The 144,179-nt window shown below is 34.4% G+C and overlaps 1 protein-coding gene across 5 annotated transcripts; it reads right to left on the bottom strand.

Moving 5' to 3' along the window:
• Positions 1-28,997: 28,997 nt before the first annotated feature.
• Positions 28,998-137,816, bottom strand: SLC23A2 (solute carrier family 23 member 2). 5 transcript variants are annotated; one of them, XM_031950628.1, is made up of 17 exons: positions 137,726-137,816; positions 126,314-126,369; positions 82,491-82,758; positions 68,049-68,147; positions 65,583-65,699; positions 63,736-63,893; positions 61,169-61,257; positions 60,025-60,095; positions 58,788-58,969; positions 56,027-56,147; positions 55,306-55,462; positions 47,264-47,411; positions 46,045-46,150; positions 38,862-38,991; positions 37,418-37,555; positions 35,573-35,668; positions 28,998-34,257 (listed from the first exon to the last, which is right to left on the bottom strand). In XM_031950628.1, exons 3-17 carry the CDS (start codon positions 82,593-82,595, stop codon positions 34,025-34,027), a joined length of 1,950 nt encoding a protein of 649 aa, XP_031806488.1. In that variant the 5' UTR covers positions 82,596-82,758; positions 126,314-126,369; positions 137,726-137,816; the 3' UTR covers positions 28,998-34,024. The 5 variants fall into 5 exon arrangements, with proteins under 5 accessions (XP_031806488.1, XP_031806489.1, XP_031806490.1 ...); XM_031950629.1 differs by lacking the exon at positions 137,726-137,816 and adding an exon at positions 136,124-136,218; XM_031950630.1 differs by lacking the exon at positions 126,314-126,369 and having other exon boundaries at positions 137,726-137,797.
• Between the last annotated feature and the right edge of the window lie 6,363 nt (positions 137,817-144,179).

Below are 144,179 nucleotides of genomic sequence, written 5' to 3'. Positions count from 1 at the left end.
GCAAACAAAGGACTTGGTGGGGTGGGTTTTGTGTATCCAAAGGCAACAAAGATTATAATTTTTAGGAAATTGAATCATCTTGAATTGCAATGTTTATGATAAATAGTTACAAACCATGAAAATAATTGTGGCTTTTACACCATCTTGTGTAGATGGTGAAAAGATAAAGAATTTTTGCAGAATTCTAAAATTAATAAATACTTTGATGAAAAGCAGCACATCATAGTTGGCTTCAGAGTCAGTAAAGATTGAGCTGAAGTCCTGCCTCAAATATACTAGCTAAAGAATAATATAAAATCAGCTTTCCAATCCTCTAAAGCTAGAAGAAAACAGTGGTAGTATTGCCTGTAGTCGTTCAGTCACACTGTGGATCATAGTGAACCAATACTGCCCATCAAGTTTTCTTGGCAAAGATATTAGAGTGGCTTTCCATTTCCTTCTCCAGTCGATTAAGGCAAACAGAGATCAGGTGACTTGCCCAGAATCATAGAGCTAGTAAGCATCGAAGTCAGTTTTGAACTCAAGTCTTCCTGCCTCCAGGCCCAGAGCTCTATTCCCTAAACTAATGATATTAAAAGTGCAGACCAAAAACAAAACAAACAAACAAACAAACAAACAAAAACCACTAAATTTTTAAATTTTATGACTCCAATGCAAGGGTGAGAATAACTCTACAAATGAAAAATATGCTGGAAAATCTGAATGAAGAATGCATGAGTCCAAAAATTTGTAGTTTATATGGAAGATTTATATTTATACTTCATAAAAAAAGCATTAGAAGGTGCTAGGCTTGATAAGCCCTAAATAACATCATCAACACACACACAAAAATGGGTGATATTTTAACAGATCAGAAATACTTCATTATTGACAAGGGAGTCATTGATGAATCAGTTGTTTATTTATAGTCAGTCTATTGACCTTTTAGAAAAAAGATCAAAATTAATGCCAAATTTGAAGAAAGAATAAAAATTAGGGAAAAGTATGACATGCAATTGAAACAATTCCCACTTTACATGTTGAAATGTTATTGACAGCAAAAAAAAAAAATGGGATATGCATAGAAGGACAAAGATACTAATTGTAATAATTGAACTGTTACCTTCATAACTCCAGTTTGTTGTTGTTCAGTCTTTTCAGTTATGTCCAATTCTTATTTGGGGTTTTCTTGGCAAAGATAGTGAAATGGTTTGCAATTTCCATCTCTAGCTCATTTTACAGATGATGAAACTAAGGCAAGCCCTATCTCTCCAGGCTCAGCACTCCAATGAACCCTATTAGCTATCCAAAGAAGTTTAGAAGTCAGCAAATCAGAATCCATGATGATGATATCAAAAGAGCCCCAAAAGTCCTTTGATTGGCAAACACTTGCTTTAAGTTGCCACAGAAGAAAGATGTGACAGCCAAGGACAACATTAGTTTAGAAAAAATAATTTGTGAAATCTTCTGAAGGATGGAAGATGATTATGAGCAATATTGTCTCATTTTAAAACAGAGAGAAGTGGAGAGTAAAAAATGTTGGCAAAAGTCTAAGTTATGCAAATTTATTCCAGTGGTACTTAAGGGTAAAAATCAAAGGAGGACAAGAAACATACAGAAAACATCTACAAAGTTTTTTTAAAACAAAATTTTCATTATCGAGGAATATGGAACTACTGTATTTGAATTCTAACATTGTAATTCTACATATGTTTATAGAAATTTTAAAAAATAGTACCAAGTAGAACAAAGAGGAGAAAAACAAATGGATTAAACCAAGATTCATAAAGGATATCTGTGTGCTGGAGGCCATACAGAGGTGAGAGTATTGAGGGAATCTAAATGAAGGTAAATGAAGGATGGGAAGATACTAAAAAAAATTTTTTTAACTTGGATGCTATTAACACTAAACTAAGGCAACCAACCAAGTCCCAAGTCAATTTCCACTTGGCAGTAGCAATTGTTTGTGTTTTGGTCAGAAATCCTAAGGTTTCTTAGGGTATTTCCCTCCCAGATTATTTTTTCCTTTAACTATATAAAAGAGGCCATTCTCTGTCTCATTTCTTACCTCACCTTAATCATTGATTCATTGCCTCAGTCAAACTGAGATCTGTTAAAGACCTTAGCTAAAAATTTCCAAAGCCTCCCACTTTATCCTTTTTTATAAGATTTCCTAGTAGTGAGAGAGAATTGAGGGATCAATTCATAAGGTGAATGAAGGATGGGAAAATACTAAAAGAAAATGTTGGATACTATTAAAACTAAAATAAGGCAACCAATGGAACATCAACTTTCCAACCCATATGCTTTTTTTTTTTAATCAAAGTATAACTAAGGACAGCAGGCTTTGAAAAACTATATTCTATAGGAGGCTACATCTTTACTATCACCCAAATGACTGACAGATATTAAAAATGCAAGATCCCTCTGTGCTTATTACTTGCTGACTATTAAAAGACTCCTCATTAAGTGGATCAAAACATTACCTTATGGTCTATCTTTCAAAAACATGTCTTTCAAGTATACATCAAGATTATGTAAGAATTGCAAAGATATATAACCCTACAAAAGAGTTCTGCCTAACGGCTCAAACAGAAAAATTAAGTAGATAAAGAATGTGTATTATCTTGATTTTGACTTGCAGTTAGGACAATTTCTACTATCTATCTATCTATCTATCTGTCTGTCTGTCTAGTTACCTGTCTATCTATATTCAGATATATGCATATACATATATGTACCCATATACATATATATGCATATATATGAACATATACAATATAAACATACATATAGACATACTTTGAATAAACACTACAAATAGGAGGAAAAGAAGAGAGTAGATTACCTCTAGGAAACTGTAAAATTTCATTAATGATATCAAGCTTCTTCTAGAAACAAAAGCCTATCTTTTAAAATATATATATGTATATATTAATCTTCTTTGTTTTTACACCATCTTTATTTTTAATGTATATTTTCCCATCCCTTATCCCTTATAAGAGTTTTTAAAAGGAAAGAAAAAGAAGTTCAGTAATATCAGCCAACAACACATTGACCAAGTGTGATGGTATAAACAAGGCCACACCACCTTAATCTCAACTAAGAAAAAAAAGCAGAGAAGTGAATTTTCTCATTTCATTTTCAGAACCAAGTTTCTTAGTCATTATCACTATGCAGCATTCTTTTTTGTTATTTCTATTTCTATTATTGTTGTTATTGATTTTTTATTCTTGTTTCACTCAGCATCCATTTATATATGTATATTCCCATGTTTATCTGAATTTTTCTTATTTCATCATTTCTTATGGCATTTTGGTCAGGAAAGTCATAGGAATAGTGAGTGGAGTTATAGGGTAATTAATTGACACGTTCTTTCCAGAAATAATAATATTGATTTGATTACTGTTCTCAAAAGAAGAGGCAGACAGTGGCAAGGAGTGACAAGTGAATCACATCACGAAAATGGCTGTAGCATTGTAGTGGCTGTGGTTGGGCTAATTTTGATTCTAACTCATCAATCAGAAGCACAGAAGTTGGAGGTTGACAAAAAAAAGTCCTAGGAAGATAAGAATAATGATCGCTCATAAAGAATATAGCATATTATGTATTATATAATGTAATATAATGATTATCTCCATTGTATAGATAGCATTTAGAGAGTTTAAATGATTTGCAAACAGCTAACAAAGACCAAAATTAGGACTCAAACCTCTAGAGTCCAATGCTCTGTTCTTTCTAATATACTGCTTCTCAGAGAAAGCAAAGGGCAAGAATATGAATGAACAAATGTTTACTTAGCATCACTTGTGTACCCAGAACTGTGCTGGTTCAGAAGTAAAGAAAGAAAAAGAAAGGAAGAAAAAAAAAGGAAGAAAAAGAAAGAAAAAAGGGAAGGAGGGAGGGAGGGAAGAAGGAAGGAAGGAAGGAAGGAAGGAAGGAAGGAAAGAAGGAAGGAAGGAAGGAAGAAGGGAGGGAGGAAAGGAGGGAGGCAAAAAAGAAAAAAGAAGGAAAGAAAGAGAGAAAGAAAGGAAGGAAGGAAAAAGGAAGAGAAAGAAAGGAAAGAGGGAGAGAGAGAACGAAAGAAAGAAGGAAAAAAGGGAGGGAAGGAGGAAGAGAAAGAAAGAAGCTAGGAAGGAGGAAAGGGAAGAAGGAAGGAAGAGAGGAAAGGAGGGAAAGAGAGAGGGAAGGAAGGGTGAGAGGGAAGGATGGAAGGAAAGAAAGGAGGGAATGAGGGAGGAAGGAAGGAAGGAAGGAAGAAAGGGAGGGAGAGATGGAGGGAGGAAAGAATGAGGAAGAGACAGAGACAGAGAAAGGGGGAAGCTTGTGTTTGATACCAAAAGGCTGTGCACTGAGATCTGTACAATCCAGTAATCATGGGAGGAAATGTGCTCTTGGCCATCTTCCAACCTCAGCAGGTCACTGCAACTTTAAGAACCCAAATCTTCCTGTCATTAGATGCCAAACACCATGAAAATCCGGATTCTTGTGTCTTGGGACCATATGTTTGTGGTCATTTGCTATGTGTGGGCCAGATGGCAACAGCCTTCACTGTTTCAAAAGTCAAATGTTTGTATCCAACACAAACTCCTCAGTGTAGCTCTGGGGCTTTAATTTGGAGGTGAAAGAGTAGCAAGAGACAGGATGGGAAGGAGGAGCTGTTGAAATGCTTCATATTGTTTATCTAGGGACAGAGCTGGTCCTCAGCAAAAAGACAGATTTTGAAGTGGGCCAAGTTTGTGCCCAGCGGAACCTCCCCAGATTTCCCCCAGCTTCCACTTCCTTGTTTCTTTTATTCTATCCCACCCCACAGTCCTACTTCAGGCAACCATGTTCCCTTGCCAGGGAAGAAAACATACCAAAGCAGCTTTATGAAGTGGAAAGAGGACAGACATAATTGGAATTCAAATGACCAAGGTCTAGTACCATATCTATGATTTACTACCTCTGTAATCTTGGGAGAATTAAACTGATTTCTCTAAGCCTAAATGTTCTTAACTTTAAAACTACCACCTGCTCTACTTACTTCACAGGGTTCTAATTCGACATGTTCAAAACTGAACCCATTTTCTTTCCTCCAAAGTTCTCCTCTCTTTGAAATATTCTCTTTTTCTATCCAAAGCACTACTTCCAAAAATTCAATTGTGGGACATGAGAGACACTGACATAGGACCACCCAGTATGTCACACCCACATCAAAAAAGACCGTGCTCTATGAGCAAAACAGAATTATAGGAGCTCAAAAAATGCAAGATGCCCAAGTTTAGAGACATCTCCACTCCAAATGTTCCTATTGACTATTTGTGCCCAACCCGTGGTAACGTCTTCCAAGCTTCTATCGGTTTGATCACCCACAGTCAGACACACTGTACCTTTACCCCCATATAGTGATATCATTCTAGTTCTCTTTGAGAACGAAAGAACCAACAGATTATCCCAGGTCTGAATCTTGGCTTTATCCTTCAAATCCTCACTTCCCCTCAGCCCACACAACCAATTAGTTGCTAAATCTGGTTTTTCAATCTTCACAAAATTCATCCTACTAAACTACATTATTTCAGAACTTCTTCATTATTCTAATAATTCCCTTACTGGTCTTTCTGCTTTGAGTCTCTTCCCATTCTGTCCTTTCCTACACTCTGTGATCAAAGTATTTTTCCTTAAAAGAAGATCTCATCATGTGACTTTCTTATTCAATAAAATGCAATGGCTCACTATTGCCTCCAGGATAAAATATAAACTTCTTTGGCTTTATCCTTTGGCTTTTAAAGCCCTGTGCCATTTCACTTGGGGCAGGTAAAGTGTCACAATAGATAGAGCATCTGGCCTGGAGTGGGGTGTTGCCTCAGTTCAAATCCAGGCTCACGACACATCCTAGCTGTGGGACCTACTTTCTGAAGAGTCTCTGCTCTTCTTCCTCCCCCTTATCTGCCATACTCAATTCCATTTACTTACATTCTCCAATTTTTAAGTCCCACCTCCTCCATGAAGCTTTCCTAGATTAATCAGACTCATCAGTCTCTCCGTTCTTTGAATTCTTGAATGTTCCTTTGGATTTCACCAAAGATAGTCCTTGAGGTTTTGTGTGTTTTTTTTTTTATTTTTTATTTGTGGAATAAAATAAGCATTTCCACAATATAGTATATCATAATTTTTTAAAAAGATGATCTTAATGAAACTGCAACTCTGATTTGTACAACTTGCTATCCCTTTTAATATATAATAAAGTTATCATGTAAATTCTTTTTTCTCTTTGCTCCCCGCTATTCACCCTAGAGATGGCTAGCATTAAACACAAATATATACATGTAAAATCTGCACATCCTTCTATTTATCAGTTCTTTATCTGGATAGATAGTGTCTTCCTTCATATGTCTTTTGTAGTAATCTAAGTATTTATAATAGTAAAAATGACTTACTCATTCAAAGTTATTCTTAAAACAATATTGTTGCTGCATAAAATGTTCTCTTGGTTGTGTTCACTTTACTCTTGATTATTCCACGCAAATCCATCCATAGTTTTGAAGATCATGTTGTTACATAGACAAAAATCTAAATCAGTGGGCAAGAGAGGGTTCTGAGAAGATGGATGGAGTAGGTCAGAAAATTCCAAGATCTGCAGATTTCTCCCACAAATAAAATAAAATTGCACCTCAGTACAAATATACATCAGTGAAAAACAAATTAGAGTTCAGTCAGAACATTGGTCCTCCTGGGACATTCAGAGATCAGAAGAAAGATACCAGGATGAAGTTTGGTCCATGCGAAATGTAGGCATGTTAAACAGCTCCAGGCTACACAGCAAGTAAGAAGCCCTGAGGTTAGCTGGGCTGGGAGGTAGCCTCATCCCCAACTGTAGGAACTTTGACCTTCAGGACAGAGATGGGTCAAGAGTATGAGTCTGGGAAGATTGAGGGAACCTCTGCTGATAAGGAATGACAAGCCCAGACAGACCTTGGGCTGGAAGGAACTAACACACCCTCAAAGAGTGCAAAAGCAGTGGAGCAGGGATGTTGCTGGTCAAAGGCACTTAGAGGATGCTGAAGTTTTGGTTTGGGGTTCCAGACCAGAGGGGAAACCTGAAGGAAGACCTGAGGCTAGCAGCATCATTCCCCCCCCCAATATAGAACTGGAGTTGATTATGCTAATAAACTCTTATTTAAAAAAAAAAAAGGCAAGCAAAGGAGAAAGAATCCAACCATATGAAATTTACTATGGGAATAGAGAAGACCAGGATTCATCTTCAGAAGAGGACATTGAACTTTAAAAAAGCTTCTCCTACCCCAAAGAGTAATGTCAAATGGTCACCTGCCCAAAAAGAATCCATAGAAGGACTTTTAAAAATATTTTAAATTTAAATGAAAGAAATGAGGAAAAAAATTTTTAAAAGACTATCCAAGAAAAGAGATTATATAAAGAAAGTCAAACAACTAGAAAAGGGGGCCCAGAATCTTAAGAAAGAAAATGATATCTTGGAAAACTAGAATTGGGCAAAGGGAGACCAGCAACCTATAAGAGACCAAGAAATAATAAAACAAAATAGAAAGAATGAAAAAAAAGTAGAAGAGAATGTGAATGTTTTTCATAAGAAAAACAAAACATCTAAAAAGCAAATCAAAAGAGAAAATATAAGAATAATTGGACTACCTGAAAGCTATGATCAAAAAAAGAATCTTGATGTAATATAAGAAGTAATTAAAGAAAATTGTCCCAAAGTGTTAGAATAATAGGGGAAAATAGAAATAGAAAAAATACAATAATCACCACCTGAAAGAGAACCTATGAGAAAAACCTATATCATAGCTAAATTCTAAAACTCCCAGATTAAGGAGAAAGTATTGTGATCAATAAAAAAAATTTAAATATGACAGAGCCACAATTAAAATCAAACAAGACCTATAAGCAGCTACATTAAAAGACCACAAGTCTTAGAACACTATAAATAAAAGAGCTTGAACTAGGATTGTGGCCAACAATATCATACTCAGCAAAATGAAACATAATCCTGAAAGTTGCCCAAAAACCCCCAAATTTAATAGAAAATTTAATATATAAAACCTAAGACAAATATCAGGTAAATATCAAAGATTGATTTTAAGGGATTCAATAAGGACAAACTGTTTATGCTTTATACATAAAAATGTAAACAATACATTTAAGACTGCTATTAGTAAGTGGGTTCTTCAAAAGAAAGATTGAGGTAGAGCTGAATATGATGTAATTCAAAAAATTAAAACCATGTAGGAAAAAAGCAAAAAAGAGTAATTAAATTACAAGAATGAAGTACAAGAGCAAGAACTGACACAGAGGAATTAAAAGAGGAAGGCTAGCAGTTCTGTACTCTCAATCAAATTTGGAATACATATATCTCTAGAACAAGACAAAAGCCTTCTAAATTTACTTAAAAATAAGAGAGGGAATGAATAGAATAAGAGGTATAAAAGAAAGTATAGATTAATGAGAATGAGATAAGGTGTATAGATTAACAGAAATGGGATTAAAAAGGAAAGAGCAGGAGGAGAGAGTTGAGAGAGAGAATAAGGGAGAGATTTACGGAGATTAAATAATAACAAGACAAAGTAGTGGATTGAAATAAAGAAAAGGAGTCAGCAGGAATAGGAAACGAGATATAAGCAAACATAATAATAATGATCAGAAATAAAATTTATTAGAAAAATAGGGGTAGTTATCATTGATCTCAGTTAAAGTTAAACAAGATTTAATCAAAAGAGAAAAATAGGGAAACTACACTATATGTCAACCATATTAATTAATATTGTTTAGATTACTTAAAATAACTAGACAGTATAAAGTTGGGATATTGCTGTGGTATAGAAAATGATGAGTTGATGGATTTAGAAAAATATGGAAAAACTTAGACCTAAGAAGGATGATGTTATCTACCTTCATAGAAACAGAGAACAAATAAGCATAATACAACCTTACATAGATGCATATGAATGTGTGTGTGTGTACAACTGTAGATATCTATATATATATGTATATGTAAATAGAGAAAGATGGATAGATAGACAGTTAGACAGATAGATATGGGTATGTGTATAAATATGTCTGTCCTTAATTATAGCCTGTGTGGAGGAAGTAGAAGGAAGGAAAGGGGAAAAAAAGAATACAGTAAAAAATGCATCGCAAAGAACAAAAGAAAATCTACAAAGAAGCAAAGAAAAAGTGAATAGTTCTGGATACAATATGTACTATTTATTAAATTTGCTTTCTTGAGATGGAAATTTACTGTTCCATATTTTGAATTCTCTCTATGTTCTGCTGTGCATATGACAATTTTCTTCTTTTTCGGTTTCTTTGCTTTTCCTATTTTGTTTCTTTCTTTCTTCTATTTTATATTTAAATTTTAATTAAATTAATAACATTTTAAAATAAATAAATCAGTGGTTACCAACTCCAATTCTCTTTTTAAATTTATAACCCTCCTCTATTTGTACTATATCTAAATATTTTTAAAAATCTTTCTTTGTACTTACAATGATTTGTGGATCCTTGATCACATAGTCTTGAAAAAAAGAAATAAATTATTGCTTTTATATTTATATATTTTCAAGGAACCTAAAGAAACTGGTAAGTTTAAGATGCTTGCTTTTTACTTTGGTGCACCAGTCCCATCTTCACAATCAGACTATGAAATACTGGAGAGCAAATAACATGTATTCTACCTTCTTATTGCTTCCATACCCTTCTACCCTCAACACTCCAAGAACTTAGTCCAGTTCTGAGTTCACTATAAAGATATTTTGGTGTAATAAAATATTGAATATAGAATCAGAAAGTCCTGGGTTCAAAAATTATATCTAAGACTTGATAGTTCTATTACCATCACCCACAACTCTCAGTCTTATTAGTTCAATAGTTTTTTTTACTGTCAATATTATTAATTTCTCCTTTTAATTTTAGAATTTCAAGTTTAGTAATTGATTGGGGGTTTTTAATTTGGTCTTTTTTTAGCTTTTTAAGTTGCAAGCCCAATTCATTGATATGATTTTTTTTAGAGGTTTATGAGAGAGTATCAAATGTTTTGCAAATCTTGCAGCATTATGTTAATGCCAGTTATTATTAATAGAGGTTCAGAAAATATCTCTTTGTCCTATTTGTCGCTAAGAAAACATATTGAAAAGGCAATTAATCTGAGTCGAGATAAAGTTTGTGGCTATACCTGAGATCAGGCTAAGAAGGCCAAGCTAAGGATGGATGTATCCTATGACCTTACCTTGATCCAAGTAAATGAGTCCCAGGGACAACATGAGGCTCTTAAATGTGGCTTAATTAATAAAATTGTACAGAAAAAAATGAACTTCTGGTACTTGAGCTAAACAAACTAAAGATAATGCAAGTTTTTTATCTTTCAATTGATTTCCAATTTTTTTCACTTTTTACTTCGCAAAGTCACTATTCATTGGGCAACCCAAGCTAATTTGTCATTTTATTGCAGTAGTTTTATTTTTGACGTACAAATCAAAATAAGATAACCTTGCAAATAATTACTGGGTTGAGAGAGGGATATTTATCATCAACAAACATTTGATGCACAAGGTATTAGAAAAACAAAACCATAACCTTTGTCCTTAAGGAGCATCATTCTAGTTAATGTCCATTTCCACTTCTAGATGGTACAAATTCAAGAGTTAAAGGCTAAACACAATGGCCAAGAACAGGGTATCCTACTGATGATAGTTTTCAGATTATTCAGCTAGTGTGCTAGAATCCAAACTCATATTTCTATCCCCATGACTTAGCAGTATCTGGCATAACAATAAATAGTTGTTGATCGATTGATTAATGTATAATCAGATAAATGAAAAATACCAATATCATAGTCACCAAAATCAGGTTGGAAGGGTTAAATATGGTTGATAGTCAGAGAGGCAGAGAGATGGGTCAAAGAATTAGAATGAGGTAGGGACAGGAGAGCAGAGCAGATCTGGAAGAAGCTGGATAAGGCAGAAAACTCAGGCAGGATGCTGCTAAAAGAATCTTTCTCTATAGCTTCCTTTTAATGACGATTTGTACTTATTAACTATGCTGCCTCTTTTCTTTTGTTGGTATTCATTCTCCTTCACCCCCAAGATGTCTTTTCAGGATCTGAGGCTTCAGTTTGGCAGGATAGCCATGGATAGCCCGTAGTATTATTTAATATTGCCTAGGGAGGTGAGAGAAGGGCAGAATCTCAGATTCAATCTTCAACCAATCATTCAAATTTTTTGAACCGTCCTCCTTCAGGAGACATTTCTATCAGGGATAGAAGTCCATGTTAGCTTTGACCAGGTTCTTTCCATTCTTTAGGATCATGAGTAGTTAAGGAATTGTAGAAAAGGAGTGAGAATTCAGTTATAGTCTGAAAAAGAGGAAATCAGTAAAAAAAACAAAAACTGAGGGAATTGGACTTCATGACTTCAAAGGTCTCTTCCAGCTCTAAATTATAATCTTATGATCTAAATATTATCTAAACAGTTTCCTAGTGGAGAGTCAGACCTGACTACTGACTGGCTGATCACGTTGCTTAAATGGCAAACATACATTTGCCTAAAAGATAATTTTACATAGAATTCGTGCATGACAGACATGTACATGGAGGTCAGAAGAAGCGATACAAACACATTCTCAAGATCACACTGGAGAACTTTGGAATCGATGACAAGACATGGAAGACCTGGCACAAAACTGCCCAGGATGGTGTGCTCCATCCACCAAGGTGGCATGTTCTGGGAGCATAATTGCAGTAGCTCAAATGAGACATACTGATTTAGAGACACCTCTGCTCCAAATGCTCATGGGGACCATTTGTGTCTGATTATGGTAGGAGCATTCTGAGCTCCTGTTGGTCTGATCAGTCACAGTTGGACGCACCATACCTTGAGTCCAACATAGTGATGCCATTTTGATCCTTTTCGAGAATAAAGGACAAACACCTACCCAAAGCTTCTCCTTGTGTCTGGTGTCCATTGAAATATAGGAATATGGCTTCTGGAAATATACCTTAGAAATCTACCTGAACAGATTCCAGTTCTTTGGAAGAAGTTGTAGGATGGGAAAAGGGGAAGAAATGTGATTTGTAGCTTAAGGACCAACAAGATGCAACTGATAAAGAACAGGATGTTTTTAGTGGGTAAGGAATGGCACAGTATCATAGTTAAGGCTTAGTTATCATGATGGGCTGATCTATATCTTAGTAAAAATACTCTATAAGATACCTTGTCAGATTGGCTAAAATGACAGGAAAAGATAATGATGAATGTTGGAGGGGATGTGGGAAAACTGGGACACTAATACATTGTTGGTGGAGTTGTGAATATATCCAGTCATTCTGGAGAGCAATTTGGAACTATGCTCAAAAAGTTATCAAACTGTGCAGCCCTTTTAATCCAGCAGTGTTTCAACTGGATTTATATCCCAAAGAGATCTTAAAGTAAAGGGACCTACATGTGCCAAAATGTTTGTGGCAGCCCTGTAGTGGTCAGAAACTGGAAAGTGAGTGAATGTCCATCAATTGGAGAATGGCTGAATAAATTGTGATATATGAACATTATGGAATATTATTATTCTGTAAGAAATGACCAGCAGGATGATTTCAGAGAGGCCTGGAGAGACTTACATGAACTGATGCTGAGTGAAATGAGCAGAACCAGGAGATCATTATACATGGCAACAACAAGACCATATGATGATCAATTGTGGGATTTGATTCTTCAGCAATGAAAATGATTCAAACCAATTTCAATTGTGCAGTGATGAAGAGAGCCATCTAAACCCAGAGAGAGAACTATGAGAAATGAGTGAGGACCACAGCATAGCATTCTCACTCTTTCTGTTGTTGTTTGCTTGCATTTTCTTCTTTTTCAATTTCTTTTTTTTCTTCCTTCTTGATCTGATTTTTCTTGTTCCTCAAGATAACTGTATAAATATGTATACATATATTGGATTTAACATATATCTTAACACATTTAACATATATTGGACTACCTGCCATCTAGGGGACGGGGTGGGGAGAAAGAGGGGATAATTTGGAACAGAAGGCTCTGCAAGGGTCAATGTCGAAAAATTATTCATACATATGTTTTGTAAATAAAAAGCTTTAATTTTAAAAAAACTGTTTTTTTTTACTACCCACTTACTGGGGGGTGACAAACTCTGAAGATCTTCACATGGAATATTGTGAACAGCATGGTCAAAAGTGATTAATCAGCTATGAGCTATGGTCATATGCAAAGCTCAAGGGTAAACTAGAACTGAAAGAGATTTCTGAGGAAGAGCATTGGATGAGATCTTAATTGCACGGGGACTCTATTTCAATAAGGATTGGTTAAAAAGAATGAAGGAGATTTAGATGAGAGAAGGGAAGAAAAGATTGGGGTGAGGGGAGAATGCATGATTATAGTCTTCAAATATGTGAAGGACTGTCACATGAAAGAGAGACAATGTTTGTTTGGCATAGCCTCCAGATAATAATAATAATAACTAGCATAAATATGTATATGTGTATATAAATGGGTATAGTACCTACAGTATGCCAAAAATTAAATGGGTTATAAACATCTTCTCATTAGATTCTCCCAATAGCCTTGGAGAAAGGTGTTCTTGATAGCCCAATTTTACAGTTGAGGAAACTGAGGTAAACAGAAATTAGGTAATTTGCCCAGGTTCATATAGCTAGTAAGTTATGTGAGGCTGGATTTCAACTCAAGTTTTCCTGTCTCCAGGCTCCACACTGTACCTCTAATAAATAATTTTTGACAAGACAATTCCCATTCATATAAAATTTTTTAAAAAAGAAAACATAAGAATAAATGTTTTCCTTAATCTGTGTGTGTGTATATATCTATTTATATATATCTCTGTCTATATCTATATACAGCATTATATATAATAGAGAAGAATGAGAAGCCTTTCCAATAATAACTGGAGTATAAAACAATGATGTCCAGTGTTATCATTACTATATAATGCTAGTAGTGCTAGAGATTCTAGCTAGAGCAATAAATCAAGAATAAGATGTCAAGTGTAAAATTAAGCAAAAAGGAAACAAAGTCACAGCTTTTTGTAGATAATATAACTTAGAGAATTTGAATCAATGAAAAATTAATTGAAACAATAACTTTTGTAAAATTGCAGGATATATATAAATTTATATAAATTGTCAGTATTTTTGCATCTTAACAATAATTTACAACAAGAAGAGATAGAGAAATTTTATTTTGGCTAATCACAGAACACATAAAAATACTTAGGAGATTATTTACCAAGATAGATAGATAGATATAGATGTAAATATAAAGATAGAGATATATGAATACTTGATAGTACTCTTCACAGAAATACAAATCTGAATAATTTTACTAATATTAATTACTCATGGGTAAGTCAAGCCAATATAATAAAAATGGTAATGCTACCTAAATCAATTTACTTATTTAGTGGCATACCAATTACCAAAGGATTACTTTATAGAGTTGGAGAAAAATAACAAATAGATGCATATGAAGAAACAAAAAGTCAAGAATATCAAGAGAAATCATGGGGGGAATGATAAGGAAGGTGTCCTATAAGTATCTGCTCTCAAACTATGTTGTAAAGCAGCAATCATCAGAATAACTTGCTACTAGTTAAGAAACAGAAAGGTTAATCAGTGAAATAAATTACATAGTGTTTTACTGAGGCAAACAAATACAACAGTCTAGTGTTTGATAAATTTAAGCATCCCAGCTACTGGGATGAGAATTCATAAATACTTCAGGGAAAACTAGAAGGCATTTTGGAAGTAGATAAGTATAGATCAACATGTCACAGCATGTGCCAAGATAATCTCTAAATGAACACAAAACTTGGACATAAAGGATGACATCATAAATAAATATAGCTGTTACTGTGTACAATGATCTGCTCCGTCCATCAGCTCATATACGTTTAATAATGTTTTTCTAACCATCTTGTTCATCATTTCCTATTGCACAATAGTTTTCGCTCACAATCATATACTACAACTTATTCAGTATTCCCCAATTGTTGAGCATCCCTTCAATTTCCAATGCTTTGCCACTGTAAAAGAAAAAAAAAAAAGCTCCTATATATTTTTATGCAAATAGGATCCTTTCCCTTCTTTGATTTCATTGGATACAGTAATGATATTGAGAAATAGCTCTCATTTTTATAAATTTTATAAATTTGATTCAGTTCTTTATATATTTGAGAAACAAGGCTTTTTCAGAAAAACTTTCTATGTAATTTTTTATATTACTTCATTGTGTATGGTGCCTCTTAACAAAATGTAGTTTCCCTGAGTATCTCTTTTAATTCAGTCTATTTTTGCTTTTGCTTTGTCTGAGATTATGATTGTTACACCTGCCTGGGAGAAATGTAGCTTTTTTTTCAGGGTTTTTTTTATTACAGCTTTTTATTTACAAGATATATGCATGGGTAATTTTACAGCATTGACAATTGCCAAACCTTTTGTTCCAATTTTTCCCCTCCTTCCTCCCACTCCCTCCCCTAGATGGCAGGATGACCAATACATGTTAAATATATTAGAGTATAAATTAAATACAAAATAAGTATACATGTTCAAACCATTATTTTGCTGTACAAAAAGAACTGGATTCCAAAATATTGTACAGTTAGCTTGTGAAGGAAATCAAAAATGCAGGCAGGCAAAAACATAGGGATTAGGAATTCAATGTAATGGTTCTTATTCACCTCCCAGAGTTCTTTCGCTGAGTGTAGCTGGTTCAGTTCATCTGATTAGAACTGATTTGGTTCATCTCATTACTGAAGATGGCCAGGTCATGGGTAATTTTTCAGCACTGACAATTGCAAAACCTTAGAAATGATTTGGTTCATCTCATTGTTGAAGAGGGCCATGTCCATCAGAATTGGTCATCGTATAGTATTGTTGTTGAAGTATATAATGATCTCCTGGTCCTGCTCATTTCACTCAGCATCAGTTCATGTAAGTCTCTCCAGACCTTTCTGAAATCATCCTGCTGGTCATTTCTTACAGAACAATAATATTCCATAACATTCATATACCACAATTTACTCAGTCATTTTCCAATTGATGGGCATCCATTCAGTTTCCAGTTTCTGGCCACTACAAAGAGGGCTGCCACAAACATTCTTGCACATACAGGTCTCTTTCCCTTCTTTAGTATCTCTTTGGGATATAATCCCAGTAGTAACACTGCTGGATCAAAGGGTATGCACAGTTTGATAACTTTTTGGGCATAGTTCCAAACTACTCTCCAGAATGGCTGAATGTATTCACAATTCCACCAATAATGTATCAGTGTCCCTGTTTTCCCACATCCCCTCCAACATTCTGCATTCTCTTTCCCTGTCATTCTGGGCAATCTGACAGGTGTGTAGTGGTATCTCAGAGTTGTCTTAATTTGCATTTCTCTGATTAATAATGACTTGGAGCATCTTTTCATATGGCTAGAAATAGTTCCAATTTCTTCATCTGAGAATTGTCTGTTGATATCCTTTGACCATTTATCAATTGGAGAATGGCTTGAGAGAAATGTAGCTTTAATGGAATAGAGGACTTTCAAGCTTTTCTGATTAAAAGACTAATGAAATGCAAATACAAAAGTCCAAAGAAAATTAGAAAGGTAAATTTATTTGAGCAATTGAAAGGGACCATATGATAATGTTCTAATAAGGATTGAAAAAACAAGTTTCATTTCAGAATTTTAATATTTGCAAAGTGTATTTAGGGAGTTAAATAAGAAGACAGACCTGAGGGTGGTCTGAGAGTCTGATTTTGTAATGAGAATTTAAAGAGAAGGAAAAGGAAGGGAAAAAGAGGAATGTGAGGTTGTAATAGAATTTGCTATTTCTCATCAATAGAGATATAGACAGATAGATAGGTAGATAGACAGACAGATATGAAAGGGTAGGAGGAGAGAGTATCAGGTCAACCTCACTCATATTTGAAAAAAACAAAGCAAGGTTGAAGACATACACAAAAAGAATTTAGTAGAGAATATGCATCAATTCAACCTGAAAATAAGCAGAGATAATAAAATTCAAAAGGAAGAGAATAGTTGTGAACAAAATACATTTCTTAGTCCTGAAAGGGACATTACAAATGGGGGGGGGGGAGCAAAATAAAGTAAGAAATCAGAACCTAAGGAATGTTCATTACTTAGGCAATGACTAAACAAACTGAAAAATGGATATATCCTTTGAGGAAGGCACACTGAAAATTCATTTAATCATTTCTTAACAGCTGCTTTCCTGGATTTAATAATTTCCAGAAACTTACCCTTCTGCAAGATGAAACTGACTTTGGAACTCACACCTCTTCAGATCATTTTCTACCCTACCTATAGAATTTTAAATGTTCCTGGTCTTTTACTACCCCATTCCCTGCTTTTCAGTTTCTTTTGTCTGCTATTTCTCCTTATTAGAGTATAAGCTCTTTGAGGATATGGACTGTTTTATACCTTTTTTATATCCCTGATATTTAGCACAGCGTCTCTGACAAAAAGGAAGGAAAGATGGAAGGAAAAGAAGTAAAGAAGGATGGAAGGAAGGAAGGATGGAAGGAAGGAAAGAAGGGAAGGGAAGGAGAGAGGAAGAAAGGAAGGGAGGGAGAGAGAAAGGGAAGGAAAAAGGGAGGGTGGGAGGAAGGTTTTAGTCTGTATTCAAATGTCATTAATTCTTTCTCTGGAAAGAGGTGCATTTTTCATCGTGATCCCTTTGGTATTGTCTTAAATCATTATATTGCTGAGAATAGCCAAGTCATTCATAGTTTTTTACCATACAATATTTTTGTTACTATGGATAATATTTTCTTGCTTCTGCCCTTTGCATCTTATTATATGATTTTTTTAAAAAGGCAAATAGCCTTTTTAATATATATATATATCCATATATCCATATATCCATATATCCAAATATAAATATCCATAGTTTTATTTACCATCCTTTTTTGCATTCAGCTTTGTATGTGGAAGTGATCTCTCTTTTATTTTTGGTGCTTGAGTTTAGTATAAAAATATTATTTTAATGAGTGACAAGGGACAAAAGTATTGAGACAAGTTCATTATCTCGGGCTGGCTGTTTAATTTGCTCTGGAGTTCTTCAAAGCCTCAGAATGTCTCCCAAGGTGTAGAATTCTTTATTTCCACCTGCAATAATAAACATATCCTTATTTTTGTTCCTTAGGATCTGAATTCTGAATTTTAAGTCTGAATAAGACACACGGTTGCAACCCCTCCCTTCTCTTTCCTTCTACCTTTGTATAAAAATAATAAATAAAAAATTTAAAAACCCAGCTTACATGATAAGTATTTGGATGCATATCTTTCATTCAGTTAACAATTTATTAATTACCCACTGTATGCCAGTTATAGTGTTGGGGATACAAAAAAAAGCAAAAAAAAAAAAAATAATAATAATCCCTGCCCTCTAGGAGTGCTCACAATCTAATGGGAAAGATGACATGCAGTCAATCGCATACAAACGAGTTAGAGGAAGGATAAATGAAAGATAATCTCAGGAGGAAGAAACTAAATTAAACTAGGTTAAAACTAACTTATACATTAGAAAAGTTTTCATTTTTGGAGGGGAAAACAGTTTTATTGAGGTGTAAAATTGCACCGAGAATTTTGGGATAGTGGATTACCAAACATGCTCACAAAGGTTTGATTCAGAATAAAAATTCTGAATGGACAAACATGGCTCCCCTTGCAGGGAAAAGTGAATTCTTTTTTGGACCAGTTTGGGAAACTTGATTGGGCCCAACTGAGCCAAATGGACTAGATACTTAGATTTCATCTCAGACTACGAGCAGCATTGAGATGATACTTTACACTCACCAGGCTTCCTATCTCTTGAACAAGGCTCTTCAAGAATTCATTAAGCTCACTCTGGAGAGGAGGTGGTATTATTTCCTCGATGAGTAGATTAAGACACAGAAAAGGTGAATTTGCTATTTAAGAGCATAGACTTAGAGCTGAAAGCCATCTGCGAGGTCATTCAGTCCAACCTGCCTGAGCAGGAGGAAGCTTTGTGGAGAAGACCCCTATCTGGGCCTATGCCAGAGGCAACGGAATGGGGAAGGGATTTCTCCTCCTCCTCATCCAAGAGACCATTGACCATGAAATTTTGCTTCAAAGACAATGTTGCCGTCAAGGGGCAGAGGAACACACTCTCCAGAGACACAGAGGCAATGATTTGGCCCTAGATTCTTGGAGCAGAATTGGCAGAATCAACTTTAAGGAGAAAAAAACTAACATTTACATAATGCTTTAATGTATATGTATATATATATATATATATATACACACATACACACATACATATATGTATTCATATATGTGTGTATTTATATATACTATATATGTGCTTACATATGCTAATTAAATAATTTGTAATTATTATCTCACTAGATCCTCACAATATTCTTGGAAGGTAATTATTATTTTCCCTATTTTACAAATGAGGAAAGTGAGGCAAATTTTCCCAGGGTCATCCAGATATCAAGTATTTCAGCCTGCATTTGAATTCAGGTATTTCTGACTCCAACTCCAGTGCTCTAGCTGCATAATAGCTAGTATTTGTGTGGTTTTTAGGGTTTCAAAGCATTGTACATATTATATTATTTGATTCTCACAACAACCCTGTGAAGAAGCTATTTATTATTATCCAGAAACAGGATAAGTGACTTGCCCAAGTTCACACAACTTTTAGGTATCTGAGATAGAATTGGAACTTAGGTCATTCCTGACTGTTATGTCCAACATTTTATCCAATGATCGACTTACCTTTCCTTCTTTAAGGGAGTTAATTGATCAGTCTTTGTCCAGTTAATGACCTTGCTCCTTTTATTTCAATTAAGGAAAGCCCTTTACATGTAGTAGGGAATAGCCAATCAGCAAATTCCATCAAGGAGAAATTTTTTCATACTTGGGATATGAGTATTAAGAGTTATGAACTGGGGATAGGACTGGCTTGGCTTATGTAAGTTTTGTTTGAAAATTTGACATTACTTCTGGAAATATAGGATGAGATCTAATGCAAGGTCCCTGCTTCTGAATTTGGGGCACCCACAAGTATTTTGTAACTTGTTTTTAGTCTGCTATACTTGTGGTAGAGAGATAGGTTCTATCAATTGGCTATTAAATTGGAATTGGAATATATTCAAAGGGATTTGTTATTCACTTGCATCCAACTTTTCATGACCATGTTTGGTGTTTTCTTGAAAGAGATGCTAAAGTGGTTTGCTATTTCCTTCTCCAGCTCATTTTACAGATGAGGGAACTGAGGCAAACAACTTTAAGGGGCTTACTCAGGATCACACAGCTAATAAGTGTCCTTGGATTTAAACTCAAAAAGATAGAATTCCTTGTACTCTATCCATTGTGCCATTTAACTAGTAACTTCATATTTCTCTTTTCTATTGGCTATTTTTCAGGTGAGAAAGCATGCCCTAATCCATTGAACAGGGAGAAGTCTTGGGTTTTCCCCGATTTGAGGCTACAACATTGACCAAGCAGATTCATATCAGGAATACAGAGATGATTGGACATTAAGAAAACTATTGATGTAATTGACTCTGTAAATTAAAAAAATAACAAAAATCATGGTAGAATATCAATAGATGCAGAAAAAACATTTGATAAAGTTCAACACTCAATTCTATTAAAAAAAAACACACTTGAAAGCATAGGCATAAATGGACTTTTCCTTAAAATAATAAGAAGTATTTATCTAAAAACATTACTAAGCATTATTTGTAATGGGGATAAACTAGAAGTTTTCCCAGTAAGATCAAGTGTGAAACAAGAATGGCCACTGTCACCAATATTATTCAGTATTGTATTGAAAACTTTAGCAATAGCAATTAAAGAAAAAAAAAGAGGCAGAAGAATAAGAATAGGGAATGAAGTAATACAACTTTTTCTTCTTTTGCAGATGATATGATGATATATGTGGAAAATTCTAAAGACTCAACTAAAAGTTAATTAAAATAATATTTCAGAGAAGTAGCAGAATATAAAATAAATCCACATAAAATCATTGGTTTTCCTTATATATCACCAACAGAAACAGGAAAAGATAGCTTAGAGATATCCCATTTAAAATAACTCTAGATAGTATAAAATATCTGGGAATACACCTACCAAAACAAACTCAGAATTTATATGCAAAAACATAGAAACTTTGTATACAAATAAAATCAGGTTTAAATAAATGGAGAAATATCATTTGTTCAGGGGTAGGCAGAGCCAATATAATAAAAAAAGAGAACAAATTAATCTATATGTTCAATGCCATATCAATTAAATTACCAAAAATTATTTTATTAAGCTAGAAAAAAATAACACATTCATCTGTAAGAACAAAAGGTCAAGAATATCAAAGGAGCTAATGGGGAAAAAATGTAAAAGAAAGAGATTTAGCAGTACCAGATCTTAAACTATATTTTAAGACAGTAATTATCAAAACTATCTGGTACTGACTAAGAAGCAGAAAGATAGATCATAATAGAATAGATATATGAGCTATATCAGCAAATGAATACATTTGCCCAGTGCTTAGCAAGTGTAGACAAGTTCTGGGGATAAGAATTTATTATTTAGTAAAAATGGTTAGGAAAGCTGGAAAGCAATCTATCAGAAACTGGGCATAAACCAATATCTTATCAAAATAAGGTTAAAATGGATATGTGACCCAAATATAAAAAGAAACATTACAAGAAAATTTTAAAAATAAACCTATTACCTATCATTTATGGATATGTGAACAATTTATGAACAAAAGAATATTGAGATGTAAAACAGATAATTTTGATTATATCAAATTAAAAGGTTTTCATATAAATAAAAGAATTATTGCCAAGGTCAGAAGAAAAGCAAAAAACTGGGGGAAAATATTTATAAACAGTTCCTCAGATAAATATCTCAGATATCAAGTCATTCCCCAATTGATTGTCAAAGGATAGGAATAGGCAGTTTTCTAATGATTTGTTCCAAAACAGTTTATAGTTATATGAAAAAAATGTTCTAAATCATTATTCATTAGAGAAATGCAAATTAAATTATCAAAGAAATGAAAATATCTATATATTTGATGGCATCACAATTAAATTACCAAAAAAATTGTCTTATGGAGCTAGAAAAAAAACAATAAAATTCATTCAGAAGAACAAAAGATCAAGAATATCAACAAAACTAATGGGGAAAATATAAAGGAAGGAAATTAGAGTTAGAGAAGGAATTAGTGAAATGCAAATTAAGATATTGACATCATTTTACACTAAATGTTAGAAAGGGAAAGTGACAAATGTTGGAGAGGATGTAGAAAAACTGGGACTTTAATTCATTGTTGGTGGATCTGTGAGCTAATCCATTCATCTTGGAGAAATTTGGAATTATACCCAAAGAGTGAAATCTATACCCTTTGACCTAGCAATACACTATTAGGTCCATTTCCCAAGATGATTAGAGGAAAATGGAAACCAACCTATATGTTCTAAAATATTTATTATAGCAGCTCTCATTGTAGTGGCAAAAAAACAAAAATTGCAGGGATGCCTGTCAATTGGGGAATGGTTAAAAAAATTTGTGGTACATGTTCATGATAGATTACTCTTGTATAAAAATGAGCTCATTGGGTTTAGAAAAGCTTGGAAAGACTTCCATGAAATAATGAAGATAAAATTAAGAAGAATCAAGAGAATATTGTATATGATAATAGCAATATTGTTTTAAGAACAGGAATTCTTTCTTTCTTTCTTTCTTTCTTTTTTGAAACAATTAGGATTAAATTACTTGCACAGGGTCACACAGCTAGTAAAAGTCTGAGACGGAATTTGAACCCACAGCTTTCTGATTCCAGGCGCAGCACTTTTTCTACTGTGTCACTTAGCTAACCATGTTGCAGGTTAATTACTTCCAGTTGAAGGGTAAGGCAGAAGCCCCTTAATTATACTGTTAAATAGTTTTTGAAATATGACCATTTCTTTTGCCCATATTTTAAAGTTCAACAATAACTGCTGGAAGTGAAGTTTGAGATACGAAAATAACTTATTGCAAATGTGTTGGAGATGGACATTTTGCTTGTTGTTTTAACTTTTGACATGATGGGCAATGTATAAAGCAATTTGACATTTTTTGTGGTGTTAACAATGTTAGTTGTCTTCAAATTGACTTTACTGCATTTGAAGTTTCACATATAAATACTGCTTTGCTATGTAATTTTATGTTGCATTGTTTAAGAAATAACATCAAGTCTGCAGTAAAATTTGATTTGCAAAGTCCTGCAGGTTTGATAATAGTGCTCAAGGAACTCCTAAAGGAATTCTTGTTCAGAAAAACTTCAGTCTTGGCCCTGAGCTCAAGAAAACCATGAAAAATGTTTTCCCCTCATTCCTTATTTTAACATGATGAGTATTCATTAATGATAAAAAAAAAAAAACTGTTGTAGTCCACAAAACACAGCTGAGTTTTAGCCAAGTCACTGTGATTTGGAATATACCAAGCAGCATTCAGAATGAGTGAGAACACCATACAGAGTCTCTGTCACAACTACTAGCTTTGTTATTATGCCATAGAAACAGCCATAGATAAACACAAATGAATTACATGTCTATGCTCCAATAAAACTTTATTTGTGGAAGCTGAAATTTGAATTTTATATAATTTTCTAAACTTCTAAGGAATAATAACACCTAAGAACTGACATTGTTTGAATACAGATTGAAGCATGCTATTTTTCATTTTCTTTCACTTTTTCTTCTTTCATTCATCTTCTTGCACAAAATGACTAAAATGGAAATGTTATATATAATTTAATATCTATAACCTATATCTGATTGCTTACCATCTCAGGAAGAGGAAAGGAGAAGGAGGAATAAAATTTGGAATTCAAAACTTTAAATAAAAGCATTGTTATTTTTTTTTTCTATGTGATCCTGGACTTCACAAAAACAACAACCCCCCCCCCCAAAAAAAAAAAAACATGTATATAACAATCAATCACCTATTATGTCCCAGGTACTGTGTGCTAAGTGATTTTACAAATACTATCTCACTTGATCCTTGAGATGATACAACCACTTTAGGAAGTAGGTGTTATCATTATCCTTGTTTTACAGTTGAGGAAAAAGATTAAATGACTGTTGGGTTTGAGGCTGAATTTGGACTCTGGTCTTTATGACTCTATGCTCATCCCTCTAACCATTGTGCTACCCAGCTGCATGATTTTAGGGAATCATTTAGTCAAAGATTTCAAAATCACAGAAGGAATCTCAGAAAATGTTTATTCTAATTTCTTCACTTTTACAGTTGAGGAAACTAAGACCCAGTAAGACTTGTGCCTGTGGTCACATAGCTAATAATTAATAGCACAATAATGACCCGGAGCTATGTGACTTCAGTTGATCCCTGAGTTCCCCTTAAGAATACTACTTAGGGGAATTCAATGAAAATTTTAGTTTATGATTCCTATGAGGCCACGTAAAAGTCAAGGAAGCATATCATGATATCATGGGGGAGACAACCCTGTGCTTCACCATCAATGGCTATGTTATTTTTTGATTTCAGGGCTGTAATTTTGTTGACTTGTATGAAAGCAGATCTTCAGTAGCTAAGACTTAAGTGACTACCTTGGTGCCACAGCCGTTATAGATTAGAGAAAGGAAGGACTCTTTAAACCAGGTCACCTTGACTCACAAAAACCAGCCACGTTCATGCTCACACTTTGGCTTTGTCAGTCTCATTTCTTCCCAGAATTTCAGCTAAGAGTTTGGGGAATGTAATAGGCACAGAAATTTTTTAAATTTGGAAAGGAGGACTTCAGTCCCCTATCTAGTCCTGACTAGGCTACTTCTCCTCCCGAAAAATCTCCCCCCCCCCAAAAAAAAGCATCCAGCTTTTGCTTGACAACATCCAAGGAGAGTGTTTCCTGAGGCAGCCCTTTCCACTTTGTGATAGGACATTTTCTCCCTAATTTTCCAGATTTTTCTCTTTAGAAACTTGCACATGGTTCCCAGGCTTACCTACTAAAGTCAAGAAAAATCAATATAATCCCTTTTCCATGTTTGAACCTTTTGAATAATGATCTATTCCAGGGTAGAAGTATTCCAGAAGGTATGAGACCAAATGAAAGGAGTATGGAAAAGGAAAAATTGCCGAATACTTCCTAGTTAGAAGGGGGTAAAATACAGCAAACCTTGTTTTATTGTTCTTTGCTTTATTGCACTTTGCAAGCATCGGGTTCTTTTTTATTACAAATTGAAGGTTTGTGGCAATCCTGCGTTAAGCAAGTCTATCAGTGCCATATTTTCAACAGCAGGTACGCACATCATGTCTGTGTGTCACATTTTGATAATTCTCACTATATTTCAAACATTATTACATCTCTTATGGTGATGTGTGATCTTTATTTATTGTGGTGAACTTCATTATGGTAAACTTTGATGTTACTATTGTAATTGTTTTGGGGTGCCAGGGATCACATGCATATAAGATACAAACTTTATTGATAAATGTGTTCTGAGTGCTCACTCAACCCAGCCGTTCCCATTTCTGTTCTTCTCCCCATTATCTGAAACACAGTAACATCGAAACTAGGCCAGTTAATAACCCTATAATAGGCTCTAAGTATTCAAGTGAAAGAACAGTCAATTGATGTAATAGACTTCATTGTTTTATTTTAAGAAATTGCTACCGCCACCCCAACCTTCAGTAACCACCACCTTGATCAATGAGCAGTCAACACTGAGGCAAGACCCTCTATCATCAAAAAGATTATGATTTACAAAAGGATCATTTTTTAAAAATTAAGACATGTACATTGTGGTTTTTAAAATCTATAATACTAATGTATTATATAATAGACTATAGTATCACATAAACATAACTTTTGTATGCACTGGGAAACAAAAAAATTCATCAGGTTTGCTTAATTGTGATGGTCTGGAACCACACTTGCAATATTTCTGAGATATGCCTGTACCAGTAATGAGAGTGCTAGACAGGAATCAGGAATTTACTAACTGGGCAACTTCCTGAATAAGTAATGTAACTTTTATCTGCCTGTTTCTCATCTATAAAATGAGAATAAAAATAGCACTTCCCTCAAAGGACTTACATTATTCTTAAAATACTTTGCAAATCTCAAAGCACTATAGCAATAGTAGCTATTAGTGCTATGATTTCCACATCTAGAGGTTTATGATTACATCTTCTATGGCCCTATTACACTTATTAAGAATTCATTTTGGAAAGTGGGGAATAGTAAACGTACTGAACATTTGCTATGAAACTTCTCACACATTAACTAAAATTACCATTCTTAATTCTTCCTGACTTCTCCCCTTAGGTATCCAAGTTAATGGCTATGTAAACAGCAGCAATTCCCCAAATATTTATGACATGCTTTCTGTGTGCAGAACATTGTCTTTATAGTTGGATGAAGATTACAATCTAGTGGTAAATTTAGAGCCATGTTGTTTCTATTCTACCATAGAGCTACCCTAACATTTATTACTTTAGGTTCATCCTTTCCTCAACAGCCAATCAACCAAACTTTCCAAATATTTTTTGAACCTGTTGAAAAGCAAACAATCACACACTTTGGGAATGACGACTTCCCTTTATCTCAGGCTGCCCCACAGGCCACCATCTTCCCTTCTGACCTAGCTATTCATCTACATTTTTTAAGTCATAGTGTCAATCTGATGCCGGGCTAATAAATTGGATCCAAATGTCCAGTGGATCACCACTTCAGAGGAATGATTTGATACTTATTAAGCACTTATTGTATACAGAGTTCTGTTAAGTCTAAGAGGAAAGATGAAGGAAAACCCTGTAGAGGACCACAGATATTGCGGAATTCTGGAGAAGTATACTTGAAACAAGGATACCTACAAGGTGTTAACTCAGTGGAATTGATGAGATGATGTCTCTCTAGTAGACATATACTTAGTACTTAGCATGGTGATGTGATGGTTCTCTAGTTCACACATAATATGTGCTGTAATGATGTATTTGTAATAGGGTATTTAAGGGCTGAGAAGGACTGGAAATGAGACATGCCATTTTTGACTATCCTCCTGGTGGCTCTCCTGCCTCCTGCACTCCTTCACTAAGATCAAGACTGGGCCAGAATAAAGACTCTAGACTCTATTCCTGATCATTTTCGTGGTATTTATCCTGCTGAGATGAAGGCCCATCCAAAGGACCTCGAGAAGGCTAGCCCAGACATTCCAAAACCCCATTTCTGATGAGGCGAAGACTGTAGCACAGATTCTTTGTGGAGACTGAAAGAGGAATTATGATATAGAAGACTGTAATCAAAGTACCTGTAGAACCATGGTTATGCTGGACAAGATCTGAGACTTGAATAAGTAGATCTTTGAGCAAGTTAAGCTGGGAGTTTCATGGAAACTGGATGAAGAATGAGTAAGGGTCAAGTCAGCCTATGCTAAAGGCTCTAAGCCCCTTATTCTGGTTATAAAGAATTTCTCCCTGCTTTCTCTGTTAGAATGGTGACTAGGAAGGGGCTTGGTTTCAAGTTACTCTCTAGGGAAAGTAGGATGAAGCTATTCAGGCAAATGTAATACTATTTCTTATTACTTACTATCCTTATTTAAATGTTTTATTTTTAAAGTAAAAGATTTTTGATTATGGATCCTTACCAGCTTGGGGGGGGGGGGGGGGGGCATGTGATACTATGCACTATGTACTCTTATAAATTACATACTCCTACTATCATATTCACAATTATTTTTTCAAAGACATTCATAGAGATTTTAAAAGATTAAAAATGAAATATCTATTCCTAGAATCAATAGGGAATCACTGGTGAGTGCAAGGATAATGTAAAAAATTACCCAGGCATGGGTTCCATGAATAAAAAGTTATAATTATGAAAAAAAAAAGAATCACACAACTAAAAAATGACTAAATGACATATTGAATAAAACTGGTGTCAAAACAAACAAAACAAAACAAAACAAAACAACCTAGGGAACAACTGGCAACAATTCAAGGAGTGATGTTGCCAGATCTGAATTTTAGGAAAATGCTTTTAGCAATTGTTTGGAGGTAGACTTGGAATAGGAAGGCCAATTAAAAGATTATTGCAATAGTGAAAGGTGAAGAAGAGATGAATTAAGGTGGTGGTTGTATGAGAAAAAGGATGTGGATGTGGTCACTGACTGGACATGTAGGAATGAGGCAAAGATGACAAAGTGAAGGATCCACCTGAGATCAGGGAAAAACATGGATGATTAAGCTAGGTATCCTAAGGAAATAGAGCAGTTTGAAAGCTGGGTGGGTTTGTGGAAAAGATAATGTATAATTTATGTGATCTAAACCAAAATGCATTGATTCCTACTTATCCTTTAATTCATTCAGTTTTACCCTATAATAGAAAGGTCCTTAAGGAATTTCCTTAACACACATTTGCTGCTACCAGTTAATTTAGGCTTTAATTGCCAAAGGGACTTGCACCTTAAAAGTGGGGAAACCAGGAGTTTGAATAGCAGAGGAAGCGTGATCAAGAATAGTGAAATGTTGGAGGATAAAGATATGGTTGGGTTAGAGACAAGTGCACAAATTAGCTATTTCAGCAAGAGTCGAGTGCAACCTGACTTCCTATCCCAATCAGAGGATTAATCAATCCTTTGGGATCAAGGCTCATATTACAATTAAAGTAGGTCAGAGGTTTCCAGTCCTGCCTTCTCCCCTCTCCCCTTCCCCCCCACCTTGCCCAGATATGGGATAAAAATGAAAGAGGCAAATACTATTGAAATTTCCTCATAAATTGAATAGATTAGTGAGACACTTTGGAGTCTTTGGGTTGTTTAAATGTCTACCACAAGAATTCGGTGTCCTTATTCACCTGTCAATGACATCTTCATCCTCTCATCAACCACAAGTTATCTGATCCTCTCATCAACCACAAGCTATCTGAACTTTTCAATATGATTGGTATTATCTCTAAAAATCTAATTTACTGGTAAAAGATGACTCAGAAACACAGGACTGCATCTAGGTCAGCTTTTATTTATACTGAACAGCTTTAAAAATACAGAATAAAATAGCTTTATCTCTACTATTTATTCACAACATCTGGTCCAAATATTACATATTTTTAAATATTTAAACGTTTAATGAAGCCATGTTAGAAAAACAATATGAAATCTTTTAAAAACTCCATAAAAGAATTACACATCTCAAACCCTTCCCCACCCCTCCCCCCCAAAAAGAAAAACCAAACCCTTGGTATGTAAAATAATAAAAAGACAAACAAAAGAGAAAAATAAAAACCCCTCCCCCCTAAAACACGAAAAAACTCCAAAAGGTTTACAGCCAAATTTAGCCACAAAACTCATGGAAAATATAGGCATCCCCACTGTTTTAAGAGCATCCAGTCTGTTAACATGTCAAAAGTTGTTCTGAACCAACAAAAAATACAATAATTTGAATTATCAGCAAGATGGCCACACTGGTCAAGATGTCCTAAGTGCCTGAAAAATACAAACAGCAATCTAAGCACATTTGATAGTAATAATATATATAGTGATGACAGTGCATAGTCACACTCAACAAGATGGGAATGTTTTTGGATGCTGCTAAAATGAATTCCTCAGTACAAAAAGTAGCTCAGCACAAAGCCAGATGGATGGATCCTTCGGCAAAAATAAACAACTGTATGGCCTTCTTGCAATACTGTTAATAACTGTCAGACTGTGGTGATGCAGGAGATGTCGTATTCTCTTAAAAGCCACAACAAGAAATACTAAGATATACACAGCATGTGGGAATTAAGTCATTGGTCGCTATTTCAATTAGGTCTCTTTGACTAAGGGAGAGAGTTGCCTTTTTTTCATCTGTGGAGTTGAAAGTGGCCACCCCATTGGAGCATTGCATTTGTGTTAGGGAAATTACATATTGTACATTGATACAGGAATTATGTACTTTGTATAGCACAAAGAGATGTGAACTGGGTGTCCAAAATCTAATGGTTAAGCTATTTTGAAACTAGCTAAATCAGTCGTTGTTAATCTGCAGTCCCCTTTACGTCACAATTAAATTTAACCTACTGAATGTTCTCTCCCCTAAATCCTGAAACTCTTGGTATAAAGATATTGCCACAGCTGATTATTCTCTGACTGATGCATTTGGCTTAACCACTTTTGTGGCACATAAAAGCACTGAGGATTACATCTGCAAATGTTCACTCTAATTTCCTAGTACCAATATTTTCAGCAGGGACATGAATAAAAGAAACAACTTCAGTTTTTTGTTATAAACAGAAGCATGGGTAAACAAAGTATACACAACTAACTAGAGATTCATCAATGGAGAAATTCTATTATCACATGACATTGTCATGAAAATCATATCACTCCCTCCCTGGAAACCTGTGACCATTATCCTGGGTGGAAATGTTATTTTAATATATGGAAATACTGCAATATTCATGTACAAACCAAGCTGTTATATTTAAAGTCTGTATTCAAAGATATAAAGCAAATCCTGTGGATCTGTCACACATGGAGATATGACTGCTTCTCCTAGTTCACTGGTCACTCACCTGGTGTGACCTAGTGCATTTACTCTGGCCAATTACAGATAGTTTGCAACAAAACTGAAATCTGTGGGTTCCTTTAAACAAGAACCTGAATTTCAGTGTGTTAATTCTGAATGACTATCAATTATACTGCTGGTAAATTAGAGAAATTCAGGGTGAGTTTCCAATTCTATGACTGTGGTGAAGAAAGTATTTTTGCCATGAATTGGGAGATGGGACACTCTTTTCTGTTTTTCATTCTGAACATATCAGGCTTTTAATATATTTTCTACTATATATTCGATTTAGTGGACAAACAATTCAGCAAATTGCCCCATTCCACACAAAAAAACTGCAGTGTGACAGACACACTCAATTCACCCTTATGTTATCCTCAGCTTCATACCTAGCTATTTCTATAAACAGAAACTAAAAACATAACAAATTAACCCCCTGCACCAATATAGCATCTTTTGTTCCACAGCTTGCTTGCTGGCAATTGAGCTGCACTCTATTATGTGATTAACTTTAGGTGCTATGTATATGCAAGAAATTTATTATTGTCCAATTCAAACACTGGATTCCTACCACATTTACATTTTCAATTCCTGGCAAATGGCCCCATTGGTGACCTGGTATATTGTTCTCTTTACTACATTTCAGTCCCTGCTTCACAAAATAGTTCAAAAAGGACCCCCTAATTTGGCAATTCTCAAAGTTCATCCCACACCAAACATCACATCAGCGTGGGAAATTCTCTCTAGAGAAAGTCCAGTTACTTTATGTCTCTTCTCTATTTGTTTAAAGTAAAGGTACATCACACATGGATGGTACAAAGCAAGACATTTTCCAAGGCTGAAGGAGTTGAAAACAACAGCTCCTGAATCTTTTGCAACACGCAAACTTTTTACACTGTTTAATGGAAGAAAGATATCAAAAAGGCAAGTCATCCATATTAACCAGGATGTTATTACTGAATTACACTGGTAAGTGTTAAATCATTCTGGTAAGATATTTGACAGCTTTACTGTGCCGAACAGTTAGAAATAGTGTCACGGCATACTTACCAAACACCCATCAATTTAGCATAGTTTTCTCCATTTGTCAGGGGAAAGGAATCAGATAGGGCTAAACAAAGCATAGCTTAACACAGCATGGTATATTGCTTGTCTCACAACGAAAAAGACAAGATTGACTGAACCACTAGGTGATTTTCTTTTGAACAACACTACGTCTAATGTACACTAAAACAGCCAGAACTTTAACATATAAAACCACAAGCAATTCTGAATACATGTGTTTCGTTTAATCTGTAATAAGATCTTGGCACGAAATGCAGACAAGCCAGGGTGTCTTAATGCAATGCTCACTTTAGCTTAAGCTTCCTGGAGTCAAAGGGTTAAAAACATATAGCTTATTTAGCCAACAATCTAAAAATACAGCTAAGTTGATCTCAAAGTGCTTCTCTCCTATTTATAACAAACTAATCTTAACACTGACTTGAGTGCCAAGACTGGAGTTCCTTAAGCTAGAAATGGAGGCAAAAATGAACTATTGCAAAAAGAGTTGTATGTTATTTGAAATTATCCATTTTGGTTCCTTTTAGCTGCTCAAACAGCAGCTGATTAACCATCTTCAGGATCTGGTATAAATGTAGTCATCTCACTAAGTTTCTGACTTTTCTCTCTTTTTTTTTTTTACCTTTCCCTGAGCTGATAACTCCAAATCAAATAAACAGGCTATTTTTATTAATAGTTTAGTGTTCTCAATTAGAGTGCTCAGCAAGGAAGCAGGTGTTAAGGCAACATTCAAACAAATGCCTCTCACTTAGAGTGGATCAGTAAACAAAAAGAAAAAGGAGAAGGCTTTATTCAAACAGGTAGTACAACCATGCAGACTACCTTGATAATATCCAGCAGATATCGAAATGGCAAATTATTGAATGTTTCCATGAGCTAAAACAGCTTAAAAATCTCTTCTGTGAACAGCTGTGCAATAATAAAGATTTTTATGGAGACATTCCATGAACTAGAGTAAATGGATTTACTCAGATATTGGGTCATTCAATGCTGATTGATTCACTTATTCTTTCTCCTTGATCTTATATTAAAGCAAGACTCAGAGGAAAACTATGGCCTTCCCATGCTCTAGTCAAGTAGTCAGTTCAGATACATTTTTTAAAAAAGAGTTATAGCATAAACCTTCATTTGATCAAGACATACAAAATGCAAGCACAGAAATATTATACTGGCCTTAAGAGCACATTATATTAAGCTTCCCTGATGATTTCCATGGCATTGCAAATGCGAGTTCTTTTTCCTGTTTTTCTTTGGGGAATGGAGTGGGTGAGTGAGGGGACAAGAGTGGATCACATCAAAGTTGGATAGATCACAATGAAAAACACTGACGTCAAATTAATTTGTAATAAGAACATTAAACGTGAATATAGAATCACAATTATGAATGCCTAATAACTAACAACATCCATATTACAGGAGAGCCAAAATATTCAGCTAACAATGACTGGTACTCTCAGATGATAGATAACCTGTATCTATTCAAAAATCCAGGGGATAAGGATATAGTAATAAATTATCTCTTAGTAGACTTTTAGGCAGGGTAGTATTAATAATCTGATTATGAAAGACAGCAGATTAATAGTCAATAGACATTGATTAAAAGAACACATGACCCATATCCTCTTCACCCAGATTCATTCAAAACAAGTATCTGTGATTTTTACAAATGTGTGTCTACATAAACCATAGGGCAATCCAGATTTCTGAAATACAAATGCAAGAGGAGAATATGACTATATTGACTATTAAGTCAAAATGATGCAGAAAAAAATGCATTTTTGCTTTCCCCAAGACTTTTTTTAGGCACAGATGAAATGAAAAATTATGAACAAACTATCCAAGGAAGTAGGTTCGAGTGGCTTGAAGGACCAGAAGTCTTTCTAGGGCAGAGATAGGTCCTGTGAATTTGCCTGTGTAATGAGTACAGAAAATCTAGGTGAGGAAGAGAAAATGTTGACAGGCATCTTGGATGACTTGGCATGCAGTCAAACATTCAGAATGCTAGGATAAGACAGCACATATCCAAAACAATACTACACATTTACCAAGAAAGAGGAATGAATAAAACAAATACAACCCCCCCTCCCCCACAAAAGAACAAAAAAAGCCACAACGAATTCCAAATATCTCTCTTCCACAGGAGGATCAGGAATTTTCAGGCGCAGCTATCATTGCCAGCAATGGATGCCCTGAAAAGAGCCAGGATCAAGGATTTAAATAATAAGATGGTCAAGACACTATATTAGACAATATCACCACCCACAACAGAAAAGCTATTTATAATCAGTCTCGGCTCTGGGTTTCAAAATTTAAATGCAGATATACAAAACATATATTTTAATGCTTATTAATCAGCAAAGAACTTCAAATACATCTTTTACTACAACTAGATAATATAATTTCAACTAAGGCTATACAGTAGCCTCTGAATCTTCATCTGAATTTCTGCAGTTAGTGCTTTTCCTGAAACCTTTCCATGTGTAACCCATGAAGGTTGGGCTGATTGGTAAATAACTGAAGCATCGGAATTTTTTAATAATGTTCATGCCAAATGGCAAATCATAGGATTCCATGCCATCAAGTGATTTACTTCCTTTTCCAACTCCTTTCTTCCATTTCCGTATTCCTCTTTCTTCTGGAGTACCTGTTAAAAAACAGGATGAAGCACAGAATGAGGAGGAGAAGGACCCAAGGAGGGAAGGAGGAAGAGGGAAGAAAACAAACACATTAATTTAACAACCTTATTAAGAAAAACACAGTTCTGCTTAAAAGAAAACTGTTTCATAGCAAGGTAATCCTGGAATAAATTTTGCCCTTGGAATAAAGATTAAATTTCTGCTCGGTCACGATTTAATAAGTAGATAGAATACTATGCTAGACAATACCTTGCCCATTTGCTATTGTGTTTGATGTGTGATAGAAAGAACAAAAGGATGTAGAGTCAAGAGAGACTTGGGTTTAAAGCACTGGTTATAACATTCCAGTAGGTACACCTGAGGGCAAAATGTTTGTCCTTTCTGTAACCTGATTTCTTTTTATCTAAAATAAAGGATATTACGAGAAATACTATATTAATTGTGACTTGTCACTTAAGAGGATGGGTTACAATGGAAAGAGCTCTGAATTCAGAGTAATGAAAGTGAAATCCTTGCTGATTTGCCTTCCAGAAAGCATATAAGTCTGGGAAAGTCACTTTCTATATCTGGGCTTTTCTTACCTGTAAAGTAAGAATTGTTCTGAAAAAAGTCACTAAAGAAAAATCTGTGATGTTTGTTGATATTATCCTTTCTAATCAGAACAGTTGGTTGGAATCTATGAGAAAGAATCAAAGACTTTCTAGTTTGAAAGAAACTTCAGCACCAGTCTAATCCAGTTTCTCTGAAAAAAAAGAATCTTTACTCCAGTTTATGCCATAAATGATAATCTAGGCCTATGAGGCACCCATTCATGTAAAGTATGATTATAAAGTTTTTCCTGATAGAGCAAGTCTAAATTTGCCTCTGGGTAGGTTCTAACCATTGTTCCCAAAACAATCTAAGATTTCCATAAGGAAGTAGGGGAAAAGAGAGGTAGGAAGAGGAAGAGATGTCTTAAAAACTTCATTAAAATGTTGACAAATTTACAATTGCTGAAGCTAGGCTTTGCTTAGTATTAATAGTAACTGATTAGAAAAGGACAAAATAATAAACCTAGGAAAGGACCGGTGAAAGGTTATGACCCATGGCAAATGGCTGCCTTTGAACTGACTGGTACCTGATTTTTACAGGGTCACAGATTTTCCAGCATGTTCATTGTTATGAATATTTCATTTATTATTAAATTATGTATAATTATATTTAATTTGATTTAAAATTGATAATAAATTTGTTTGTTTTGATAAATATAATGATATTTAATTTAATAATTGTCACTATTATTATAAAAAACAGATAAAATAAAAAATAAACATTAGCACTTACCTGGGATGGTGTTATCCAAAACAAAAGCAACACATCCACCTACAAACATAGCTGTGGTGAGAAGGACATTTAATACTTGATCAATTCCTGTGATCCCTTAAAAAAAAAGGAAGAATTAAGGGATTACTGTCTGCAGAGAGGAGAAACATGCCTAGTTTCGGGGTTTTGTAGCCTTACTTCATGAAAAGAAAATTCATCAAGACCAAAAATTTAGGTATCTCAGCTAGACAAAGATTTGATCAAATAGCTATTGCTTGGAATAATTTAGAAATATTATAGATGTATTAAAAATAGTGTTGGAAAGAAGTGGTTCTCAAAGTATGGTCCAGGAAATCCTGGGAGTCTCTGAAATCCTTCCAGAGGGTCTACAAATTCAAAGTTAGTTTTTATTTCTATGTGGTAAATGAAGGAGGCAGATTAAATCGGTTCAGAATTCTATGACTATAATCGAACCAACAAAAGACTTACAAATTATGTATTAACACACAATGGGAAATCATTATTAAATGGGGTCTGCCATTCTAGTTGTACCCTAAATAATTTCTATTAAAACAGTGGTGTGGATAGTAAAGAACAAAATACTTTATATCTTCAAAAGTGGCAAGATGATGGAAAAGAGGGGAATAAATTAGTATTCTTATATTGATTATATACTTTAATACTTATAACTGTTACAGATATTACACAATAGTTTAATACTTATGCATCAATTAGCATTTAAAGGTAGAAATCTCATTATAAAGAAAATTGACACTTTTACAAACAAGACAAAAATAATTTTGAAAGCACTTTAAAAAGTAAATAATGATAAAAGCAGAAATGTGGTACAGCCTGCAAGCTACAAGTACAGTCATTCATTTTCTATGTTCCTTCTAAATATTTATCATTTGTTTCTAATTGGAGAAATAAAGTTGAGTATCATTTAAAGGTCTATGGAGGAATGTGCAGTGAGTGTGAGAAGGCTCTGATACATTAAAAATTAGGAATAATGCAGGTAAAGCAATATAAATGATTTTGTCAGAGAAATTTATAAAAGGAAAATAAGAAAGCCTGGCCACATGGCAAAAGCAAGGAACAATTAATCCATAGCTTGTCTGCATGCACCAATAATATCCATGCAATATCAAGAGAACATGAGGGAAATCCCAGCACATTGGATGGACAATTCTTCACCATGGAAAGACATGAACAAGGATTACATAAATAATGGAGTTAAGCATTATGGGTTGTAATTTGTATCTCTGAAGGGACTATCTGTTCCACTGCAGTATTAATGGATTATCAATGTAGCTACAATTAAAAAAAAGACCATAGGATCAAAGTATTAGAGCTAGAAAGAATAGAAAAACCATCTAGTTCACCCATCTCATTTTCAGATAAGGAAATTAAGGTACAGCAGTAGCCGTTCAGGCTGCTCTTCTTTTGGATTTTCCTTTGTATAACTAAATGACTTTTAAGGATAAAAAAAAACTGAATAGACTTGATTGTAATCTAAATAATGTTTTCCTAATACAGCTGAAATGCCAAAATAGGAATTCATTAGAAAATATTTCAAGTAGTTTCAAAAATATAGCCTTACATTTGAGAGAGGAAGGGAGGAAGGAAGAAAAGTAGGTTTTAGTTGGGGAGAGAAGGAAGGAGAGAGATATTCTTACTTTATATAATCATGGTGAAAGGCTGGATTACACTCGAAATTACAAACTGTATGAGATTACTGCTGACAAATATGCACTCCAAAGGCAAATGTTACATAAAAAGGCAAAACATTTCCTATTAAAATCTAAAGGAGATTGACAACAAGGTTACAACTCAAATCTCCATAGAAAATAATAGTTTCTCAATTACCTGTAACTAGTGGATTCTGCTTCAGGTAACTTGGAAGAACAAGTCCAAAGAAAATGGAAAATCCAAGGACAAAGAGATTACGGGAAGAATTTAAATCTATAAACTGAAGATTCGATAATCCAACAGCAGTGATCATTCCTGAGGAGAGAAATTAACATATCCAAGATTTACCATCTCCTTTGAACAGTCACTTGAAAGGCAAAGATTTGGGAGAGAAGAGAAGGGAACAAGCATTTCCATGGCACCTACTCTGTTGTCAGGCATTGTCCTCACCACGTTATAGATATCAATTTACTTGATCCTCACAAAAGCTCTGAGAGAGTCGCTATTATTACCCCTGTTTAACAGCTGAGGAAAGGGAAATAAACAAGTTTGGTTGACTTGGCCAGTTGAGTGTCCAAGGCTAGATTTGAACTCAGGTCTTCTTGACTCCAGACCCAGTGCTCTTACTCACTGTTGCCAAGTTGTCAAGATTTTGGTTTCACTGTATCATTATGTTTGCTTTGAAAGAGACAACATGGACATATAGATAAGAGACATAGCACTGAAATTGTAAATTACAAATTGCTACACAGGTATATGCTGTTAATATTACTATGTGGAACTATAAACAACATCCTTGTCTGAGTAGATCATCTGTGGTAATCTGATGTTTCCTCTTGCCTGGAATACTACATTTCAATGCATTACTGTCGGGCTACTAAGCTTGGAAGAGAGCGGGATAAATGAAGTTTTCTCTTACTGCCCTCATGGCAGATGTATAATCAAACATAAATGACTTTTGAACTAAGAACTTTTGGACTGATTATGTATTATATGTTTTGTCACATCTGTTATTATGGAGAAATAAAATGTGACTGCAATTGTTTTACAACCAAAATCCAGAGCCATCAAGTTTATACAGAAAATCTTGAAACTGCAAAATATACTCAAATATGTACTATATAGCTATTTCTAGTAATTAATGGTAATCTTGAAATGAGACAAGTTCTATTGTAGAAAAAAGTCTTAAATGGGATATTTTCAGTTTCTGCATTTATCCTCTACAAAGTATTGTAGTTGTGAGTATGACCTAATCTAAGTTCTTCCCAGCTTTAAAGTTGTGATTTTAGGGCAGTGGATAGAGTACCTGACATGAAGTTAGTACCTGAGTTCAATACCAGACTCAGGACTTGGAGTAAGTCACTTAAACTCAACTGCCATTAATTAATTAATTAACTAAATGAAATAAATGAATGAATAATAAAAAATAATTGAACAAATGAATAAAGTGGTGATTTTAGAAAGTTACTTGACTAGACATATTGAAGGTGTAAGTTCAATGTCATCTTCAGGAAAGAAGTCAGCTAAAAATCAGTGAAGTTTTTAAAAAGTTAAACTAATAAATGTATAGGGAAAAAAAGATGTGAGATAAAAAGAGGATATGACATAAACATGATTTTACCAAAGAGTGTGCAAAAGAGGGCTCCAAGCACAGGGTCTGGAAGGGACGCAAACAATGCACTGAATTTCCCAATCATTCCAAGCATAAGCATTAAAGCCGCACCATACTGAATAACTCGACGACTTCCAACCTATGAGGTAAAATAAAATAACGAGAATTAAAACATGGAACATTATGTTAACTAACCATATTTTTCCTTTGAAGATACCCTGTTGCAAAAAGCAACCAGGTAAATAGCCATTACACAGCAACTGATTCTGCTTCAAGGTTAACAACCTAAACAATTAAAATAAAATTGTATGGTTTTATAGATAGCATAAATTGTTGTTTTTTTTTTTAATTCTCAAAACTAAGTCACTAACTTCAAACTTAATAGGCAGAATGATACAGGGACAAGGACTAGACCCATGATTTCACTGGTACTGAGAAATCCCAGGTAAGTAAACTCCTTTTACCAAAACAGAGAGAGCTGCCTGGAATACTGAGAAATTGAAGTAACTGACTTGCCTATGGTCATGTGGCCAGTATGTGTTAGGGAGTTAACCCTGATTTTCCTGGCTCTGAGACTGGCTTTCTGTCACATGTTACTATATTTCAGACTATAATGTACTGAAAACTGGATTGAGGCGTCAAAAACCTCAAGCTGCAAGTTCTGGATCTGTGAGTCGTTAGCTGCATAAACCTAACAAGACACTTTACCATCCTAGAATTCAGTTTCTTAACTTGTAAAATGAAATGAAATTAGATTATATCCTATTTAACTCTAAAACTCAATGATCTTATAGAATCTGAAGCCCAGGCCTCTAAAAAATGTCAATCATCTTTTAAGATTTGAAGGACAAATGGCAAGAATATTTATTCCTAAAGCCCACCTATCTAGTACTTTCACTGAATTCTTGGTTCAATCTTAAGCTATTTCAAATGCAAAAAGATGCTCTTTATGCAATGAGCCTACCAAGCTTATTTTATCTAAATGCAAAATATCCTCATGTACCAACACATACCTAACATATGTTAGGTATCTGACAAGCTGAATCAATGAATATAAACTAGGGACAGCTACATGGTACAATAAGAGAGCTGGGCCCTGGAGTCAGGAGAACCCAAGTTCAAATTCAACCTCAGACACTTAACCCCAAATGCCTAAACAAAAAAACAAAAGAAAGAAAGAAAGAAAAAAAAAAGACTTCTTTACCCACCAATCCTTGTCAAATAGTTAATACTTTCCTAAGTAATTTATTTTCAGTGACCGAGTTTGATTATTTTAGATTCTTCCTTATTTAGTCTATTCTACTTCAGCTACTTTTCCAATCAGTTCCAAATGATGATCATTTTTATAACAGTTTGAAATACAGAAATGCTTGTTAGTCTTGTTCATTTTTACTATTTTTCATTATTCTTTGATATTAAACCTACATATTACCATAGGCAGGACTGTTTTTCTTACACTGGCTTGCCCAACCATGAGCAACGAATACTCTTCCAGTTTTATTTAAGTTCTTTGAACATTTGTAATTTTATTTATAGAGGTACTTAATGTGCTTTAGTGGAATAACTTTTAGAAATCTATTTTGTAGTTATCTTAAAACAAGGCTAATTTTTTCTGTTATTGCATCCTGGGCATCCTAGATTTTGCTTTGCTATACTGAAATGTAGATAGATCTTGATTAGTGTGAATAGCTGATACCATAAAGTGGATGCATTATTTATATTTTAACACCACATATTGAGTAGGCTGAAACCAATGACCACATCTTTAAAAACCATAATTTGATAGTGTTATTTTGACAATGTTAATTCAAATACATTTGACTGTCTTACAGGAGTCATTATTTGCACTAATTAGGACTGAGTTGTGCTACTAATTTTTCTGAGTTTATTCTGCATCCTATAAGTTTACTGAAATTATCTCAGTTGGTTTATTTGCTAATAACTTAGAAATTTCTAAACAAATTAACATGTCATCAGCATATAATAGTTTTTGTTTCCTCTTTGTCAATCTATATACCTTTAATATTCTTCTAAGCTTTCCTGCTATTGCTAAGTAGGATTATGAATAGCTGGGTCTGCTGTTACACAGCAAAGAACACTATATTTTAAATGATAAAATTTTAAGTAGCTGTGAGGCATAACAATAGAGAAACTATTTTGCTGTATTAGATTAAAGCTGAAGCTAAAAGTCATTCTGTTCTGCTTGTGGAAATAAACTGAGGAATGAAATCTGAATATAGTTGGGTCTTATAAAAGGAATTTTAGTCTCCTAGAAATGCTCCTAGAATCAACTAGAAGAGAATATATTGTAAGGTTTTTCCATTTCTTGATTAAACATGTAACAGAAATTTGAAATACTTAGAATTAATGAACAAATATGTATTTGCACCTTCTATGTTGTCAGGAATTACACTAAGTATTGAGGATATGAGGGGAAAAAAAATCAAACTGCTCCCATCTTCCTAAAGCTTACATCCTTATTAAGAGAGCGATATGTGAATTTTTAAGTATGAAAAATATGCACTAAATAAGCAAGTTAATTTTGGGAGGGAGGCACTCCAAGTTTGGAGAAGGCAGATAAGAATAACCTCATATAGGAATAAGTTCCAAAGAGTAGTCTAAAGAGAAAAAAATAACATTTTTTTTAAGACACATTGTCTGATATAATATAAATAAAAGAGGGGCTGAGTGAAAACTTCAATAAGCAACTAATAAAGCTGTGCTAGAGAAAAATATGGGAATGATAATTGACCTTATGAGAGTTAATGAGGTCACCAAGAAAAGGTTGGAAGCTGGACGATAATACGTCCTTGGGAAGCACCTATAATTAGAATGTGATCTATGAGTGATAATTCAGTAGAGAAGATTTAGAAGATTCATCATATAAGTAGGAGAAGAACCAAGGTACAGAAATGTCCCAAAGACAAACAAAAACAGATATGAGAGAAGGTGGTCAACAATGACAAATGCTGCAGATATAAAGAAGAATGAGGACTAAGAAAGGCCACTGAGTTTGGCAATAAAACTATCACTGGACCAAAACATTCATAGCATCTTTGTATTAACAAAGAAATGAGGAGGGGGGGAGGGGAGAAAGTAGATGTCCATCACCTGGGGAATGATTAAATATGATATGGTACATAAATGTAATAGAATATTACTGCCCTATAAGAAAGTATGAACATGAAAAAGAGGATGAGAAGACCTAATAAAGATGATTTCTTTTAAAAAGAATTATTAAATATCATTGTTTACTTTCAAGGGAGCAGTTTCAGATAAATGATGTGGTTGAAAGCCAGACTAAAAGGGGCTGAGAAGTGAATGAGATTAGAACAGAAATTAGAAAAATGAGTTTATAAAAGCACAGGGACTAGACAACAATATCTGACAATAATATGGGACCATTTTAAGTTTTGTGAAGCATTTTATATATAGTATCTAATTGATCTTGATATCCTATGAAATAGGTGCTAGTGATAATCTGTAATTTTGCAGATAAGAAAACTGAAGCCCAGAATGGAAGGCCTTTTCTGCTTCCTCTATTTGCTAGTCTTCCCCACCCCACTTCTATTACCCTGATGAAATCATCTTTTAATTTTTATATACAGCAATCTTTAATTAACAAGCTTTCATTTTTATAGACAGAATTCTATATTTATTCATCTGTCAACATGTTCCAGTAGGATTTAAGTTTGTTGAAAGCAGGCATTGTATTGAGTTCCTCTTTGTATCATCTGTTGTCCAGCACAGTGATTGGCACACATTAGGTGATTGGAGATGAATATTTCACAAGAATTCCATAATCCTACTGCCACCCTCCAAGTTTTCAATAATCTAAAAATGTTGCTGATTAATATGTACATTTAAGCCCAAGACATGTGAAAAAGTCTGTTTTTGAAGGGTTCAGCAAAAACTCCAGCATCAAGTTTGAGAGGCTTTTCAGAGGATAATCTTCCTCCTTATGTATAATCAGTAATGTGAGTCTGGGAAATGCAAAACCGTTTCCTGAAACAATGCCACTGGTAAGAGTGGGCTAGTGTCCAAAGATACTCGGAAGAGGTTATCAATTAGCTCATTAAACAGAACTGGCATGATGCCTTTTCAGTAATAAGCTAGCACAATTCATTTTGCAATTTCAAGCAATTCAAAATTTTAATGAACATAATTATACCTATACTCCTTCAGTAACATTTAAGAATGAAATCTTTTGTAATATTAATGAATACTGGTTATGCATTTCAACAGTTCTGGTTAAGTTACAAGGTACAATTTAAAAGGAGATGTTGGATGACTGCATTGGTAAAAGGTGAGGAAGGACCATGTTGTTAAAATGGCTTTGTCCAAGTCTCCCTTCCCACCTATCAACAGTATTCCTAGATGCATAGCTTACCTTTAATTACCTATTTAAAGATTGCTTAGTAGATAAGAATCTGAAATTTACATCATTTGCAAGATGGTTTCCAATTACTGGGAACCTTCCTCTTAGAGTTATGTCACATCATTTAAAAGTCTCTACTCTCTAATTTTCAAAGTTTTTGTTTCTAACATAAACTAAACATCAAAACATTGACTGAGAACACCTCCAGCACCACTAAATTTTTCTCACAATTACTATTGTAATAGAACATTGTTCAAAAAAAAGGAAAAAGTATCAATAGATGGTGCTGTCCAAATGGTTTTATAAGAATGATTTCCCCCTACACTATTGGCTAGAAAAATAAAATTTTAAAAATCAGATGTGCAGCACAATGCACTACAGAATGCTATCTAACATCATCATCTATTCTTTGCTCTCTCAATTACCCTGAACTGCAAGAAGTATTATTCATGTTTATTATTATTTACTATTATTCTCTGCTTCAGTTCTCTCGTGAAAGTAATGGGAATCTTGCCTTTGAGGTCTTACTACGTTAGAAAAGCTTAGAAAATGATCCTGGAAATGCTTTGCATGTCTCTTACTATAGGATGAACTGGGTGAAATGAATATAAGCCCAAGATCATAAAGTTGCCAACAGAGTGATGAATAAGAGTCATTAAAATGGGATGCCTTGGAAGGGACTGAGTTGCCCATCACTAGAAGTTTTCAAGAAAAGGCTATATGATCATTTGTTGGCTATTTGATAAGAGCAATTCTAAAGATATAGGTTGTATACTCGATATCCTCTAAGCTCCCTCTTAACATGCTCAGAAATTCTATAATTGTTTTGGCCACAGTCTCTCATAAATATTATCAACTAAAGTAAAGATGAGAGAACTTTTAACTTTTAGGCAGTCTGGTGAAGACTCAAAATAATGTTTAAATGCATAAACTAAAATACATAGGAAAGAAGCTGTTGAAAGATAGATATTAAAATACCCCCCAATTCTCCCCACCACTGGCAAAAAAAAAAAAATTCATAGACCTCAGGTTAATAACCTCTGGTATAGATTATTAGCTCTAATTTACTATGCTGGTGGAGAGAGACCTCATACAACACCATTTAATATTTGGGATATATTAAATGCTATCTAATGATCATGAAATCACAGAAGTTTAAAAGGGCCCTAAAGGATCATTAGCTTAATAAAGTGAGGACCAGAGAGGTGAAACAATTTATCCAGTGGCCGAAGGATGTTTAATTTCAAACCACCTTTAAGTATACAGTGCTCCAGTGAATCCAATCTTCAATTCATTTTTCCATCTACCCATTGCATGCTTCTGCAGGTCATAAAGAATGACACAATTAAACTTCTCCTCCCAAGAAGAATCATTTGTAAAATGAGGCAGATTGGACTCTAGATGATCTCTGAGGTTTCTTCCAGCTATGATAGTCTGAAAATGATGAATCTAGATGCTGGCTCTGATGGAAAATTATTCTGAGTATCAATGATCACAATATCAACCCAAAGACCTAAAAACAACCTCAGCCATCTGCATCTAGAGAGAGCATTATAGGGACCTGAATGTAGATCACAACATAATATTTTCACCTTTTTTGTTGTTGCTTGTTTGCCTGGTTTTTTCCCTCTCATTTTTCCCCCTTTTTAATCCTGATTTTCTTGTGCAGCATGATAAATATGGAAATATGTTTAGAAGAAAAAAATTGTACAGCCTATATTGTATTACTTGCTGTCTAGAGGAAGGAGGAGGGAGAAAAAATATGGAACATAAGGTTTTGTTAAGGATGGATGTTAAACTATCTTTGCATGTATTTTTTAAATTAAAAAGTTTTAAAAATCATTTTAAAAAAGCCGCTTGATAGATTCATTAGCTATTAGAGCTGAAAACTATTTAAATCCTAACACCTACAACCTCTCCAAATGAACAGCAGACGTGAGGAAGGTCATAGGGTCACAGAGTTATTACAGCTGGAATGGTTTTTAGAGACCAGTATTTAGGTCTGTATTCTCATTTAATAGATGTGTTAACTAAAGCCTTGAGAGATCACAGGGGAGGGACTGGAACTCTGTTTCTCAAGTGACTTGATCAACATTACAAAGCTAAGTCTGGCTCATACTACACTTCCCTCATTAGAAACCGCCTTTTGAAAAACTAGATCTAAAAATTTCTTCTTACACAAGGTCTAATGAGGTAAAATTAAATGGTTTAAAAAAAAAAAAAAAGGATTGGGCTTAGAACCAGAAGATATGAGTTCAAGTTTGATCACAGAATCACAGAATTTTATAGGCTTTTAAAGGCATGTTACTATACTTTCCTGCACTTCACTTCTCTAGGGTGTAAGAAGACAACTTTGAACTAGAGTTTAGATAACATTTAAGGTCAAGTCTTGCTCTAGATTCTATATAACATGAAAACTCAATTTGCAAAAGCAAAAAGCACCACTGTAAATAGCAGTATTTGGTTTACTGCATTTAAGGTAAAATGCTCTTTTTCAAGGAATGAATTATAATAATATGAAAGATAAATATTTCCAAGAGAGGTATCTTATGGAAATGCTTTGGTAGTACATTACAGAAAAGGGTACATTATAAAGTATGCCTCTATTAGTTCTTTAATAATAATATTTTTTAAAACTTTAAGGATTTTTTCTCCTATAGGCAAGATTTGAGGATAATTTTCTCAGTCCTACTTTAAAATCCACTGAAAAAATAAACAAAACAATGAGTTCAGACTTCCAGAATTCAAAACATTCAGGGAGATGACTATAACAAAATATACTTACTAGTTTGTTAACTAGAAAAAGATTTGTACCTTAGTTATTCCTAAAACTCCAATATTGGGACTTGATGAAGTGGAACCATTTCCAGTACCAAACACACCATCTAGAACACAGGATAGCCCCTCAATGAAAATCCCCCTATAAGGCAAAGGAGCAAGGGGGGGGGGGGGGAGAAAAAAAAAAAAGAGGCTCATTTTAGAGGTAAAATATTCTGAAACCCTGGAACAAAAAACATTGTATACAAATGATTAAAATTTTATGTTAAATGCAAACTGATAATTTCTCTACATCCAAGGTATTTTAGCAAAGGTGGTAGCTAAAAAACAAATCCAACTTTCAGGGCATATGTTAAATTGAGAATGGAGGGCAACAGAAAATGTTGCAGACAGAAAAAACCTAAGCCTAATCACTTCAGGAAGAATCATACTAAATTTTAATCTCATAAAAACCAATGATTTGTTTTTTCTTTCTTAAGAAATTTTTTAAGCATTAAAAATTATAAATAATAAAGTCCATATTAAGAAATATGGGAAAAGAACAAATATAAATTAACCTAACAAGGTATAAAGTAGCAGAGTCAAATAAAAAAGGCTTATTTGAGTGTGAAAGTTCTTCTTTCACTTCAATTTTTTTTTTCTCTTTTGTAAATTATTGCTTTCTTTTATCATTTTCGTTGTCACTCACGTCTTCCTGATCCTCCCATATGAGGTTTAAGCTACCCCAAGAGACACTGGAACAAGCCATCAGAATAACCTGATGTCAAGTACGGTCTTTAACTTGGGACATCTGGATGACACTGAGCAATGCACTAACCTTTGTGTCTAAGTTGCAAAAAAAAAAAAAAAAAAAAAAAAAAAAAAAAAAAAAAAAAAAAAAAAAAAAAAAAAAAAAAAAAAAAAAAAAAAAAAAAAAAAAAAAAAAAAAAAAAAAGCACTTATTTATAGAGAGTTTGCACCAGTCAGCTGTGGGGCACCAATATGTTTGTAAATAATAATATGTCACACTAAAATGACACATATAGCCAAAGAATGTGAAACAGGCTTTCCCCCCAGTCTTTCTTTAACTACCAAAGAATTAAGGCAAGATGCAATCATTTTGATGAATCACAGAATCAGAGATTGATGGGATCTAGGAAATCATCTAATCTAAGCCATACCTAAGCAAGAGTACCACTCTGCAATCTACCTGGCAATTAATTCCTTAAAGATGGGAATCCATGAAAAAAAAGACCTTTGATGATAAGACACTTACCTATTTATTGCATGAATGGGGGGTGGTGGAGCACAAGATAATCTTGCACAGGCGTAATAATCACCAATGGATTCGATAATGCTAGCAACCACTGCACTGAGCATTCCTATAACCCCAGCAGCTGAAACGGTTGGAAGTCCCCACTGAACTGCAAAAGAAAAAACAAAAATGGAATTCTTAATGGCTATCTTAGGCAAACTGGAGTTAAATGCTTCATTCTATTAATAAAGTGAGGCTAAAAAAGAGTTATTCAAATCAGGAAGGACAATGAAATTGTTGTTCATTCCATTAAACTAGTTAATAGTTATAGAACTATTTGATTTTTTAGTCCAAGTCATTTGCTTCCTGCTACTTGGAAGGCTCTGAGATGTGTGCAAGGAGAGTCATCCAAGGGCACTAAAGCATCTCCTCTGCCATGGCTCCCAAGTGCAGCTGCCACAAAGCCCTGGCTGATTGATTGCTTCTGCATTTCCATCTCAGTCTCTGTATTTACAGGGATGGAAACAGAAGGAGAACTACAGGTATCTCCCTGGAGATCTAGGATTTCTACTTGTAGAGCGACTATGAAAAAGTTAACAAGGGAAGATTGTTGGTATAGTTGAGCATCAAGGAGAAGTGGGGAGAGGGCCCATTTAGGCGTCTTCTAACTGCTCTTCCTCCCTCCCCTTCTTTCAAGAAGCTTAAAAGCTAGAAAGCAAAATAAGGCAAGACAGGAAAAGATACAGAATAAAGAAAATCTTAACTGTACAGAAAAATGAAGGCAAGATTATTTCCATCCAGGGACTATTAGGAAAAGACTTCATGGGGAAGGCAACATTTGGATTTTCATTTTGGATGTGTTGTGTTTGGGTTTCCTAAAGGAAAACCAGGTGGAGATGTCAGGCGGGCAATTAGGTGATAATTGGACCCTGGCCCTCTGAAATGAGGCAAGGGCTGGGTATGCCACAAAGTCTGATCACTAGAACTCGTGAGACTCACTGAGATAGCTGAAGAAAGACAAGGATGGAATAGCCTTCTGAAATCATGGCTAGCCAAGAGTGGGAAAAATACAATGCTGTAGAGCAGAAGTTCTTAATTATAGTCCTCAGCTTAAGAACTTCAGATCTACTCTCCAGAGAATACTTGGAAAGATTTTAAGGAGACTAAACTTGGAGTGAGAAAACTATGTTTATTTCAATATATTGATTTCCCAACTAATTTTTATTTTTGGCATTTAGAACTACAGAAAGTTGAAGACCACTCAAAGGGATCTATTAACACAAGAAAAGTGTAAGAATTCCTCTTATAGTACATTAAATTGAGATCTTTTTCTTTATCACATTAGGTTTAGCTATAGCAAAGCCCATAGCTATGATGTGGAGACATTGGACTGGAAGCAAAAAAAGGAAGTACCACGAAGTGGTGGCCATGCCAGCCTGAATATTAGGAGACTGGGATTCTAATCCTAGATATGCCAGTATGACTATGGGTCTCAGGTTAATTATATTTAAAATGAAAGAGTAAAATAGATCAAGCACTCAATAAGCATTTATCAAGGACCTTCTCTGCTCCAGTTGCTCCACAAGAAAATCACTATACATAATAGCTGATCTTTTGAACTTTTCCAGATATGAAATTCTATGTTATGGTATCATGCCAGCTGATTTCATACTTGATTCCTTTATGTATTCAGAAAGGTAACTGGTATAAAACATATGACTCTTTAAGCATAAGATTCTCTAAATTTGGCATGGCAGAAGGGTATGTTTCCCTCCCATAGGAAAACAGTAAACTTTTTCACTTTTTCTTTTTCCACTAGTCTTCAAACTCGGGTAGATGCTGATAAATATTTAACTAACTCAAAAAAAAAAAATGTAAATGAACAACATGTTTTCAAGTTTAATCTATACTACTAACATTTTTCTAGATAATCAACAAAACAATAAACCAAGCCTGACTGCCTCTTTATTTTACGCTGCAAAATTTAATAATTGGCTCTGGTTCAAGTTGGCTCTACTACACCCCTGCCCAAGACCCTGAGCACTGCATTCACATATACTTCACTAGGCATGGAGAGGCCAGGGTATTCTGAACTACAACAGGCTGGAAATCTGTTTCCCACTCACGGCTTAAGATGTGGCGTGAATTCCAACTATGAAACTAATTCCTGGTTGGACTATGAAGGCGTGAGCACTTATCATCCCCTTCCAGCTTTGCCTACCATTTAGAGAAGAGGATTCTTCCATAGAGAAATGGGATTCTCCAGGTAGACAAATCTTGATTTGTGTGGAAAATATGAAGAACTGGGGATGAGGGAGAGCTGGGGGGTCAGGGAGAACAGAATGAACCTTACATTGATGGCTAAAGCCAGAATTTACAAATATGCCTCCTTTCTCAGGGTCTGGCTACTGGAAGTGAAGGTTCCTGGATATCTTCCTGTGCTGCTCATTCCTGACTTCTCCAGGCCTGCCATTTCCCATCCACCCTTTAACAAAGGGAGCCCATAATGACCTTGCCCACTGCCCATTTAAAAGTCTGACATTAGGTACTAGGAAAAGGCACTGTCAAAGATCACAGGGACTGCCCTCTAATTAAAGCTAGTTTCTTGATTTACTGCAAGGTACATATTCTAGGAAGAAGGGTAACTAGCATGAGTTCAAGGAATAATTGGCTAGGCAGAAGCACAGAATAAAATGTGATAGAGCTTTGAACTTTGTTTAACAGGCAAAGAAACACTGAAGATTTTAAGAGACAAAACCCTAAGCCATGATAAAATACAATGCCTAAAAGACACCCAATGAGAGGCATTACCTATAAATTAAGCTGACTCCACCACTTTGACAAGTAGAATTATTATCTTTATACAGAACAAAATATGGTACCCTATAATTGTTACCCAATTCTTGCCTTCAAAATGGAGCAGAACAAATCTAATACTTCCATAACAGAACTCAAAATATTTTGTGACATCAAAGGTCTACTGTCTGAATGTAGAGAAAATAAAATCAAGGAAATATAATTATAATCTCAACCATAATGAGTGAAACATGATATAGAAAACTACTCTTAATACAATGCCAACATTCATCTTGCACATTTAATGCCATGAAAAAATTAGTAAAACAGCACATAAGATGAAAGGTTTAGAACTGAAAGGGACTTTAGAAGTGATCTAGTTAAATGTTCTCATTTTGTAAAGAAGGAAATTGAGGCCCGGGAAGGTTAAATTGCCAGAGTCAAACTCCCAAGAAAGTAGTGGAGCCAGTACTTGAACTGAATTCTGTGACCCCAAGCTTGGCTCTCTTTCTTCACTGCTGAAGTATTGATGGATTCAGCATGAGAAAATGAACTTATTACAGCACTTTGGTCCTCGTTTTGCTCCTTTAATATTGTTGGTTTGGACATACTGCCTCAAGGTCCTTTTAAAAAATTATTTTTGATTTTTTTTTCAATTTGAATTTTCAATTGAATTCAATTGAATTTTCAATTCAATTTCAATTTGTAATCCCACCTCAGCACCCAACCTGAGAACGAATAATAATCATAATCATAATATAAACCCAATTACAAACAAGTATAATCAATCAAAACAATTTCCACATGGACTAATTTTTTTAAAAACAATTTTTCTCTGATTCTTCATGGTGACTCCTTTGCTTCTCTATAAGGAGGTGGTCCATCATTAGTTTTTTGGAATCATAGTTGCATTATGCTAATGAAAGTTCCTAATTCTTCCCAAGTTGTTTTCCCTTATTATATTGTGTCATTGTATAAATTATTCTCCTGATTATTTCAATTCATTTGGCATAGGATCATACAAATAGTCCCAAGTTTCTCTGAACATTCATCATTTCTTACAAATCATTTCATCATATTTATATACCAATATTCATCCATTCCCTAACTTATGAACAAACAAACCCCACAGATTTTCATTCTTTGTCAAAGCTCAAAAAAGCTATAATTTTTCTATTTCTTTAGAATTTGTTTTGCTTAGGACTAATCTTTCCCTTTAATTTTCCCTGTTCCCCTTAGTTTTCTGAGTGAAATGTACTTCAACAACTATATCCCTCCCTTTAACCAGTTCAGATAAGTGTGACTAAAGCCCCAGCTGCTCTCTCCATTCTAAGGTTCTTTGTGCACCCCTTAATGATAAAATAATTGCCCATTACTCCCCAAGTATATTTTTCTTCCCCTCTCTTTCTATTCTCTCAATATCAAGACACAACAGAACCAGTCATTTAATTAAGACTCCCTCTATAAACCCTCAGGAAATAAATGTGCAATTTTCCTATGTCATAAGCAATTTATCTTTTTATAACCAAATATCATTATTCATTCATGTTTATCTTTTTGCATTTCTTTTTACACCTGTATTTGAACTTTTAAGGTTTCTAGACGTAGTTCTGTTTTTTTCAAGAAGAGTGCATATTGTTATTTCATTAGGTCTTTATTCAATAAAAATCCTTTTACCCCCTGTAACATACTCAGTTTTGCTAAGGAAGTTATTTTTGGCTAGAAGATTCTTTATAATATTATTTTCTTCTTTGACCTGGAAGCTCTATATTACGGCTATAACGTTAATGAGAATTTTCACTTGGGGGGGTTATTTTCGGTTGATGAGTAGTGATTTCATTTAATTTCCACTTTCTTGTTGGTTCTAAAAGATTTGGGCAGTTTTAAAATTTCTTGCAATATCATTCAGTCAATAAACATTACAATATGTCATTAGTCCATACCAGGTGCAGGCACTGTGCTAAGTGCTGGGAATACAAAAAGAAAAAAAAGATGATTGGATCCTTGTCCTCAAGGACTAATGGAGAAGACAATTGGCAAACAAGCTATATACTGGATAAATAGGAAATAACTAAGAGAGAGAAGGCTCTGGGATTAAGAGATTAGGAAGGGCTTCCTGTAGAAGAAGGGACTTCAACTGGGGCTTAAAGAAGGGGAGTAGTCAAGTGGAGAAGGGAGAGTATTCTGGAAATGAGGAACAGTCAGAAAAAAATACCTGAAGCTGAGAGATGGAGGATCATTTTTACGACATTTCCATCTTTGGACTCATGGAAGAGCCAGGAGGCCAGTGTCACTAGATCAAAGAATACATGGTAGGTACAAAAGAGCCATGTTATGAAAGGTTTTGAAATGCCAAACTAAATATTTGTATTTGTTCCTGATAGCAAAACAAAGGCATTGGAATTTAATGGGTAGAAAGAATGCCACACTTGGACCAGCACTTTAGGAAAATCACTACAGTAGCTCCTAAGATGATGGACTAGAAAGGACAGAGACTTGAAACATGATGCCTGGGTTATATTTTGTCACAACTTTCAGGCAGTCCAATGATTCAAGAAACTTTTTTTTCTCCTCAATCGGTTTTCCAGGTCAGTTGTTTTTGCTCTGAGATACCTTATATTTTCTCTCCTTCCCATTTCCCTGACTGCCCTCCCACCATTTTAATATTTCTTGTGATATCATGGCTTCTATTTGGCTGACTTCTTTTTTCCCCAGAGTTTGTTTTTTCAGAGATTTTGTTGCTTGGGCAAGACTTTGCACCTCCTCTACTACATTACTAATTCCCTTTCCAATTCCCTCTTCTATCCTTTTCCAAATTTTTTTCTCAAATACTCTTATTTTACTTAGAAAAACACTATTTAATTCTTTTGCAAACCCTTGCTTCACGTCTTTCAGGAATTCTAGTTCAATTTGCACCCAAGCCTTTTTTGTGATCTAAGGCATTACTTGTAGATATCATTCTCTTCCATGTTCGAGTCTTGAGCATGTTTTTTTGTTTACCCTTTCTTTAATCCAAATCCTGATTTTGGATTTGGTTTTAGGGTTCTACCCCACTTCTTGAGAGAAGGGCTGAGCTGATCCTGTTATTGCTTTCTTGGACTGTAGCATTATTCTAGTATCTCAAAGACTGGCCAAGGATAAGCAAGCTATCAGTGCTCCCACAGTAAACCAAGCTAAGATAAAATCTGTTTTCTCTTCCCCTAGTCTAAGTTTTGCAAGTTCCTAACCTGAGTTTTGGTCAAAGTAATAACATACTGCTATTGGAATCAGCCAGGTAGGAAGAATTCTGTTGTCTCTTTGGTCTAGGATGCTTTCTGGAATTATTCCGCTACAGAATGGTATTATAAACGCTGAAATCAAGATTCCGTTCTGCTCCTAGGGTCTGAGTGAAATCATTGCAGGTAGCTTAGTAATGGTCCCCTTTCGCTGAAGACTTGCATCCAGAATACTACTTATATATGCAGGTCCCTCTTGATACATGGTTCAGAACAGGATAGTGAGAAATAAAGATCCCAGGTGGTACTTGTCCCCATTTCAGTGCCCCAGTCTGGATCTTGGACCTCCTCTTGACTGTGTGCGTAACTTCTTAGATACTGAGGTGCTCCACACATAGACGTGTTCCTGCCCATATGTGGAGTGAGCAATCTCTGTTCTTACAGTCAATATTAGTAGACTTGTCTGTCTTCCTGTGCCAATCAGGATTTGCCAAAGGACTCACTCACTTCCCATCAGGATTCAATTTGCTGCTGCTGTTGCTGCTGCATTTTAATGACTTTATGAAGAAGTTTTGTGTCTGTTACATTGCTTCTTGTTACTCTACTATCTTCCTGGAAAGTCTTATTGTTTAATATAAACTTTCTATTTCAGATTAATACAAGTGTCAAGAGTATGTGTATATACACACACACACACATATATATATATAGCAATGTCACTGTGAACATTATATATGAGAAACATTTAACTATTTAATGTGTCTGCTATGTACATATTAACATAAATTAGCATATGAGTAAATAGCCATCAACAACAAAAATATAAGAACTATTACAAAGGAACATATGACTTAATACTATACACAAATAACAAAAATTTTAAATTCAAAGGAGAAAAAATATGTTCTGAAGTAGACAATAAAAAGGAATAACAGAATTAACTGAAGGATGACCCCATGTAAATGAAAAGGTTTTGTGAGCAAACCCATCCAACTACAGAGGAAGGTCTGTGTAAGGGAATAATAATAGACATAAAGTTAGAAAACTCTGGCAGGATCAATTCTGTAGAGTCCTAAAATGCTCTAAAAGGTAGGTTGAGTTTAGATTTCAGAATGCAAGCAATGGGGATCTACTAAAAGCTTTTGAGTGGAAGAGTATTGTAATAATGAAAACCGAGTTTCTGACATATTAATCTTTCTAAATAGTAGCAAAAAAAAAAAAAAAAAAAAAAAAAATCAAAACCCAACCTATTTTGAGGAAAGAAGCATTCATTCCCAAAATTTTCACCATCTACCTCAATTTTAAATTATTTCTTTCTAAGCAATATTGCCTTAAAGTATACAAAAACTATAGCCTCCTACAGTGAAGAATAAATTGCTGATTTTGACCTAAATTAAAGTACTAGAGCTTATATTCTTTGAAACACTACACATAAATGCAAACACAGTTCCTCTGTTGGGCCTTATGTTTCAACTAAAAACAAATCAACTCATCTATTATAATAATTTAAGAGCTACAATCCTCCCCCTTGCTTGTTAGCTTACATTTAATCATATCAACTATCCTTATGCTATAAATAAAATGTGGGCCTGATAATATTAATAATAGTTTATTGGTGGCCATAAATGTTTGTTAATCAATTATTCCTATGCATCTCAATATTCTTTGGTACCCTCTACCTTATGTATCCCTTCTCTATTTACCATACTAGTACATCTATAACTCAAAACTTGCTTCGTGTCACTTATCATCTGGAGATCAAAAATGTCATGATCTCTTCCACCAAAACAAATCAGTCCTTATCCTTTCCTCTCAAAGGTGTTCATAAGCTAATATGAAAAACTAATATTCTCTGGTCATAAGGAATTGCTAGAGAGAAGTTCCCATGAAACATGTATTTTAATTGTCTTTCTTTAGACAATGTTCCATTGTCTAATTGTCAAAATTTCGATGTCTTCAATGGCCACGAAGATTACAAATAATGATTACTGCAATTCATTCCCCCTACAAGTAGCGCCTGCACTGCCTTTAAACTGCCTTAAGTATACTTACATGGATATGGAACTTTAAACCAAGGTGCCACAAAAAGCACGCCTTGTCTAGCATCTGTACGAGCATAGAACCCATACTTTGTGCTGTCAGGTGGAAAGACATCTGTCACAGTGAATATGAAGCACAGTAACCAGGATACCAAGATAGCCAGGATTATCTGAAATTGGAAAGGGAGAAGACTATTCCAGGCTAAGTATATTAGTGGTTATTGATGAAACAGAAGTTTACATGCTCTCTCTTTCCCTCTCCCTTTATCCTTGCCCATGGTACTTAGCCATCTATAACTTAAATGCAAAAAAAAAAAAAAACTTATAATGGCTTTAATAGATTTTATTTTAATGAAATTGCTTCATACACCTAACTGTAGTTTTGTTTAAATGACAAATACCTCCTAATAACAAACATCTATAAGAATGACTCAATTCATATTTGTACAAGACTGGCATAGAGCTAACCCTCACTAAGTAAACTTTTGAGGAAATGGGAGAAGTCTAACAATATATTTTTTAATTGTCATTTTATCTTGAGCACTACAAAAACATGCTTCTCAAAGTTTAGAAATGAAGTTTATTATTTGGTTCATCATCACTATGGATAATGATCATTGTGTGGCTTATAGTTCCAAAATACAGAAATTTAAAAATCAAAATGATCTTTATAGGTTCTCAAAAGATATGCACTGACAGTAATTTTTAAAGTAAAATAGAAATTGATTACTTACAGGGAACATTTTGAAAAGCTGCAATTTGTAGGCAGTCCATCCTTTTTTGGATTTGTAAATTGGGAGAGGAAATTTAACATTTCTGGCATATTGAGAAAATAACAATACTAGAAAAATAGTTCTGGGGGAGAAAGAAAGATTAGTTAGGTTTACACACTGTCTACTGTAAATAATCCTTCATGGTTCAACAAACTTTCTTCAGACTAGAAAACTCCTGCACAGTTCTCATTTAATTGGTATCTGAGAGAGTATAACATCTTTCTGAAATTACCTCTTTAGGTAGATCTTAAAAATTCTTATCTAATATCACTCAAAAATGGAATAAAATATTATAGCAGAAGAACTAACCAACAGACCATTAACTTACATAAATGGAGAAGATGGCTCTCATTGATCTTTAGGAATAAAAATATTAAAAACACAGGAATCTACATGTTGGAATGTGGGAGTTATAAGGTATGCTTTAAGAAATGGCTTTTGTTTTAAGACTGATGTCAATTGAACTTAATACAAAACTGAGGAAAGATAATGAATCTGAAGGAGACAAGGAGAGTGCAGAAGCTGTCTAGAAAAAGATTTTTCTAAAGCAAATAGAAATGCTCCACCAAACTGAATGTTTTACTGTATGATAGGATGTAAAATACAATTTGTAATTATGAAACCTAATGCTCTTATTATTCTACATTGCCCTGGCCCTATACCCTCACACCTTTCACTACTCCAACATGCCTCCCCTTACCCTAAGCCAAACAGCATTACTCACAACACAACATACACTGATCTGTCTCCCAACAATTTTAGGCCTTGCCCATCTGAGCCTAACTCATTCATCTGTTCTAAAATTCCAGGTTCATTCTCAATCAAAAAGTCTGACTGCAGATGAGTTTTTGGTATTGCTACCCTCACATTCTACCTTAGTCATTATCTAAGAAATTGAGGATTTTGAGAAAAGATTTTTTAAGAAATATTTTTACAACTGTGTCCATGACAAAAATTGTGTCCCAGAAAAGAGTAACTCAATATGACAGTATGTCAATCCTTAATGTTCCTATAGCTTTATCATGGCCACAAAGCCGATTAGTGGTAGAACTAAGACTTGAACTTAGATCTTCTGCCTCCCAATTAACACTCCTAAACCATGAGGCTTCAAGTTGGAATTCTGAGGAGATTTAAAAGAAATCTTCAAATGGGTTTTATGATCCTACACTGGCTCTTAAAGACAGAAAAATCATATCAGCAACCAAGATATTTTTATGTTGGCTTATTTAGATGGTGCACAATCCCAGTGTTCTCACTGGAATCAATTTGTACAATTATATGAACGAGCCATCACTTTTACCAATCTATAAAGACTTTTGAAAAGAATCTTTCAGCAGTTTTCTTCTGAATCCCAAATAAAGGTCAATTCATTTAGCCTACACAACCTCCATAACATGACACTTCTTAGTCTTTCCAGTTTTTTTCCTTACATTATTGCTTTCTATAATTTTTACCCTCTAGCTGAACTGGAGGAACCTGCGCTAATCCACATCCATGCCTTCTACTTAGATTGGTTCATTTACCATCTTTTACCCCTTTTACATCTATTTTATTACATTTATTACATCTACCTCTTTACATCTATTCCCCTATCTCTTTAAACCCTACTTATGCTTCAAGACCCAGTTCAAATGGCACTTCTAAGAAGGTATTGATCTTTTAATCTTAGACATTCTTAGTAACAATCTTTCCTGCTTTAGGCTTCACATACAGCATTTGGATTAGGTCTTTCCTATACACCTACACTGTGTCCTTTTTTTCCAGTTATTTGTGTCACACTAGCCAGCAGATTATAAACAGGACAGGAACCTTGTGTTATTGGCATTTTATTTTCCCCACTTCCTAGTTAAAGGCTCTGTGAAAAGCAGACTTTAGTTAAAATAAGAATTGAAAAAAGGAGGAGAGTTCTTGACCAAGGAACATTTAATTTATGACTAATCTACATTAAGAAAGACCTCTTCTATTCCTATTTTCATGATATTATTGCCAGAACATTTAGACTGAAACTGTTATAGTTCTGTCCTTCAAAGGCTAGCCTGAGGCTTGGTAGGCAATCAATATTAAAATAATATCTCTGGGGCTAGCATGAAAATCATTACATTATTCTTATGGGAAAAAATTCTGGGATCTATAAACAACAGATTGAAACAGAAACATAGAAGTCATTAATGATTTGAGACTGCCAAATGCTTGAACAAGAAATATTTCCCTTTTAATTTTAGGTGATTATTTAATTCTGACAAAGAACCAGTTCAATAAAACATCTAAATTTCTAACATAAACAAGCCACATTAACTCTCCTATCCTGAAGTTATTAAATTAGATGTATCAAGAGTCAATAAGAACACAAATTAAAGGCTAGAAGGAACCACAGAAATTATCTAATCCAACAGGAAACCAAAGATCCTAAAATCCTTTTCTCAGGGTCAAACAGGTAGATAAGTAGGAAACTAGATTCCTGACTCTAAATCTAGTGTCTTGTCTATTATTTAACTATTCTGGATATATATTTTGTTAGGAACAAGCAACTTTCTACTTATCATATAGAACTGCAAAAAAATTGTTTTCTACAACCAGAATAAATTTTACTTTCCATATTCACTATTACTTTATTTAGAAGATGAGGTTGTATCAGCATAACAATATTCGCATCAAAAAAAAAAAAAAAAAAAAAAAAAAAAAAAAAAAAAAAAAAAAAAAAAAAGAAGTTAAATGAACTCACAGCATAGCTATGCCCCAGTGTTTCCCTGCTCTTTCTCCTGCTGCCTGGAAACCAGAGAGACCAATCAGGGCCACTGTTGGTGTAATAGTCAAAGGTCCAATATATTTTAGCAGAGCACCTGGCAGGCCAAGGAAGCCAATTACAACTTCTATCAATGAAGACATGATAATGGCACCTTGGATCTGAACAAAAAGATGAGAAAAGACATTATCCAACTAGTCTTATTCCCTCTCACTTTTAAAATACTGTTTTCAATCATTACAAACAAATCCTGAAAATTATTCCCTGATTGAAGAAAAGCACAGAAGCATAATTAAACATCATCGATGATCATTTCATAACTGTAGTTCTCCAGATATATGCCACATGCTCTGGAAGGTATCTAAAGTGCTTTTCTCACCACCAGCCTATGAAATAGGTAATCTACATTTTATAATCTCTATTTTTGCACATGCAGAATTTGAAGCTCATAAAGATGAAATGACTTTCCTACGGACACAAAACTATTAAACCACAGGACCAGGATTTGAACCCAGATCTTCTGACTAAAAAATCCAGCACTCTATATTCATTATATGAAGCTAGAAACGCTACAATTCTAGAAGTTTCCCCAAGTATTTGGGGACACATCTGAGTGTATTGGAGCAGAGCAGGGCATATGTTTGGGGCAAATTTAGAGGAGATATCCAGAAATATAAAGGAAGGAGCTTCTGACATAAAAGAGTTTCTATGAAGACTGTACAAATTGCTCTTTTCAGTATAGTCATCTGCTTTTCACATGACAATATACAAAAACACCAATGGCCTTACTAAGGAGGAGTCTAACCATGTATAATCATTCAGATAATCCGATTATGATATCTTATTTGGAAATTTGACAAAAAAGGCAGAGGAGTTTGATTTCCAAAATATAGATCCTCATTGTGCAGTAAAACCTTTTGGAATAAAACAAGACAACTATTTCATTACTTGATTAAAATGATATTGATAAGAACTGGGAATAAATTCAATTCACAAAGCATGATTTCACAGTTTTAAATATATTTTTATATAAATTTTCATGTGATATTTAAATTAAACATAGCATTCAAAAGAACTGTAGCAACTGAAATTACTAATAAATATCAAAAATAACTGTCTGATGTTTATAGAATACTGTTATCAAATTTGTTGCAAGATAATACAAGTTAAAATTGACAATGAGAATGATAAAAATAAAATATTGCTTATTTTTTACCTCTCGTATTCTTGGATACCAGATATGCTCAGTATGCAATAATTCTGTTGTTTCATTGGTAACTGAAAGAGCTTGAAAATAAAGAAAAACATTGTTTCTCTTAATATTTAGAAAAATGCTGTTTTAATGTGATTAATTAAATTTTAGTATTTTAAAAGTCCTCTCTTTTTTACATATAAATCTAAATCAATTGTTAATGATAGCACAACAGTATAGTTTGACATAATGCAAGTTGAATTCAAAGTATTAATATCAGATTAGTTAACTTGTAGACAAAAAATGTAATTTCCAATAAAACTAATGGAACTATGGTAATTCACTGTTTTACATAAAAAAATTAACTTTTAGAAGTAGCAAATTAAATTCTATGGTAAGCCATTACCTTACTGAAATTTTAAGAAATTGGGAAAACTAAATCAAATGAATGATCTCATAGCAATTTCAAAATATTAAGTAGAGAAAAGCATTTTTAGGTACTTGAAGCTAAATTAGGAGAAAGAAGTCTCTGACTTTGATATTTTTTAAAATTTCCCTATCTTCTCCTTAACCTGATCAAAATATTTAAAGTTATTACAGTTACAAAAACAATAAATATCATTTGTAGGAAACTCACATCTGCATATTTCAGAAGGTCTTATTCTGATGCAGCAAATTAACAAGAGCACAATATATTCATAATTCCTTTGAAAGAAAACATTAGCAAAAAAAGTCTCAAATGCTTCTTTTACATGCACAGAGTGTACACTATTCTAACCATTTCCTAAATCTGTTTGTACAGAAATCCTGAGTAATGTATAAATTGTACTCTTAATAAGACAATAAATATGGAAATAAGAAAGACAAAGTGGTGATAAAATTAATAAAGCATTTTATTTTAATTTAAAGAGGCATTTACAGCAAATATTTCATGTTTTGATTCTATACAATTTTTAAGTTTAAATGCATATATATTTTTCCCCTTTCAAAACAGAGATCTCATTCTGTGTGTTATAGTCAATGTATAAATACATTTTTACCATCTAAGAATTGATAAGCTAGAAAAGAAAGGAAAAAATATTCTAAGAATAAAAGGAATGCAAGTCTGTATTGCAATTTCTTATATCATTTACAGGTTACAAATTATTTTGAAATAACAGTATGTTACCTGTAGTATTGCATTTCCATTTATCCAGAGACAAAATAGCTCTAGCAGGGGCCAAAAATGCAAAAGCACTAGCTTGAAATAGAGGTAACCTGAAAGAAATGAGAACAAAGCCATAATCATAATACTAAAAAAATTATGTAAATAACGACATGATTCAAAATGAATTTTCTAAAATTCCAAACTAAGTAAATATTATTTTGGACAGAACACATGAAACTAGAAGCACTCACACACCTAAAAATACCCAATATACAAAGGTGTCATACTTGAATAAATGGTTACTTATAGGGGCCAATCCAATCACATTGTACTATCATCTTTCTGATAGTGCAGGTATATGTTTGACCCAATATCACATCCTGATCACCGTCTTTCTTTTTCCTTCAGGAAAATTGTGTTATATACACTACTTATTTCATTTCTTATAAGACTGAGAGCTAGAAAGAATCACAGAGACTCTCTCTTAGGAACACAGAATTTAAGAGTTGGAAGAGCTCTCAGCAACCATCCAGCTGAATTCATATCCAAAAAAGAATCCTCACTATAATAAGTCCAAGTAAGTGGTCATGAGAGGGAATCCACTATCTAAGGTAGTCTATTTCATGTTTGGACAACTTAATTCTTAGAAAGATAGCCAATGTTTTAAGTTCCCTTGTAACGCTAAAATCTATTATTTTATGCATATAAGACTCTAAAAATATTACACCTAATATTTGAAAAGAAAGTTTGCAAAATACCACAGATAAGAATTAGAAGAACTGAATTCATTAATCCAGTATGATAAATCCAAGACCATAAAGTACTTAGAAAATAATTTCTATTTAACATAGCAAGTTCGGCAGAAATTAGATTTAGATCTATCCTTATATTATATGCCACAATAAATTAAAAACAAATACTATCTGAATGATCATACTTTTAAAAATAGAAGAGAACCAGATCAAATAACTAAATTTTGGTTAGACTTTATTGAAAATAAAGGTGTAAATGTTTTTCCTGTCCAAGTTCACAGACACAGTAAAACCAATCTAGAAACCAATGGATCTCTACTAGGCAAATCAAATCATTTTAAAAATAAGAAAACTGATCCATAAAGAGGTTGGGTGGCTTGAATTCAGTCACAACAAATATTTATTATTAAAGAGGCAGGATATGAACCCAGCTACTCTGACTTCCAACCAATGTTCTTTCCACTAATGAATGAAAAGTGAATCCTATGAAGTTATCTCATTATTAAAATTCACACAGTATATTTCTGCTGAGATGTAATTAATGACCACATTTTACAAAATTTTAACTTTGAATAATTGGAATCCAAATACTAATGAATCCTGTAAAGTAGGATTCATTCACACTAAATGAGATGTCTGTAAAACAAGGACAAAAAACAGATGGAGATATCAAGATGCTTTAGAAAAATCTGAGGGGAAAGGGATTGCTTAGTTGCCAAAAAACTTCATGGCTAAAGTAGCACCTGATCTGAGCCCCAAAGAAAAAAGTGGACTCCAAAAAATGCTTTTAAGTAGAAAGGACACTTGATTCTTGGTGGATGTCCTAGAATAAGGGGTACAGGGTAAGATCAGGGTACAGTTAATAAATCAGGATAAATAAAGCATTTAAAGGTATAAGCCTGGAAATACAGGATAGGGTCAGAATGGGCAAGAATGTCAAGCACAAAGATTCGTCAGGAATTTTCTCCATCTCAAAAACATGGTATCTCTCTTAACTACTACTCTAACGCATTTCATATATATATAAATATATATATATACATATATATATATATATATATATATATATATATATATATATATTCATATATATTCCCTTTATACAATTATTGAGTAGCAAGAAGAGAATACACAGGTCTGACAGAGTTTGAGCTTTTCCTTCCTCATTTTTTAGGTCTTTGTCATCAATGGAACTCTGCTACAATGGAATGCTACACCAGACTGAGGCTTCAATCAGTGCCTAGCTGAGTCCCTCGAGTCCCTCCTTGAAAAGCTAACATATGAAGTATAGTCTCTATAATGAAAATATCTACAGAGTCTTTACAACACTGCAATTCTATCATAAAAATTCAAGGAATTAGAACACACATGTGTGTATGCATACACAAACACATTTCTGATCCTATCCACATGTCCTTCAGTCTCTGGATAGAAATATGAAATGACTCTACCAAAGTTTTTAAGCTCAGTTGTTTTTTACAAAGTTAATGGTAGAGCTGGCCTTATTTCCATACTGCCCTAAGCCAGCAGAGGCTCTTTTTGAGAGCACAGGTCACAGAAATAGGATAATGCTCTGGATCATATAAGTATATCTTTATACCCTCTCTGGATACTCTTTTCCCACTGTCTAAGCCAACCAACCATGCTACCTTGCCACCTGCCTAGGCTAATTTCTGGTCAATATCTGGCAACCCAATGTTTCATGACAGCCCCCTTGCATTTGATTATAAGCAGAGCTACAGTACATATTTCATAAAACTATACATATAAACATTATCATAAACATATTCCAATGATGAATTTTTAATTAGAGCAGCTTAACATTCCAATTTTTACCTGCATCCAAAAGTTGTCTGTAACAAAGTTGTGATTCCCACACAGAAGAATATGGTCCCAATAAGCTGACTTGTAGCCCACTGGTCATATCCAACACACATAGCATCAGCTAGCAAGAAGGGCACTGCTATGGTACCACTAAAACAGGTCAAATAGTGCTATGGACAACAGAAGTACAAAGATTGTTTTAAAATAAATACAAAGTCACATGTACACACACACACACACACACACACTTCACAGATTGTTTAAATTAGGTTACAAGGTACATTTAATTGTATTTTTATAAAACAAATGACATTTCAATAACTATCCAGGAGTTTCACCCTCTAACATTTCCCAAAATAGGAAGTGGAAGAAAAGGGAAAGGAAAATTAGAAAACTATGTTCCTATTATAAGATTCACAAAGTTAACATTAATTGTTTATGGAACAATAAGCAAATTATTCTTTGTGCCTCAGTAACCCTTTCTGGTTTGGTATGTTTGAAGGAATTAAAGTGCATACACACAGGACTTTCAAAAAAAGAACTTGTGTTGTGGGTGAGAAGAGACACTGTTATGTGACTCACCTATGTAATCTAAGGACCTCAGGGCCAGGTCATTCACCTCAATGAAATACCTCTAAAGCTTCTAAGATCTTTCTACTTGCCCTGCAGCTATACTTTTCTTTTGTATCAGGATTTGTTCCACTCATGGTCTCTTTTTTCCCTGAGAAATTTTTACATGATCCCAACACTTAGTGATAATAAATCACACTGAAATTAATTTTAAAACAATTCTGTGGTACACATGTAATTTTACCATTAAAGAAAAAAACAAATTTGCATGCTAATGAGATAGTTTATTTTTACATAAAGAATTAAATCTTGGTGCAATGTTTGTTTTCTTTTACTCTTGCCAAATTTTTGTGACCCACCCCCACATTCAATTATGAAACCCCTTAGGGAGTCCTGACCCATATTTTAAGAAACTTTGTTTTATATCTCACCTTCTCCAATTAGAGTATAATAAGCTCCTTAAGAGGAAAGAGTAAACACTTAATAAATTGTTTTTCTTTTAATGAATTCATTCTTGAGAGATACTTGATTGGAAGAAAACTTTTCAAGTACTATTTTACTTTACTAAAATAAATGCTTTTTTTTTATAACCAACACACATAGTAGAATGTTCTCTAAATTCTTCCATCAATTGCAAAATGAAAAATATGGTCCAATATTGAATATCACTCCCAAAAACCTATTTATTACTGATTTTATAAATAAATGACACAAATACTTTGCATAAATGGGAAAGTAGGTACTTAAGTCAGTAGTTCTTGGCTATTTTTTCTCCTAATAATTGCTTGAGGTATAAGATTTTCCCCATACCTTCCAAGATTTCAAAATGTCTTTCACAAGAATGTATATCACCAACACATACACTTGGTCCTCCACCAACTATTGGTCTCTTTGAAGCCTATTCTACTTCCTTTCTAAATATATTCAGGACAGTGATGTCAGAGGGGAGGCTGGAAAGTCATTTTTCTTTTCTTTATTTTCTTTTCTACACTCTTCTTTTCTATCTTTCTTTTCTTTCCCTTTTTATTACTTCCCATGCCTTATATCCCTGTATCTTCTTTACATTCTCTTCCTTTCTTCTTCCAGCTTTTTCTATCCTTCCATCACAAATGTAAAAAATTTGCAATTTTATAAAAAATTTTGGCATGTTTAATTAAATTATTTAAGCAAAAATTTAGAATACATTAATAAATTAAATAAATCAAAGTAGAATTTTATGACACTAGAAAAGTAAAACATTTACGAAGTTAATAATTGTTCTAATGTCTAACCATATTTAATAATCTTACCTGTAGCCCTAAGAATATACAGAGATACCAGGGAGGTACATCTTCTATTGTATAAATCATATCTGTTCTCTGGGGATCTAAACTTCCAGTGCTGTCCAATGTCTCTGCAAGAGAACTCTGCAGAATAAAAGAAGTGACTAATTAGCATTTTGGGTTAAAGTGGCAAAAGTTTCAGAGTTCCACATTTAACTACTCCCAAAAATGTAGCAATAAAATAAAAACAAAACCGATGATTTTAAATGTTACTATCAAATATAATGAACAAGTAGTAGAATCAATCCACAATTACCCATGGGAAGATAATACATAAGAACCAACCTTTATCTTACCATCTGGTTGGTTCAGGACTACAATGTATTTATTATATCTGGAACTTTCTCTGGGAATTAGATAAATAATTTTAACCTACTTAAAAGTACCAAACCAATTCTCCTAGTTTGGGGTCAATGGTATAACAATCTGCAATGACAACAAAGAAGTTGAACTGTGTAGTGGCCACAGTGAAAACAGCAAATACAATAGAAAGTTTAAAACGGTAGAAAAAGCATAAGACTAAAATGACAATTTAGAGAAATATTATTGTGGATAACAAAGCCACAAGTCAGTGTAGTACATTACAAAAAGTATTCTTCAATACTCAGGTTCAAATCCTGGCTCAGAAACTATCTGACTTTCCTCATCCATTAAATGATGAAATAATTATTTTTATTATTTACATTTTGGGGTTATTTGGGGGGGGGGGGAAGCACTTTGTAAGAATACTGAATACATGCACAATCAGAAAAGGAAAAGGATGATAGAAAATGGGACTGCCTAAATAATGATTATTCTGAAAGTCATAAAATATTTAAAAGCCCAGAGAAAGAGCCCCCACATGTTTGGAATATCATCTATAGAAGATTTGGACATGGAAGTACATGCCTAGAATCCCTGCTAATCAGGGAGATAGAGACTGGTGGACGGTTTCCGCTTTGGAGTCCTAAACTAATGCATGCTTATACAAAGTTTGACTTCAATACAACAATGAGCCCGGATAAGCAAGGGGGAGGGGACATCAGTTACCTATGTAGGACCAAATTGGCTCAGAAAAGAAACAAAACAAGTCAAAACTGCTTTGGGATTGGACCAATGATTAGCCACTGCACCTACAGCCTAAGCAAAATAGTTTGAAACAAATAAAAATAAAAACAGAAAGGAAAAACATGGACATGAATCACATTGGACAATAAGGAATGAATCATTTTCCAAATTGCTTGAGTGGGTGGAGTATCCACAAAGATAAGACTATGGTTTCATCAATGTAACAAAGTAAAACTACTCTGACATTCAGTCACAGGATGTAAAATAAAACAAATAAGACAACAAAAGGAGAAGAGAATACAGATTTAGCTGTGACACATTTTTATTTGCATAGCTTTTCAAAGTTTGCAGAGCATCTACTTCCCAGCCTAGTCATAGAATTCATACAATTATTATGATTTTCATTTTACATATTATGACGCTGTCACAGATAGCAAGTTGAATATTAGGATTCAAATTCCAAATCAGCATATGTCTATTTATCCACATATAAATGAACAAGCAAGGAGTCTTTAAAGAGTAGCAAAAATAATTTTATATGTATATTCAATATATGTTTGTATAAGATAATGTTAATGAACTGTTTTTGTTTAAAAAAAAAGTTTAATTTCAGGGGCAGGTAGATGGTAAAATGGATAGAGCACCAGCCCTGAAGTCAGGAGGACCCGAGTTCAAATCTGATCTCAGACACTTAACACTTCCTAGCTGTGTGGCCATGGGCAAATCACTTAACACCATAACCTCAGCAAAAACAAACAAACAAAAAGTTTAATTTTATACTATGAATTTTATTGTAAACCCTGAGTAAAAATGAAAATCCTTAGCAAAAATTTAAATATAAGCAAGGGCAGCTTCAGTACCCTTTTGAACTATTCCCTTACTAATAGCTTTAAGGGTTGCAAAATGATTCCCATGCATTAATTTATTTGCCTAACACTAACCATGTGAAGTTAAGTAATACAGGCATCACTATAATAGGCATCTATTTTACATTTGAGGAAAATGAGATCTTTAATTTAAGTGACCTGCCCTATGTTTACACATCAATGAGGATTTAAACTCAGGTCTTTCTGACTCAAGTACTGCTCCTTTTCAAAAGAAGAATTTGGATATACATGATATTCTTCTACAAGGAGATCAGCTAGCAAATGGTTTAAACACAGTAAGAGCCACCATCTCCAGAGAAAAACAACTTGGCATTGTTTAATTCTATTTCCGGTCAGATTTGAAATACATAAAAACGTAAAATGTGTGTATTATGTTTATTCAGAGAGGTGAAAAGGAAGAGACAAAGAAAAAGGATGAAAAAGTAATTATCAATCAAATTCAAGACATCTGCTTTGCTATAGAAGAAGAAAGGTTTGATGTACAAGAGAAAAACAATACCTTTTCAGCTATGCCATTTTCTGTAGTATAGATTGCCATTAGCTCAGTATCCTCATTATCCTGTTCACCACTTGTTGTGGCACCTCCATTTATCACCACCTAAAGAGAAATATATTCCATTAAATTGTTATTTCAATTTACTATGCTTTCTGTAAATAAATCAATGTAAAGCTTTTAGGCAAATCCTATTAAAACCAAAAGGCTAGGACAGATTTTAAAGTTTGTCAAAGATCTTAAAATAATAGCTAATTTAGTCTAAAAATGCATCGTGAAAAAGTAACCAAACCATCACTGTAATTTCTTACTCCAAACATACATTTAAAAAAAATATTTAACAGTAAAATAAATATTCTATCATTTTAGCCAAAAGTAAAATTTTAAATCCTCCCATAGGTTCTTACAAAAGCACATTTGGCTCTTAACAACTGTTCACCCACAAAACAAAACATTCACAGAATATGTGTTCCCTGCTAAGCATCTCAGTTCTGTATCAACATTCATTAGCTAAAAGAACATTACTGCTTACTACACTAAATTTGCTAATTAACTTGACGCCAGTTTTATTATTGAGATTCTATTCCAAGTCATACTATGAACAGTACGTGACCTATTAAAAAGGTAAGAGGCATGAGCAGTACTCTTCCAAAACTAAAATAAAAACAAAACTCACAACCAATCCACAGGGCTAAAACAGATTCAATTTTAAATCCCATATTGACTTAAACTAGTCTTCATTTTTTATGATTAATCTTATGATGCTGCACAAAACCTAAAATATAAATTTTATAAATTTAGTGCCAATAAGGAATTGTTGGAACTGACCAGCAAATCAGACTGCTCCTTCACTTGTCTTACACCCAAGGAAATGGACAAATACTACTAAAATAAGCAATCCCCAACTTAGGAAGTGAGTGAATTATACATGCTAGCAGCTAGAGTTTCTTCTCCCATTTCCCCAGATTCATCTTTTATAGGGACTTGCAGTGGGGAAAAGAAGGAATTATTTAAAAAAAGATGCAAAGATCAAGATTAGGCAAAAGAGGATAAGGCACTTGCTTTGACAAATAGGACTAGCAGAGGGGAAAGCATGTTTAGAATTGTGAAGGGAAGGGAACTTCTTAAAAGAAGAGAACCCTTGTGGTAGAGTGGTCCTCAGGGTAGGGGGGAGGAGCTCAAGTGGGCTCCCGGTGGGCCTCTTTCATTTTCATCAACTATCCTATAATGGAAAGGAAGTGGGGTGAGCAATGAAGTATGTTAACCTTATAAAATCCATCAACTTTAATATATTTTTCAAATAGTTTTAAAAAAACTTAAAACACAATATAATTTAATTTTAAAGTCAATTCACTGGGTAAAAGTTTTAAGATCTATAAGGTTATGGAGGAAGTGCCATTAAAACTGCTGGGCAGTACTAATTTAAAAGGTTAATTTTAAAATATTATTTCAATGTTAACAAATTTTCTTAGAAAGTTAGTCTTTTGGATGGAAAATGTCAACGGAATTCAGAGAAAGTACCATGGACTCTGAAGGTGGATCAAAGCATAGTATTTTCATCCTTTTTTTTTTCTTTTCTTTTTCCTGATTATTTTCCTTTTGGCCAGACTCTTCTTATACAACATGACAAATATGAAAATATGTTTAAAAGAACTGTACATACATGTGTGACCTATAACATCAGATTGCTTGCTATCTTGGGGAGGGAAGGAGAAAAAATGTGCAACACAAAATCTTACAAAAATGAATGCTGAAAATTATCTTTAAAATGTATTTAGGAAGATAAAATACTATTGGGGGGGGGAAGTTTGTCTAAATATTAACAATGTCTTTTATAATAATGTTATTTATGGTATTACTTTAGTTAATAAAAAACTTCCATTGCCATTTTACTTCTTCAATGAGAATTTGTTCTTATGTAGCAATAGCAAAGTATTACAATTTGGGAGGGTGGAGATCGTCAAGTGGTATAAGATGTACTTTCATCTCATCTCCCATTTCATTTTTCCTTCACTAAAGTACTCAAGAATCCAAACAGCTCGATACTACGCCTAATTTCACTACCAATCAATATTTATTAGATACTCAATAAGGTGTATTACTTTTTGGACAACAGATATATATTAAGTTGGTTTTATTCATTTTTTCCCTATGAGAATAATACAATAATATCACTGGGTTTCATTAAGATAACCTATTAAAAAATAAGATTTATGGTTTTAAAACTAAGTCCCTGGAGCACCCATAATCTATGTAAGTAATTTTATAAGAAAAAAACTGTTGATAAATAGTAACTGAATACGGTTTATAAAAATATCCAGTAAATCAATTATGTTTTCAGTATTCCAAGGCTGCCAATTAGAAGTTAAAGAAGTACCACTTTAGGGGTTCCTATACTAATAAAATCACAAATCTAGATCCTCCTCCTCCTCTCTTCTCACCATCCCATCTCTAAATACACTTTTTTTTTTGTTTGCTGAGGCAATTGGGGTTAAGTGACTTGCCCAGGTCACACAGTCTAAAAATGCACTCTTAAGTAACAACTAATAGATGAGTATTATAATAATAAGAACTAGGATTTATATAGTATTTTAAGGTAAACAAAGTTCTTTATAAACAGGATTTTACTTGATCCTCACAAAAACCTTCGGAAATCTGTTCTGTTGTTATATGTATTTTATACAAATATACATAATTTAATGTATATTTTACAAATAAGGACAATGAAGCAATGAGTTAAAATGACTAGTTCAAGGTCATAGCATGGGAGGACACATTGGACTCGGGGCTTCCTGACCCCAAATTCCATCCAGCCTCTTCTCCTCCTGAGCCTTTACCAAGCACTACTATGTAATTGATAAAACATAAGACTTGAAATAAATAACTATCTCCATGATCACAGACCACTCACTGAAAGTGAAGTAACAGGCTTCTAATCTCATTTTCCTCTGCTATAAAATGGGAATTCTATCTTTCCCTGTGTTCCTGACAGGGCCCTAAGGAGTAAGATGTCTTGCAAACTCTGAAAGGCTACAAAAATGTGGCTTTTGTTCGATTTTCCTCAATAAACAAAAACTTCTTATTGTTGCTGTGAACTGGATTTTATTGAGGCTGGGCTATGCTTGTTTCAGAATCCCCGGGAAGGCCCAAGTGCAGTAAAAGACCTCAGCCTTTGGGAGATAAGGCCTTTGCAGACCTCAGCTCTTCTGGCAAATACCCCCTTCAGTGATTAAATGCTAGGTAAGAATTAAGGAGCAGCTTCAAGATACTGCCTTATATCTCAATCATTCGTTTCTAATTTCTTCCTTTCTAATTCCTTCCTTTATTATGCAATCTATAAAAAATTGTGACACAGAGATGGCCTCAGAGGGAGGAAGATCTGGGATCCTCACTGGTTGTATGACCCTGAACAAACCTTTTAGCTTCCCGTACTCTTATATAAGGCTATAAATTGCAGAGGTTTTGATTTTTGTTGTTGAGGGTGTTCCTCCTAGGGAGAGTCCCATATTGATAAACATACTGGTCTAATTAAAAGAAAAGTGCTCTCTATATGGCAGGAAAGAAATTATTTTTAGTCTCTTTAAGCTCTGTATCCTATATTACCTTATATCTTTTTATCATTATTTAAAATTAAATTTTCTGTTTTCAATCTGTACCCTAAGTCAAAGATTTCTGTCAGGAAGTGAATAGCATGCTTAATTCTCATTCCTCTCCAATTATGATTAGTCATTGAGTTGATCAGAGTTTCCAGATCTGCTTGTTTCTGATGTATAAATTGTTGTTATTTTTATTTATTCTTTATATTGCCACAAAAATATTTGAAGATATTATTATTATAAAAAAAATTAAGGCAAAAGATAACCTATTTTTACCTTAACAAGAGAATCAACTTGTGTTGGGAGGACTCTCAAGAGTTCCTGGCCAAGGACAAAAAAAATCTACCTCTCATTGACAAGAGGTACAATGAAAGAAAATATATTTTTTGACCTTGTTAAGACACATAATGAGATATTAATTAATTGCCTATCAACTGTCATTCTAGAAAACTATGATGCAATTTTTTTGTGGCTCCAATCAATTTTGAATGTATAGTGAACACTCTTAGAAGAAGCAAATATAAAATCTTAGAAGCAAATAATTTCATGTTGTAAAGAAACCAAGTTTACAACCTATTTTTAAAATGTTCTACCACTAAGTAACTAGCACCTTTCAACAAACCATGATGAAATCTGGAAGATTTTATCTGGAAGACTTTCATCTTTTCAGAATAAATGAAAAGAAAATATTTGAAAAAATTAAGAAATTGCAACCTGATATTAGGAGAGAGATAATAAGTCACATTTTTGTAATACTTCCTGAATTTAAAATTTTTTTCCACTCATGACCCTTTTGTATGAGAAATTTTTACATGATCGTGTGTGTGTGTGTGTGTGTGTGTGTGTGTGTGTGTATACATGTATTTATCTGTTTTGCAGCCTCCACATTCAGCTATTATGACCCTATATAGGGTCTTGAACTACAGTTTAAGAAGCTGGGCTTTATAACACCCCTATCAGGTATACATAGAGAAATGAAAAAGACTTGACACCAAGGATACACAGCCAATTAGACACTAAAGCAAGCACAGAATTCAGGTCTCCTCAATCCAGTTCTGTCCACTACATAGTTCTACCTATCTCTTTAATGTACTCCCAACTTTTTCCAAAATCTTTATCAAAGATTAACAGCAGGAAGGGCACTCAACAGAATTAATCAACAAACATTTAAGTGAATACTATGTGCAAAGATCTAGGTTAAGTGTTGAGGACACTGAAGAAAAGCAAAAACAGCTCCTGGCTCCAGGAAGTGACATTCTAGCATGGACCCAGGATGCACAGAAATACAGACACACAAAATACACATAAAACAAATACAAATTAACCTCAGAAAGGAAGGCATTGATACCTTGGGGGATCAGAAAACAGGAAAAGCTTGCACTCAGAGCTGCATCTTTCAGGGAATCAGTTTCTCAAAGAGGCTAAGGTTTAGTGATCTTCACTAAAGTGAGTACGGTGATGAAGGATAGAGCACTGTATAAAAGGAACAGCAAGTAAGGTCACTTTGGCTGGATAGCAGAGTTTATGAAGAGAAGTAAAGTATAAGAAGAGTACAATAGTAAGAAGGGGCCAGTATGTAAATAATTTTTAATGCCTAATTTTTTTTTATTTGATCCTAAAGGCAACAGGAAACTGTAGGAATTTATTAAGTAGGAGTTAACATGGTCAAACTGGATTTGGAGTTCCAAAAGAGAAGAAAATTCCAGAGAAAATTCCAAGAGAAGAAAAATTCCAAAAAACAAAGGATAGTCAACAACTGCCAGTGTTGCAGAGCTCAAGAGAACTGAGGAAAATATCACCTGATTTGAAAATTAGGGAATTACTAGTAGTTTTAGAAAGAGCAGTTTCAGTCAATTCATGTTTTTTTGGAAAAAGCTAGAATTCAATAAACATTTGCCAACCATCAATTTCTTTTTTTTTTTTTTTCCAAACATCAATTTCAAGATACTTTTTAGAGGAAAAGAACATTCAGTAATCCCTGTCCCAAAGAAGCTAACATTTTGATTGAGAAAGAGGGGGATGACTAACAAGCATACATAGTAATTTGAGGGGAAAGGCCGTTAATAACTTGGAAAGAAGAGCCATAGAGTCTGATGACAAGTTTTGATATCAAAACTGACATTTTAAGGAAGCTTAGGATTTTGAGGATTGAGGTAAGGAAGAAATACATTTAAGCCTGGGCGATCAGCCTGCACAAACATAGAGGAATGTAATATGAGTTCAGGGAAAAACTGGCACATCAGTTTCTCTAGAAATAAGATATACAAAGGGAAGGATTTTTTTTTTTTTAACATATCCATAAAGAAGATCAAATTAACCTCAAAATAAGAAAGAATGCACAGAGATGGCAAGAGAGAAAGAATGAAAATAATAGTGAGGAATCATGAGGTGGCCAATTCTGCCTTCATGGCCCAGTGAGTTAGAAGGCATAAAAGGAGAACCCCCCACTGGAGTGGGACCCCAAAATTCTTCTGGATAGACCCGAAGTTTCATGACTGTCAGAAGGTGAAGAGTTCTAGAATAAAGATTCATGACAAAATTAAAGAGAAAAGTGAAGTTTTTATGACATTGCTCTCTCCTAGCTAGCTCTCTTACTAGATTGTCTTGCTCCCCACTCTGCCCTGCAACCTTGAAGTCAGAGAAACAAGTTTCCATTCTGGATTCTAATTTTTTCTCTCTGCGCACACACACACACACACACACACACACACACACACACACACACTCTTTTCTTGATAAATTCAGTGGTTATCATTTATTCAATTATCATTTCTAGGCAAATGACTTCCAAGTTCACATTTATAAACCTCTCATCCTGAGTTCCAGTCCTAAATTTCCAACTGAATATGTATATTAAACATCTCAATATACTCAAAACAAAACTCAATATCCTCACCACTCCCAATTTCCTAATATTCATGTATCTGTCAAGGATATCACCATCCTTTTAATTACTCAAGTTTATAACCACAGAATCATCTGGGACGCCTCTGATCTAATCAGTTGTCAAGTCTTCTGGATTCTACCTCTATAACATCTCTGACTTGTCTTAGTAATCTCACAAGCATCACTCTACTTGAGGTTCTCATTATCTCTTGACTAGATTATAGCCTTCCTATATTTAACCTCAACAATTCAATCTATTCTCAACTTCATGCTAGGTGCTACCAAGACAATAATGTATTGTGATATTTCCAAAGCATATGCCTGATCTCATATGTCTTATCTCCTGGCTTTTAAAGGCTCCTTGACAAGTTAACTCCCATTTATCTTCATAGAGTGATCTTCCCTAAGCATTCTGACACAACCTAGTAGGCCTGCTTGCTGCTCCTCATGCATAAGGACTATCCCCCTTTTCCATTCCTTTACACAGGTTGTCTTCTTTGCCTGGAACATAATGTACTGAAATCCTTAGCTCCCTTTAGAGCTCTCCTTAAATCCCCTCCCAAATAAACTACACTTGATTTAGTAAATCCTACCCCCAGCTACTTTATGTGTATTTTGTTTAACTTAAGTGGGTATATATTGCTTCTCCCAGTAGAAGCTATGTTCCTGAAGGGAACACTTTCATTAAGCATCTAGTATCATTTATTGAAAATGAGTGCTTAAAAATAAAAAATGAGTACTTAGTAAATGCTTTCTGAATGAGTAACTGAAGGAGTGGGATGAGATAGTAGAGATGATAGTACAAAGAAAGGTGGGGAGAATGTTTTAATTTGTTTTGGTTTAAATCATTATCAATTTGTGTGTATCTGTATGTGTCTGTGTATCTGTACTACCCTCAACAAGCCTTCCTTTTCTACCAAAGATTAAAAAAAAAAAAAAAAGAAAAAGAAAAAAAAAAAGAAATGACTATGTTTGACAATATATGCAATGGTCTACCTCTATCTTATAATGAAGAGAAGCAAGTATATTACATTAATAATTACATAGTATTCTATTCATTTGTTCTTTTTCCTAAGTATATTGTTATAGCCATTGTGAATGTTGTAAATCTCTTCCAATATTTCTTATTCTTCAAATATTCTTTTACAAGAAATTCAGGTGACGTATTTCAAGATATGGGATGTGGAAATATTTAAAAAATATTTATTAAACACCCATTATGTGCCAGGTACAGTGTATATTCAAGTGTGAAACTAACTAAAAGATGCTAACTTTCCTTAAACCACACTACAAGTGAAATTCTTTGTTTAAAAACATCAACAAATTAAACTTATTATTTTAGGTAATACAAGGGGCACTGAACTATTATGTAAAACAATGGGAAACCAATTCTTACTACTAATAATAATTACTAGGATTTATATAGCACCTGTACTCCGTGAAAAGCATTATCCTAAGTGTTTTATATCCAGCATCCTTCAGGCACTTTTTAGATTGGTTTACCACCTTCAGAACTAATATGCTTATTATCCTTCTAATTCATTCTCCACAGAGCTGTCAAAGTGATATTCCCAAAGCATACAGGTCTGATGATATCACTCCCCTATAAATACTAACTATTCTGGCAAGAAAGCCTTTCAGAATCTGCTTCCTGCCCGGTGTTCTAATCTTGTTACACATTACTACTTTTACAGAACTCTACAGTATAGCCAAGCTCACTTCTCTCCTGTTTTTTGTTTTTTTTTTAATTTATTGTGCACAACATTCTTACTCCTGCCCTGACACTTATAGCATGCTCATCTCAGAATTCCTAGCTTTCTCCAAAGATTAGCTCAAACACCACCTCCTCCATGACACTTCCCAGGTTTCTCTAGCTAATCTGTTTTCCTTGTATGTACACATAGTCACACACACATAGTACACATATATGTACACATAGACCATGTTTTCCTTCAACTATAAGTGGGCTGAGAAGAGAGGTTTCCTTTTCTTTTTCAGCTCCAGAACCTAGAACAAAGCTACTTAGCTGGTCCTTAATAAATGCTTTTGGATGAATGCAAAATTCAATACTGATAAATACACTATTCTCATACAATATATAGCCAAAATTAATAATCTACTGTTACACAGAAACTATAGAATCAGGAACGAATTTTAAGGGGAAAAATATTTTGGAATTTTTTAATAAGTTAAGGGATTTGGTTGATGATCTAAGGCAGAGCATCTAATAATACAAAGAATTCAGCATTTTGTATTTCCTTTAAAAAGGAGACTTTTACCAATCCATGATTTAACTTCTTTCCTCTATAGTTTACAAGGAAAAAATTATTTTTTTTAATTTGTTACTAGAAAATTGTTAAATGATTTATCACAAATCCTGTCATTTCTCTGAAATAAACCCCCCCCCCCCCATACATAGCCTTTCCTATATTCTATATCCTCTTAGGTTTTGATATTTGTCATTATTATCCACTATGACCTTCCCACTACTTACCTCACTCCCTTTCCATTTATCCATCAGTCCTCAAGGTTCTACCTCTTGTAATCCTTAGCCTAGTTTCCCGAAGGCTGAATCACTGTGCTCTTTCAATAAGTACTCTGAGCTCCTAAATCTCTCTTTTAAAATTCTACAATCCTAAGTCCCACCTACAATTAGACTTTCTTTCCCACAGTTAATTATGTGGCTCCTCCCAAATCTGGAATATTGGGTTTACTATTTTCTTTTAGGTCTCTTTATCATGATTATAATTAGTCTTTCTATATAGCAGATATTTCTTCATTTCTTTCTTAGTCTTGATTCTCCCATGCAATCACCTAATCAAATAACTATTTCAAACCTAGCTGCTGCTATCTTAGTATTCCTGTTTTAGAATTTAAAAATGAGAACACTATTTTCACTCCTAAAAACACCAAATTCTTTCACTTTAAGTTTTAAGCATCAATTTATAACAAAAGGAAAAGTCCAAATATAAATAAAGAAGGGAGAGGAAATTAAACCAAGTGTTCTTTGATGAACTCCAAATTTCTACCACTTATGGTCTATATAAGATTTTAGAAGTTTCAAAATAAGAACAATAAACAAAGGTCAAAATTTTATAATTTTTTCCCCTAAATACAGAGGAAAAAAAATCTGAGAAGTCAAATTCTTTCATCTGGAGTTACAACAAACTGGCAACTAATAAAGAAAATATTTAGCTTCTTTTACTACTTTTAACAAAGTTAATTATTATGCGTGAACATGGAACCACTCTTTATCAAAAGATGAGATTTGGAAATTATTTCCATGCTCAAAGATGCCAAAGCAAATGGTCTAGATGCCTCATTTTGCCCAGCTTGAAAACCCCCAACTGCACTAAAATATGAAATTTTCAGGTTCATCAAATGTGACTTTTGGAGGATGGAATTTTAAAAACGATTACTTATAACTATGGCTTTATCTTTAAGGAAAGATTCTTATGTTCTTCAATTCAACATCTTTAGTATTGTGGAATTCTTTTTCTAAATTATAACTTCTTATTTTCAAAATATATACATGGATTATTTTCAACATTCACCCCTACAAAACCCTGTGTTTTAATTTTTTTTCCTCCTTTCCCTCGCCCCCTCCACTAATCGGCAAGTGATCAAATATGTTAGACGTGCAATTCCTCTAAACATATTTCCACAAATATCATGCTGCACAAGAAAAATCAGATCAAAAAGAAAAAAAAAGGAGAAAGAAAACAAAATAATACCGCAGAAATCTTAACAAAGATATAAAATATATTAAGAAAACCTCAAACTAATAAGTTCAATGATATTAACATTAGTGGCACTGCCTAACAGAAAGACTATCAGTACACCAGGAGTTAGAACTAATTTCAAATACTAGCTATATCACTCATTAGTTGTGAATGGACACCTTTTTATAAAATGAACATAATACTGTTTCCAACTGTCATCTCAAAAAATTATTATGAATAATATGATTTATAAAATTCATAGTGCTATTATACAAATATGAACTTTACTTAATACCATTAGATATATTTTCTTCTGTAACCCATCCTACTATCACTCTTTATTTTTTGTTTGATTAGGCTAACCCCCCCCAAATTCACTTTTTATACCACTCTAAGTAATATGGTACATAACCACCCCCCCATACATACATACACATTCATATTCTCTCTCTCTCTCTCTCTCTCTCACACACACACACACACACCCTTCCTTTTCTCCATTAAATAAGCCGTTTTCCTCCAAAACAAAGGTATAAATAATCCTAGACAAATGGTTTTTAAAGGTGGGGGAAGTAAAAGCTTAAGCAATTTAAAAATATTTCCTCAAACCTGGAGTTCAGTAAAATACTGACCTTGCTCAAACAAACAGTGGATTGTATTACGTATCTGTGTCTATGCCAGTATTCATTTAGTTCAGGATATTAACTTGGTTTCTTTTGGAGGCCCAAAAGGTTCAAACAGTCAATAAGATACTAATCCATACACTGGAACTGCACAGTTTACACGTTATCTTTTCCTGGCGGTACTTTACTGAAAGTATTATAGCTCTTCAACAATTTCTACTATGTTATTTGTTCTAAGTTATTGCTATCTTTCATTCACATGAATTCCAAAGTCTACCATTTACTTCCTTCAAAAATAGATGACAGGTTTATTTTAACATGATTTACTTGAAGGTTAAAGATTCTATTTTCCCTATTCTGCTATTATGACCATGGATTCTAATTTCTACAATTACATATAACAATGCTTTTTCAAAGACTACCTGCTTTCCTCTCATTATATATTCTAACTAGAGAGTTACTGGGCTATGAACACTAGATTCAACCCCCTGTACTTCTAGAAGACACAACTTTTGACTATAAGAAATTACAGAAAATAACTATTGCTTATTTCAAAGGACCTGTGAGTTCCTCCTGAAAAGTTCCACTTGATGAAATGAGCAGGACCAGGAGATCATTATATACTTCAACAACAATACTAGATGATGACCAGTCCTGATGGATCAGGCCATCCTCAGCAACGAGATCAACCAAATCATTTCTAATGGAGCAGTAATGAACTGAACTAGCTATGCCCAGAGAAAGAACTCTGGGAGATGACTAAAAACCATTGCATTGAATTCCCAGTCCCTATATTTATGCACACCTGCATCTTTGATTTCCTTCACAAGCTAATTGTACAATAATTCAGAGTCTGATTCTTTTTGTACAGCAAAATAATGTTTTGGTCATGTATACTTATTGTGTATCTAAGTTATATTTTAATATATTTAACATCTACTGGTCATCCTGCCATTTAGGGGAGGGGGGGGGGGGGGGGTAAGAGGAAAAATTGGAACAAGAGGTTTGGCAATTGTTAATGCTGTAAAGTTACCCATGTATATATCCTGTAAATTAAAGGCTATTAAATAAAAAAAAAAAATTAAAAAAAAAAAAAAAAGAAAAGTTCCACTTGAAGAAGCAGGACAGTGAAACAGGCTTATTCCTTTGTTCTTCCTCCAGCTCAGTTCCTGAATATACCAGTTCTAGCACTGACTACCCATGTTACTCTGAACAAGTCATTTAACTTCTCAGTGTTTCCACCCAAAACTCTTTTTTACTTTTAACCTACTAAGGACTTTCTATTATTATTGTTATTCCTTCTTGAAAAGGACAATGGTATCAGGGAGATGATGCCATGACATGTAAGTGAATTATGTGGGGAGAGCTGGACAAGGTCACCTGCCTCATTTTCTCCTCCAGAGCCATCTGGGCCCAGTGGCCAGATATAGATCCGATGGCCCTGGAAGCAATGGGAGACCCTGGCCTTGAAAAGGCCAAGTTAAGGACTTCAACAGGTCTCAGTTTGACTGAGACTGCACCCACTCTGTGATTAAGGCAAGGTGTTGTTTTCATTTTCAAAGAGAGGACCTGGTATCAGGATACTATGGATCCAGGCACTCTGTTAGATGCTATAGGTAAAGAACAAAAATATGAAGTAATCCTTGTTCTCAAGGTTACTGTATTCTACCAGGGAAACACAATATCTACACAGATATATATATACATAATGTGAGAAGGAGAACATTTAAAACTAGAGGAATCAAGAAAAGCTCCCTTTAGGAAGCAGAAGGTAAGGATTCTAAGAGGAAGGAGCCTAGATAAAGGAAGATATCAAGCTCCCATCTGAAAATTTTCAATGATAAAGAAATTCCTAAGCAATCTATCCTACTCTTGAATAGTGCTAATTGTTATAAAGTTTAATCTAATCTTGAGCTCAAATCTGTCTCTCTGGAACTTTCATTGCTCCTCATTCTGTCTTCTGGGTCAGAGCTGAATATCTACATGACAATCCTTCAGATACTTGGCTAGTCCCAAAGATACAGAACACTGGCTACCATCCATCAAGGCTGTAACATGTTTTCATCTCTCTTATCTTGTATGTCTTATTTCCTTCAAATCTCAAATCAAACATCAACATCTACACAAGGATTTTCATGATTCTCCCTTGTTCCAGCTACTAATGCTTCCCTCAACCCTTCAAAAATCAACAGCATTTATTTTACATATAGTTATATATTTATAGTTGTGTTCTTTCACTAAAACATAAGCCTTCTTTAGGGCAAGAACTACTTCAGTTTTGTCTTTATATCCCCAATGCCCCTACATACTGCCTGTCACACAACAGGTACTTAAATGCTTGTTGATAGTTTCCATTCCATTGTGAACATCCTTATCTTCAGACCAAAAATATATGCTTCATTCTAATTTCATTTCATTTTATCATGTTTTCACTAAAAAAGCTTTGAGGGTGACAATTCATTGATCTTTACTGATATTTCTGCTCTCTATTTTATAACTTTAATGTAAGACTAGAGTAATTGCAGAACTGTTGTTTCTTTCTTATATCCCACTCTCCCCCATCCCACCAGTTATCAAGTTCTACATTAAGTCTGAGTATGATATTGTATGGTTAAAATATCAATAGGATCCATGATTTCATCAATGTGGGTATTCCCTCCAACAACTGTTCTCACATCTCCTCTTAACACAGTATTATTAGATTCTTCATGAGTATTTTTACTTCCTAGCCAACTTTTGGAGAAAAGTAACAAGACCACATTTTAAATCAATTAGTAATTAAAGGTATAATAAGGTAAAGGAAACAGCAAAAATACAAAAACAAATTCAAATACTGAAGGTTATTTCCAAGCATTTTTAAATGCAGAGCTATAACCATATTACTAAAGCTAATGCCACATTATTTTACAGAGCACTCTAAAGTGTTGTTATGCTTGATATTTAATCACATCAGGGAAAATAATGACTGACAACCTTGCACAGGAAAATCTTCACTGGTATAAAAGGCAATACCAGAGAAATCTTAAGGCAAACCATTAAAGAGATTTTAAGAACATAACCACTTAAAGGTAATTTTAAACCGGCCAGATTATCCTGAATCTTGAAAATAATGTTGGTATTATATATAATACATCAAGGTAATCTATCATATCTGGTTGATATCACTTATTCAGATAAAATTATTTCACCTTTAATTATGAACATTTGTATTCTGAACAATAAAATCCATTCATTTCCTTAATTGTAGTTCAAGTACAAAAGTTGAATAATATCCTATCAACATTTTTACTGATAAATTTAAGCCTCAACTTTTCCACACTGTAACCTAACTACCTCTAAGTTTTTAATGATAATACATTAAAAATGCCTCCTTCCGGAATTTAATTCCCAAAAAGCATTTTTGTAGGTAAAATTCCCAATAAGCACTTTTTATAAGTAAAACCGGGCTAAAAAGGAAAAGTCCAAAATAACCACCAACACCAAAGCAATTCTCATAACCCAAAACATCACTCTCTTCTTTCAATGACTTATCTTTGGATGAAAATGCAATTATTTGAGATATTATATTGATTAAATACTGAAACTAGTTAATGCTCTAAGAAGGTCATTAAGTACTGTTACCGGAAGAGTGAAGAAAGCAGGATGCTTTGTTTCATCTTCATATTTGCCCTCAGTAGAGCTTCCAGTTTCTACTGATTTTGATGTGGTGTTTTTGCCAATACCCATTATTAAGAAAAATAAATGTTTGCAGAGCAGCTTGGTTCCAGAAGATAGAGCTGTAGGGTAACTATATGAGGAGTGTGATAGATTCAAACAGCAGCTCTTCCAAAGTCTGAATCACTAAGTCCTCAGAGAAGCATCTCGTTCCATTAGCACTACGTCTTAGGACCTAGAAGAGGAAGAAAAGAAGTCAAATATGCAGAAATATTCAGAAATATAAAGTTCAGTAGTTCAGAAAATAAAAACTGCATATTATATGTACTTAGAAGAGTGTCTAACTAATATTTGGAAATGTAATGGAAAAACTATGGGAAATATGGCATAGATAACTCAAAACAGCAAATAACTGAACAAGAATGTATTATACTTTGTCATAATCTCATCTTGATAATTACATTTGATGTAGCCTAATATTAAAATTACCCTGTAATAAAACTACATGAACACAGCAATATTCAGTTTGGAAAGGGGAATGCTATTCTGCCTAAAATCTTGTTTTTCCCAACTTCCTAGGCATTGAATTAACCTCAAAAATCATAGTAGGATTCTGTGGAAGATTTTAAATCCACTTATGATCTATCTTCAGGGTCTCCTTGTGAACCCATCAACACCTATTAATCCAATCTCTGATATCTCAATCCCTTCCCTCCCTCTTCTCTCTCCTCTTCCCCATTCCCCCCCCCTTTGTCTTTCCCTTTCTCCCTCCCTGTCTCTGTCTCTCTCTTTCCCTCTCTCCCTCCCTATCTGTCTCTCTCTTTCCCTCTCTCCCTCCTCCCTCCCTCTCTATCTTTCTTTCCCTTTCTCCCTCCCTCTCTGTCTCTCTCTCTTGGTGTGTGTCTGTCTCTGTCTTTTTTCTCTCTCTGTCTCTCATTGCCTAATTTAATTTCCCACTACCACTGTACTGTTCAGGCTCTTTCAACCTCTTTTATGGACTTATTGGGACAGCCTTCTCACTCACCTCCCCTGCCTACTATACCTCAGTATCTTATTTCATCCCAATCCAGTCTACATATTCTTCTTGCTAGATTGTTCTCTGGATATGATTATATCAATAATCTCCATTATTTCACCATTCAAAAACAAAGACTAAATTCCTTAGTTTCATATTCGGAGACAGAGATATCCTAGAATAGCATAAACTTAAATCTATCAGAAAGCTCTCCACAACATAGTTCAACTTCAACCTTCCTTCTAACCTGATCTCACATATTCTATTTTCCAGTGAAAATGGACATTCATGAAACACTTTCTATGCTTTTTCTACCTTCACAACACTTTTGCTCAGGTTGTTCCAAAACAAGAGAAATGGTCAACTACATTGTTTCTGCCAGCAGAACTTCAGTTATTCTTCAATGTTTAGCTCAAGTGTTAACACCTCTATTGAGTCTCCCCTTATAGAAGTGATTTTAGCTTAAATCCAGGCAATTGGCAGACTGTGTGACTCCAAGCAAATCATGTAACCTCTGTCTGCCTCAGTTTCCTCAACTATAAAAGGGGGATAACAGCAACCACCTTAAAAGAATTACAGTGAGAATCAAACAAGTTTATATTTGTAAAACATTTAGCACAATTTTTGATTTCCTTCACAAGCTAATTGTACAATATTTCAGCATCTGATTCTTTTTGTACAGCAAAATAACGGTTTGGTCATGTATACTTATTGTGTATCTAATTTATATTTTAATATATTTAACGTCTACTGGTCATCCTGCCATCTGGGGGAGGGGGTATAGGGTAAGAGGTGAAAAATTGGAACAAGAGGTTTGGCAATTAATGCTGTAAAGTTACCCATGCATATAATCTGTAAATAAAAGGCTATTAAATAAAAAAAAATTAAATTAAATTAAATTAAAAATTAAAAAAAGAAATAAAAAAGAAAAAAGGAAAAAAAATTTTAGCACAATTAATAAGCACTATATAAATGTTTATGCTCTCTCCTTTGTATGGTGTGAGGGGCCTGAGACCTGGAATGAATAGCTCATAACCTGAATGACAATAATTGCAAATTAGAAAGAACCAGAAACTGGAAGTGACCCATTCATAGTTTACAAAGTGTAAAGGAGTATTTACACTTCAAGTTCTTTTTGAAGATAAGGACAAGTTCTTAAGATTAGCCATTAGGTGGTTAAAGGCCTAGTACTAGTCTTTAAAAAATGGGCTAGTCAATTCCTCAAACACCTTAAACAAAGTCAAGGAAAATGATGAATGACGTCTATAATGCACAAAGACAATAACTTGTGAAGGAAGAACTAAGCTTGATGGAGAATCATTTGTGGCCTTTTTCCTTTTGCTACTTCCAGGATCAGCTGCATGACCCAGTGATAGAGCATCAGCCCAGGAGTCAGGAGAACCTGAGTTCAAATTTGGCCTCAGGCACTTAACACTTACTAGCTATGTGACCCGGAGCAAGTCACTTAACCCCAATTACCAGCAAAACAAACAAACAAAACCCCAAACCTTTTGCTTCCTCCAGAGTGTAGTGATTAAGAAGAGATTATTCTCCTCTCAACTTCTCTTAACAAAAGCATGTTTTAGTAGTGCCAACTGGCCCAGAAAGAGATGGTATACCCAAAAGAGAATAGGCCCAAAGAGTTTGGCTGAACAAGTTGTCCAACAAAAACCATGACCAGAGGGTGCAAGACAAGAACACAGTGAGAACAAAAAAGACATCAAGGACACCAGAATACAACACTGAAGGGAAGCGTTGCCTTGAGTTTTTATGTTTCTTACTGTACTATTGTTGTGTATACTCATCTCTCATGCTAAGTGAGTAGAGGCAATACTTGCTATTACTATTCAAACTATCATTTTCATCAAAGCAATGTTCTACCAAAAAATAAAATAAGTGGTTATGTGGCAACAAGAACAGAAAACTCAAGATAGTCTATTTCCTGTTCCGAAAAGGCAAAAAAAGTTTCCAACACATTAGATTTATAATTAGAGGTGATTCTCTGAGAAGGAATGGAAAGAGGCATAGACAAAAAAGCATCTATATCTTTGGAGGGAATTCCACATTGACGAAATCAATTTTCAATTGAATATTTTGAGTATAAAAAAAAATCATGACAATTACCTATGTAAAAAAATAAAATAGGTTGACTCAGAAGGAATAGTACGTGTACACACACACACACACACACACACACACACACACACACACACACTTCAAGTAAAAACTCAATACCAGTTGGTTATTTCTTTGTAGGGAAGATTCTTGCTCCAGTAGCAGTTGAAGCAAAAGGCCTATTAAGGTCCTTTGAAATTCTGAAATCCTGTCATTTTGGGATTTAATGTAGTATTTACAATTTACAAGAACCTGAATTAGAATGGTGTCAGTGTCAGAGAAGAGAAGGGAGAATAGTTTAGAGATGTAGAGATAAAATTGACAGGCCTCGGCCAAAATTCCTCACAACCATCCTATAATAATGTAATCATTCTCATTTTACAAATGAGAATACCAGACTTCACCTTGCCCAACGTCATTTAATTAATTCAATTAAGTAAATGTTTCAGTTTCTACACAACAGACATCATACTAAATTATTAGGGATTCAAAGACAAATCTACAACGTCTCTACCTTCATAGAGTATAATACTCTATTCAGATTGGGGGAGGGAATGTTAAGTTGAGAAAAATATATGTTCTATATACAGATTTATTTAATAATGCAAGGTAGGAAGTAAAGGAGATCAAAATAAAGTGCTCTAGGAAAATTTTAAAGCAATTTCTGTCTTTAAATATCTGAAAGGTTGTTATATGGAAGTTAAGATAACATATGCATTGAGCATAGCTGCAGAATGTAGAAAAAGACCAATGGAAAGAAATTAAATTAAAGGGAAGGAAAGAACATCACTTCTATGTTTAAGAATTATGAAATTCTCTTATCTGATAATAAGCTTTTGGTGTTTACCTCTCCCCTCCAACTTCCTTTAACCCTGTTCTTCACCTACACTATGACCTCTAATTCCTTGACCCCTTCTCTCCCAGGTCATCTCCCCTGCACTAGCCCTCTTCTCTTCTTCACTCCATCTTAACTTACTTCTTGGTAAACCAATTCAAAGTCTCCTTTATGCACCAATTACTCCCAGTTAAGCTTCAGTCTTGTATTACTCACACCATTCATTTTACTCTTACACGGGATTCTGAATTAAAATGAAGAAAAGTATGCAACTGTTCTGACTGGGTCCCCTACAAATTTATGTTACACAACCTCAACTGGGCCCTTAGGCAATTCTACTTTGCATTAAATTTGATAAAACTCACTATCCCATTCTGCACAGTGCTTCTTCCAAAACTTTGCATTCCTTTTCAAATATTCCATGACCTTCCCCCCTCCCTCCTTTCTGCTTAGAACTTTGCCTCATATTTTACAGGAAAAAAAAATTGACACCACTCAGTGTAAATTCCCTCTTCTCTCTCTCCTGTTATCTCCTATCATCATGTGCCTTCTGCCACAATCTCCTTCATTCCTGTCTCACATGAAAAAACAGCTTTATTCTTTACCAAAGTTAATCCTCTATTTGTTCAAGGGGTCCCATCTCCCCCCCAACTCCCCTTCCTAACACCAACAATAGGCTGTTCCCTCTCTGTCATCCTCACTATTTCACTGACTGTCAATTCTCCCTCTCTACTGGATCAGTTCCTCCCACCTACAAACATGCCCATGTCAGCCCTATCCTGAAAAAAACTTCCCTTGATCCATTCATCCCAATATCATCCTACATCTTTTCTGCCTTTTGTAGCAAACTTCAAAAAAATGCCATCTATAATAGGTCCCTGCAAAAGTTGTTTTCTCTCTCTTGTCTTAATACCTTATACTCTGGATCGTGAAATAAATATTCATATTTATCATTCCACTAAATCTACAATATTTACCATTCCACCAAAACTCCTACCTCCAAAGTTGCTAATGACCTCTTAGTCACCAAATCCAAAGGCTTTTTCTCAACCTTCTTTTTGACCTTTCAGTAGTCTTGGCCCCTCACTATGGCTTATGCCCATACTATCACTTGGATGTAAAATGCGTCCCCTTTAACCTTTGAGGGGCCCCTGAAATTGTGTCCCCTTTAATCTGTGGGGGAAGAGTGATTCAGGGTCTCAAACTCTCCTCTAAAAGGGGGCATACTCTTCTGTCCATAAGAGCAACACCCAGATAAGTAATCTCATTCAATTTTGAACTGAATTGAACTGAAAATCAATCTCTTAGATTCATCCAGAGATTAAGCCCCCCCACTGGAGGCCAAGAATCAAATCAGTCCCAATATATCTAGCACTATATGCCCAGACTTCTTTGCAGAAGTCCTAATGAGATTTCGCCACTGATGAAAATATTTTCTTCTCAGTGTTAACCTACCTTTGCTAATTCCTAATCAGGAGCTATTTGCCCTTTTGGAATCAGCCCATTGATAAAAATATTTTCTCAGTGTAAGTCCACCTTCGCAAAACTATTCTGGCAGGATTCTTTGCCCACTAAGAAAGCTGTCTCCTTAGTGTAAATAAATCCCCTTTTACCACAGACTTCGGGTTTTCAAATTCTTTCACAAGGGATCTGCGACATCAACCAGAGGGGATGTCTTACCCTCAATTCTCGATGAACTTCACACACACACACACACACACACACACACACTTACATACCCTGCCCTTCTTAAGCACACTATGTCCAATCTTTGGCTAAGGCCTGTCAATTTTACCTCTGCATCTCTCAAATACACTCCTCTTTCTCCTGACACTGACATCATTCTAAATGCAAGCTTTCAACACCTCCTTTCTGGATTATTCCAATAGTCTCCTAATGAGTCAGCCTGCCTCAAGTCTCCACACCAATCTATTCTCCATCCAGACATTATAAAGTGATTTTCCTAAAATACAGGTTTTATTGCGTTAATCCTACTACTTAATAAACTGCCAAAGTTTTCAATAAACTGCAATAAGTTGCTCTTATTGCGTCTTAGAGCAAATGAAAAACGCTGTTTGACAATCAAAGCCTTTTACAATTTAACCTCTCCTGCCTTTCTGATTTTCTTTTTCTCCAGTTCCAGATGTCTGAGAGGTTTTAGAAAGTCAGATGTGCTGCTTCACTCTTAGCGGGGTTGTACACTAGGGCTCATCCATAGAATCATAATTTAGAGCTGGAAAGGATTTCTGAAGTCACTTATTTCAACTACCTTCACTTTACAGGAGGAAAATGAGCTTCAAGCATGCTAAGTCACTGGTGCCATGTTACACAGGTAGCATCAGAGGTGAAGGCCAGGCCCTAATTCCAGGGCCAGCACTCTTTCCCTATCACACTATAATGCCAAAACATTTGGAATCATACAAGAAAAGTTCTGGAATTGTTTTCCCCTTTTGATAGATTCCCCTCTTGGGCACATATGGAAAGAAAGTTAAGACAGAGACAAAAAACTTCATATACATCACAATAACAATTCGAAAATAGACACCTACCAATTAAGGAATAGTTGAGAAAAACAAGAGATGAAAAAAGATTATGTGGAACCATGAAAACAAATGTTTATCACTATTTTGTTACAATATTTTATAATCCCTAAGCTCAGCACAGAGTAGGTGCTTTAAAAAATACTTATTTGACAATATTCTGAGTTTAATGAGTTTAATAATACAAATGGAACAAAATTCAGATCAAATGAAATTTTATTTTTTCTACAAGACTGATATTAGAACATGTTTCCTTACTCTCAAGTATGACAGACTAAGAATGTAAGTAGGATGAAGCAGATCACAAATAGCTGAGATTAAAGGATCAGAGAGGTGAGGGAAATACATAGCAGGGTTGAGGGGCAAGACTCCATTATCACACATGAAGTGTTTCACAAAATAGGAGCTTCATTTCTCCAGAATTAAGATGCTCAAAAAGGAAGCATTTGGAACTAGGCCTGGTTCTCTTTTTATCTTATACATAATTTTAAATTCAACCAAAAATAGCTTATTAGGACTACATGATACCTAAAAGCCATGGCTGATGGATTAGTCCCTGGTCCCTGAAGATATAATTTTTTCCCCTTTCACCAAAAGAAAAAAAAAAAAAAAAAAAAAAAAAAAAAAAAAATCACAAAAAAAATTCCCAGGTGCCTTCTACTGGATTCTAGCTGCCAACACTTTCTGTTTAGTGGGTTCTTCAAATTCCAGGTCATCAATGAAGAGGATGCAAGCTCCATTCCTTCCCTTTTGTCTTGCCTGCCCCCCCCCCCCCTCCAAGCAGCATCCTGACCTATCAAATTCTCAAAACAATATTTTATAAAGGTGGAATTTTTAAAAATCATATGAAGAAATAAAGGTCAAAAGTCTCAAGGGTAAAGAGGGGGAAAAAGTGGGAAAGAAAGGGATTTTTTAAAAGTACCAATCTCAAAATAGTGCTACAAAACACTAACCATTAAAATTATTTGGTCCTGGTAAAAAGGGGGAAAGAAATCAGTGCTAAGTATAACTCAAAGACTCTAGTTATTGGCAATAGGGCTCACATGTAAAAACTTCTGGAAAAACTGAAAAACTGTGATAAAATCAGGATTAAGACAAACTTCTCCACATAACCAAAATACATTCCAAAAGAATACATGACATAGATATAAACGGTTATATCATAAACAAATCAGAAGATCATGGAAAAAATTACCTATAAGACTTGATGGATGGGAGAAAAGTTCATGACTAAAGAAGAAAAAAAGAAGATCTAAAGGGGATCACATAATTTGAAATGGATAATTTCGTAATATAAAATTTAAGTTTTTGCACAAATCTAATGTAGTAAATATTAGAAAAAAACACAATTTAACAGGGGATAAAAATCTTTGCAACAAATTTGCCATATAAAGAGTTCATTTCATAAGAGTAGGAACCATCAAAGTCAAAGGAGAAGCAATTTTTAAAACTGCTTAAAAGAAATGCAAACCATCAACAACTATATGAAAAAGTGCTCTAAATCACTAATAATTAAAGAAATTAAAGAAAGTAACTTTGAGGTTACACATAATACCCATCAGAATAACAAGGATTACAAAAAAGAAAAATGACAGATGTTGGTGGGACTGTACGAAGTACAATAATGCACTGTTGATAGAACTGTGAACTGGTCTAGCCCTTCTGAAAAACAATTTGGAACTGTGCCCAAAAAGTTACCAAACTGAGCATTTGACTCAGCAATGTCATTACTCTGGAGGGAAAAAAAATCAGAGAAAAAAGAAAAGGAGCCATAGGAACAAAACATTAACAATATCAGTTCTTTTGGGGGTAGCCAAAATTTTTACCAAATAGTATCCTATTGGGGAGTAACCAACTAAGTTCTAATATATGAATTTAATGGAATTCAATCATTTAATGAAACATAATTATTGTTCTCCCAGAAATTATGAAATTAGTAGTTTCAGAGGAAAGTGGGAAGACCATTATGAACCTGATATGAAGTGAAATGAACAGAACTATGATAATAATTTATACAATAACATCATCATAGAGATAAACTCTAAAACACTTTAAAATTCTGATCAGCATAATGGTAAACACTAAGTTCAAAAGAATGAAGATGAAATATACCATTTAACCCACCTCCTGACAGAAAAGTGATAAACTTAAAATGCAAAAAGTATCAGGCATTTTGGGGACCATAGTTAATGTGGGAATTTGTTCTGCTGGACTATGGAGAACATCTATATACTCTAAGGCTTTCATTTTTCAGGGTTTTTTATTTTTTGGGTCCAATTTGAGTGAAAGAAGAGACATGGACAACAGAGAGAGGGACAAGTTTTTTTTTTAATCTCTTTTTCATCGAAAATAAATATTTAGTGTAACCTATATCCAATTGCTTGCTCTCTTGGGGATGGGGAAAGTAAGGGAGAGAGAAAAATTTGGAATTCAAAATCTTATAAAAATGAAAAACAAAATACTATCAAGAAAAAAAAGAAAAAATATTTAAATAAAAACCACAAAAAATATCAATAAAATTTATTTTTAAAAGCCAAAAAAGAAGACTTCTGTGAACTAATGGCTTTAAAATACACTGAAATAAAAATCTCTTTCCTAAAACACAACAAAAACTATTGATTCCTAAACACAATTAAGAATCAGAAGGGAGCAGCAGGGTTCCTAATTCAATTATTTCCAGCAAGTACTTACTAAAACACTTACTGTTTGACAGATACTATTGGCTAAAACCCACTTTATATAAATAAGAATCCTCACTTTGACTACTTCATTTTGATAGTTTTTAGAAATCTAGCAATCTTTCAGATACACCAAAATATTTATACCAATAGTTTTTAAGAAAAATAAAATCCAGAAACAAAGTGGGTACAAATCAATCTGAGAATGGTTAAACAAAGAGACATAAACATAATGCAGTATTAAACAATAACCATAAAAACCACAGAGAAACAAAAGTGCAGAAGATATGAGAAAGAACCAGCAAAAATTAAACCTAATACTGTGATAGTACAATAACAAAGTTTGGCCCTAAAGAAGAGTTATAAAAATGGCCTTTCCTCCCTAGTGAGGAGCTTTGCTAAACTTTTTTTAATCCTCTTTTTTAATTCTTTGCTAAATCAAGGGAAGCCAAAAAAAGGATATCCTAGGAAATTAAGATATCAAAGTATACCCTTTGGCCCAGCAATGCCACTACTGGTTCTGTATCCCAAGGAAATCATGAAGGAAGGAAAAGGGCCCACATGTGCAAAAATGTTTGAAGCAGCTCTTTTTGTAGTAACAAAGAATTGGAAAATGAGTAGATGCCCATCAATTGGGGAATGGCTGAATAAGCTGTGGTATATGAAGTAATGGAATATTATTGTTCCATAAAAATGATGAACTAGCTGATTTTAGAAAGGTCTGGAACAAACTGATGCCCAGTGAAACAAGCAGAACCAGGAATACATTGTACACAATAAAAGCAAGAATGTGATGATCAACTATGAAAGACTTGGTTTTTCTAAACGGTTCAGTGATCCAACGCAATCTCAATAGACTTTAGATAGAAAATGCCATTTACATCCAGAAAAAGAACTAAGATCCTGAATGTAAATCAACACATGCTATGTTCACTTCTTTCTTCCTTTTTTTTTCTCTCCTATGGTTTTTCCTTTTTGTGATTTTTCTCTCTCAACATAATTCATTAAACAATATATATATATATATAGAGAGAGAGAGAGAGAGTAAGTTTTAAAAAGCAAATAAAGTCAAAACAAAAATTAAATGAACTTTAAAAAAAATGGTAGCTATATCATGAAGATAAAAAAGAAACTAAAATAAATACCACAAATGAACCTTTCGAAATATTAACAGATGTCACAATTATCTAGAAAATCACACACTCATTTATGTACACATGCATTTTTGATTTCCTTCACAAGCTAATTGTATAATAATTCAGAGTCTGATTCTTTTTGTACAGCAAAATAATGTTTTGGTCATGTATACTTATTGTGTATCTAAGTTATATTTTAAAACAAGAGGTTTGGCAATTGTTAATGCTGTAAAGTTACCCATGTATATATCCTGTAAATAAAAGGCTATTAAATAAAAAAAAAAAAAATCACACACTCATCTAAAAAAAATTAGTGTATAAAAAATAAGTGTAATAAGGTTTCAAATATTAAGCCAATTAAATAATTTCTATTCTTCTATGAAAATAAAAACCAAGAAAATACTGTTTTTTTTATAAAGAAACATCACTCACAATGAAACACATTACATATCTGGGAATTAACTCCAGACTTGAATATTATTTTTATAAAGATAACTATACTTGGGCAAGAAACTGGAAACTGAGCAGATGCCCATTGGTTGGAGAATAGCTGAATAAACTGTGGTATATGAATGTTATAGAACATTATTGTTCTCTACTGGTCATCCTGCCATCTGGGGGAGAGGGTGGGGGGTAAGAGGTGAAAAATTGGAACAAGAGGTTTGGCAATTGTTAATGCTGTAAAGTTACCCATGCATATAACCTGTAAATAAAAGGCTATTAAATAAAAAAAATTAAATTAAATTAAAAAAAAGAACATTATTGTTCTATAAGAAATGATTAGCAGGATGATTTCAGAGAAGCCTGGAGAGACTTACAAGAACTGATGCTAAGTGAAATGAGCAGAACCAGGAGATCATTATACATGGCAACAACAAGATTATACGATGATCAATTCTGATGGACATGTCTCTTTTCAACAATGAGATGATTGAGGCCAGTTTCAATGACCTTGTGATGAAGAAAGCCATCTACACCCAGAGAGAAGACTGTGGGAACTGAGTGGGGAACACAGCATAACATTCTCATTCTTTTTGTTGTTGTCTGCTTGCATTTTGTTTTCTTTCTCATTTTTTGTTCCTTTTTGATCTAATTTTTCTTGTGTAGTAAGATAATTGTATAAATATGTATACATATATTGGATTTAACATATATTTTAACATGTTTAACATATATTGGATTACTTGCCATCTAGGGGAGGGAGAGGAGGGGAAGGAAGGAAAAATCTGAAACACAAGGATATGCAAGGGTGAATGTTGAAAAATTATCCATGCATACGTTTTGAAAATAAAAAGCTTTAATAAAAAAAAATTTCAAAAATAAAGATAACTATACAATACAATAAAATAATTGGTGAGGCAGTGAATACTAAAGGATTTATGAATCCAGAAAAATAATAATGTTCCATAAATTAATTCACTAGTTTAATACAACATCTAATGCAAAAAGCGATTTTTAAAAATAAAACTGCAACAAATTCTGCATGAATAAAAGTAGAAGAATTCATGGCAAAAGTATTTCATAGCAGGAAATACAATGAGCTCCTGTCTTCCCAAAATCCTTCCCAAAATGGAGAAACCTAAGAAAAAGTCACAGTGAATCATTTTTCTAACCTTTATTTTCCTATGGAGATAGAGATAGTCTCTGAATGCTAAGTTATACAGCCCAAAGCATTCCAGTGCAGGGAAAGGCTGAACCCCTAGAGCAGGAAGAGGTCATGGACTCATTTCAAGTATCTTGTATATAGTGAGTGAATAAGCATCAACTGACACCTTTGTTGTCCTCTTCCCAGGCCCAGGTCTCATATTCAGGCAGAATGAGGAAAGAACCTGTTCAGAGGTGAGATGGCTATCCAGGAGTGAGAAGGAATAATGGGGGCTAGAACCTATGTAATGAGCAAAGAAAACATTCAGAAGCAAGCAGTACAAGTGAAGTTCAGATTCCAGGAGCAGAGGCTTGTCTGAAGCCTATAAAGGAATCACCTAAGCAAGAGACCAAAGTCAAGGTTACATTTCTGCCATACACAACTCACAGAAATTTCCAGCTGGCTAACAATGCCCGAGTACAGCAGCAGTTTACTCTTGCTCAAATATAAACTCAGGTCAAGAAGTTACAGACTTAGGGCATGGGAGTGAAGGATAAGGAGTAGCAAGGCAGGGTTCAGGCTTTGGCTTGGAAAAGACTACTTTGGAAGAAGGAACACTGTAAGCTTGCAGGTCTACATCTGTCCCTGAAAACCTGGGATAAAAACAATACTTCTTATCCCCAAGAAAGCAACAACAGAATCAACCCAGATTTTCCTTCCAGAATTGTACAGAGCCTGGTCCTAATATAACTAGGAGTCTAGAAGAAAAAGCAAGCCAAAAAACAACAACAACAACAAAAAAAAAAAAAAACACAACAATCCTACTATAAAAAGTTAACATGGTAACAGATACTTAAGCATGAACCCAGAAAAAGAGAATGACTCAAAACTCTATAAGCAAAGCATTGAAGAAATACACAGCTTGGGAATAAATTCATCTAGAACTATTGGAAAAGATGAAGAGTTTTCTAAAAGAGTGAGAAGATAGTACTAGAGGGGGAAAAAAAACTGAAAAAGCAGCAAGAGCTATGGAAGAAAACACCAGAAAGAGAATTTAGCTTTAGGTGAGAGGTAAATAACCTTGCCCAAGCAATGAACTCCCTGAAAACTAGAATCAAAGTAAGGAGGAGAGGAATAAACATTTATTTAATTCCTACTATGCACTAGGCACATAAGTGCTGAGTGCCTCACAATAAGGCTGGAAGATAGATGGGCTTATTATTATCATCCCGATTTTACAGTGGGTATTTTATAGAAAGGACCAAAAAGTAACCAAAGATTCCATGATTATAGTAATAATAATAGCTATCATTTACATAATGCCCAAGGTTTACAAAGTGCTTTATAAATTTACCTCATTTTATAAACTTGACCACAAGCCTGGGAGGTAGGTACTACTAAAAGATGAGGAAACTGGGCCAGAAGCTTGCCCAGGCCTAAATCAAATTTAGGTCTTCCTGATTCCAAATCTAGTCTTCTCGCCACAGTATCATCTAACTGCTCTGAGAAAAGAAATAATAAAAATAAAGTCAAAAGACTGAAAAAGATTTTTTTAAAATGTAAGGAACCTCATAACCAAAGCAGACCTGGAAAACACAGAAAGAAATAATTTAAGAATCAAAGGACTAGTCCTCAAAACCCTAACCCTCTAAAAAAGGTAAAACACACTATATTTCAAGAAATCTTAAAAGAAAACTGCCCATATATCTCTTAGAACCAGTAGACAAAGTAGAAATAGATTTACTGGTCATTTCCTGAAAGAAACTCCAACATGAAAACTTTCTGGCATATTACAGCCAAAATTCAAAGATTACAGGTCAAAGAGGAAAAAATACTAAAAGGAGTCATTAACAAAGAATTCAAGTATTGAGGAGTCACAGTAAGGATCACACATGACTTAGTAGTCATCACTATAAAAGAATGGAGAGTTCAGAATTATAGTCTAGAAGGCAAATATATAGGCTTTCCCCTAACAGTTACTTACCCAGCCAAACTGCATATAATCCTTATATTGACTTTAATTAAATATAAAACTTTCAAGCATTCTCAATGAAAGAAGCAAAGTTGAATAGAAATTTTGAAGTTTAAGCTCAGGAATTACAAGAAACACAGAAAGATAAGCATAAATAAACAATGATAAAGAACTAAACAAGAATATGTTATAACATGTGGAGCTGAAGAAAAAATGAAAAATATACTTCATCATTTGACAATTAATACTACTCTATAATCCATCTTTCCCCCATTTTGTCAAAATCTTATCTCTGAGTCTAGTGCTTTTGATAACCTTTTCCAGTTGGAATTAAGGAATGTTTATAAAAACATGATCACTTATACCCCCTATTCCCCCATCTGATTAAAGTGAGATACCAACACGTCCCTTCTGTTTACCCAGTAAATAGTGTGGTCTAGGCCTTCCCAAGGGAATATTCTCTATGGTGGTCTCATCAAGCAATTGCATTCCCCAATTGCCAAGAGAAGGGAGTGATGGGCCTCACCTGAAACCCCACTATTCCAAGCTAAAGACTAATCCTATCATTTCCGTATTACTCCAGTCCCCCAAAGAGGAAATAATGAGGAGGAGCTAAGGTAATTCTGAACCCATCTCCTCATTTACAAAGTCTACATATCACTTTTGCCAAAAGCAGTCTAAAGGATATATTGTTAGACCAAGCAGAAGACACACTTGTCTGTCCTTACTCAGGGTCTCTGATCACTTACAGGGACCAGGTGAACCATTGATAGCCTAACTTAACTAATCAAGCTCAGGTCCTTGGCTTTTTGGCTGAAATGACCAGCATGACCATTTTATTAAGAGTTTGCATGTTGCTATTAATATGTTATATTGCCAGAAAATTGTCTCAGTCTACCTTTATAACAATTTTACTCACCACAAAACCCAATCACCATCATTGGTTAGAGATGATAAACTTCTATTATGTCTTAATAATCTTAAAAGAAGGAAGGAAAGAAGGGAGAAAAGGAATACTTTGAGGAGGTTAAAGAAAATCACCTCACATACATAATCAGTGACAGCTGACACTAGAACTTCGGTCTCATTGAAATGATCCAAGGCAGGAACACTACACACACACAAATGAATATAGAAACACATTTCATTCAACAAGGAAATAGGAAAGAGGAGAAGGGAAAATTAAGAGGGAAGGTAATATTAAGGTAAGAATTAAGTCTTAAGGAAAATAAACCATAGCTAAGGATGTACAAACATTTATAATTTCTTGTGATGGCAAAGAATTGGAACCTGGGGTGATGCCCAACAATTGGGGAAGGGCTGAATGGGTTGTAGTCTAAAGATTTGATAAAGTGCTACTGTGCTATTTAAAAAATGATCAAATGTTAGTTTCAAAAATACTTAGCAAGATTTGCTTGAATTAATATGGACCAAATTTAAGATGAACAGGACAATTTTTAGTGACAACTATATCACAGGGAAATACAGCTTTGAAGGTCTTAGAAACTGATTCATGTAATAACCAACCATGATTTCTGAGAAATTAATGATAAAACATGTAATCTACTTCCTGATAGAGATGAGACTCAGAATGCAGAAATATATATATATATAAAGTTTAAAGTCTTTCTTTCCTTCAGTATGTCCTTAACTCACCTGGATATATAAAATTTAATAAATATATATGTGAGTATAAACACATATACCTAAATTTATTTCACTTTTAGACATGGCTAATGTGGATATTTGTTTTGCTTATTATCCGTTTATGTATACAAACACATATTTGCACAGAGTTTTTTTCCTTTTATTCTTAAATAAGGACAGGGAGGGGAGAGATAGAAAGCCTTCATTTTTGCTGACTGGAAAAAAATTTAAAAATAATAAAATAAGCAAAGAATAAAAATTAGACCATTAAAACTAAGTAAAAATGACAGTTATAGAACCAAATACATCGAAAAGATTAGTTTTATAAAACTATGGAAAATAAGAACTAAAAAAAAAATCTTTAGGAAAACTAGATAGCAGTGTGGGCAAAATATTAGGAAACATTTTTACTAGGCTTGATTGTACTACACAGTGATTTGTTTTAAGTGAGGGAGGAGGGAAGGAACAATTTGTACATAAAGATTTATTGTCACTTTTTGTAGTAGCAAAGAACTGGAAACCAAGGGAGTGTCCATCAACTGAGGAATGGCAAAACTACTTACAGTAAATGAATATAACAGAATATTGTTATGGAAGAGTTGGTTTCAGGAAAAAAACACCTAAGAAGATTTTCATGAACTGATACAGAGTGAAATAAATAGAACCAAGAAAACAACTTATGCAACAGCAACATTGTAAAGATCTCTGAACAACCACAATCCCAAAGGACTGATGAAGCATGCTACTCAACTTCTGATATAGAGATGTTAAGACTCAAGATGCAGAACAAGGAATATATTTTTGTATATGGCTGAGGTGGAAATTAATTTTGCTTAATTGTATATTGATTATGAGATTTTTTTCCCCAATGAGTGAGGAAATAAAAGTGTGTTAAATTAAAAAACCCAATGGTAAAAAGAAAATTATGGTGAACTTAAAATAGTAAGAAAGAAACATACATTTGGTTTCTGTGGAAAGAGAAATAAAGATTATTTCTGGGAATGTTTTCTACTTTTGCTTTTTGATCACTGAATCAGTTCATTCATGATCAAAAAGTAAATAAGGTTTTTCTCCCCTTAACAACAAAGTCTCAATGCATCTTTGTAAGCTTTGGAGAATCATTTTAGAATTAGAAAGGAGTTCATCTAGTCCAACCTCTTCATTTTAGAGATTAAGGTAACTGAGGTTCAGAGGTGAACTAACTTGCCCCAGGTCACAAAGCAAATTGCCAGAATTAAGAAGAGAACTCAGGTCTCTTTACTCTTAAACTAGGGATATTCCATTCTGTCTCATTTTTGAAAGTAAAAAAATGAAGAGTAAAGTATTTGGTTGAATGTCAACAAAAAGGACAAAAGAAATTCCCCTCCAAATCCTAATTATTCAAATGATCCATAAGGTTTAAAGTCTTTCCTTCCCTCAGTATGTCCTTATCTCACCTGGATCCATTATAATGTACAGTGCTCTTTACTTACCACTTTAACATTTAATGAACTACCTTTCCTCCCACACTTATAGACTTATATTCCCTGTTCAAAAGCATACCATCACTCTTCTCTCCCATATTGACGTATAATAATGGAAGCATTTCTCAGCTACCCTCCTGGCTAAACTAACTCTTGAGGTTCCTAAACTCTAATAATTTCGCTCATTAGAATGATATACCCTTCATTTAAAACTCTCACCAACATACTAGTTCTTTCTTGCCTAGATTTCAACACACTAATTGGAAGTGATATTGAGAAATAAACTGGACGCCATTTTAAACATTAAAATCTTTTTCACTTTCAGCAATCCATTAAATTTTCTTATTCTCAATTCTTTTATGAACTCCCATATAATCTCTCTCAGACGTAATATATTAATTAACATTTTGTTTTTGAACCCACAGTGCTTAATATAATGTTTGGCATCATACTAGGTGGTTAATTAGAGTCTGCTAACATCTGTAACCTTTAATTCATTATTTTTTCTTCCACTTCTACCTTCTGCATTCTTCCCTCTATGAAATTCTTACCTTTTCTTCATTTGTCAGGTGATTTTTAATTTTCTTCTGAAATGTATTTTCTACTATATCTTTTAAGTAATAGTTCCTTTACCTTCTTCCTATTTTTCTCCTATTGATAAAAAAGTGAGAATGGCCTCATTCACTAAAAATTCTGAAATTAACTTATTTGTTGATCTGCCTAAGTTAGGGTGTAACTGCCTGGAGCAAAGAATATGTCATCTCATATACCTATCAGGTTAAAAAAACAAACAGTGAACAAGGTAATAAAATAAAATTTCTTGCCTTTCATGAAAACATGATTTATGAATATGCTAAATTTTTAGTATTCTGAATCCATAGTTATTCAATGAAACTCTGCAAAGAGACTCACATAAATTTAAGATAAAAAAAAATCCACTAAGGACTATGATCGTTTTTAAAAGTCTAAATCTCAATTATCTTCTACTTTAAACAAACCATAGAATTGACTTTGTGAATAGCTTTTTCATGCTCTGAAGTGATGGCTTTAAAAATCTTAATATCTATGCATTATTTTTTTTAAATTAAAACACTAAATCTATGAGAGCCTTTTTTTAAAAAAAATCTACTTAGTTTATGATATAACATTGTACATAATGGAAATGTCCACAAAAATTCTACTACAATGCTTCATCATGGCATAGAGGTAATTTTAAGTAATCAAATACTATACCAGAAAAGGCCCAGCTCTGGTAGGTTTTAGTATACCACAAAGGCTTTAAGGCTTTAAGTTTAGCCATTGGATGATTTAAGGATTCCTCATTCAAGGATTAGCCTAGCTCAGAGAATCATTATCTCTTTGTTGACTATCATATGGGAATGATTGAATAATCAATAATCAATAGCTATTCATGAAGAGTGGTCTATTAAGGAATGGAAGAATTTCTCTCTTCTAGTTAACTTTTGAAGCATTTCTCCCATCCTCCTATTTTTCTCAAAATTTCAAACAATTTCATATTTTTATAACCCCTTGAATAACTGCCTTTGATAATTTACATAAAAGGAAAGCCTCAATCAAATTATATATTGCTCTGATATGTATGTACATTTCTCATTTTGGCACAGTGAATAAAAAAAGATCTGAAATAATACTAAATTCAAAATGCTGAAAAAGATTTTTGCCAACTGAACTTTTTAAATCTGTCAAGTATTTGGATCATTCCTAACTTTCACTTTAAATTATGGAGTAGGTAGCTGCATCACTGGCCTATTTTTTAAAATTGCATTTTTTTATATTAGTTTTAAGATCTAATAAAGTTACTTACCATCAAATTTGAAGATTTTTATTACTGAAGTGGAATTCTTCTCAATCTTGGCTTGCCCACCAAGTTACTGTGTTGGAGCCTTCAAAGTATGGTAACCTATGGCTTTCATTCTTTAAACACCTAGACCTACTGAAGGATTTTCGTTTTTTATAAGCTGTATGGGCTTGCCAAATTATATAACTATTCTACCCAATCAGCAGCTCTATTTATATTACACAATAGCCACCACATGGATACAAACTGTTACTGCATGTCTCTGTGATACTATGTGACAAAGTAAATATACAGTAGGTTTCTACATAACTGATTGACGTTCTGGAAACGGAATTAAGAGCTTTTGGTTTACATTTCTCAAGTCTTCACAGATAAGCAGTTATAAAAAACAATCCCTCTCTAAAATTCAAAAACTCAAGTGTTTATATTACTGAATAATTTCAATAAAATATTGAAAAAAACTATTATAGTTAGTCATAGGATCAGAGGATTTTAGAATTGGACAGAATTGGACAATATACATCATCTAGCCCAACTTCATTCATAGATAGAAATGCTGAGAATTCAAAGGGACAAGTGGCTTGCTCAAGGTTACACAGCAAGTTAAGTTGTCTTCAGATAAAGCATACAGATCATTATAGGATGGTCTAATATTACAAATAGAATATCCCCAATAAAAAGGGAGTAGCACAGTGGAATAGAAAGGCAGGAAGACCTGAATTCAAATCCAGCCACAAACACTAAGCTGTGTGACTCTGGGTAAGTAATTTAACTTCTATTTGCTATATTTTCTTAGCTTCTGGAATAGATAATAGCACATACCCCTCAGAAGTAAGGATTAAATGAGATAACATTTGTAAAAGATTTAGCATAGTGCCTGACATATAGTAGGCACTTACCAAATGCTTATTTTCTTCCCTTTATCTTTTACCCCCCCTTCCTTTCTTTCATATGTTCAAATAATTAAAAATTAAGATTTAATACTTAAGTTGAACTCAAGATTCAATTTGTTAAAATAGTCACCAAAATGGGGCAGTCTCACAAAAATAAGATTTTTACCTGAGTAAATTTAATGGTAAAATTTCACCCAACACACACATGTATATACACGCACACACACGTTTAGACATTTAAATTGGCAAGATTAAAAAAAAAAACAGATTATTCAAAAATTGCCATTGCAGTATTTTTGCAAATATGTAAAAACAGATGTTGCTATCTCTGGACATATGAGATGAAGCTACTAGAAATTTCTGGAATAAACACATCCTGAATATAGAACCTATGCCTAAACACTTTAGCAAAATTCTTTAAATATATTCAATGTCTTATAAGTGGGTTACAGCCCACTTACTATGAAATTATAATCAAATAAGAGTTAAGTGATTACAATTTGGTGCCCTCGCCATTTTAATACAAGTAGTGCTTTATATCATATATATTTATAGTAACTGGCCAAAAAGAACAATGATTTTTAAAAAGAAAATGAATGCAAAATTCCCGAAATAGTCAACATAAATGCTTTAACTAATAGCACCACCTAGTGTCCTAATGTTTGGGTGACACCTAGGCAAGACAGGAATCTACAGAAGGGATCATTGTACTAGACCAGACTGATGTTACCCAGCCAAGCTTTTCATTTCACAGATGAGGGAATCGAAGCCCTAAGAGATTAAGTAACTTGCTCAAGGACAGACAGGTATTAAGAATGGGTTCTAACCTAAGAACTTGAACCCAATTTCAAATGCAATGTTTTTTCTATTGTTCTACACTCATTTTCTTTAATAATGATTTTCTTATAGGGAAGTTTTAACATGATAAAATTTTTTAAACTTAAAGATCTAAATTTGCTATTTAAACTTTTGGCTCAATGTTAAATATAAGGGGAAGGGGCATAGAGAAAGAGAGAGAGAAATCTCCAATAATAGTTTTAAGATCTTCAAAAACTGCCTAATAGAAATCAGAACATTATCTCTTCTTTTTTGATAGTACTAGGGGAATTACTTCAACAAAATAAGCCACAATGTAATAAATAATCCAGTAGATATAAGAAATAATTCTTACCTTGGTTCTTTTGTATGATTTTCATTAATCATCAAATCTTAAGACATCTCAATCTGGATTCCCATAGATATCTTAAACTAATCCAAAACTAACTCATAAATTCTGGAAACTGAACTCATTTTATATATTTACCCCCAAATCCCTCCCCTCTTTCTAATTTTCATATTACATATAAACTACAACTATACCTCAAGTCACTCAGGGGCCATTCTTAATTCCTCACTCTCTCTCATTCTCAGTGTCCTATTAGTTGCCAAGCCCTATCATTTCAACAATAACAACTCTAAAATAAGCATCCTTCTCTACTCTGACATTGCTACCACTCTAGTGCAGACTTTTCCCTCACACCTTGCCTAGTCTCTTCGAACTCCAATCCATTATCCACTCAGCTGTCAAATTTATCTTCCTAAAATGTAGCTCTAACCTCCTCCCCAGTCAATAATTTCTAGTAGCTCTCTGTCTCCTCTAAGATCAAATATAAAATCCTTATTTGGCTTTGAAAGTCCTTCATAACCTGACTCCTTCCTACCTTTCCAGATTTTTTATGACCTCCCTTCTGCATACTACTCTAAGATCCAGTGACAAATAATTCACCATCTCATGACTCCAAATGTTTTCAGTCACTGTCCATCATTTCCCACCCTTTCTGAAATGCCCTCTTCTTCTCTTCCTCCCCCTTTCCCTGAGGCTTCTTTCAAGTCTCAGCTAAAGTCCCACTTTCTCCACCAATACTCTCCCAGTACTTAATCTTAATCTTAATGCCCTGTTTATATATGATTTTCATTTTGTCTCCTCCATTAGGCTATAAAGAGCTCAAGAGTGGGACGTGTTTTTTTGCCATTCTTTGCATCTGTATTAGCATAGTACCTGTCTTAAATGCTAGCTGAAATAAATAAATTCATTCTTGGTCTATCAGTATTATTAGTTCATGAGAATTATGAACAAACTATCCACAAAGAAAAATTCAAGGGGATGAAAAATATATTATACAAAATTGAAAGGACAACATAGATGTCATCCATCAGAATAATATATTGGACAAAGACTGAAAGTGGATAAGTAGGGTCATGAATTGTAAAGAAAGAGGAAAAGAACTGAAGGTCCGCCTCTTGGGAAAATGGCAAAGCTCTTTTTAATATGATCAAGTTTCTTTATGAAACAAAGGACTACTTTTTATTATTATTAAAGGCTCCAAAGAAATATTAGCCAACATTTATATAGCACTTTAAATATATTAACTCAAATAATCCTCATAAAAAAAATCTACTAGGTATTAAAATACTCATTTTAGAAAATAGGAAACTGAGGCAGAGATTGGTATAATGAGTTTTTCAGGGTCACAAAGCTAATAAGTACCTGAATTCCCATCTTCTGACTCTCCATTTACACCATCTAGATGCTTCATATTTTATTATTATAAAGACTTTAACACCAACATTTTTTAAGTCATGATACACTGATGTCTGAAGAAACAAAAGTATAAATCATCCAAAAAACATGGAGGTGACAAGGTCAGTATGAATAGGCAACAAATTATGCACAAAGGAAAAGTAAAGTAAAGGATATCAAAAAAATCCAAGAGCAGAAAAAAAAGGTAGACCGATTCCAGGACAAGAATGAACACTAAGTGCTCAAAGGTAAAACTCTTGATGAAAAGAGAAAAGAGATAGGCAGGCAGGCAGGCATCCATAGGTGAGTTGGGATCTCCATTGTGAAGGAATACCATCCAGTACCTCTTAAAGCACAGATTCACAAATATTTATCTGAATGTATTGGCCTATTAAAATTATTAACATGTAAAATGTTTTCCCTTTTCTAAATGTTCTTAGTATATAATCATAAAATAAACCCAGTAGCAACCAAGAATAAATTAAACCTATTTAAAAGAAGCATAGAACCTTAAGAGCCCCAAAGTCTCTTAATGTGAAATTCAAAAATAGAAAAAAAAGTCTTCAATTACCTAGTTTAGCCATAAAACCAGTCTACCTACCTAAGACAGACCAATATGGCTCTGCAGTCAAGAGGACCTGGACTCAATCCTACTTTTGTCACTGACTCTCAACCAGCAGGTAAACTACTTAACCTCAATTATTTTTGTTAACTAATAAATGGCTGTTAATAAATAACTGCTTTGCATAACAATTGAGAGCTAATATAAGATCTGAAAATAAGATTCTACAAATTAAAAACAGAAATGACATCAATAATATATCAGAAAACTGTTAAGTATTAATATTATTCAAAAATATTTCAAAAGAAAATGGGTTATCCTTAAGATTTTATACACCACTTCACTTTAAAATTATACAAGGCCTATCAACATAATTAAAATTTCAATTGATATTTGATCACTGCTTTAAAAACATGTTCTGAATGAATTCTTTTTATATTCTAAGAGCACCTTTCTCAACCTAAAAGAGCTTTATAATTGCTTCTAATATTTATAATGCATGTTCTCACGCCAAATTTGTATTTTCATAATATTAAATACCACATATCAATTCTTCTACTCTATTAAGTAGGGGAAAGAATGAGATCAAAATAAAAGAAATTTTAAGTTAAATATATCAATTTAGATTTATAGGTTTGTTTGAGAAGCAACATGATGTAGGTAGAACCTTGGACTTCTGGCCATCTGGATTCAAACCCAGTTCTGATACTAGCTAATTGACCATAAGCAAGTAATAAATCTTGAATCTCACTTTCCTCAACTGTATAACAGGAATAAAAGACTTGATTTATTAATTTCTCTCAATGTTTTGAAGAAAATATTTTGTAAACCTCAAAATGATATAAATACTAACAGATAATCAAAAGCTAATCACTAGTCAAATAGCTTTAAAAAACAATTATTTTAAACATAATATTTGATTTTTCAATCCCTCAACCCTAAAGTTAGACGAAAAGAAGCAGAAAGAAAATGACTACAGATAGGCCAAATAAGACATACTAAATGGGTATTCAATTCTATTCAACAAGCATTCATTAAGTGTCTACTGTATGAACTGAGCTAACTGCTAGGGAAGAGGAATAAGAGAAATCTGTAGTTAGGAGAAATGAAGATACAAAGATCAGATAAATTTCTGTTCATATGCCCATACATTTTCCATAAGAAGCCGAAAGGATGTAATTACCACCCATCTCCAAATATCTCAAAACCTGCTTAGCTGCACATAGGAGAACTAGATCCAATGAGGTAAATATTATAAATTTATCGATTTTTAGGCAACAGGTATTGTGTCTTACTGTGTGCCAGGCATTGTGCTAAATGCTAAAGTTAAATATAAGAACAAGCTTTCTGATAAGAAGAGCTATCAAAAAAATGTAATGGACTACTTAAAAAGTTCATGAACTCCCTGTTATTGGAAGAATTCAAGCAGCAAGCCTATTGAGGATATTAAGGAAGGCATTCAACTAGAGGTTCATTCAGCTAGATGTATAATTAAGCTCATTTATCCCTACTGGGGCTTTTCAAAAACACCAAAATCAAAGAAGCTTTATATACCCAATTCTTAATATAAAAAAAAAATTATGTTGGTAAAATAGAAAAAGAAATCATTAAATGGAAAAAGAAATTATTCTGAATTAATGACTCTTAAAAAAGTCTAATTCAAGATGTCAGAAATTGACAAAAACTCAAGAACACAAGGTATTTCCCAATTGTGTTCCAAAAATATGAACAGCTTTCTACAAAATGCAAAATATCAACAACCAAGTAAGCTGGTTGAAAAATACCTTTAAAAAAAAATACTAATGTGATAAATACAAATTAGAACTGTAATTTCACCCTACACCTAGCAAGTTAAAGATATAAATCAAATGTTAATGTTAGAAGAGCTGTGGGAAAATTACTCCACTAAGAGTTAAAAATTTAGAATTATATAAGAATATTCATTAAAAAGTTTACATACCCCTGATATATAGCAATGACACCATTAGGCATATATCTCTTCAAGGAGTTGAAGATAGACAAGCTTCAAATATCTTAAAACTCATAGAAACACTATTCTGGTAGTAAAAAAATAAAAATAAAAATAAAGTGGTAATGAATTAAATTAATGTCAAGTATGGAATGACTGAATAAACACCAAAACATTAATATGAGATATAATTCCTATAGTTATATAGAAACAAGAAATTTGAGGAATTCCAAGAAAAATGAGATAATATCCATGAACTGATTAAAATATGGAGCCAGGGAAATAATATAAATAGATTTTTAAAAAAAGATTCTGCCTCTTTGTAACTAAAATGACAGGCAGTATTGTGTCTGCAAACATATACTTCCTCTTGGAAGCATTCTATTACAACATATATTTATAGAAGTTAGTTTTGCTCAATTGTTTTTCTTTATTTTAGGGAAGCATAAAGGAATCAAAGGCAATGGTGGTATACTCAAGAATAACCATTATTTAAAAAGAAAAGAATTCCACAAATTTCATTAAGAAAAAACTAAAACCAGTAAGAGAAACTTCTTCTTGTAGTTAAGAAAGAAAAGAAAGAAAAACAAACTGCTTTTTATTTGGCAAATTCATGGTCCATGTAGCAACTTAGGATGCACAGTGTTTCTGGTCATGGACTCTAAGATTTCTTTCTAAATTCAAATCTGGACTCAAATACTTATTAGCTGTGTGATCCTGAGGAAGTCACTTAATCTTGTTTGCTTCAGATTCCTCATCTCTAAAATGATCTGGAGGACAGACATGGCAAATTACCCCAAATATGGTCAGAGTCGGACACAAATAAACACTGAACACCCGTGGTTTATGACTGACTATAAAGAGTCCTTGATGGTAGAAAAAGTACCTTCCATTTGTCCAATAAATTTTCTTCTCTACTAGCCACAGAAATATCTCATAGCCAATGATGATTATTATTGTTTTCAAGTACTCAGGAAGAAGGGAAACAATCCAAATTACCCCTTACTTTGCACATAACAATAACCCTAGAATCCGGTGTGTCCTCTTTTCAAGGACTAAGTTGAAAGTTATCATAAGATATACTATGGAGGTCATACCACCCACCCAGATCTTAAGATTGTGACAAAGATAAATTTTTTCAAGTTCAAGGTTTATGCCCAGTAGGAAATGGAAAGGACCCAGCATCAAAGCATGGGTGGTTACAATGTCATTCATATTCAATATGATGCAATTTCATCAATCATAGTTCTGACAAGTGAAATAAATTATTTTAAACTAGCTTTAAAAGGTTTAAGCCAGATTTTTAATGTTTTGTTTATTTGTTTTGTTTAAAATGCAACATGGTCTAATGCAGAAAGTCCAGGAACCTGGATAACTGTATTTTAGTTTAATTGATTTCTTTTATAGTCCTATGTATTTTATTTTGTATATTTAAAAACATTATGGGAAGGGGTAGACAGGTTTTTAAACAGATTTAAACAGGTATCTAAAGGGAATCTAAATAGTTTGTTAGTTAAGATGTGAGAAATGAATTAGATCTCTTCAAATGAGGAAATCTGGGTTTAAATTTTGGTTCAACCTCTAACTAAAAAATGATCCCTAGGGCATTTATTTATCTGGACCTCAGTTTACAAAAGAAGGGAACTGGATTAAATGACGTCTAAAGTAACTTTACATCTCTAAATACTGGGTTTATAATTCTAAAAACACTCAAAAATGATTAAGATTATAATTAAGCACATTTAAAATTCATCTTTTTTTAGATTTAGGATTATGCAGGTCAATCTATCACTGCTTAAGTTGCTTCAAAACAACCAGCTGCATAATATTAACTAAAACAAATGTCAAGTCTCAGAGGAGACACTAAAAAAATGTGCTTGCTAGATTACTGTTGTTCAAATGTGTTACAACAATTCACAACCCCACTGGAGGTTTTCTTGGCAGATACCAAAGTGTTTTACCATTTTCTTCTCCAGATCATTTGAAAGATGAGGAAATTTGAGTCAAAAAGGTGATTTGCCCAGGGTCACATTACTAGTAGTAAGCTAGATTTGAACTCAGAAAAATGATTCTCCTGGATTTCAGGCCTAGCACCTAGCTGCCCTATGTTTGATTTATAGGGGTGTATAATTTAATGAAGTTATATTAATGAACTGAACTGGTTTTTAAAAATCACTTTAGCATCTGAATTCTAAATAAAACATAATAATCCAATGGATGTTAGTTATTCTGATTAAACTAATAAAGATTTCAGGAATTTTTTTTTTTTAGTTTTTCTATTGCTAATTTTGTTTTAAAAAACTAAATTCAGTCTTCCTGACCAGTAATTTAAATCAAAGACATTCTGGGCAAGTCTATAAATATCTGTAATTATCTATAAATATACTCCTGAAACATCTTTAGAATATATACCTTTTGTTTCCTATTACACTGATATGCCAGGAGCAATAGATAAGCTTGCTGGTCATGGAAACAGTCTGAGTTTAAATCTTTTCTCAGACACTTTAAGTAACTATGACCCCAGGCAAATCACTTAATCTCTTTTAGCCTCAGTTATCTAATCTATAAAATGGAGATATAAAACAGCACTCACCTCAAGGGGTAGGGTAGCCAGGAGAATCAAATGTGATAACATAATCAAGCACTTTGCAAGTTTTAAAGGGACATAAATTCTAATTATTACTACTAATCATTATTGATAATTATTAATCATTAATAAATTCTATTACTATTCAATCTTTGCTTCTAGATCTCCCTTTGTCAATCTATTCTTTACTACACTGTCAGAGTAATCTTTCTAAAGTGATCTTTCTTTGCTCTGGTCTCTCTGTATGGAGGTTATGAACGTATTATATTCACTCATTCAATTTACATTTGTCAATCACCTACTAAATGCCTAGCACTGTGCAAAGCACAAGTAATACAAAGAATTGTCAATCACCTACTAAATGCCTAGCACTGTGCAAAGCACAAGTAATACAAAGAAAGATATAAGAAAAACTCCTGCCCTCAAGAAGCTCACAATGAAGACATAAGCAAACAAATCTGTACTAAGTATAAATAGGAAATAAGTAAGAGGGTTTGGGAAATTAAAGTTGTGACTAACAGGAAGCCAAGAAAATCAATAAATTGATGATAGAGATGAGGAGAGAGAACATTCCAGGAATGGAGAATAAACAGATAAAATGACTTGGCAACAAAAACATCTGCTCTCTAAATTACTCTTAAGGAAAAAAAAGAAACCAACAACAATCTGAAAAATCCTCCATGAATTTAAGCAAAGTGAAATGTACTATATTCAAAGTAATAGGAATGTCCTGGAATGATGCTATAAATGACTTTGCTATTCTCAGTAGTACAATCATTCATGACTGCTCTGAAGGACTTATGATGAAAAGTCCTATCCATACTCAGAGAAGGAACTGATTGTATCTGATTACAGATTAGAGCATTCTTTTCCTCCTCCTCTTTTCTCTCTCTCTCTGAGAGATTATATATATATAAAATCTCTTATATATATATATATATAAACTTAATTTTAATTTTTCTTCAGGGTTTTTATTTTCACTAGGGTGGGAGGATCTATGTTTTGTTTCACAAATTGACTTTTATGGAAATATTTTGTATAACTTCACATGCGGTTTCTTGATTGTGAATGGGGATAAATGAGAGAACTTAAAACTCAAAAAAAATTTTAAATGTAAAAAAAGTTTTGTATTTAACTGGGGGAAAATAGTAAATAAATAAAATTAAAATAAAAAAACAAAAACAAAAACATCTGCTATATTCTCAAAGTATGAACCCAGGAAGTTAATAGCACAACATGTTGGGAAAATATCTCAAAATGTATCAAATTTAATGGCTATTGATACCACTTATCAGCTTTATTCCCCCAAAGACATCAAAAAAAGAAGATACATACATACATACATACACACATACACGCCAGCTCTTTATATGATGGTAAATGAAGCCTAAGGGGTAACTATCAACTGGAAAATCACTAAACAAATTATAGTATATGAATATTATGGAATAACATCATGCCACAAGAAATAACAAGAAAAGATGTTAAAAATTAGAAGAGAAAGAAAAATGAAATTTATAAAACTAAAAAATAAATATAAAAGCTAGCTCTTTGAAAATCCTAATGCAATTGATAAACCTTTAGCCATTTGATTAAAAAGCGCAGAAAGTGAAATCAACAAAATAGCAAACAAAACAAAATTAGTAAAAAGTATCAGAATTATGCAGTTATATTCTGCCAAAAGAAAGAGAAATAGAGGAATATCTTCAAAATGTAAAATATTCAAAATAATGGAAAAACAAGTGGAAAACTTAAGATACCTAATCTTTCAAAAGGAACTAGAATTAGCTATAAAAAGGAACTATCAAAGGAAAAAAATGCTTTGATGGAGTCACAGAATTCAATTAAATGCTTAAAGAACAATGAATACCAATACTATGTAATAGTAGTAGCAGCAGCAGCAGTACTGATGATGATGGTGGTACTGGTGGTGATTATATAGCACTTTATAAAAATATTTTCTTTTTTATTGAAGCTTTTTATTTTCAAAAAATATGCAAGAATAATTTTTCAACATTGGTCCTTGCAAAATTTTGTATTCCAATTCCCCCCCCTCCCCAGTTCCTCCCACTCTTTCCCCTAGATGGCAAGTAATCCAATATATGTTAAAAGATGGTAAATATGTATATAAATCCAATACAGGCATGTGTATTTATATAATTATCTTTTGCTGGACAAGAAAAATCAGATCAAAAAAAAAAAAAAAAAAAAAGAATTCAAGCAAACAACAAAAGAAATGAAAATGCTATATTCTGATCACATTCAGTCCCCACAGTTCTCTCTCTGGGTGCAGATGGCTCTCATCATGACAAGATTATTGGAACTGGCCTGAATCATCTTACTGTTGAGAAGAGCCACCATAATCTTGCTGTTGCCGTGAACAATCAATCATCTTTTGGTTCTGCTCATTTCACTGAGCATCAGTTCATGTAGGTCTCTTCAGGCCTCTCTGAAATCATACTGCTAATCATTTCTCATAGAATAATATTCCATAACATTCATATACCATAACTTATTCAGCAATTACCCAACCGATGGGTATTCACTCAGTTTCCAGTTTCTTGCCACTACAAAAAGGGCTGCCACAAACATAAAAATATTCTTATTTGATTCTTATAACAACCCTAGGAATTAGATGCTACTATAACAGATGAGAGAACTGGGACAAAGAAAGGTTAAGTGTTTGCTCAAGACTCACACAACTGCTACATGTCTGATACAGGTTTAGACTCAGATCTTTGTGCTATAGAGCTCTGTTCTGTGTGAGAAAGTATGCTGCTAGAATCCTTTACAAATATAATAATCAAACCAGGGAAAGATAAAAGTATGGAAGAAGAACTAATTTCATTAATGAATATCAATTAAAAAAACTCAAAATTCTATCAAATCAAACAGCAATTCATTCAAGAAATCATAATGACTAAGCTGAACTAATATGCAAAGACAGCTCAATACTGGAAAAGCAGTCAATGTAATCTTATAATTATTTTGTATGTAAGAACATCCCAAACCACGTAATTATAAATATAGAAAGCATGTTTGACAAAGTACAACACCCATTAAGTGAAAAAAATAATACAAAATGTAAGAACAAAGAAATTTTTAAAATATCAATATCTTATCTAAAACCAAAAGCAAACATCATATGTAATAATGACATACTAAAAGCGATTAGTAAAGGATAAAAAGCAAAGATGCTTATTTTCCCTCCTATTTAAAGTACTACAAAAAGTAAGCAACAGCAGTAAGACAAGAAACAGAAATTAAAGGCATAAGGAGAAGTACAGACAAAAAAAACCTCTTATTTGCTGATGGCATTATGCTTTCCTTAGAAATCTTTTGTCAGATGAGGATAAAAAAGCAACTTCACAAATACAAGATGAAGAAGTCATAGTTAGACAACAACTTATCTAACAAAAGTTCTGTGAGCTAAAAGATTGAGTTTAGCAATAATACAGCAGGAGGAAGAAAACTAATAAAATCATGAATTGCCTTTAAAAGCAGAGCTTCACAGATCTGTCCTGATCAGACCACATCTGGAGTATCATGTTCACATCTGGGAGCCACAGTTTAAGATCGGCAGTGCTAAGCTACAGAAGTTCCAGAAGAAGGCTCCAGGACAGAATCTGGATTCTATGTCTTATGGCAGTGGTTAACATTGCTTAACAAAGGTGGAAGATGGAATGAATCTGACTCCACCTCCTAGAGTGGGCTTGTGGGCTTCTGTATCTCCCAGAGTGCTCTTTGGCCCTGAGAGCTTCTATATTATATGCTATTCACTGAGTACACACCAATCATTATATCACTGGGAAACCATTATTTGTTGTATGTTTAAATCAACATTAAACTAGATTTAAACATTATCTCCTCAATACCACTTAGTACCTTGTTTCAAGTTCTGGCCCATAACATCTCCTGGTAGGATCAAATCAATCATACTGAACCATGCTAAATTAGATAATTATTGTCTCTATCAACTCTAATGAGTCAACACTTTGTAAGGATTCCAACACCTAGGTACCAAGCACTACATGCTAAGCACTGGAGAAAGGCAACAATAAGTACAATCCCTGTGGCTCATGTTGCTCACAGGGAAAATTGGAAAGAAAATACCCAAATTGGGGATATCTCAGATGACAGGCTCTAAAATTAAGGAGAATTGAGGAAAGCTTTTTGTAGGAGGCGAAACTTTAACTGAGACCTGTGGGAAACCACAGAATAAAAGTGAGAGTTTCCAGGAAAACACCTGGAAGGAGGAGTCAGCTTGTTACTGGACCAGACAGGGGGTATAAAAGGTAGGACAACAGAAAAGGTAGGAAGGCCTAGTTTATGAGGCAGCTGAGTGTCACAGGGGATGGAATGCTAGGCTTAAGAGTCAAAGCTGATTTCAAATCCAGCCTCAGTCCCCAGCTAGATGGACCCTGGGCATGTTACTTACCTGTCAAATAAGGATCACAAGATTAGTATGAGGATGGAATGAGATGTCTGAAAAGCCAGAGAAGTTCCATGTTTAATCCTGGAAAAGGATCACATAGGATTGAACAGAGAAAGATGAAATGGTCAGACTTGCACTTTAGATCCTCAGCTAAGCAGATGGAGCAGAGTGGGAATGTCTTGAGGCAAGAACACCAAGCACAGAGCGCAGAGATGACAGGAGCCCACCAGGATGATGGCAGGTAGGTTCTAATGGGGGTTCTTTCCAGATATTGGCCAAACTAAATGATTTTTGTGGTCTCTTTTAACTTTAAAATCGATGATTTCTGTTCTGTTCCAACATAATTTTTTAGAAATGTATTTACTGAAAGAGATTTGGAGAAATTTGAGACATTAATGCATTGCTGGAGGGATTCAAAGATTCACCCATTCTGGAGAACAATATGGAACTATGCTGAAAGGCCTATAGAATCATGCTTTGATCCAGCCATACCACTCCTAAGTTTGTATCTCAAAGAGATAAAAAACAAAAAAGAAAAGCATATATAGATATAAATATAGATATATATACGCAAAAAAAATTTTATAGCAGCTCGTTTAGAGGGACAAAGAATAGGAAATTGGGAGGATATTCATCAAGTGATGGGTGATTGTTTAATGAAATAAGAAATGAAGGAGTATGTTTTCAGAAAAACCTTTAAAGACTTATATGAACTGATACAAAGTAAAGTGAACAGAGAACCAGAAGAATACTGTACAAAACAATATCATATAATAATCAGCAGTAAATAACTTAGCTATTTTCTCAACAATACAATAATCCAAGACAATTCCAAAGAACTTCTAATGAAAAAGGCTATCCACCTCCAGAGAAACAACTGGAAGAACCTGAATGTAGATCCTTTAATGCTTTTTAAAAACAATTTTTGTTTTCTGGTCTATTTTCTTTTCAAACCTATGTTAAATTACTTGCTTTCTCAATAAGGAGGAAGGGAAGGGAAGAAAGAAGAGAATTCAGAACTCAAAGTTTTAAGAAGCAAATGTTAATTGTTTTTACATAAGAGGGTATTTTTAAAAATAAAAAAGCTATTTATCATCAATCTTAATGATAATTTCCAATGCTAAGATACCCAATTGTTTAAACTCATAGCTTATACACCGCTTTTACAATCCAACTCTTTATTCACAACACTGAATGGAAAAATATGAAATACACTTTTCCCCACAAAGTAGCTTCTGAACATTTTCATGAAATATTCAGCATTAACATTTCAGAATAGAAAAGAGATTTTTCAAGTCATTAAGGAACATAAATTATTGCCAAATTTAACATTTTCTTCTTTTCCTGTGTGTGAACATACATATGGCAAAGCCCATCCTAACAGTATTAGCAGACAATAAAACATCAATCTCTGTATTCCAAATTATCTGAACAAATGAATATCTCACCTTAATTGGATGGGTTATAATGATTTTAGGAAAAACCTGAATCATCTTATCAAAATCTACAGTGCCCTAATGTTCTAAAGCAGCCCATTAACTTCTTTTGCAACTAAGAAGACCCCTTTCTCCAAAACATCTTTAAATGTCATATCCCAGATCTTTCAACTTTACCCCCATGTTTCCTGTCTTTAAATACTGCAATGTTTATCTCCACAGATTTCAGTTGTTTTAAATATTTGCAAATCCTTTAATATCTCTTATCTACTATCCTTTCAGCAATCCAAATTTTATAAGAAAATCTTCCTTCTTAAATAACAAGGAAAATATTATTTCACAAAAACCTAAACAAAACAACTAGATTTTAGTTTTTAAATCTTACAAAAATTTTAAAAGAAATCAATTAAAATTTTAGTTTTTTTCTTTTCTTTTCAAAGGTACAGAATAAAGTAAATAAGTATGTAGATACCCTATTTATCTATACAAGTTAATTATTCCACCTATAATAATGACACCTTATAAGTTTTCAGAAGTAAATGCCAGGCAGCAACCAAGTAAGAAATTAGAATCAATGAATAAACAGTGAAGTAGCTATTCTGCAGCACATACGTGCTAAGTAGTGGAAATAGACTACTTTTTTAAATCCAACAAATTAGAATACACTGTACTGCATAAACTGTAATGCTAAATTCCTGTTATGAAATAACTCCCCTCCTTCCCCCGAAAAAAATCTTAAGTAATGAAGTTGACTGACCTCAAATCTTCCAATTTAGGAGTAAAGATAATAGTCTATAAACAAAATTCAGGAAATAGAAACAGAAAAGGTTAATTAGAGCTTCCTGAAATAATCATCAGTCCATTTCTCCAAGTACTTGATTTTGTAAACACACACACTGGCTTAAATCCCCCAATTTAATAATCAAACCAAAGTTTGCCTAAGTATTATACATATTCATCTCTATTATGCTATAATCCCACTCTGGTCCATATGCTATAATAATAATATAATATAATGTTGCCTTAATGCTAATTCTATTTTGTATAAGTCACCATTCTGTGGAGAGGTGTGTTTTTCATAACTTGCTTTTTAAATATTAAGATGGGTATAATATGTCTGTTCATAAACAACTGATAAAAACATATGGGACTTTGAGAAAAGACAGACCACCAGTGGAAAAATTTGGATAACAACCTCTGTTAAGGGCCTGTTGACACCCCATCAGGTTGGAATTAAATTAGCTAGTAACCAAATTAGGTCACCTGCCACCAATCAGAACCTGGGTATATAATCAGCTAATGTCCATAGTCAGAACTGTGAGGAACCCTGTAGGAGATCTAAAATTTCCACTTACTCCTTTGCCAGATGAAGACTTTCTCCTGTGTGCTGGCACCTGGTAGTGTTCACTTGAAGGCAACACTGACTTAGTGTCTTGACTTATGAGACAGACCACACTGGCAAACACATGGCCTCCAGCTCCACTGAAAGGAACCTTGACCTTGAGTAAGAGATGCTGGTAAAGAGATCCAATAAATGGGAAGTTCCTAGAAATCAGATTATTTGTTGTTCCTAGTGGAACTGATATTTACATTGTGCACACATTAATTTATAATATCTATTGGACAATTTTTAATTAATCAAGTTTGATAATTAAGTCTTTTTAGTGTGTCACTATTTAGCACAGGGAATGGTAATTTGTTAGCATATATGCATTGTGTGTAACATCTGCCCACAAAAATAGGGGAATAATGATGCAGGCATATAAATTCACCTATCATACGACACTTTTCATATGTAACACCAAGGATCACATTAAAAAGATGAAGCTCTCTATATAGTCAATCAAAAAAGTCTTTATTGAGTGGAAGGCCAGGGACCCAGAACCTGGACAAAGATGAATCAAAATAAGACAAAGTAAGTAGACCCTCTTCAACACTGTAATTTTTTTAACTGGACAGTTCTAGAACTTCAATTTATCCTGTAGGATTAATAAGCATAGAGAAAAGGTGTTTAAAAACACTATAAGGATGAAACAGACATTATTAAAAAGAATTTTTCTGTTCCAACTGATCGAACAATCTTAAGCAGTTTACATTTATTTTAATTTCTACACTGGGGTATTGATAAATAAAAAAGTTAAATAAATCTATTTGGAAAATCTTTTTCATGGTAACTTAAACAAAATTATTTCATTTTCCTCACCTTTAAAAGTCAATTTTATAACCAATGTCAATGTTTATATATGTTACATAGAACTAAGAGGTATCTGTTCAGTAAATATTTAGTACTCTTAATACTACTAATCAAAATGAACATCTAAATATTTTATCAATTCATTTGGTTTAAAATAAAGTGAATTTGAATTCAAATAGTATGTGCAAGTGTATATAACTAGATTAAACAAAGAAAATTTTCCAAAATTATAAGATATAGCTAAGGCCCATTCAAAAACAGTTAACCATAGTAAGAAACTAAAGCAATTCTCTTGGCACTGGTCACACCTTTGTTTTTAAATATAAGTCCTACATTTTCTGTGGCTGTTCATCAACTCAAAACAGGCTGTTCATATGATGCTGAGGTGAAGTTGTTAATCTTGCCACTATTAAATAAATTTCTCAGCACGAAAATAAAATGCTATCACAAGTTTTTAGTCATCATGGATCATACATACTCATTTTTTAAAATAATGATGCAAACCAACAATTCCAGCATTTTCTTACCTCAACAGAATATTTATATTTGTACATTTCCTAAATTTAACCCAAAATAAAGTAAAACTTATCAAATCAAGGTATATTTGTTAAGCTACACTATGTGATTAAAACTGTAGCTTACAATCCACTTGGTTGAGGAAAAACCTAGTGAATATTAATCAATTTCAAAATAGTTCAGATTTATGTTTAAGTCCTCCACAAAATACTTTAAACATCCACAGAAGCGCCATCCCTGAGCATTGGAGCAGGCACAGGAAGTTTCACTGAGCAGAACTTGCTTTGGGAAAGATAAAACTCATTTGCCTTGGCAAAAGAAAAAAGTAAAGTGCATTCCATGAGAGGAGAAGACTCAGAGGTATGGCTAAGAATAGTGTTGTTGCAATAGTGACTACTACAACAAATGTGTCCAGGGAGATAAGACTACAGTAAGGGAAGGGTTAAGATAATTGAGAATACAGAAAAAGCAAAGGTTACACAGTGGATAGAGTATTAAATTTGAAGTAAAGATCTAAGAGTTCAAATCTTATCTCAGACCTCAGAAAGTTACCAATTCTAGAACCTTGGACAAGTCACTTCACAGCAGGCCCTCAACTTCTATATCTGTAAAATGGGGCTAACTAGACCATCTTCAAAGTGCTTATGAATATCAAATGCAATAATACGTTGATCACTCTATATGTTAGCTATTGGGCAATCAAAGTAGCTTACTGGTCCAAATATAGGCAACACTTTCACCACTGAATGCCTTGTGTAAACCTGAGTCTACTCTATAATGAGTACTGCCTTCCTACAAATGTATTTTTTCCTGTAAAAGAGACTTCATTTTAAGGGTTCAGCCTTAAATTCTAGGACCATCCATATTCAACATCCATATCAATCCCAAAATTCATGCTCCTAATCTATCTCTAGCCTCATCTACATTTCAGACTACTTTTTAAATGTATTAATCTGAGCAGTGAAGTGGTACAATTTGGAACTCTGGTCCAAAGGTTACTTAACTATACATATCCTTTGACCCGGTAACTACCTCTAGTTCTAATCCCAGAGAAAGAGGAAAAAGGTCACATATGTACAAAAGTATGTGTAGCAACTCTTTTTGTTGTGGCAAAGACCTAAAAATTGAGAGAATGGCTGAACAAATTATATTATACAAATATAATGGAATGTTGCTATTCTGTAAGACAGAGGCATCAAACTTGGGAAGTACAACCTCAAATAGATTAAAATGTAATCAGAAAATATTTAAGAAAATAAATAAAAATACAACATAGATTGTTAATTTGTGGCTTTTTAAATCAATATGTGGCCTGCAGGGATCCTGTTTCTATTTGAGTCTGATATCACTACTTCTAAGAAATGAAGAGACAGTTTCAGAGAAAACTGGAAAGACTTGTATGAGCTGATAAAAAAATAAAATTATCAGAACCAGGAGATAATTTTAAAAACAATGTAAAGAAATAATTTTGAAAGACATAAGAATTTATTTTGTTTGATTATGGAAAGAACTAAAGATTAAAATCAAAATCCTGATGATAGACTATTATTAGTAGTGTCATTTCTCAGGATATTCCATACAATTTTTTGTGGTGTAAAAAGATAACTGAGCAGAAGGGTAACAAATAGAATAAAAACTACAATTATCACTGATAAACCAAATGGTATAAGCAAAGGATTGGAAATTAGGGGACCTCAGTTGTGATCTTGGTGACTATAGGCAAGTCACTCATCACTATTATGATTAATATAGCATGCATCATTTGTTTGTCTCATTCATCACTTGGTAATGATGCTTTCTTAATGTATATATGTTCCACACACCCCAAAATTAAAGCATCTCAAAAATGTCTTTTACGTATCCTCCATGACGGATATGCTCTCCAGTATGCCCTATAATGTTTGTTGATTGAATAGCACAGTGTCTTTGCACAAAGATGCTTAATATATGTCTCAATAGAAGTAAAGGAAGACAAATAAAAGAAACAGGAAAAAAAGCCATTTAATGCCCAACATAATCAATAATTATGCAAATTACTCTGCATAATAACACTATATCTATTACTTGATGATGTATGAGTAACATACCATTATGACCCTATGACCAGTATTATCTAAGCATTTCATAATCTATTTATGTAATTCTTAATTTATGTCAAGTTCAAAGCAAAAACCAAAAGTACCAAGGATTGTCAGAATAATGTGATCACCATATATGAGGGTAGGAAAATATTAAAGCCTCATTTATAGGATGAATAATACACAGATTACAACTGTACAATGATTCCTATGGACCAGGATTTCCTACTATTGCTGTATTTCTTTTGCTCAGTTTCTAGTCCTTCGACTAGGATAAAGTAAAGCATAAAGACCTTCTGTATAAAAGGTGGAAAAAAACACCTTTCATTTTTTTGGTATGCTTACTCAATTCTATGATCTGCCTCTATGTTTCATTTCTTAACTCTGCCTTTCCTCTTCAGATTTCTGAACTAACTACCACATATCCAAGTATACCATGTTATTCAGTTCCTTGGCTTTAGAGCTAGATGAGATCTTAGTCTATACCACTCACTTTACAGAAGATGAAAACTGAAGCCAGAAAAATTGTTCTCCCCAGGTATTCTATCTTGACTGAACTACAGAATAAAATGTATTCATCAAACTTTTCAGTAACTCCATATTTTCTTACCCAAGTTTAAAGTAGTTATTTGTCCTTTTACATTTGAGAAAGAATATTAAACAAAAGTCTTGAGATATTTTTTACAGTTTAATCTAAAGATATATGAAAAAAATTAACATCTAACACTAAGATCCACCTGGAATAAACATAATTCCTTGCCTACAAAAAGAGGGTAATAATAGTCCACTTATTTCCCCAAATGATACCTAAAATTACTAAATGTAAAACATTTTTTCAGCCTTAATAATAATGAAACAGAGGAAGAAAAAAACATTTTTAGACTACTAAGTCACAAGTCAGATAAAAAGGAAAACATCCCATGATTAAAGTAAGAACAACACAACAGGGGAAAAAAATGAATCATATCACAAAACATGGTAAGGGAAATTCTAAATGGATGATAGAAAATATTTTAAAAGGAAAGGATTATTATTAATCAAGTTTCATTTTATCCATAAATCAACAAATATAAGTACCGAGTTCAAATCTAATCCAGATGAAAATTAGCTTTGTGGCTTAAGCTTTTCAGTTTTACAAGATTAGTCTCTGGGAGTGAAGGGGGACAACAAAGGACAGACTAGGCTTTCTAACTATGCACTACAATTAAATTCTGGAAAAATATAAAAATTCAGCAGAAAGTTATTTTAACAGAATTATGTAGCACATTATCTTTAAAAGTGAAGAGTAACAAAAAGAAAAAAATAAACTTATTAGCTAATGAGCTGAGTATCTTTGGGCTTCTGTCCCATGACGAGTCTCTCCTGTTAAGTTGGGAAACTCAACTTGTGTTCCTTTGGAAATATGAAAAATTACTATATTGGAAGCAAGCCAATGACCTTGATCAAAGCCAGATTATGCTTGAATTGTTAAAGGGAAATACAGCATATGAGTAACGTGAGTATCAAATAATTTTCCACTCAACTTTCTCCTTTATAATACACATATAAATTCACATAACTACACAATAATTCACAAATTCACAAATATCCCAAATTTATTTGAAAATGTGGAATAAAAACTAACACATTAAAAATGTTTACAACACAAATAAAAAAGCACTTTAACATAAAAGGTATTATTTTTACTCAGTTCTTTATATTACCAATGTTCAACCAATGTCCAGAAATATTAAAAATCCTCCATTTAAATATTTTTTCCATGATAAATGATTAAAAGAAAATTCTAATAAAAAGTATGGAAATCACCTATTCAATATGAATATCCTGAAACTCCCAGGTCTTTTTCAGAAGTGCTGTCTAGATATACCTCCCCTACCTTATACTTGAAATTGATTTTTCACACCTAAGTGTTTAAGATTTCACATTTATCCCATATTAACTTCACCTAATGATTTGTCCTTTCTATAAATAGAATGCAGGAAAAAAAATGTATTAAATATTCTAGTTAGGTTCTAATTAATTTAAGTTTTTGTCAGTTTAGCAGGAAGGCAACATAAAATTAAAGATTAAGGTGTGTAGGCTGCCTTCATACATAGGCAGAAAGACTTGTGGATATATGGAATTAAATTTGAGTTATTAATAACAATTAATTAGAGAAACAATATAGTGAATGGAGGACCACTGAGTCAGAAGTCCTATCCCAGATTCAAATCCTACTACATATATGAATGCAGTCAAATACTTTAAACTTTCAGTACCTCAGAGATTCTGTGCTTTGTGCAATCAGAATAAAAAAAAAAAACTAAGAAAAATTTTAGCCATTCTTTTCTTAGTCTATGATAGAACATGTTAAGAAAATGTAAACTAGCACATTTTAATTTGAAAGAATAAATAATATATACATACTATAAACAAAAAAATACCTTAACAAACTCAAGAGCTTCTGAAAAAAGGTCACTAGGAAGAAAATTACTGAAGGAAAAAAAATACAGTCCAACAAATAAGTCAAGGCTTGCTTTTTTTATATCAGGTTGTCTTTATATAAATATGCTACATTTGTTGCACAGGTTCCCCTCCCTAGCCCTTTAAGGAAGATGGGTGGGAAATAAAATTAACACATTGAAAATATATAAATTAATTTTTAAAATAAATCTAATTTCCAAATTAGGTAAGGGCTTAAAAATTATAGTTTTTACTTGAAAGGACCCTTAAGAAATTTAATTATTCCTTTTTGTAATTCTAAATTTGATACTAATAAGGTTTTGTAATGTGAACATCTATGAACTAAAACGAAAAGCTTCTCTCTTTAAAAAAATATTTTTTAAATTCACATATAATCAATTTTCATAATGGGAAACATCTTTTAACTACAGGCTAAGGATGGAGCAAAAACTCCATACCCATAAATCTATTCTTTCCTCAGTAGTCAACATAGGAACCAAACATGAGGATGCCAACAGCTACTTAAAGGAAAAAGTGCTAATGATATGATTACTGATGCTGCTCCTATTGCTGGACAAAGGGTTTGCCTTCAAGTCACTTTTTGTTCCAGATTAAGTTTCTACCTACCTAAAAAGCCACCCACCTTTCATCCTTTTTTTGACCAGAAAGTTAGGGAACAGAGAAATTTCAAGAATCATGCCATAGATTCTTGGCACTTCTAAACTGGACTTTCAAGAATGGCAAACAATAACCTCCATGATTATTACATTTACATACTGGGAAACCATGAACCAAAAAAGCTACAGAAAAAAGGAAGCAAGAATTTGTTTAGTGTCTATTATGTGCCAGGAGCTTTAAAAAACATTATCTCATTGATTCTCATAATAATTCTTATTATATGTTTGAAAGTCCTCTATTCTGTGGGGTACAATTATTTCCTTTTACAATTATACATTACAAGTTATATTATTCTTGCTCATACCCTATTGCCTTTTAGAATATTGTATCCCAAGATTTTCTTTCCTTTTTATGTTTGTAGCTTAATCTTATGTAATAATTGACTGTATTTTTAGTATTTGAAAACTTTCTGGCTATTTGCAATCTTTTTTTCTTGGATTTAGAAGTTAACATTCCTGGATATTTTCAATTATGGTTTCTTTTAGCCTGTTTTTACTTTGCCTTCTCTTTCTCTTAGAGCTGCCTGGTTTTTATGATTTCTCAGACTATGATATTCAAATTATTGTTCTGTAAGAAAAGACCAGCAGGATGATTTCAGAGAGGCCTGGAGAGACTTACATGAAGTGATGCTAAGTGAAATGATTAGAACCAGGAGACTGCACACGGCAACAAGAAGACTACAAGACGATCAATTCTAATGAATCTGGCTGTCTTCAACAATGAGTTGATTCAAACCAGTTCCAATTGTTCAGTGATGAAGAGAGCCATCTACACTCAGAGAGAGAGGACCGGGGGAACTGAATGTGGTTCACAATACAGCATTTTTACTTTTTGTTGTTGTTTATTTGCACTTTATTCTGCTTCTCTTTTTCTTGTGCAGCACATTAATTGTATAAACATGTATACATATTTTGGATTTAACCTATATTTCTACCATGTTTTACATACATTGGACTACTTGCCATCTAGGGGAGAATGTGGGGGAAGAGGAAGAAAATTGGAACATAAGGTTCTGCGAGGGCTAATGCTGAAGAATTGTCTACGCGTATATTTTGAAAAATAAAAAGCTTTAATTAAAAAAAAATAAAATAAAAAGCCATTACAAAAATAATAATAAAAGAAAATGATATTCAGGCTTTTAAATTAAAATTGTTAATTAAAATAAAATAAAAATCATTACAATAATAATAAAAAAAGAATATGATATTCAGACTTTTTTGTTTGATCATGGTTTTTAGGGAGCTTGATGATTGAGAAAAAGAGGACTTTCAAACATTCCTGATAAAAATGCATTGTGCTATAAATTGAAATTCATTGAAATTGAAACAAAACCACGGGAGGGATCCAGAGAAACCTAAAAAGATATATATTTGAACAACTAGACAGGACTCAATGAAAAACTTCCTATATTCTAGCATAGAGAAAAAAGACAAATGCCCCATCAGAATCTTACTGTCCTCAAAGGTCATAGGAATTTAAAACGATAACTCCAAAGTCTGGAGGTAGTTTTTGTTGTTTTGAAGGTTTTAAGAGAATTTTTTACAAAAACATAGGGGGAAAAAGGAATAGTAGAAGGAAGAACTTATTGTTTCTTATAACTGAGGTGTATGAGAATAAAATTCACCAGTAGAAAGAGGGGACAGCTTATAAATTTAATTTTAATCTGAACTGGATAAAAGAGAGTTAAAAACACCCAAAGAATATAGCATAAAGTTGCATTAGATTTTAAGACTTAAGGGGAAAAAAAGGTAAAACATCTTTTACAGATAACTGCTAGTATTTAGAATTGTGCAGAAGTTTATTTTTTCCATCTCCTAATGTTATACAACATAATCAAACAAAAAACTTCTCTCTGATATCAGTGAACCTGATATATATTTTTTAAAAAGAGAAACAACCACTAAAGCCCACATTATTTCTTTCAGATTTTTAAGAAAATGTCAATGCCAAGTTAAAAATTAGTTCATTGTGTCCATTAACAGTTGTTTTAGTTCAAAAACAACAATCAGAATCTCTGAGTTATATTCTCAATTTATAATGTGTTGTATGACTGTGGTGACTGTGTTAAATGTTAAAAGCCCAGAAAGAAGAAAAGCTTTGAATATGAACATTTATAAAATTCAATTTGTTACTATCTGTTCATAGTTTCCTGGAAAGAGGTGGGAGAATAATACAGTAGGAAATATAAAAGGTAGATGATGGTAAAAACAAAAGATGTCAATAATTATTAAAAATAATCTGTCCTAATATATAAAATTTATAAAAATATAATTTATAAAATGTAAATATATTTATTAAAACTTCATAAAATGTATATATTTCCTTGAAAAAAAGAACAATTGTGAAAAATGACAAAATCCACTTTTTCAAAAATAAAAAATAACAACAGTTGGCTTATTTTTTAATCTCTTAAAATTAGAGACATGTCCTTTAATACTCTCAAGTTTAAGTAATAAAAAGTTACAGTCTTATATCCAAACCTTTGAGAAAAGATTCATATGGAACAGATGTACTATTAAATATTTTCATGTACTTTCTGCATGTAAATAAAGCTTCATGAAAAAATTATATTAATAAAACTGCATTTTGGACAAACAAAAATTTTTTTGATTCAGAGAATTAATTTGCATCCTACCTTCTACTACATCATGAAGCACAGCTCTATGTTCTGTTTTCCTCTTCTTGCAGTGTCTAAGAAAAACAAAACATTTATTTTTTGGTATTTCAAGTTCCTTATTTCTTAATAAATATTATATAAAAAATTTCATACATATAGGTTTTCAATGAAATGAAAATATACCCTTGTCAATTCAATCCCTTCTAATTCCTATAATGGAAGAGGCCAAAATAAATCACTTTTCCATCAAAGAGCTTTTGAAAGCTGATTTTTATCCAGTATCTTAAATTCCCCAAATGACTAGTCACTAGAAGAGCCATAAGCTTTCTACATAATCTGCTCAACTATTCCTCATACTACTGGGGGAAAAAAGTCATGAACAAATATTCATAAGGAGTAATATCATAAAATGGTTCTCAAATCATACAATCTCTATCTTCCAAAAGCTTTTATATTTTTCAAATGTGTTCCTGAGCAGAGAAAAATGACAAAGTTACGTTCTAATGAAACCAAGAGTAAAGAAAATAAATTTCTTTGGTGAGACCATAAAAATATAGTCTACTACTATTGTGTCAGCAAGTGAAAAAAGGAAAAGAAAAATCCAAATAGATTACTCTAAACAAAGGATATGAAAAATATGCCTTCTTATTCCAAAACCTTTAACTTTCCAACAATCTTATGAGATAAGGTACTATTATCTGTTTTAGAGATGAGAAAACTGAGACTGAGAGAGAATAAGCTACTTGCTCAGTTACACACAGCTAATAATGCAAGCCTGAATTAGTCTAGGCAGAATTAGAATTTAGTAAACCTTCCCGATTCCTATTTAATGTCATCCAGCTGCTTCAAAAACATGTAGGGTAGCAATACCACTATTAGGTCTGTTTCCCAAGAGTGATCAGGAAAGCCTCTTGTGTTGACAAAGAACTGGAAATTGAGGAAAGGTCATCATTTGGGTAATGGCTAAACAAATTGTGGTATAAGATTGGGATGGTATACCACCATACTGTTAAGAAATGATGAACAAGTTGATTTTAGAAAAACATGGAAACACTTGCATGAAATAATGAAGAGGGAAATAAGCAGAACCAAGAGAATGTTTGATACAGTATCAGAAATATTGTTCAAAGAATAAATAAACAACTAAACTATTCTGAGTATTATAAATATTTAAATTAATTATAAAGGATATATAAAGGAAGATGTTATCCATCCTTAAAGAAGGGAAGTGATAAATAGAAGCATGTATAATATGGACACACACACCCACACCCACACACACACACCCCTACCTTTGTGAAATGATAGCCTCTAGGTCAAATAGTACTCTCTAATGTGGGAGGGAAGGGAAGGAGAGAGATAGTTTGGAATTTAAAGTATAGCCCCCAAAATAATTATTTTAAAAGATAGGATAGGTAAGAAGTGAATTATATATATAAGAAATAGAAATGATATTTCACAATAAAATTATCCCTTCTGTTAGCTTAAAATTACACAATAGGCATGTTTTCCATCCCCAAATAGAACATAAGCTCCTTAAAAGCAAACATTGCTTTTTATACTAACATAGTGATAGATGTTTGATATTTGTTGAAATGAACTGAATTTTTAGTAAGGTAATATTATTTGCTTTATTAATTTTACAAGGTATGGCTCTCTGGTTAGAGACAAAATATATTTAGAAATGAAGATACATTCAGAACTCTCTGAAACTATAGAAATAGATATAATAAGGGAGAGATATGGTAGAAGAAAACAAAGGTCAAAAATAGCATAAAATATTGAACATTTCCCCTTTCTTAATATGGCCAGGATTGGTGATGGATCAGATACATGTGTTATTTGTGTACCAAATAGCTAAGTTAGATACTGTTGATCATGAGCAGGCAGGGCACAAGGTGATGAAATTTCTGACCTTAGTAACTCTGGGAAGCTTACTATCAAAGATTTTTGAATTAAAGTATTAGTTATTAACAATATTATTAAATTTTCATTTGCCTGCAAATTGCATCTTAATTACATAAATTTCTACAGATAAGAATTACAAGGTTATTTTTTTTCTACACTACCAAACCCAAAACTCAATGACTAATATAAAAATTCAAATAATTCAATGATGTAAAAACACTCAGTTAAACAAAAGCAGTGAATTCTTTTAAAGAGAACAGGGTTCCTGGAGGATTGAATTCCTCTCAAAAAACTGACATCATAAAACTGTATGTTGTAGTAAAGAGAACTGAAACCTGAACTGGAATTAATTCTGCCATCCACTAAAGATTCACTTAGCTTTTCTGTGCTCTAGTTTAGTATCTATTCTTTATAATAGAGGAAGTGAGTTTTATTAATATTTGCTATATCTACCTATTTCATAGAGCTGGGGGAAAAAATGCTCATTAACTACCTCAACTACATACAAGCATGATATATATTGGTCCCTACTTTCAAATAGCTTACAGTCTAGCAGGAATAATTGCTTCTTGCAGTCTATTATCATTTTTAATTGCCACCACCATTACCACTGCTGACTTCTAGTACTCTTTTATTTCAGAAGGATCACATGACACAAAGCACATGAAAAAAAATTTGAAGATCCTCTATAAAAAAACAAGGAGCAAATACTAGCTGCATAATTTTGGGTAAATCATTTTGATCTTCTGGGTCTCAATTTTCTTACCTGTATAGGAGATAATTTTTGCCCTTATAACATCATAAGTTTTAAGAATTAAATGAGAAAGTAAAGTGAGATGGACAGATCTGGAATCATAGGTTTGGAGGTAGAAGTAAACTTAAAAGTTATCTTGCACAAAAGAGAAAACAGCCCTAGAGAAGGGAAACCAAGTTGCCCAAAGTCACACTACAATGACAGCATGGAGACTCAAATTTGGGTCCTCTAAACTCTAAACTAGAAACATTTTCCACAGCACTGAAAATCAGAAGATGCTCCACCACTAAGGAGAAGTAGCCATGTCCTCTACAGAAACCTCTTCAATACAATAGAAATATGTAGCTCCAAATAAAACTTTGTCATGTAGATTCTCTTCAAGAACCAATGGCATAAAAGTTGCTGGTTATAAAATAAACCCACATAAGTCATCAGCATTCTTATATATCACTAACAAAATCCAACAGTCAGAATTACAAAGAGAAATCATTTAAAGTAACTACTGATAATATAAAAATATTTAGAACCATCTCAAGGGAAAATCAAAACTTTATGAGAAAATTAGACCACTTTTCACACAAATTAAGTCTGATCTAACCAATTGAAAATATTAAATGCCTTGGATAGGCAAATATAATAAAAAATACCTAAACTAATCATTTATTTAAATACCAATCAGAGTCCCCAAAAAACATTTTAATGACCTAGAAAAAATAACAAAAAAGTTCATATGGAAAACAAAAGGTCGAATTTAAGGAATTAATGAAAAAAAAAAATGAAGGTGTTTTAGCTGTACCAGATCTAAATTATATTAGAGAGCAGCAGTTACCAAAACTATTTGCATTTAAGGAATAGATTAGTTATCAGTGGAATAATTAGGTTCGGGAAAAACAGTCAAAAATAGCAACCTAGTTTTGACAAACCCAAAGACCCAGCTTTTGGGATAAGAACTTACTTGTTTGATAAAAATTGCTGGGAAAATTAAACCAATGGCAGAAACTAGGATTGATCCATACTTAACACCGGACACCAAGATAAGGTCAAAATGGGTTATGACCAGGGAAAAGAATGAAATTAAATAAATTAGAGGAACACAGGATAGTTTACCCTCAGACCTGTGGAAGGGGAAGGTCTTATGACCAAAGAGAACTAGAGATCAATGATCACAAAATAGAAAATTTCGATTATATAAACTGAAAAGTTTTTGTACAAACAAAACTAATGCAAAAGATTAGAAGGGAAGCAATAAACTGGGAAAAAATATTTTACACAAAGGTTCTGATAAACCCATTTCCAAAATATATAGAGAATTAATCAATTTATAAAAATCGCCATTCTCCAATTGAAAAAACAAAGGATATGAAAGACAACCGATGAAGAAATTGAAACATTTCTAGTCATATGAAAAGATGCTCCAAGTCAAATTAATTAGAGAAATGCAAATTAAGACAACTTAAGATAAACTAAACCCGATTGGCTAAGAGAAGGGAAAAAAAAATTGTTGGAGGGGATGGGGAAAAACTGGGCATTGATGCATTGTTGGTGGAGTTGTGAACAATCCAACCATTTTGGGAGTAGTTTGAACTATGCTCAAAAAGTTATCAAAACCGAATTTGATCCAGAGTTTCTATGGGATTATATCCCAAAGAGATTATAAAGAAGGAAAGGGACCTGTATGTCTAATGTTGGTGGCAGCCCTTTTCGAGTGGTAAAAACTGAAACTGAACAGATGTCACATTGGAGAATGGCTAATAAATTTGGTATATGAATATTAGGAATATTACTGTTCTGTAAGAAATGACCAAAAAATTTCAGAAAGGCCTGAGAGACTTACCAACTGATGCTGATAAATGCAGGGCCAAGAGATCTTTTATATATTTCAACAACAATACTATATGATTATCAGTTCATGGACCAGGCCATCCCAAAATCTAGATCAACCAAATCATTTCTAATGGAGCAGTAATGAACTGAACTAGCCACCCCAGAGAAAGAACTCATGACTAAAACATTAATTGAATTCAATCCCTTTTTACCCACCTGATTTTTGATTTCCCAAGTAATTGTACAATATTTCAGAGTTGATTCTTTTTGTACAGCAAAATAACGTTTGGTCATGTATACTTATTATGTTCAATTTATATTTTAATATATTTAACATCTACTGGTCATCCCCATCTAGGGAGGGGTGGGGGAAAGGTGAAAATTGGAACAAGAGGTTTGGAATTTTAATGCTGTGGAATGTATATATCCTGTAAATAAAAGGCTATTAAATTAAAAAAAAAAAAAAAAAAGAACCAATGGCATAGCAGCCAGACTTCTGGAAATCCTAGAAAAAGTTGGAGACTGACTTGGAATTAGAAGACTGAGACAAAATTGCTTGGACAGGAGGACTCCCAACAGGCCAGGCACTTTTTTCATTTAGGGATGGGAAGGAGTTGTAGTTTTACAGTGAACAGGCACAAACAAGCCAAACAGACAATGTCCAAGGTTTCAGGTGTAGAGGACAAGGACCTAGTACTGAATCCTGCCTAGGAAAAGACATAGCATCCAATTTCTCAAGAGTATGGTACAACAGAGCAAAGGCAGTCATAGCCCCAGCCAGTTTCTAGAATCCAAAATGAAGGATAAAATAAAAACAGGCTTATAACATATACCTCAAATAAAGGAAAGCCAATTGGGGCTTTAAAAAGAGAAGATGATAAATAAGAATACCAAAAAGGATTGTGGAGAAAGTAACAAAAATGACAGATTATAAATGAACGAGTGATTAGGAAACAAAAGTGGCCATGGATGAAGGGTGAAGTGTAGGGACTAGACCTGTGATTTTAGTAATACGGAGAACTCTCAGGTAAGAGATCTCTACCAATCTTAGTATTGGGGCACATGGGATGTTTGGGAGGACTAGCAACTCTGGTGTGAGCTTGCCAAGCCCCTTTCAGGGCTGCTCATGCACCTTTGGTATCCACCTTTCACCGAACTCTCACCTGAGGCTTCAAGAAGCTGTAGCATGGGCAGCAGCTATGCCTGAGTAAAACCTCCCTTCATAGCTCATGGGCTTCACCATGAGCCTCAAAGTTTTGGGTGAGTTAGGAAGGGTCTACCTCAAGCCAAAGACTTTCTCTAGTGGAATAGGCAGCCCTGGAGGCCACTGAGCCAGGAACTGGCCCCTTAGAGGTTAATCAGACATCAAAAACACCAAGGCTATCCATTACCTGGGCCACAGCCATAAGCCTGGACTTATTGTGCCACTGGATCTCAAAGTCTCTGGAACAGTGAGACTGAAGACTTCTTGCAACTTTTACCTCATTTAAATCCCATTCATAAGCAAGTTCAAGACATCAAAATACAATCACTGTGCTATCTATCCCTTTGAAAAAGGGCAGAGAACAGCACACCTCAAAAACTCCATTCTTGAAGAGCTGCCTAGAGAGACCTCTCCTATGTGACTTGCCCCAAGTCCCAGAGTCATTATGAGTCTAATGTAGTATTTGAACCCAGGTCTTACTGACTGCAAGGTCAATTCTCTTACAATAATGAATCTGACAAGCATCTTAATGATAAGCAGGCATGTAAGTAAATATAAATTTAGGGGAGAATACAGCCAGATAAGAAAAGAAAACAAAGTAGATCTGCATTAGAGAAAGTTGCTGTGCCCAAGGTCCAAGAAAAAAAACCTAGAAAAATAAAGGAAAGGAAAAAACAAGTTCATGATATGAAGAGTACTAAGAAGCTTTTCAAGGTATGAATATATATGAGGGAAGAGCAGCATACAGTGTGAAACGTGGAAATGGCTGAGGGAAAATGCTAAAGGGGAAAAAAGCAAAGGGGGAGTTAAAAGGAAACAAAGAATTAAATGTACAGATTATAAATGTACATTAAATTAAATGTAGAAATTATAATCAAAAATATAAATAGCTTATTTTGTAATAGCATGAGAATGTTCAATACCAAAGACCTGACTTCTAGAACTAAGAGCACTAAAGAAACAAGAAAAAAGAATGAAAATGAACTTTAGTGTTTATGTATGAAAAAAGTATGAAAACTTTTTTCCTTCTTTTGGAGGCTGAAGGAGGAAAAAGGAGTTTGATAACAAACTTTACAAAAATTAGGAACTACCTGATATGTATACATATGTAGAGGAAGTAGGATAGGGTCTACAATTGTGATTTAGATGGGATGGGAAACTTCCAGTTTGGCTACTTAGAGGTATGCAGAAAAGCTAAGGTAGCAAAAGGTGACCTGTCTTGTCCAAACTAGTAAAAAGAAAGAAGTTAACCAAATCCTTCTGACTCCTCTATCAAATCATGTTGCCATTCTAAAATATCATTTGTAAAACCTCCGAGACTAAAATGAGAAATTATATGAAAGGACTTTGAAAAGTACCATACAAACTTAAGGTATTATTGTACTGTTATTGACTTTTCAACTCATTCAATAGCAAGATCTTTCGTTAAATCATTTTGTAAAGAAAGACTCCTGGCCTGATCTTTCAAGAAAATGAGAACAGGATTCGGTTGCCATTTAGGATTTCAGCTTTTGTATAAAAAACTGAATACATACATTGCCAGACAGACACAAAGCCTGACAGTACTGGATGAGTACAGCAAAACAAAATCCCTCAGAACTTTTGAGTACAGCAGATTAGAACTTTCCACTTTCAAAAGAATTTCTTGAAACAATTCTAATATAATTAAATTCAGCTTAAATGAGTCAGGCAGTCAGAAAACATTTAAACTGCTTAGACTCTATTTGAAAGAAAGCACAAGATGAAAAGGTCTCTAATACAGTTATTTAAAAAATCCCCACATGCACCAGGCAGAGAAACTTGATCAGCAATCTCAAGATATCAGAAGAAATCCATACCAGTTTTGACAAAGAAAACTGTTTGGAACAATGACTCCAATAGTCAGTTGTCAAGTTAATAAGATCCTAAGTTATTTTAATAGAGGTTCACAGTCCACGATAAAAAAGCCCCATCTGGTCAAACCACACCTAGAATATATTCATTCTAGGGATCACTTCTTTTTTTTTTTTTTTTTTTTTTTTATTTAATAGCCTTTAATTTACAGGATATATACATGGTAACTTTACAGCATTAACAATTGCCAAACCTCTTGTTCCAATTTTTCACCTCTTACCCCCCCCACCCCCTCCCTAAATGGCAGGATGACCAGTAGATGTTAAATATATTAAAATATAACTTAGATACACAATAAGTATACATGACCAAAACATTATTTTGCTGTACAAAAAGAATCAGACTCTGAATTATTGTACAATTAGCTTGTGAAGGAAATCAAAGATGCAGGTGTGCATAAATATAGGGACTGGGAATTCAATGTAATGGTTTTTAATCATCTCCCAGAGTTCTTTTTCTGGGTATAGTTAGTTCAGTTCATTACTGCTCCATTAGAAATGATTTGGTTGATCTTGTTGCTGAGGATGGCCTGATCCATCAGGACTAGTCATCATCTAGTATTGTTGTTGAAGTATATAATGATCTCCTGGTCCTGCTCATTTCACTTAGCATCAGTTCGTGTAAGTCTCTCCAGGCCTTTCTGAAATCATCCTGTTGGTCATTTCTTACAGAACAGTAATATTCCATAATTTTCATATACCACAATTTATTCAGCCATTCTCCAACTGATGGACATCCATTCAGTTTCCAGTTTCTAGCCACTACAAAAAGGGCTGCCACAAACATTCGTGCACATACAGGTCCCTTTCCCTTCTTTATAATCTCTTTGGGATATAATCCCAGTAGTAACACTGCTGGATCAAAGGGTATGCACAGTTTGATAACTTTTTGAGCATAGTTCCAAACTATTCTCCAAAATGGTTGGATTCGTTCACAACTCCACCAACAATGAATCAATGTCCTAGGGATCACTTCTTAAGACATGTTTGGAAATCACAGTTTATGAGAAATACTAAAGTAACTAATATGCTTTAGTCCAGAGGAGATTTAGAGGTAAAATGAATGCTATTCTCAAATATTCAAAAAGTTAGTCTATGTAGTTCCAAAGAGAATAATTTGCTGGAAATAGATGGTATCCGCTCAATTTAAAGAATTCACAGTTTAAGATAACCAAAAATTAAAATGAGCTATATTGAATTCCTCCATGATTAGAAATGTTTAAGAAAAACAAATTAGATGACCACCTGTCAGGAATGTTGAAGGGCAATTCCTTTCATTTCTTGGGGTCTATTCTATAATTAAGTTGACAAAACTTTCTTGACATGCTTTTATTCTAAACAAATAGCTCCACTAAGAGACTATACAGATGCTACAGGTGCTTTGTGCCTGCCTACTGGCATCTAAAAAAGTATCAATGATTTAATAAGGTAAGATGGAGGGGTAAGGCATTTATTTCTAGAAGCAACTAAGTAAAAGAGCTTGGGTCAATTTACTAAGGTCCTTTAGGGCAGGCCCTGTGGTTTATTTTTGTCTTTATATCCCCAGCACATAAAAATGTGCTTAATTTGTTTGTTAAATTGAATTGTACAATAATAGTATCTGTCCCCTTCCATTACAATTCAATGAGAACAAAAAAATCTCTACTGCAAATGCACCAAGCTCTTGGCATCTACTAGAAATACTCTGGCTCAAAAATTTCTTAATGATCATTTCCCTCTATATAAATTTAACACTTATTTTCTACTTCACCACATAGTCTAGCTTTCCCATTAGTTATATGTGGTATACTCAAATAAGTACCTCCCCTAAAATTTATTATGTGAGACTAAGAAACAAGGGGACAGAGCTTTTAGTCCTATGGGTTAATCAATGCAAAGAACAAAAGACACATTTCAAAAGATCAATCTTTGTGAAACATAAGCTTTACAAAGTACTATTTACATGCTTATTTGCTTTTCCCAACAACCCCTATGAATGAATTAGTACTAGTCAATTATCAACATTTCACCAATGAGGAAACTAAGGCTCACTGGGACTTGCACAAGGTCACAGCACAGGTCAAAAACACAATTTGAAGCCCAACCTTCTATAACATCTCTTTGCCTTCGTTGCCTCCCCTTGAGTATACGCTGCAGCTGGAAGGGGATTTTTGAGATTCCTAGTTCAATCCACAAGACGAGCCTCCTGTGCTCTGTGCAAGTCTCCTAACAAGGAAGTAAATGGCTCTTCCCTTTGCATCAATTACCTGCAACATTTAGATTCTCACTCAAATATACATGAAGGTCTGGTCTTTGGATCTGAAAAATGAAAACTCGAAGCCGCCCTCCTTGTCCATAAACTTGAATACTGTGACAAGCAAGTATCACCTGCACAAGCTCAGCGTCCCCCTCTTCGAGGTAAACTGGACTAGATACGCGTGTGAGAAGGAAACAGCAGGTGACTAAGCATCCCTCGGAGAATTTTTGCCAATGGAAAAGGGATAGCGGAGCCTGAGGGACACAAAAAGGGACCTCATTTCCCCTTGCCCGTGGAGAGCCACGCTGGTCAGCCAGCGCGCGTAGCTGCTGAGGTTTTCCCGTTATCAGACAGACCCAAGGGCTGTGGAAGCAGATAGCACACCCAGGGAAAGAACCTTTTTTTAAAAAAAAGGCCAGAACTGGGTGGTGAGAGGCATGAATGAGCAAGCTGCCAGGCGTCACCCTGAGTGAGTGGCTTTTGAAAGATCAGCCGGCTAAGATGGGGACGCGGGAGGAGAAACGAGGGCTGACGGGGGACGGAGGCAAAGGGAACAGGGCTGAGCACTTCGGAGGAGAGGCTGGAAGTGCCGCCGGGCAAGCGGGCCATGGAGCCGGGGTGGCGGCGGGGGGATGCGACATCCCGGTCGGGTCCCCCCCTCGCCCCTGCGGGGGAGGGGGCCGGGGTGACGGCATAATGCAGCAGCAGCAGCGCGGGAGGCCGGCTCCGGAGGGCGAGGAGACGGAAGCAGAGCCGGGCAGGAGGACAAGGCGCCCGGACGCTGGCGAGGGGAGGGGAGAGGGCTGCGGGGCGCAGAGCCCGGGAGGGCTGCGGGGGAAGGCGGCCCGGGTGAGCCGAGGACAGAAGCAGCGGGGAGGGCCCTAGTTCCGAGGCAGGGCGCACGGGTGTCTCCGGGGACGGGGGGAGGGCCGGAGCCCCGAAGGATGAGGACAGACAGGAAGGGGGCTCGGGCGCACGTGAAGGAGGGAGGGACCCGCCAGGCTCAAGAGCACCTGACCGCACGTCGAGAAGCGGACCGCGGCAAGCCCCGGAGCGGGGCGCCTCGGCACCCATTTGAGGGCAGGGGACAAGACACTTGGGGGCAGGGAAGGGGACCTCCGTGTCCCAAGTGCGCCCGAGCCGGGGGAGGATAAGCACCGCAGGGGGGAGGGTGGGCTCGGGATGCACTTGAAGCCCGGAGCGGGGCCCCGGCATCCCAGGATGCGGAGGAGGGATGAAGGGAGCGGGAGCCAGAGGATGCCCAGGAGGAGAATCCACAACCCCGGAAGACCAAGGCTGCGGGGGTCCTGACCTCCGGCGGATGGAGCGCGGGGCGGGGGCTAAGCTGCTTGCGGGCAGGCATTGTTCCACTTCAGCCCGGGGACCCTCGGCGCCGAACAGCGCGGGCACTTAGTAGGCGCTTTCTAAGCGCCGCCCCAGGGACGGGCTGCCGAAGCGGCGAGGAGGAGGGGGATTCTCTACCCGGGGTCCCGACTGCCAACACCCGGGCAGGCCGCGCGCGGGGAGGGGGTCTCGGGTCGGAGGCGGGGGCGGGGCGGCCCGGCTCGCGCTCCGGTCCCGCCCCGCCCGGGGTCGCCGCGCTCGCTCTCACCTGGGCCGGGCTGCCCGAGGCCGCGCCGCTGCCTCTCCCGGAGCCGGGGCCGCGTCGCCGCCTCAACCTGCTCCCGCTCTCGCGCCACCTCCGCCGCCTCCAGTTGCCGCCGCCGCTGCTGCTGCTGCCGCCGCTGCCGTGCCGCTGCCGCCTGCAAAATGGCGCCGCCGAGGGGAGGGCAGGAGGCGGGGGAGGCCGCGGGGAAGCCAAACCCCCCAGCCCTCCCCCTGCCGCCGCCGCCGCCGCCGCGGCCTCCCACTCCCCCCGCCCCCCTCCGTCCTACGCCCCCCCCGCGACACCACCCCCTCCCCCCCCCCCCCCCCCCCCCCCCCCCGCCCCGCCCCGCCCCTCCCCTCGCGCCTACCTTCGCCCCCCCCCTCCTCAGGGCCCTTCCTGCCCCCCAGTGCCCTCCTCGCGCTGGTCTTCCTGCGGTCCAGCCCTTTCCTAACCTTCCTACCCGAACGAACCGAGCCCTGCGCTTGCAAAAAGAAAACTGGCTGGGGGGGCAGATTCCTGACTCCCCGTCTCCGTGCCCCTCGCCCCCCAACGTGTCCCAGCCCTGGTTTTCCACCCCTAAACATTGAAAGCGGGAGCTCAGGGAGAGTCTCTCCCCTTCTTTGAACGGATCCTAATTAAATCTCCTCAGTCTTACCATCCCGTCTTCCCCAAATCCTCCTTCTGCATTCCCCTTCTGAGGAGGGCTGCCACTGCTAAATTTAAATTTGCTTTGCCTGTACACCTGCCAGGCTGTGGACCGAAGGAATTCCTAAAAATAATGCAACCACCTGGGGTGCCCGCAGACCCCTAATAGTCACTGTCTATATGCAGAAAGGCTGCCCACAGACCCTTAATAATCACTAGTCTATATGCAGAAGGGGTGCCCGCAGACCCTTAATAATCACTAGTCTATATGCAGAAGGGGTGCCCGCAGACCCTTAATAATCACTAGTCTATATGCAGAAGGGGTGCCCGCAGACCCCTAATAGTCACTGTCTATATGCAGAAAGGCTGCCCACAGACCCTTAATAATCACTAGTCTATATGCAGAAGGGGTGCCCGCAGACCCCTAATAGTCACTGTCTATATGCAGAAAGGCTGCCCACAGACCCTTAATAATCACTAGTCTATATGCAGAAGGGGTGCCATAGACCCTTATAATCACTAGTCTATATGCAGAAGGGTCCCAGACCTAATAATACTAGTCTATATGCAGAAGGGTGCCCAAGACCCTAATAGTCCTGTCTATATGCAGAAAAGGCTGCCCACAGACCCTTAATAATCACTAGTCTATATGCAGAAGGGGCCCGCAGACCCCTAATAGTCACTGTCTATATAGAAAGGCCCACAGACCCTTAATAATCACTAGTCTATACAGAAGGGTGCCCGAGACCCTTAATAATCACTAGTCTATATGCAGAAGGTGCCCTAGACCCTTAATAATCACTAGTCTATATGCAGAAGGGGTGCCCGCAGACCCCTAATAGTCACTGTCTATATGCAGAAAGGCTGCCCACAGACCCTTAATAATCACTAGTCTATATGCAGAAGGGGTGCCCACAGACCCCTAATAGTCACTGGTCTATATGCAGAAGGATGCCCACCCCTATAGTCACTGGTCTACATGCAGAAGGGGTGCCCACAGACCCCTAATAGTCACTGGTCTATATGCAGAAAGGCTGCCCAACCTCTTCTAATAGTCACTGGTCTATATGCAGAAAGGATGCCCACAGACCCTTAATAATCACTAGTCTATATGCAGAAGGGGTGCCCACAGACCCCTAATAGTCACTGTCTATATGCAGAAAGGCTGCCCACAGACCCTTAATAATCACTAGTCTATATGCAGAAGGGGTGCCCGCAGACCCCTAATAGTCACTGTCTATATGCAGAAAGGCTGCCCACAGACCCTTAATAATCACTAGTCTATATGCAGAAGGGGTGCCCACAGACCCCTAATAGTCACTGGTCTATATGCAGAAGGATGCCCGCCCTCCTATAGTCACTGGTCTATATGCAGAAGGGGTGCCCACAGACCCTTAATAGTCACTAGTCTATATGCAGAAAGGATGCCCACAGACCCTTAATAATCACTAGTCTATATGCAGAAGGGATGCCCACAGACCCCTAATAGTCACTGGTCTATATGCAGGAGAGATGCCCACAGTCCCCTAATAGTTATTGTCTGTATACAGAATTCTCTTTCAAATACAATATACAACTTATTGTGTATCTAAGTTATATTTTAATATATTTTAACATCTACTGGTCATCCTGACATTTGGGGGAGGGGGTGGGGGGGTAAGAGGTGAAAAATTGGAACAAGAGGTTTGGCAATTGTTGATGCTGTGGAATTACCTATGTATATATCCTGTAAATAAAAGGCTATTAAAAAAAATTAAAAAAAAAAAAAAACAAATACAATATACATAATTTTCAATATAATATTAATAGTTGACATTATATGAGCCATGCATGATTTGAGCCAAAATATCACCCGATCACAGATTTAAATCTGGAATGAACACAGGTATAGGTCATCTAGTCCAGGGCTGCTTACAATTTTTTCCACTCATGATCCTTCTTTACCCAAGAAATTTTTACGTGACCTAGGATATAGGTATATAAAATAGGTATACAAATCAAACATTTACTGATAATAAATCATAATTTTACATTCCCACACACATTCAATTTCAAGACCCCATAAGGTCTCCCATAGGAAATTTTAGAAATTAGGATCTAATCCAATCCTTGGATAAGGAATTAATTTTTATTTTCCTAAAATTTCCTTTCTAATGGAGGTTCTTTTCATTAAGATTAATAATAAAATGATATGTTGAAGGGGTAGGGATTCCTCTGGATTTTTAATGAATTTAACAAACAGTGCTTACTACTTATTGAATATTTGGGAGTTTACTGGGTAGGGAGAGAACAAAAAAGTTAATTCTTAAAGCTACCTATTATAAGATTTAAGATGCTCCAGGCAGGTGGGCCTCTCTACACAGCTATAGAGACAAACGTACTGTTATACAGACTGTTGGAACGTACTAGAGTATGGAACATTAAAAAAAAAATCCTTAATGATTGACACTTACATAGTATTTTTTCATCTTGAAAATGATTGTCTTGGCCAATATTAACTATTTAATTCTCACAACAGGCCTATGAGAGAGGTAAGGAATTGTCCATGATCAAATTCCATATTTGAAAGAAACAGTTTTCATGATCAGAATTATAAACTTTTATTAAGCACTTCCATACACATGGAATTATATTAGGACACACCTCATCAGTTCACATTTGGTGAGTGCCTAGAAAGGGTGTGGTACAGAAGTAAAAATTATAGGAATCTTAAAAGAAATTAGAAAGGAGTTGTGTAATTCACAAATTGTTATCTATAATTTTCTTTTTCCAAATAACTTTTTAAAAATGAATCACACAGGAAATGAAATGGTTTATTTTGGGGGATGTCACTTTTTAAATTTATGAAGCATTGGAAATCTCCTTCCATGGCTTATACTAAATCTGATGTGACCTTGGGTTCCCAAAAGATTGTGTCAGCAGAGAGCAAGGTCTGGCAGGTCTACTAAGCCAGAGGAAAAGCTTGGAGTACAGGCCCAATCTGTCATCCCAAGACCAAGCTAGCTAAATTTGTAGTGACTCATCAAAAGACTGGCCACTAGGTGACAATTTTTTTTTAGCCATAGCAACTAATAAAGACTTTTTAATGAGAGGAGTACAACTAAGTGATGGGATAGAATGCCAGGCCTAGAGTCAGGGAGACTCATCTATCTGACCTCAGACACTTTATATATATATGTATGTGTATGTGTATGTATATGTGTGTGTATATATAGCTTTTTATTTTCAAAACATATGCACAGATAATTTGACAACACTGACCCTTGCACAGCCTTGCGTTTCAGATTTTCTCCTTTTTCCCTACCCTCTCCCCTAGATGGCAAGCAATTCAATATAAGTTAAACATGTTCAAATATATGTTAAATCCAATATGTATAAACATTTATACAATTCTCTTGCTGCACAAGAGAAATCAGATCCAAAAAAGAAAGCAAATGAGTAAGAAAACAAAATGCAAGTGAACAACAGAGTGAGAATGTTATGTTGTGATCCCCATTCAATTCCCACAGTCTTCTCTCTGAGTATAGAATGACTCTCTTCATCACAAGATCATTGGAACTGGGTTCAATCATCTCATTGCTGGAAAGAATCACGTTCATTAGAATTGATCGTTATATAATATTGATGCTGTTGTCTACAATGATCTCCTGGTTCTGCTCATTTCACTCAGCATCAGTTCATGTAAATCTCTCCAGGCCTCTCTGTATTCATCCTGCTGGTCATTTCTTACAGAACAATAATATTCCATAACATTCATATACCACAATTTATTCAGCCTTTCTCCAATTGATGGACATCCACTCAGTTTCCAGTTTCTGGCCACTACAAAGAGATCTGCCACAAATGTTTTGACACATACAGGTCCCTTTCCATCCTTTAAGATCTCTTTGGGGTATAAGCCCAGTAGAAACACTGCTGGGTCAAAGAGTATGAAGTTTTGATAAATTTTTGAGCATAGTTTCAAATTGCTCTCCAAAATGGCTGGATCCATTCACAACTCTACCAACAATGTATTAGAGACACTACGTGGCCTCAGTTTCTTCATCTGCAAAATTAGCTGGTGAAGGAAATGGCAAACCACAGCAAGATCTTTGCCAAGAAAATCCCAAATGTGATCACGGAAAGTAGAGCATGAAGAGAAGCTGCTATCTGCATTAATAAAGTATGGAAAGGGATCTAATTCTCAGGTACTTGAAAGACTGAAATAATGTTGAAAACATCAGAGAAGAAATTTGTATATTTTGAAATTATTTCTTATGAAAGGAAAATGAAGCTAATTTTTATATATAGTGGATAGCAATTTCTGCATAGAGTACACAGCAAACCATCTAATGTACATCATTAGAATATTTTATTTTTACAATATAATACAATACAAAAAATAGTTTCACTTGCTTTCTTCTTGCCTTTGCTAAAGGAGTACTGGCTTTTTGTTGCTTCTGTACAGAATGTCCCCAAAGTCTTTGCGCCTTACAATTGAACAGACTTTTGGGCCACCCTTTGTAAGAAAATTTTAGGTGTGTTTATTTCCTATTAAAGATGGAAAACTAATTCTAGGGAGAAGTTTACATAATAGCTTGTATTTATGTACTGCACTTTAAGCTTAGCAAAATAATTTGTTGCTTTAAAAATATTACCTCATTTTATCATCACAAAGGCTCAGGGAGGTTGCTACAGGATCACAAAGTATGTAAGTACTTGAGGCAGCATTTGAATTTGGGTCTTCTAGAGTCCAGGTCTGGAGCTCTAATGAATACGATATATCAATGAGTATTATCTCTAAGCATTCAATTCAGATGATCAAAGGAGATAGTATTTGTAACAAAACAACAAAAAACTACCCACTTAGCAACAGTGTCCAGTACTTAGTAGATGCTATATAAATACTTATTTTCTCTTCCCAATTCAGCAAAGACCAAGCATTTGCTCTGTACAGCTGCTATGCTAGGTCCTGAGGGGCCATGCAAAGTTTAGATAAAATATAAAATATACATAAATTTAGTCCAGGTCTTTCTGAAACTATTAGGAAGATGACTCCAAGTATTATCTTTATAAACTTCCAAATCAAAATATCCCTTTCTAGCCACCATTCCACTATGCCAGTGAATAATTTATTAAACACTTATAATGTGCCAGGCACTGTGCTAAAATCTGGAAATGCAAAAAGAGACAAAAGATAATGTCTACCCTCAGAACTCATAATTTAATTGAAAAATACCCAATACTTCTTAAAATTGGGGTGAGGAAAGGAGAAGCTACGTAGCGGCACTAGGACATGATGATGTCTTGCAGCCAAGTAGGAAATTATGAGATAGTTGCCCTATCCATCCTTAAGTAGAGGAACTGAAGGATGTCTCCAACATCCACCCTTCATCCTCTCCAGTCAGAGGAAGAGCAGGGCCTCGGGGAAAAGGGTTACTGAAGAGGTGTGAGTTTGGGAGCTCCATCTGTCTATGATCTTTTTATTCTTTCTGCCCTTTGTGGTCACATTCCTTAAAAAGATCATCTATGTCCAAAGCAATTCCAATATTCTTTGGACAGAAAATGCCATCTGCATCCAGAAAAAGGAGACAAATATGCACTTCTTTTTTCTGTTTTTCCTTTTTGCTCTGATTTTTCTCTCCCAACATGATTCATAAAGCAATACTTATTAACAAATTAAACTTATTTAAAACAAATTAACAAGCTAAAACAAATTTAGTACAATTAAAAAAAAAAAGATCATTTATGATAGGTGCCTCTTCTTTCTCCTCTCCTGACTTCTAACAATCTGACTTTCAATCTTATCATTCCACCAAAACTGCTCTCCCCA

The sequence above is a fragment of the Sarcophilus harrisii genome, chromosome 2, assembly GCF_902635505.1.
Source record: "Sarcophilus harrisii chromosome 2, mSarHar1.11, whole genome shotgun sequence".
Taxonomy (NCBI): Eukaryota; Metazoa; Chordata; class Mammalia; order Dasyuromorphia; family Dasyuridae; genus Sarcophilus; species Sarcophilus harrisii.
The sequence above is the reverse complement of the archived record's forward strand: the minus strand, read 5'-3'. Positions and strand labels throughout refer to the sequence as shown.

What these genes read in the sequence shown, in the direction of transcription:
- SLC23A2 (XM_031950628.1), bottom strand. Translation starts at nt 82,595, where the DNA reads ATGGGTATTGGCAAAAACACCACATCAAAATCAGTAGAAACTGGAAGC. An exon ending in GTTTAAAGTTCCATATCCAT is followed by an intron (nt 47,412 to 55,305) that starts GTAAGTATACTT and finishes TTTCTTTTGCAG; the next exon opens with TTCAGTGGGGACTTCCAACC. An exon ending in TTTGGATAACACCATCCCAG is followed by an intron (nt 34,258 to 35,572) that starts GTAAGTGCTAAT and finishes GTTTTTTAACAG; the next exon opens with GTACTCCAGAAGAAAGAGGA.